Here is a 121896-nt window from a genome sequence, read left to right as displayed (position 1 = left end):
CCTACATGCTTTCAATGACTTTCGCTGAAAGTGGGTCAGTAGGCCTAGTGCCATATTTAAATCAAGTAAACTGGTAGGCCTAGGCTTCACATTTTCTTTCTGACCACACAGATATCAGATAGACAAGAAAAATGTAAACACTGCTTATCTGTAAACAAAGTCAATCTCAGATGTTGTTTTCTTTCTCACCGCCTGAGGGCGGGTACCCTTTGCGCGTCATCATCAAGCATGCGCGCATGCTGACAGTACAGACAACATAGCATAACGAAGGAAGCAAGCGTACGAAGAAAAAAAAAAACTGAGGAAGACACAAAAGAAAAAGTTTACTTAGAGTCTGAAGAGTGTGTAGCAACGTTTATAATGGACCCTCGTGTAAAGTTAGTTTCGCGGTTTCAATAGGGGACTTTTCACCCTGGAGTGCGTCTCTATACACGTATTGGTGCAGAGAGGAGCGAATGTTGTTACAGGTAAGAATTTACCTAGGCTAAATGTTAGCTCGCGAGCTAGCTATTTTAGTTCATTAGTTGGCGAATAATCTGCCAACATTACTCATTAGCTAGGAGGCAGCCTGTTGTTTTGATTGGAACAAAACTGCACATTAATCTGGCAACGCAACAAGTACCTCCGGTACGCCTTTTCAACCGAGTAGGACTCGAACTCATGTAAACTATTTTGAGCATGGCTATGAAAAGGAGCTGGCATAAAAGTTCTCAGTTTAGTTTGCGTGCTAGCTTCTGATGTACAGTAGCCTACATTTATCCCAGGCTACTGCAAGTTGTCAGGAATGCAGCAAAGAAGAGGACTGCACTTTTGTGGGCAAGCTGCCCACATTTTGAAGTGCATTAAATATATTTTTAAATAACCGAGCAGCGTTCAGTGCAGTACATTATTTGAAAGTTTCCAATTGACTGTCACGAGTCTGTTAAAGTGTGTCTGTGTTCGAAGAACTTGCTACAATGTTATGTTTCAATTTGCCACGCTTACTTTACGTTCCACAAACTTTGTCTGGCTTTCTACTTTGTATCCAGTAGGCAGGGAAACTCGTTTAGGTGATCAGCTGGAGGTGTTTGCCATTCAGTCTGTGGTTTCGGCTAGGCTCGGCCATATTGTGCAAGTGTTTGTCACATGTGAATTGCATCAATATTGAATTTAAAGCTGGGTAAACACTACCTGTTGATATTTGTACATTTTTGTGTAGCAGAAGGACAACCGCACAGAACCGTTATGAAACTACCACTATTCAAAAACCACATGGAAACTGGAGATATTTTTACATCACTAGTTAGAGGACAACCTGCAGAAAAATCTGATACATTTTGGAATGTTGCATCTTCATACAGTGGTCACAAAAACGGTTGCATGTCCTGTTTTAAAATGAACACCGCTCAAAAACCACACGGAATCTAGGAATAATGTGTATGTCACTAGTTAGAGGACAATTTGTAGCTACATTTTGAAGTGTTGCATTTTGATTCAAGTGTGTCCAGAATTCTACACTAACTTTTGACACTTTCAGTTTCAGTTGGTGGCACCAATTTTTGTATATATTTAAAAATAATAATTGATGTTAACCTGGCCTGTGTCCCTTAATGTGCCTGCATTTCATACTAAACCAGGCTAATAATGACTAGCCATCTTTTAAATTGGCATGCCATTGTGTTCTTACATGGATTAGGGTTGGGCGGTTTTCAGATTTTCACATTGTCATACGTCCTCCTTGCACCCTGGGATTTACTGTATGACTGGTTTAGTACACAAGGGGGCACCAAAACCACCCCCAGAAATTAGCATAAGTCATAGCAAATTTCCATGGCAAAAATAAATCAATTGCAGAGACAGGCAATCTAGCTCATAAAGTTATACATGTATACACTGAATCAAAATATAAACATGTAAAGTGTTAGTCCCATGTTTCATGAGTTGAAATAAAATATTCTAGAAATGTTCCATATGCACAAAAAACTTATTTCGCTCAAGTTTTGAGCAGAAATTTGTTTCCATCCCTGTTAGTTTTTATCCTTTGCCAAGATCAAGAAGCTGATTAAACAGCATGATCATTTCACAGGCCACTCTAAAATGTGCAATGCCACAGATGTCTCAAGTTTTGAGGGCGCGTGCAATTGGTATGCTTACTGCAGGAATGTCCACCAGGGCTGTTGTCAAAAAATGCTATGTTAATTTCTCTACCATAAGCCGCCTCCAACATAGTTTAGAGAATTTGGCAGTACGTCCAACCGGCCTCACAACCGCAGACCACTTGTATTGTTGAGGGCAAGTGGTTTACTGATGTCAACGTTGGGAACAGAGTACCCCGCGGTGGGGGGGGTATGATCAGGCATAAGCTACAGATAATGAACACAATTGCATTATATCAATGGCAATTTGAATGCACAGAGATACCGTGACAATCCTGAGGCCTATTGTCTTGCCATTCATCCGCCGCCATCCCCTCATATTTCAGCATGATAATGCACAGCCCCATGTCGCAAGGATCTGTACAAAATTCCTGGAAGCTGAAAATGTCCAACTTCTCCCATGGCCTGCCTACTCACCAGACATTTCACCCTTTGAGCATGTTTGAGATGCTCTGGATGAATCGTTTACGACGGCGTGTTCCAGTTCCAGACAATATCCACCAACTTCGCACAGCCATTGAGGAGTGGGACAACATTCCACAGGCCACAATCAACAGCGTGAACAACTATATGTGAAGGAAATGTGTCGTGGTGCATGAGGCAAATTGTGGTCACACCAGATACTGACTGGTTTTCTGCTCCACGCCCTACTTTTTTTAACGTATGTTGTGAAATCCATAGATTAGGGCCTTTATATAAATTCACTTATTTCCTAATATAAACTGCATCTTTAAAGTTGTTGCATGTTGAGTTTATATTTTTGTTCGGTGTCGGTAGGAGCTACCGACTGTCATGTCATTTTTGGTGAGTTTGGACATTTTGCAAGCGGATATGAACGAGAGGCATTGTGCAAATGAAGTTTTGACAAGCTTGTCTGAAGGAAGAGCATTACTGGCTCTCCAGCAGCATGTCTACACGCCGTGTCTGTGTGGAGTCTGAAGTCGCTAGGGCAACGGGCCTGCCTGCTTTCCTTAGAGAAGATGGGGGAGGATCATATGAGCAGAGAGGCGAAAACCCCCCCAAAAAACACAAGGAAATCAAGTCAGTGGCAGCTGTACAAATAACCCATCCAAAGGGCTTTGACTTCACAAACATGTTAGAAATTTAACACAATATGATGCCCCGTCACCTTATTCATTCAGCCACTTACTTACTTAGATAGCTGTGTTAACGCAGAGTTCTGGGGTGGGGGGAAAAGAACACATAAATAGCTTGCTGTGTTTTGTAAATGCAGATATAAAATGCTTTTTGTTGTAATCTGCTTCGCATCAAACTCATTTTGTGCTTCGGTTGCGCTTCTAAACTCGATGAGAAATCACAAATGGGCATTCTATCAGCAGACAGCGCGCTGACTGTTGTGTAGCTACTTTTCGCTTGTACTTTTCTCATTCTAACCAGCCTATTTTTCTCCAGTAAAATGCAAGAAACTTTAAGCAAAACATTTGCAAATGTAGCTGGCTACATTCTTTCTATGATAGGCCTAAACATTAGAAATATGATGGCCAGGCATCACTTGAAAAAAATACCTTTTTCATTGTAAGTTCATTTACTCTGGCTGCTAGCCAAATAGCGTTGACCTTCTGTTATCTGATATAACCGAAGCAATTTTCGGCCAAATGTGATACTCAAATGTATTTTCTGTGAAGGATAACTCTAGTTGCATGTCCCTGGTCACGCTATTGAAGCAAAAAAAACACTGACTTTCAATATAAACCGAGACCCCAGTCAATACACAGCTGGACCCACTTTCTCTCGTTGTGCTATTTACAAACACGCGAATGGCTCAACCGTTCAGGGGAACTACTTAAGCTTCATAATGTAACATAATGTGACAGTTGAAATGAAGAATGCAATCTGCTTTATCTTTTAACACATTGCACAAGTTGACTGCAAGTATTTACTTAAATAGCTACAAAAGTTCAGAAATACTGTAGTTTCAATGGTATTGGAAAAACCATCCTGTGGCTACTTCTAAATCCTTGGTATACTGCCCAAACCTAATTTGGATAGATTTACTGTAACAGAAAATAAACTGTTTAATTCAGATGCACACCAGCCAGTCAGTTTGGCGAGCAGTGTTTTTGTAGTGCACATGTGATGGATTTTTCTAAACAAATGGCCACTGGATTGATGCAAATAATCATTATTCTGCAAGGTAGTCATAAGCTACTTTGTCGTTACCTTTTTAATTTCCTTTCCGTCTACTTGAAAACAGTTAGCGATGTTAATGATAGCCTAATGGCTGCACAAAATGGTAGACATACAGGCTCACAGGGCTCGACGTTCAGGTAAATTTACCAGTGGCACACTGGGCCAGTGTCAACTGAAAGCTACTGGCCTGAATGGAGGTGAGAAAAACAAAAATACTGGCCTGGATCAAGCTCTGACAGGAAAGCGAATGATGCGTGCATAATTTCAATAACAGGAGGTTTTCTTTCATTTGCAGGATGAACAAGTAGCCTATACAGGGCTAATACAGACATTGTCAAGTCAAATTCAAGGACTTTCAAATAGTTTTTCAAGCACTTAATTGTAATTTAAGGACCGACATTTTATATTGTATTTTTGTAATGGCCTATAGAGAAGAGAACTCCCCAAATGTATGCAAAAAAATCTGCATCAAAACTTTAAGAATAATGCTCTTGTTAATAGGCCTACCCAATGGCATTCACATTTTTACATTCTAAAATGTCAATGTGTGCGTTGCTTGACTAAATAGACAGCATACTCCAGACACAAACACGCTAATGAAGTCCTGTCTGTGGTAGCAAGTCAGTCTCGCCATTTTAAGATTATTGTAACATTAAAGCGAGAAAGTGACCAAAAGCCGGGTGTCCTTTGTTATGTAACGCTTTGTATTGAAAACCAAGTTGAAGACATTTCAATATTGTTTTGCTCATAATATATCCACACATGGGTTTTACCGCAACAAAATTTCAAATGAGGGAAAACACACGAAAGCGCCTACATCTCTCAAACAGATCAGAAATGAAATTGCAGAATAATTATATTAGAGCAGTAGAACTTATAAATCGGCTACCATGACTTCAATGACTTTTCTAGGACCATGATAACTGAATTGCGCATTCCAAATATTCAACCAAAACTTGGAACTTTTTAGATGCCTGGTTTGCATACATATTCTTGCCTTAGCATTTACTGGTAGATGTCGTAATTTGGAACATCTTTCCTACTCCTACTGGTGATTTGGTCGGGCTTCGACCCCTGGTATCATATAAATCCACAAATCAAAACATTTGTGGAATTGCAGGAAATTAGCTTTAAAACAGCAAAACGAATCTGTGCCCCATGCAAAATGTGTAGAATAATTTAACTTTAAAACTGCAACATTTTTCTCTGCCAACAAGAGGGGTTTGAACCATTTGGGGTTGCGAGGTGGGGGTTTGTTACTAAGCCATTAAATGACTATATCCATCCGGACCTTTGCCACCTAGGATATTTTTGTGACCGTACCTTCTGAAATAGTACTTGAGTTCCCCTGATCTATAGGCTTTGTGCGCGTGTGATAATCAACATAAAGAACAGCTTTGCTAATCCACTTTTTATAGATTATAATGCCTGGATTAAAAATATGATTATTACAAACCAAAAAATCCCGCTGCCAAATGTGAGTCAAATGGTCGCAAATGCGACCGTTTTGGGCACAGTATCGAACCCTTGGGTTGCCAACTTTTAGTTAATCACTTCCATAGACCTCACACTGAAATCAATAGAAAAGGGGTTAATGTTTGGTGTAGGTTAGTTTAAACTATTCAAAGGCCACACAGAAACTTGGAATAATCAATACACGGTTGGTGAACTTTTTGAAGGCTTTTTGAATGGGGGATGTTGATTTTGGGAGGCATCTGAAATAGACCGCCTCGAATTATCTGTGCCATTTGAGAAAGAAAATGATTGCTGCATTCTAAGTCCTGTGAACCCCCCAGTGTGTGCATAATAAAATCAACAGAACAAAACCAAGATATTGATCTTGTCGTCGTGTTGGCTATAAACCAAAATTCGATGTGGTTGAAAACCGTCAACTTGTGCATTTTTTGGTTTTATTTAACCTTTATTTAACTAGGCAATTTAGTCAAACAAATTCTTATTTACAATGATGGTTTACAAAGGAACAGTGGGTTAACTGCCTTGTTCAGGGGCAGAACGACAGATTTTTACCTTGTCGCTCGGGGATTCAATCCAGCAACCTTTCGGTTACTGGCCCAACGCTCCAACCACTAGGCTACCTGCTGCCCCAATTTGTGTAACACATGTTAAATAGATATGGCAAAAATAATTCATCTTAATTTAAGATGATAGTATGATGAAGCAAACTCACAATTTTTCAATAATCACATTTTTCATTCGTTTAACCATTTAGAGATGTAATTTTTTTTTTCCTAAGCACAATTTAACCAGGTGCTCTAGACTAGCGCATCCATAGGATCTATGCAGCAGACTGAACATTTGACATCCCTACCAGTAGCACGCTTCCGATTCGCCATTCTAGTGCATAGGCAACTAGGCGTCATACACCACTTTGTAATGAGCCGGAGGCAGTCTGCATTTTAAAAACATATGCTTAATTGTTTGAAACCTGAACGTTTTATTGCATATTGAGGCACGTCTTAACTTGCTTCAAAGTAGCCTAGCCAAAATCTAACCAAACCTGCAGGCAATTATTTTATAAAGACTTCCATATGCCATTTAAACCAGAAGCCTTTTTCTCTCATGTTCTGTTGGTTTTCAAATCAACTTTCTTTCATTGTCTAGTAGCCAAAGGCACAATTCTAGTCATATTAGCAACCAATGCTTGTTGCATATTTAGATCTCCCCTCTTTATACATTTCTGACTGATATTTTACTCTCACATGAAACGGCACACAATGGTGTTTTCCCGCTAATTGCATTATGGATCCAAAATTTGTGCGCAATGCCAGGGGTTGTTTTTTTTTCACGTAAAAATTTGTATTAAAAGGCATAAATCTTACTGTGTTTTGTAAATGCAGATCTAAAAGGCTTATTGCAATTTCTACTCCACATCAAGACTCATTTTGGGCTTTAGTTGCACTTCTCCACTCAGATGAGAATTCAGCTGACTGTGTAGCTAATTTTCTCTGGTAAAATACAAGATTAAGTTCAAGCAAAACATTAGATTTGGAAATGTAGCTGGCTACATTCTTTTGATGATAAACATTAGAATTGGCCATGCATAGTTTTTGCAAAAAATACTTTGCTTTTTTATTGTAAGTTCATTTACTTGTGTGGCTGCTAGCCAAATAGCGTTGCACTTCCGATGAAAAGGAAGCTATTTTCTGCCGAATAAATATATATACAGTTGAAGTTGGAAGTTTACATGCACCTTAGCCAAATACATTTAAACTCAGTTTTTCACAATTCCTGACATTTAATCCTAGTAAAACAATCCCTGTCTTAGGTCAGTTAGGATCACCACTTTATTTTAAGAATGTGAAATGTCAGAATAATAGTAGAGAGAATGATTTTCAGCTTTTATTTCTTTCATCACATTCCCAGTGGGTCAGACGTTTACACACACTCAATTAGTATTTGGTAGCATTGCCTTTAAATTGTTTAACTCAAACGTTTTGGGTATCCTTCCACAAGCTTCCCACAATAAGTTGGGTGAATTTTGGCCCATTCCTCCTGACAGAGCTGGTGTAACTGAGTCAGGTTTGTAGGCCTCCTTGCTCACACACGATTTTCAGTTCTGCCCACAAATGTTCTATAGGGTTGAGGTCAGGGCTTTGTGATGGCCACTCCAATACCTTGACTTTGTTGTCCTTAAGCCATTTTGCCACAACTTTGGAAGTATGCTTTGGGTCATTGTCCATTTGGAAGACCCATTTGAGACCAAGCTTTAACATCCTGACTGATGTCTTGAGATGTTGCTTCAATATATCCACATAATTTTCCTGCCTCGTGATGCCATCTATTTTGTAAAGTGCACCAGTCCCTCCTGCAGCAAAGCACCCCAACAACATAACAATGCCACCCCCGTGCTTCATGGTTGGGATGGTGTTCTTCGGCTTGCAAGCCTCCCCGTTTTCCTCCCAAACATAACGATGGTGATTTATAGCCAAACAGTTCTATTTTTTTCTTCATCAGACCACAGGAAATTTCTCTTTCTCTTTTTTATGGCAGTGTTGGAGCAGTGGCTTCTTCCTTGCTGAGCGGCCTTTCAGGTTATGTCGATATAGGACTCGTTTTACTGCGGATATAGATGCTTTTGTACCGGTTTCCTCCAGCATCTTGTCAAGGTCCTTTCCTCTTGTTCTGGGATTGATTTGCACTTTTCGCACCAAAGTACCTTCATCTCTAGGAGACAGAGCGTGTCTCCTTTCTGAGCAGGAACGGCTGCGTGGTCCCGTGGTGTTTATACTTGCGTACTGTTGTTTGTACAGATGAACGTGGTACCTTCAGGCGTTTGGAAATTGCTCCCAAGGACGAACCAGACTTGTGGTGGTCTACAATTATTTTTCTGAGGTCTTGGCTGATTTCTTTTGATTTTCTCATGATGTCAAGCAAAAATGCACTGAGTTTGAAGGTAGGCCTTCAAATACATCCACAGGTACACCTCCAATTAACTCAAATTATGTCAATTAGCCTATCAGAAGCTTCTAAAGCCATGACAACATTTTCTGTAATTTTCCAAGCTGTTTAAAGGCACAGTCAACCTAATGTGTGTTAACTTCTGACACACTGGAATTGTGATACAGTGAAATAATCTGTCTAAACAATTGTTGGAAAAATTACTTGTCATGCACAAAGTAGATGTCCTAACTGACTTGCCAAAACTATAGTTTGTTAAACAAGAAATGTGTGAAGTGTTTGAAAAAACGAGTTTTAATGACTTCAACTGTGTATAGTTGCATGCCCCTGATCACAGTATTGTTGCTTGAGGTAAGTAAATATGGGCAGTTATTCTAACAAAGGTGGCGTGTGGGTTTCAATTTTGGGGAAGGTAATTTTCACCATAAATGCACCTTTATAATAAAGCATTTCATGTATGCTTGCATTTGCAGACTTATTTACGATGGTGGGCGGGAGGAGGGGGAGAGGGGGAGACAAATACAAGATGACTTCCATCTAACCCAGAGGAGGAAATATTTTTCCAAAAACAAATGTGGCACTTAACCAATGATAAAGATGGTGAATATGCACACTCAGTGGGGATATGGCCGATTTTTCTCTGCTGGTACTTTTCGCTAACTTAAAGACAAATTGTAGTCTTTTCATTGTCTTCTCTTTACAGCAATATCCATTTGTTTTTCGAACTGTTTTTCCAAGATTTGTATTTTTCAATATTGTGATATTCCTGGCAGGGTCTCTATTAATTTCGCTGACAGTCGCAACTCAACAATCATCTATTTAGTATTTGCTGCAGCCCTTCCGACTCAGTTACGCAATTAAAAACAATCAACAGCAAACATATTTTTTTAATTAATTATCCTCTGTGGCCAAAGCATGCTTTCTGGTATAGTAGCCTATTTTGAATTATTTGTATTTCTTTATAGACAGGAGTAAGCTATCATTTTGGCAATTTACTTTAGGGAAAGCTTAGCTTCCCCTAGCCTTATTGACGCCCCGCATATGTATTCTAACATCTTCAAATTACTCATCGGAATTCGGTAAGAATGACTCACGCCGTTGCATGTTCTCTTAAGATGAATTACCATAAACTAAATGTGATTTCTGTCATTCTGAAAACAGTGGGTGTACGCCCTAATCCGGTTACACAACCAATGCATATGGGTCTGGTAAATTTCTTAAATGTCCGGTAAAGAAAATTGCTGCTGGTCAAATGTCCAGTGCCACATTTTAACAGAAACTGTGCTACAGTGGCGTAGTAGGAAAATTAATAGATTATGTAAACAAAGGAAGGAATGATGGAGGAAGATTTTAATACAGAAGTGGTTGTAAACATCTTGGGGTTAGTACATTGAGGGCATTGCACTTCTAGGGTCAATATATGTTAAGTGTTGTTTTTCTGCTCCGTTGCCTCGCTCGCTGTTCAACGTCAAGCACTTCTTGCGTTGTGTGTTTCCCAACAGAGTTCTTCGAAAACTCCTTGCTGGCCTTTCCACATATTTGTTCAATTCGACCACAGGCACACCTGATTCATATTGACTAGTTGAATCAGGTGTGTTGGTAGTGGAAAAGAACATATGTAGAATGTCTGGAGGGCCCAATGAGTTGCACTTCTCTGCGCCATCTGGTAACCTTGGTGGTCATCTCAACAGCCACACCTCCTCCTGTCTGGCTTATTTTGGTGAACACACACACAAGCTATTCGGGGGATAATGTTAATTGCATTAAGTTCTTTCCATTTTTATAGATGACTACTTTATATTATCATGACGTGGTTCTGGTGTATTACATTTACTCCTATTGAAACTCGCACCAGTGATGTGAAATGAAGGTGTTAGCATTGTTAAGCCATAGGCTTGTATCTTGACGAATAGACTAATTTATAGAAATTACTTATGCACTTTGGTACCCCACAATTGAGTTGGCTGGGTGGGAGGACTTTCAGGTTTTTGTCTCAGATATCTTTAGCTTGTTGTCTGGAATTGAACATTGTCAATGAAACATTTTTCCCACATCCATGGATGTGTGAACATTTTTAGTAAAGGCAACAACACCACCAGTGAGAGGGGGGCAGGGGACCAGGCCAGCCAACAAGGGTTCTCTGGCTGTCAACGTCTGGCTGTCAACGTCTGGCTTTCCCCGGCTCTTTCACAAATATTCTTCATTTGCATGAAAAAACCTGCATTCAGAAACACTTTTTCCTTTTCCCCTCTTTCTCTTTTCTCCTCTTTCTCTTTCTGGTGATACAGGGCATCTATTCAGATTGTGAGAGGGAGGTAGAAAGAACAGCGGAGTGAGCATTGAGGAGTAGCTATGATTTAACACTAACAAGAAGCTCATTCAGATGTTTTCATTTCTTGGCTGTTTTAATTGAGATTTAAGAAATCTCTTCTAGAATGGTACTGTGAATCTAAGATGGAGGAGACAGGGAAGAATCTCAGCTGACTTTCAGGAAGGAAGCATTTAATATACCACACTAAAATAGCTCATGTCCTTTGGTGTAGTAGACTACTAGTACTATTTTCTGCTTGGTTGTAATATGAGCTCCTGACAAAAGGACTCCTGAAACCAGTTCCTGCTGTGAAGGCTGGGATGTCCAGTGTTCTCTCTGTGCTCCTCCACTCACATGATGGGGATCTATTAAGTGGAGTATCGGGCTACTGTTGTTATTTAAGTTAGATCTCATAGGGAAATGGATTTTGAATTCCAGGCTAGCGACTACCTTCCAAGCAGTCAGTCAAGACATTCACTCACCCTAAATCTTTGGGTATGGGACTATGTGAAGTATTTATTGAAAACGTATTGATCTACTCAGTTGACATTTTTTCACATTTAGAAAAAAGTGTTATGGTATAAATTCTGGTATTTTTAATAAAGGCCTACTGAACCTTGTTCAGCTAGTGTGACGATTCCGCCAGCACTGTCGGTTGAGGGATGAGCGTCGCATGGCAGTGACGCCACCTGTTGGAAGACAATGACTGAACCCATTTCAGTGCTTACAGAGGACTCCCTAGAGTAGAATTGACCCTTCAAATGAAAACGGTTTTATCTTTAATTGACTCTTCCCTAAGCCCCGCCCCCTTGGTTACTGTTGCAACCTCAGACAACATTTTCCTGGGGAGCCCCCTTCCCCATTCTAACTAGTGAAGACCCCCACAACAATGATCTCAAACTGTTTTTAATACACAATAAAATTAAACAGACTACCCCTTGCTAATCAGGTGACTCTCAGGTATGTTGTGGTGGACTGTCAACAATTACTTAACAAGATAATTACATTTTTAGTGTGGCTAGCCACTGGATGGCTCTGAATGCACTGCCAGCGTGCAGTCAAAGCTACTAACAGTCTTGTTCACATTGGCATTTTGAAGTGACTCAAATCAACAACAAAAAATGCATATCCAATTAGAATCTGATCTTTTTCCTGCAGTCTGAACATCCAAAAAGCACATCGCATCTGATATTTCAAGCCACATTAAAAAAAAAAAAAGATACAAATCTGATTCCTGGCATTGTGACCGGTTTTAACCGTCAAATCTGATTTATTTGCCCTCAAGTTGTTTTTAGACTTATTTGCCATTGCTTGGTAGTTTCTCTGACAGTTTGACAAATGCAAGTGGTAGCAAACTAGCTTAAGTTACAAACAAATTAGTGAATGTGCTAGCAAGCTAAACAGCTACCTTTTCTAGCTAGTTGACTGCTGTGGCTAGCCAAAAAGGAGTTGTTTTTAAAGTAGAACTGTTTGGCCATAATGACCATTGTTATGTTTGGAGGTGCACTTCACAAAATATATGGCATCATGTGAAAGGAAAATTGTGGCTATATTGAAGCAACATCTCGACATCATTCAGGAAGTTAAAGCTTGGTCGCAAATGGGTCTTCCAAATGGACAATGGCCCCAAGCATACTTCCAAAGTTGTGGCAAAATGGCTTAACCTGTTAGGGCTAGGGGGCAGCATTTGCACGGCTGGATAAAAAAAAATGGACCCGACTTAATCTGGTTACTAATCCTACCCAGTAACTAGAATATGCATATACTTATTATATATGGATAGAAAACACTCTAAAGTTTCTAAAACTGTTTGAATGGTGTCTGTGAGTATAACAGAACTCATTTGGCAGGCAAAACCCTGAGACATTTTCTGACAGGAAGTGGATACCTGATGTGTTGTATTGACTTTAAACCTATCCCATTGAAAAACACAGGGGCTTAGGAATATTTTGGCACTTCCTATTGCTTCCACTAGATGTCACCAGCCTTTACAAAGTGTTTTGAGTCTTCTGGAGGGAGATCTGACCGAACAAGAGCCATGGAACGATGATGTCCCATTAGACACCTGGCGCGCGAGTTCATGTTGGGTACCCTCGTTCCAATACGTTATAAAAGAGTATGCATTCGTCCACCTTGAATATTATTCATGTTCTGGTTAAAAAAGGCCCTAATGATTTATGCTATACAACGTTTGACATGTTTGAACGAACGGAAATATATTTTTTCCCCTCGTTCATGACGAGAAGTCCGGCTGGCTTAGATCATGTGCTAACAAGACGGAGATTTTTGGACATAAATGATGAGCTTTTTTGAACAAAACTACATTCGTTATGGACCTGTGATACCTGGAAGTGACATCTGATGAAGAGAATCAAAGGTAATGGATTATTTACATAGTATTTTCGATTTTAGATCTCCCCAACATGACGTCTAGTCTGTATCGCAACGCGTATTTTTCTGGGCGCAGTGCTCAGATTATTGCAAAGTGTGATTTCCCAGTAAGGTTATTTTTAAATCTGGCAAGTTGATTGCGTTCAAGAGATGTAAATCTATAATTCTTTAAATGACAATATAATATTTTACCAATGTTTTCTAATTTTAATTATTTAATTTGTGACGCTGACTTGACTGCCGGTTATTGGAGGGAAACGATTTCCTCAACATCAATGCCATAGTAAAACGCTGTTTTTGGATATAAATATGAACTTGATAGAACTAAAAATGCATGCATTGTCTAACATAATGTCCTAGGAGTGTCATCTGATGGAGATTGTAAAAGGTTAGTGCATCATTTTAGCTGGTTTTATGGTTTTGGTGACCCTGTCTTTGACTTGACAAAACATTACACACAACTCTTGTAAATGTACTGTCCTAACATACTCTAAATTTATGCTTTCGCCGTAAAACCTTTTTGAAATCGTAAAATGTGGTTAGATTAAGGAGATGTTTATCTTTCAAAGGGTGTAAAATAGTTGTATGTTTGAAAAATTTGAATTTTGACATTTATTTGGATTCAAATTTGCCGCTCTTGAAATGCACCTGCTGTTGATGGAGTGCACCACGGGTGGCACGCTAGCGTCCCACCTAGCCCATAGAGGTTAAGGACAACAAAGTCAAGGTATTGGAGTGGCCATCACAAAGCCCTGACCTCAGTTCCATTAGAAAATTAGTGGGCAGAACTGAAAAAGCGTCCTCGAGCAAGGAGGCCTACAAACCTGACTCAGTTACACCAGCTCTGTCAGGAGGAATGGGCTAAAATTCCCCCAACTTATTGTGGAAGCTTGTGGAAGGCTACCTGACACGTTTGACCCAAGTTCAACAATTTAAAGACAATGCTACCCAATACTAATTGAGTGTATGTAAACTTCTGACCCACTGGGAATGTGATGAAAGAAATAAAAGCTGAAAGAAATAATTATCTCTACTATTATTCTGACATTTCACATTCTTAAAATACAGTGGTGATCCTAACTGAAATACAATACTTGACATCATGGGAAAATCAAAAGAAATCAGCCAAGACCTCTAAATAATTGTAATCCTCCATAAGTCTGGTTCATCCTTGGAGCAATTTCCAAACGACTGAAGGTACCACGTTCATCTGTACAAACAATAGTATAAACACCATGGAACCACACAGCTGTCATATCGCTCAGGAAGGAGACACGTTCTGTAAATCAATCCCAGAACAACAGCAAAGGACCTTGTGAAGATGCTGGAGGAAACCGGTACAAAAGAATCTAGATCCGCAGTAAAACGAGTCCTATATCGACATAACCTGAAAGGCCACTCAGCAAGGAAGAAGCCACTGCTCCAAAACAGCCATAAAAAAGCCAGACTACGGTTTGCAACTGCACATGGGGACAAAGATCATACTTTTTGGAGAAATGTCCTCTGGTCTGATGAAAAAATAATAAAATAGACCTGTTTGGCCATAATGACCATCGTTATGTTTGGAGGAAAAAGGGAAGGCTTGCAAGCCGATGAACACCATCCCAACCGTGAAGCACGGGGGTGGCAGCATCATGTTGTGGGGGTGCTTTGCTGCAGGAGGGACTGGTGCACTTCACAAAATAGATGGCATCATGAGGAGGACAATTATGTGGATATTTTGAAGCAACATCTCAAGACATCAGTCAGGAAGTTAAAGCTTGGTCGCAAATGGGTCTTCCAAATGGACAATGACCCCAAGCATACTTCCAAAGTTGTGGCAAAATGGCTTAAGGACAACAAAGTCAAGGTATTGGAGTGGATCACAAAGCCCTGACCTCAATCCTATAGAACATTTGTGGGCAGACCTGAAAAAGCGTGTGCGAGTAAGGCCTACAAACCTGACTCAGTTGCACCACCTCTGTAAAGAGGATTGGGCCAAAATTCACCCAACAAGAAATAAAAGCTGAAATAAATCATTCTCTCAAATATTATTCTGACATTTCACATTCTTAAAATAAAGTGGTGATCCTAAGACAGGGAATTGTTACTGGGATTAAATGTCAGGAATTGTGAAACTGAGTTTAAATGTATTTGGCTAAGGTGTATGTAAACTTCCGACTTGAACTGTGTATATAAATAAATAAACTTGGCTACCTAACACACATTTGGAGAAAACTAGTTATATTAGCGAAGTAGCATTGGCATTGATTTCAATTGTGGCCAGTTGAGCTAGCTAACCCAGCTAGCAAACAATGGAGCCAAAGTATAATTTCAGATTAGAAAAATACTCCATCAGGCTTTGCATTTCAGGAATTAGTTGCAAGTACCCCTGGTGTACTGATCAATTATTTAGCCATGTAAACCATTTTTTGATATGTTTCAGATTTTGCCACTTGCCTAATTAGCTTCCTTGCATTTGGAACGGGAGCGTGTCTGAGGCTGGTCAGACCCGAGCCTGCTTAGTAACAGTTGCGATCCAACGGGGAGTTGCGATTGGTTGGGTTTAGCAAAGTGTCAATGATGAGTTATTTTCATTTTATTTTGGGTCTTTGGCTATTCAATGTTTCTCCCTTTTTTTGATTTAACTTTTTTTTTTTGGGTGGGAGGGGACATTAGGCAACAACAAAAAATCTGAACACTAGGCTAATTTGTTTAAATAGGATTGTTTTCATGTTCATTATATCCTTTCTGTCTGTCTTTCTCTAAGTTAACAGGATAATGTATAAACTAATAGTCCATCTCCTATTAGCTTAGAGGGTTAACCCAATTGTGTAGGTTGTTAAATCATTGTTTGATTTTGGTCCTGTGTGTGTTTGCCCCATATTTGTGTTTGTCATTATTGATTCTCTGGGGGTCGGTTTTGTGCTGCTGTCATTGTGCATTGGTTCCCCCTGCTCCCCTCCTAACCTCCGCCCCGGTCGGTGGTGTGACCTTCAGGGCTCTCTGACCTGCCATTCCAACCCCCCTCATCACACCCCATCACCCCGCTCCCTCCCTGGTCTGCTGTCCTGTGCCTGGGGCTCCCACCAGCACCCCTCACAAAAAGAGCCCTAATTGCCAGAAGAAGCAGCTGTGCCACAGAGCTGGAAGCCAGCCAGCCAGCATCGGTCACTGCAGAACCAACCACGGAAACATCAAAACAAGGCTGGCCCTGGTCTCGCTGCCAGGTGATTGGCTGTACCGGGTGATCATGTGACCGGGTGCTGGCTGGATGAGCTTTCAACGTCTGACACAGTTGAGGGAGATGGGATGGAGAATGTCACTGCTACCGAAATGGGGTAAGGTTTTCCTTTCTGTGTTTTTTTTTAAAAGACTCCCCTCTTCCTTTCCATGACGGACAAAAAATGGAGAGAAACTTTTTTTTATTCTGTCTGTTAATGGGGATTAGGGGCAGGCAGGGAGCTGCTAGTGTGAATAGTGAGGCATAGCCACTAAGCCTTTTGTTTTGATGGTTGGTTGGTGAGAACGAGAGAGGCAGAGAGCGAGGCAGGGAGAGGGAGGAAGAGGACGGAGGGTGTGGGGGATGTGCATTCATTGCATGTATCCTCTCTACTCTCACATTATCATCGCTGCAAGGCCTGTGTGTAAAAAAAAAATAATAATTAAAAAAAGGCCTGCATTGTGCTTGAGGAGAAAAGGAAAACAAGTGAAGATTTGGAAAAATGAGGTGAAGGAGAACCTGCTCATGGCCAAATGCCCAAAATATCAGTCCTGCTGGTGTGTGTGGTGTACTAAGATGGTGGAGGAGAAGAGTGGGCTGGTCCTTAGGATTCTGCTAGTTAGCCTAGCTACCGGTTATGCTCAAACAAAGCAGACATGTCATTGTGGCTGTGTAATGCTGTCTTTCTCTGGATGCTGTATGGTTGCTTTGGGGTTGGTTTGTCGGTGGTTGTCTGTGTTGACATCGTCATTGGTTAATCCCTGGTTGTATTGTGCTGTGTAGCGCTGGGTTAGTTGGGCCAAGTGTAGGCTAACGCCACTAAGTGGCTGCCTACTGTTTCTTTGTGGTGTCAAGGGAAGGGCATTTGACGCTCTGCAGCTGACTGCAGGGTTTTTCTGGTCTAGCTATCTGCTTAGGGGGTATCCACCATACAGTGTCACACACACAGAAAACCTTATCCATCCAGTGTAGTGCTACATTCCCTGCCAGTGTCAGGCGAGAGGGAAATGTGAGCGCCTGCCTGGTTGTTTTATCGTGTCAAGATGGAATTCTCATTTGGAGAGAGGAAGGCGTTTACACGGTAGGTAGGATGCAGAGAGAATTGGCTCTGAATTGGAAACCATTATTGATGGACCTACACAAGGTGGATCTTTTTCATTATTCATTTTAATGCACCTGCGTGTATCACCTGGTAAAATGTAGGATTTGCTCAATTTAAGCAGGGGATGCATTTTGAGAACATTGATGTAATATTCATGAGGTAGTAAGAGGCAGTCCTCTTCTTCCTCAGCCCCCTCTGTTGTTCTTTCATTTGCTCTTTCCCCCTTTGCTTCTCCTTGCTCGCACCCCCTTTAAACCCTTTGTATGCAAAATTTGACAGGTTATATGGTAGTGCTATTAGCGGTTTGCTTTGTTCAATGTTGCTTTGTTTTCTCTAGTGATATTACTGACTGGTTTTTAGTGGGCTGAATTCTGTGGGGGCATAGCTAAGTATGCAGAGGGAGTGGACATGGTAAGATTCTAGATTTTTATGTTATTTTCTTTTTACCTACAAGCTTTTTGTGTATTGTGCAGATGGGCATTAGTCTACATTGTATTGGTCGGTTGGAATATTCGTAAAATAAAATAAAAAATAGCAGTGTGTTTTCATCCGTGGACTAGCCTACTTAATGTACACTAGTGTTTCACCTAGAAGGGAATCAATGTAGCCTACTAGCCTAATTAAAATCTCAGTACATTAGCCTAGTATCTGCAGGAAATAAATGACTAAATCTTGAGAGGCTATAACAGTGTGTACATTATGGGGCTGTACGGAGAAGTAGGCGAATATGGAAATAGTGCGATGATGCAGATGGGCCTAATTGATCATTCGATTTAGAAACAGATTTTGGATGTAATTGCTAATGCAATTATGGAACTGGAAAAGGAAAGGCAATAACTAGATTTCAGTTGCATGCATTCAGTTGTGCAACTGACTAGCTATCTTCCCCATTGAGGCTTGTGTAATTTGTATTACAATTTGTAGAACTATCTGTTAGGAAGGTAGGCTATCAACACAAACAGCTGTATTCACTATAATATAATCGTTTTAATGTTAATACGACACTGGGGCACAGTGAAACGATCATCGCAGCATTGCAACCTCATGATCCCAGCCCCCTTCAGAGTCAGCACTATACTGGCTGTTAAATTATGGTGATGATAAGCGCTCTTTTTTTTTTTTTATGGCAGAGGCTGGAATTGAATCTCCAAAATGGCCGCCAGTTGAACTACCTCAGTCTGCATCTGCAAACAGGGGCATGTATTGTCTCACCTGCAATTCTCCCCTGTATTGTAAATGCATGAAGTGGCAGTGTATCAATAAAATAAAATGTCCCTCCCCTGATCCAATTTTGGTGATGGTGGTGTTTTAGAAATGTGTTTTGGGTACCCCTGCGCATCAGCCAGTGCATTGACAGAATTCACTGGGTTGTTCTGGAATGTTGAATGTTATGCTTAAGTGGTTCTGGAATGCTCCTGAGTGTTCTTCTCTGCCCATCCTGTGTATAGGCTCCATCCTAGTGAGGGCAATATTGACATTTATAGACTCACTGCCCAATCAACCCAGTCTAATTGACTCGCAGAATTCAGTTGGATCAGCATTGGAATTGCTTGTCTTGTCTAGAACTTTGTCAAACAAATCATTTTAGCCTTGGGAACCAGAACAATGTTGCAACCAAGGCCATGGTTCAGAATTACTAATGGGGCACTGAAGTTGATTTGATTAGTCATTGTCCACTAGTGGGTAATATAGTCCACTGTGTAGGCTAGTCAGTTAGATCTATGCTGTATGCTTGCAGCTGAAGCCTTCTGCCACGCACAACTGGCAAAGGAAGAGATCCCAAAGGCTTACATGTAGGCCTGCATGCCAAGGCCATTGCTGATATCTAACATGTCTCTGATAATTTAGTAACAATAGTGACACATTTTTCCACCGCAGTGATCTAGTTACTTCTCGCCCGCTTGCTGCTTCCCTCCACCCTCTCTATAATGGATGATCTAAAAATACAAACTTTTCCTCAGTGAGATGAGCGAGTGCCCCTCTGTCATGTTGAGTTGTCTTCACATGGCAGTATGGGGCTGTGGTTGTCTTCACATGGCAGTATGGGGCTGCATGCGAGTAATGGTGTTCCCTTAGCTGCCAACCCCATCTTCTGTCTTCTAGACTCATCTTCTCAGCTGATTTCCGCAAGAGCGAGGTTAACACATTAATAAGCCTGCCTTTAAACGTGGCCTAGTTGGAATGCACTGCGTGGTATGTGGTCTTTAGTCTCATACATCAAGTGTATAGCCTACATATTGGCCCTAAATTGCACGGAGATTTTGACGTCAGTGGATATGGCCTATGTTGTATGGAATATCAATATCATGTTGTAGAATGTGCTTAATCTGCTTATCGTTATGATATACGTTTTCTATTTAATTAGGTAGTACCGCTTATGGCCGTGTCCATTGAGATTGGAGTGGATGTCATGTCCGTGGTATTTGGCAATTAACCACTTGACAGGTGGGATGGCACCGTTCTGCTCTGTCTACTGCTGCCCTTCTCATCAGTGTCTGCCTGTGCATTGGGCTTCCTTTGCAGTGAAGATTATCAGTTGAAATAATTTGACCATCCATTTTATCATCTTTTGCTGTATGCTCTTTATTCTTGTGTCTACGCGGTATTGTTTCAGAATACATTTAGCTAAAAGGTAGCCTAATAACAAACCTACTACTGTACAATTATGGTGAGAGCCAGAATTGTCATAATTAGGCCATCACTTTCATCAAGTTTCATTTGTTCAAAATCCTAGAAGGGGGGATGCAGTAAAGAAAAATCTGCCCGGGCGTAAATTATTCACAAGTCTAGTGTTTTCCAATCTGTGTGGATGTTAGAATTGCTGTTATCCCAAAGCCGTATCAGGCATTTACAATTCTGATTGTCTAGATCTGACCCTACTTTCTCAGAAACGTTTAATTAAATCTTGCGTGATGCCTTTTATTTTAATACGATCCACTGCTCTCTTACTCTGAGCTACGTGCTTGGGCCCTCGAGCGACTGGCCCTGTCAAGGCTAGCCTAAGTCCTGCCTGTGTAGCAGAAAATAGCTTTAAATGATCATCTAGGCTAACCATTGCTGAACATGTATTTACCATGGCGCTATCAATGTAATGGTGATGGATTATTAAATCCTTGATAAATGCACTATTTTCTTTTATGAGATGGATATTAATTGACATTACTTGTCATGTTCATTCCATCACCTCTGACTGTAATGTAATTTTACACATCAAGAAAATGTAGGCCTATGGATTAATGGCAATTAGGCAACGTCTGTTTTATGGGCAATTTGATAGGCGGAGCTGAAAAAACCTTAATGGTCGTGATGTGTCCTCGTCCTCTTAGGTCAAGAGGTAGTCCAAGATGGCTGCAGCATCTTATGATCAGCTGCTGAAGCAAGTGGAGATACTGAAGATGGAGAACTCCAACCTTCGACAAGAGCTTGAGGACAACTCAAACCACTTGACCAAACTGGAGACCGAAGCCTCCAATATGAAGGTAAAAGGCAGAAAACCGATTTTCGATTATTTACTAAGAACCCATGTTTGTTCGTTATGGCACACTGTAGCAAAACATTTTGCAATGTAAAAAGGCAAACGGGCTTTATTGGATAAGTACAGATGATAGGCTCTCCCCATTCCACTCCTTTTTCTAAGCTTTTCCTTCCGTTTCATGCCTACTGAACACAACCCAGCCTTTCCTCTTATCTTGGACCCTATAAAATTAAATGTTAACTACAAAGTAGTCGTTTTTTTTGCATCAATCCCTTGGCCATTTTTTATTTTTTGCAAACTCTGCAATCACATGAGTGCAGCAGCAACACTGGCCTCTTCCTGATGCTCAATTGCGTTAAAGGCTAACTTCACCTAAAAATGGACATAAAAACAACAACAAAATCCCAGAACTCAAAAATGCTTTTTCTGCACTAACCACTGATCTGTCTTTCACGTCTATGACAAGCCCTTTTGTTTACAAATTTAGCCACAACCATGCATAATGCACATTCCCTAATAATGACTAACTTCTTATAGCAGGCATTATAGAAAATTAACACAGGTCTCATAAACAATCTCAAGCACAAGCCCACGTGCTAGTGAGTAGCCAGCTGATCATTATATTTCAAGTCTAGCCAGCTTGGATCTATTTGCTTGCAAGCAAGGTAGAACAGTTTAATTGTAATGAACACAACCTTCTGTCCATCTCCAGCTGTTTGATCAGCAAGCTAGCCTGTCCACTTTGTTCAGATGTTGAAATCAAGTGGCCTAACTTATTTCTCAGAATGAAAACGAGTTGCCAATTCCTTTATATAAGTTTTTTTTAATGCTCATTGCACTTTTTTATAAAACGGACTAGACAGCTAGTATAAGTCTGTGGCTAAAATGCTGCTAGTGGTAATACAATGCCGCGCGCAACAAACTGAGCATTCATTTTCCAGAATCAATGTTCATTGATGCTCCCGTTTTAGTAGGTTCTGCTCTTTGTGCAATTTGACGAATTGAAACATAAAAAGGATATTGCTTGGAAAAGGTTAACCTCTCCTCTATTACAGTAAAATGCGTTTCGGTGTCCATATGATGGATTATGTTGGACCAAACTGCAAATACCAAGTTGAAATTGCTTGTTGTTAGAGAGGAACAAGTGATCTTTCATCTGTGTTATTGTGAGTGGCAGGGGCTTGGTGTCTGTATGAGGGGGAAGGAGACGAGGCCAAAAAGACATGAGAACAAGCGGACATAAAAGCTCAAAACAAATAAAATAAAAACTTTTGGAATATTGTTCAAAAACATACATTCTAATTAATTTAATGTAATGCCCAGCCCTATTTACTAGCTGTCAGATCCTTGTTTTCTCCGTCCTTGTTTTAATCAATTCCTCTGAAAGCTCATTGGAGGTCCAAGGGATTTCTTTTGATCCTCTCCTCAAATGCACTTTGAGGTGTTTTGATGAAAAATGTGGTTACTGACACTTTCAGACACAACCTAAGTCTGTTCATGAGAGGAGCTGCCATCCTGAGCTAGGCTGCTGAATGTCTCTCTCACACATACACAGACAGAGTGGTTGGATGTGCCAGCCTGCTTGGTTGCGTAACTGGATGATGTGACCTGGCAGGCTGAGGATACAAGAGGTGATTTAACTCCCAGGGCTTTTCTCTTCTCACAGGAAGATTTTGGTTCTCAACAGTCTCTGCCAATGTCTTCTACCCCACAATGTACCCCTGGGTAGTCAGTGGTGCCATCTCACATTAGGGAGCGCTACTCTCTTACGTGTAGCAGTGAATGTAGTCGGGAAACATGCTCCAATATACTCATCTCCTGATAATGCATTTGTAAGAAAGGGGGACAGAAAACAAGAGAAGGAAAGTGGATGTGATGGTGTAGTTGCCCAAATTGTACCAAGGCCATTTTTGTTTCTCAGGTAAAACTCAAAGCTTACTGACCCTGTTTCTCCACACAAGAATATTGAGCCTATTATAGGGCAGCTGCATGATAAGAATGGGGGATATACTCCCCGTGGTCGTGTGTGTGTGGCCTGAAATGCTTTTCTTAATGTACTATATGAAGATGCAATACTGTTCTGTGTATAGACCTACTAGTTTACAGACATTGTCTGGGCATTATGGAAATGTTGTCTAATGTAACAGTAACCCAATATGACCGCCCATTCACTACTGCCATATTTTCTTGGATGCAAATAGCCGGCAGTAGAAGATTACTCCATGCATTATTCATCCTAGCCAATTTACACACCAGTAGGCTATATAAAGAATCTAGCCACCCAGTCCCTTTAGCAGGGAGGAGAGGGAGCTTATCTGGACCTTTATCTTCCAACTTCCCCCACTCATTTTCTTTGATTGCATCCCAAATGGCACCCTATATGGTGCACTACTATGGGTCCTGGTCAAATGTAGTGCACTACAGTGCCTTCTATTTTCAGATTTCCACATTTTGTTGTTACAGCCTGAATTTAAAATTGATCAAGTTGAGATTTTGTGTCACTGGCCTGCACACAATACCCCATAATGTCAAAGTGGAATGATCTGTGTTTTTAGAAATTTTTACAATTGAATAAAACATTTAAAGCTGAAATGTCTTGAGTCTAAGTATTCAACCCCCTTTGTTATGGCAAGACTAAATAAGTTCAGGAGTAAAAATGTGCTTAAGTCCCGTAGTAAGTTGCATGGACTTTGAATATCCCTTTGAGCATCCTGAAGTTGATCCACCATCCAAAGTGTAATTAATACACCCAGTCACTACAAAGATACAGGCGTCCTTCCTAACTCAGTTACCAGAGAGGAAGGAAACTGCTCAGGGATTTCACCGAGGCCCATGGTGACTTTAAAACAGAGTTGAATGGCTGTGATAGGAGAAAATTGAAGATGGATCAACAACATTGGAGTTACTCCACAATACTAACCTAATTGACAGAACGAAAAGGAAGCCTGTACAGAATAAACATTTTCCATAACACGCATCACGTTTGCAATAAAGTAAAAAATGTAAAATGTTTGAATACAAAGTGGTATGTTTGGGGCATATCTAACGCATTACTGAGTGCCGCTCATATTTTCAAGCATGGTGGTGGCTGAAACATGTTATTTTGGTATTTTATTAGGAACCCCATTAGCTGCTGCTTTTGCAACAGCTAACTCTTCCTGGGGTCCACATGAAACATGACATAATACAGAATATTTATAGACAACAGCTCAAGGACAGAACTACATAAAAAAAAGTAGCCTACATATTAATGCATCCAGAAACTATCTGGGTCAAATAGGGGTGAGGTTTTGCTTTATCTGTTTTTTTTTAAACCAGGTTTGCTGTTCACTTGAGCCATAGGAGATGGAACTGAGTTCCATGCAATAATGGCTCTATATAATACTCTACGCATTCTTGAATTTGTTCTTGATTTGGGGACTGTGAAAAGATCTCTGGTGGCATGTTATGGGTATGCTTGTCATCGGCAAGGACTAGGGAGTTTATTTCTTTAAAAACGGAATAGAGCTAAGCGCAGGAAAAATCTTGATTGTCTGCTTTCCAATATACTGGGAGACTAATTCACCTTTCAGCAGGACAATACCCTAAAACACCAAAATGTATGGCAAGAGTTGAAAATGGCTGTCTCAAAATGATCAACAACCAATTTGACAGTTTGAAGAATTTGTAAAAGCCAATGTTTACAAGACAGGTGTGCAAAGCTCTTAGACTTGCTCAGAAAGACTCACAGCCATAGGTGATTCTAACACTCCATGGATGGAAGGCCTATCAAGTTTGTGTTCACGGCCAACTTGTCCCTAGTGTCCTACGTGCCAAAGAAAGGGGTGTGAATACTTCTGTAAATTAGATTTCTGTAATTCTAAAAACATGCTTACATTTTGTCATTATGGGGCATTGTGTAGATCCATCCCCAAAAAGTATATTTAATTCATTTTCATTTCATGCTGTAATACAACAATGTGGAAGAAGTCAAGGGGTATGAATACTTTCTGAAGGCACTGTACATAGGGAATAGGGTGTCATTTGGGACGCAGCCTCAATGTGAATGAAAGAGAATTAAGCTGTGCAGCGATACCAACTAACCAGCCAGCCCCCATCTCTTTCTCACCCCAGAGGCAGGCAGCGCTCCCTGGGCTGGCTTCAGTATGCCAGTGCATCCCTGGAGAACGGATGTTGCTATACTATGCATACTAATGTGGAGATGGCTGGCTATGGGGGCTCCCTACTCCTTGCCCATGAAGTAGACTATCTTAAATAAGACATCTGTTTTATCCCCCCCAAAAAACAAATCAAAACCTTGCACTTGTTGACTTTGCTGACGAAGTCTCTGGTACTTACTGTGATTGTCTCACCTAGCTATTAAGATGAATGCACTAACTGTAAGTCGCTCTGGATAAGAGCGTCTGCTAAATGACTCAAATGTAATTAAGGACAAGATTGCGTATCCTTTCCTGAATCCCAAATCAACCCCTAGCCTCTACTCTTGTGTTGATCTTACAGGATGGGAGTAGGCAGGTCGCACCTATCTTGCCCTCCTGATAGACTGTGGAATTGTTGCCATATTGCTTACACCAATCTACTCCTCTCTGATCTAATCAAATGCCTAGACCATGCGGGCTAAGGGTTGATTTGTTATTCAGTCTGAGAGCTTACTGCTTTTGTAGAGCGTTTTTGCCATGCTGCCTTTCCATTTCCCTGTAATAATAGTGTGTACGGAATCAGCATGTAAGGACTTGCTTTGGTATATTTTTGGTACAAGCATAGTCAGTCATTAGCTATTAGTCATTGCTGGGGAGAGTCTTGCAGTATGTGTCATCAGTCTTACTCACAGTATCTGAGACTGTCTACACACTTTCCAGTAGCTTTGGAGCTGGTTGGGGTTTGCCTCTCTTTTGGGCATTTGAGTGAGGGTCTCTGTGCTGCCCTTAGCTGGGGAGAGTCTTCCTCTGTTAGTCGTCCAACACTGATGAAACATCCTTTCATCTCAGGTTTAGAGCTGAGTTTGGGGTTTGCCCAGTCTCACTTTTGGGTGTGTGAGGCAGGGGGTCTGCCGGCTCTACCTTTTAGCGTGGCACATTCAGCACTTAGCTATCTATTAACAATTCACTCGATCAGGTCTGCGTAGTCTGTCTGCTCTGGCGCAAATGTAAAATCCTGCTAACTCAGTGAATTTAGTAAGCCTAGGGCTATGCTGCCTGCTACTCTGCAACCAGATATTTCACACTGGGGGGGAAAGTGGCTGGCGCACCCTTTTGTGTAGCTGCAGATACAGTATCAGCCTGGGTTTGGCTTAGGGATTTTGAGGAGATATCAAATAAGAAAACGTGTTAAACAGAAATGGTAATGTTCAAGTTTTAATAATTGTCACGGTTGAGCTAGGCTCTCCGTTCCATGATCTAACCAGACAATGATGCTGTAAACGGTTAACCTCTCTAGGGTAGGTGGGATGAAATCGTCCCGCACTATTCAACAGCCAGTGACACATCAGAGCGCCAAATTTAAAACCACATAATGTCATAATTCAAAGTTCTCAAACACAGGACTATTTTACACCATTTGTAAGATAAAACTATGCATGTTTTGTTCAATCAAGTTCATATTTATATCAAAAAACAGCTTTTTACATTAGCATGTGATGTTCAGAACTAGCAACTAGCATACACACCGCAAACTTCCGGTGAATTTACTTAATTACTCACGATTAACATTCACAAAATACATAATTATTTTAAGAATTATAGATACAGAACTCCTTTATGCAATCGCGGTGTCAGATTTTAAAATAGCTTTTCGGCGAAAGCACATTTTGCAATATTCTGAGTAGAAGGCCATCTAGGCCATCACGGCTAGCTAATTTGACACCCACCAAGTTTGGCCCTCACCAAACTCAGATTTACTATAAGAAAAATTGGATTACCTTTGCTGTTCTTTGTCAGAATGTACTCCCAGGACTTCTACTTCAACAACAAATGTTTTGGTTCGAAATAATCCATAGTTATATTGAAATAGCTCCATTTTGTTCGTGCATTGAGGTCAGTATCCGAAGGGTGACGCGCGGGCGCATTTCGTGACAAAAAAATATTCCATTACCGTACTTCGAAGCATGTCAAACGCTGTTTAAAATCAATTTTTGCGATTTTTCTCGTAAAATAGCGATAATATTCCAACCGGGCGACGTTGTATTCGTTCAAACACTGAAAGAAAAAAATGGAGTAGTCTCATGCACGCGCGCTCCAGTGTCATTGTTCTCAGCAGGACCACTCACAAAAACTCCTGCTGTTTTTCGCCCAGAGACTGGAGAGCTCTCATTCCGCTTTCTGGCGCCTTCTGAGAGCCAATGGAAGCCTTAGAAAATGTCACGTTACAGCAGAGATGCTGTATTTTTGATAGAGATGCCCTAGAAGGACAACAAATTGTCAGACAGGGCACTTCCTGTATGGAATCTTCCCAGGTTTTGGCCTGCCATATGAGTTCTGTTATACTCAGACACCATTCAGAGTTTTAGAAACTTTAGTGTTTTCTATCCAAATCTACTAATTATATGCATATTCTCGTTTCTGGCTAAGAGTAGTAACCAGTTTAAATCGGGTACGTTTTTTTTATCCGGCCGTGAAAATACTGCCCCCTAGCCCCAACAGGTTAATGAGTCACATTTATTAATTGTATAATGTGGATGGCATTGTCATCACCTGTAAAAGAGAAGAAATGTAATTTTATGGTTGCACGCCAACGGTTGGTTAAGTGCGCAAAACATTTTTATTTTGTTAGAGCTCTTGTGATTCAGTTCAGTTTGTTCCTGTTGCAACTTCCAGTTTTTATTGTCCCCCACGATGAAATCAGGGAGGGGACTGTGCATCTGTCTCCATCCGCTAGTATGTTCATTCGTTTGTCACATACAATCTGACAACACTGGCCCGATTTTGACTCAACTCTGGTGAACGATGCTTCTTACCGTAGAGATCCGTCATTTACAAAATTAGGGGGGTATCTGTATAATTCGTGGGAAATATGTTTACTGTTGCCTTGTTTTCTTTTGTAAATACTTGTACAGTTTTTGCTGGCTTATTCTTCACTTGATAATACAAATCCTCACTCTGGCAAGAAGAAAAAACACCATCGTATGTAAAAATCGAACCACTGGGCCATGGTCACAATCTTTGCACTTGGTGCCACAGCAGCATTCATTGTTGACCTGTATTGTTCTTATTTCCTTCCTGGACTATATAGCGTCGTAGTGTGTGCACCTTAGAGAGAGCAGGCATCCTCCTTACTAAATAGCGTTTAGCCTAATACTTGGCCTAGGCTGTAGTAAATTAAGTGTGTTGTTGGTTAATGGTAGCCTAAGTAGTAAATTCACAATGACTGTAGTGCAAAGATTCTGCATATCCTAAATAGGGGGAAGGGTTATAATTTGCAACCAAGTGAAGTATTAGGCCTATCTTGTAGTAATATCACCTCCATAGTATTCCTTACTGGGGAGAACCCCTGTTGAGATCATAACTAATTAGGTAATTCAAGGGGTGGATAATGTTTATGACTAATGGATGAGATTACAAACAGTCTGCCTTTTCCCCTGTGGTAATCCAGTCTCATATTCATCAGAAACAGTATCTTCCCCCCTGGCATGTTTAGAGCATGCTTACACACACACTGCTGCTTCTGAGGCGCTCCCTTCCCTCTGCACCTCAAAGAAGGCAGGATGTCTTTTTTTATTTATTAAAAAAAAAAAAAATTGTCTCTCCCTTCCACACATTGTATCTAATGAATGTGCCTCTCATTTCCTGTCCTCCAGCCATTTCCTCTCTCCTCAGGGCCCAGGGGCTCCAAAATGCACCCTATCCCCTTTATAGTGCACTACTTTTGACCAGGGACAATAGGGTTCTGGTCAAAAGAAGTGCACTATGTAGGGTATAAGGTACCATTTGAAAAGTAGTCCCTATACAGTGCACTAAGGTGCCATTTGGGAAGCAACCAGGCTCTCACAGCTGCAGGGAGACGAGAGCACAAACACCACACTCATCATCAATGAGTAAAGAGCAGGCTTCCTCTCTTTCCTACCCACAAGCCAATTACACACAGCACAATGAGCTCCAGTTTAGTTAGATAACTATGGTTACAAACACTCACACAATTTGGACTTATCTTATGCAGCCTACTTAACATAAACCCTAAAGCTTTAGATAAGTACTACACCTAAACATTTTCATTCATGTTATCCTGTATGTGGAAAGGAATTCTGTGAAGTGAAATGTTGTGTGTGCTATATTTTAAGTTCCTGGCAGAAGGTTTCTGAAGAAGTTGGCTGACTTAAATCCTTGTGACAACTAGTGCATCATTCCCAGTGACAACTGTCAGGCCAGGGTTGCATCCCAAATAGCACCCTATTCCCTACGTAGTGTGCTACTTTTTTTTTTTTTTTTTTACCAGAACCATGTGAACCCTGGTCAAAAGTAGTGCACTATATAGGAAATAGAGTGCTCTGTGGGACACAACCCATGTTCAGGCAGCTCTGGGATCCAGATGGGGGAAGGAATCATTTCAGTTAGTGACAGTGTCCTGTCATGGCGTATCAAAGAGTGTGGCTTTGATTCTCTTCATGTCATGTTCAATCAAAGGAACAGTCACAAGATGACTCAGCAATATGACATCATCAAAGGTGTGTGTGTCTTCTAGGGCTGACCCCAATTAGTCGACTTGTCGATTGTTTGTTCGTTAGGCTGTTGGTTGGCTCGACCGAGATTGTTTGTTTTGATTCGAAAATATGGTCGGAGGCTCCATCTGGAGGGTGTGACGCAATTGCGGAGGCTCCAGAGGTCAAATTGAGCTCTGTACTGCATCGCCATGCGCCTCCCAAATCTTTTAACAATGCAGAGGCCTCTTTATAGCTCCACATTGAAATTATTTGTTGACGGTAGGTGGGGGCAGTACATCCTTTATAAACACAAACTCACTTCCTTGATAACAGCTCTGCGACGCACAAGTATGAATGCCCTGACTTCTGCTGAGGCCGTATCACCGTTAATGCTGCATGGTCAATGCAGACGTCGGATAGACATGCACCCAGATGCACAATGCGAGCTCTCCCACCAATTTGTGCACATTCATTGTTTCATAACTTTGTATGAATTGTTTGCGTTTTGATTGTTGGTGTATGTAATGAGGAATTTATATATCACCAGTAGTACATTTACTGTTACATTTTAGTCATTTAGCAGACGCTCTTATTCAGAGCGACTTACAGTAGTGAATGCATACATTTCATTTCATACATATTTTTTCCCGTACTGGTCCCCCGTGGGAATCGAACCCACAACCCTGGCGTTGCAGACACCATGCTCTACCAACTGAGCCACACGGGACCGTTAATTCCTATAATTTTGTGCAGGACCCAAGTTAATAGTTGATACAATGTTTTAAGTTTGTTGCAGACAGACCATGTGTTGCCAATGTGACTTATGGGATATTTATTATCAGGATGTTTTCTACCTTCAGGCTGCAAGGTTTTTATTTGTTGCCTTTATGTAGGCTATTTTTACATAGTTGGCACTGTCAATAGAAGTTACTTTTTAGTTTTGTTTAATTTAGTTTTGGATTGAATTTTGATTATCCACATGACAATGATTTTGACACATGAAGACGAACTGTTTCACGAAAATGTGCATATGAAAACCATAACTAACACACAGATCAGTAGAAATTGTAAGATAAATTGGCATTCCACATGAAAGGTTGGCCACTCCTCGTGTAGCTTATTTATCGGCAACTTCAGAAGAGCAATGGCAGAATCTGCGAAAGCCAGCAGGAGTGGGAGGAGAATAGTTTGGGTGTAGGTAGCTTAGCGGTTAGAGCGTTGGGCCAGTAACCGAAAGGTTGCTAGATCGAATCCCCGAGCTGTCTCGGTAAAAATCTGTCGTTCTACCTCTGAACAAGGCAGTTAACCAACTGTTGCTAGGCCATCATTGTAAATAAGAATTTGTTCTTAACTGACTTGCCTAGTTAAATAAAGGTCAAATAAAAAAAATAAAATGGTTGGGTCAGGTTATTTTTTTCTTTCTGGTTATCTAGATCTCTGGCGCCCTCTTGAGGCGTTTGTCTTATTTCATCAATCTGTAAGTTTATAGCATCAGACGAGCTCAATGCATATAGTTGATTTTATTAAAACGCATAGGGTATGTTTTTATATATGTAAAAATACACGTTTAAAATGTTCAACCAATCCGGACTACTTTTGGTCGACCAACACTTTTTTGGGGGGGGGGGGGCAGCCATAGTGTCTTCACAACATAGTCTAATAGCGCCACTAGCTGGGTTGAAACAGTCTTACACACAGTTCCCAAAACAGACAGGTTTTTATGATTCAAGCCTTTTTAAACACATCTTGGAACTTAAAATTGTTTTGAAGTGTTCTGACTTGGCTAGTTACACAAGTGTAAAATCCTTGGGACCCAGATTCTTTTGAGAGTTCTCTGGAATCCTGTGGAAATTCTGTGTTTTTAATCACGATTCAGACGTGACAATTAAGCATTTCCAACCAATGAAAAGCTTTTTAACTAGCCATTTTGTCTATTAAATGATTTTATTTATTTTTTTAACAAATTTCTCAAGTCTCATTTCTGGTCTGCTATAATCCTAAAATTACTCTAAACAAATCTATGGTGATGTGGGTCTCTTAAGTATAGCAGTTAGGATACTTCACTCATTAGTCTCGTAGTCTAAACCCACCATCCTCCACGTCCGCCTTCCCATGACAACATCAATGCTTGTTTTTTTCCATATTGTGCATCACCCGTCGTGATATTTTTTTACATCTCATTCTCAAGGACATTTACAGTCAGTGTAGTACAAAAGCAGGACGTGGCCTAGCCGCTCTCTCCCACCAACACACATGCACTCTCCCTCCTCCACCTAGGCTCACATGCGAACCAACAACCAGAGCCCAGCTCAGATGAAACGAAAGACTGATGAGATTGAGACACCCCGGTGTGCTGGGCTCGGACTCTGCAGATGGGTACTTTTACAGCATCGATTCCCGTTACTTGGAGTCTATAGAAAGCCTGTGTGTGTTTTAGAGGGAATGCTGCAGCACTGATTACTCTGCAGGGATGCCCTCGTCATATTCTAGCCGGTCTCTCTGTTGGATTTATTTGTGTGCGAGAAGGGTTGGGCGCTGTCCAGATTTTCATACCGTTCCTGTACCATACTGGGGTATACGGTATTACCGGTAGTGCACAGAAGTGGCACTATTTCATTCCAAACGTAAAGAAATAAACATTGACATGCAAAACAAATTTAGGCAGCAGGGATCTTGATCCAGGAGGGGATTGATGGTTTCTGCTGTAACCAAGAAGCTTAATCTTGCAAGTTAGCAAGCCCTGAGCTGGAGTTAATTTATTTGGCACTTTTCTTAGATAGGCCTAGAGCTTTAGCCTTGTGCTTTCCTTGCATTAATGACTAGCCCATAGTCAACTTAATTTACTATCAATGACCCGATGGTTATTGAAGCCATAAGGCCCGAGAAGGTGTGGTATATGGCCAATATACCACAGCTAAGGGCTGTTCTTATGCACAACATAATGCAGAGTACCTGGACATAGCCCTTAGCTGTGCTATGTTGGCCATATACCACAAACCCCAAAGTGCTTTATTGCTATCATAAACTGGTTACCAACGTAATTGGAGCAGTAAAAATAAATGTTTTGTCGTACCCGTGGTATACGGTCTGATATACCACAATTGTCAGCCAATCAGCACTCAGGGCTCGAACCACCCAATTTATAATTGTTTTTATAGATTGATCTCTACTCTAAAAGTACCTATCTGGATTCTCTTCTTGGCCTTTCATGTACAGTCAGCTGTATTCTATTCACGTTGGCAACAAAATATTTGTCACCCCTGATGGTCTGGATAGAGTGGTTCTGCTAGGAACTGGTGTGACTCAGAATAGAAAGAAGCGCTCTTTATCATATTATCCCAGCCTGATAATGCATTCGTTGTTTGATGCGTCTGGACATCTCACACTCTCTAGAGAGAGTGAGAGCGAACGCATCGCACAGCCTGGTGTGTTTTTAGTTTTCTGCCATCGTTGCGCTCCAAACAAGCCCAGCCCTCCTGTCAGACCCTCTTTCAGCCCGCACCTCGACGCTTGGGTCAGAGGTCAAGGGGTAGAGATCAGCGGACACTGACCCTCCGGGTCATCTGTTGGGAGTAAACTCTTCAATGTAATGCAGCTGGATGGATGTGGCCTCTATCTGCTCTCTGGCTAGAGACAACCAGGGTGGACGGAAAGCCCTGTTTCCTGAGGGGGAGCCGCATTGTCACCCGACATGTTGTCGGACATCGCTCCTCTGCTCTGACACTTCGCTCTCCCCTCACTCACCGCAGGTCAGGAGACTACTCTTTCTCTTCCACTTAAAAAATGGCATATCCAAACTATAAAGAATCATTCAACCTGGAAAGAAATGTGTAGTAACCTTTGATGAATGACCTGCAACACAAAATTGCTGTTAATACAAGGTCCTAACTGTAGTATGGACATGCTCGTACCCAGCCTCTCGTTCGTTATGCTGTATGATTATAGGCCTAATAGTTTTAACGCTGGACTTATTATTCTCCTCTAGAAGTATGCCCTTTCACCGCTTTTAGGTTCATTGTGGTAAGTCCTCCTGTAGCAAGGGAGTTTTCTACAGTAATGCCAACTGATTATGGACAGGACAGGATCTTTATAATGAGGTGTAGGCTACATTAGGTTGTGGGTTCATAGTTCCATTTTAAAATTGGTCATTAGCCTATACTGGATCGTTGTCCCTATACCGGGATGGTTGATGCTAACGTGCGCTAATGTGACTAGAGTGACGGTAGTAACGGCAAACTTTCCAGGACGTAGACATGTCTTATATGGGCAGAAAGCTTAAATTCTTATCTAACGGCACTGTCTAATTTACAGTAGCGATTACGGTGAAAAGATACCATGGTATTTTTTGAGTGCATAACTTATCACGGCAGCTGGTTTGATACGTTCACCACTTAAGGTAAATAATGTACTTGCATTCAGTGGTCTTGCTCTGATTTGTCATCCTGAGGCTCCCGGAGATAAAATGTAGCATCGTTTTGTTTGATAAAATGTTTATATTCAAATGTAGGAACTGGTTTCTACAGTTTGAACCCCTGCTTTCTCTGGCTCCACACCCACCCCGCCCGGCGCATCTAGATGTATGAAAGTTGGTGTATTCGCCAATGATCCATCATGTATGACATTCCTGGGAGTGTGTAAACTTTCATTTTGTATTACCATATCATTTTTGTATGTTCTCTATAGTTATCTACTTGAAAGTGTATCAATTGACCTATTCGGCACATTTGAGCAGACTTGCAGTATTGCAATGCTTCACTGGCTCAATCTGCAACTTTGCACACACTGCTGCCATCTATTAGCCAAAATCTAAATTGCGCTTAAACTGCAATATTATATTATGGCCTTTCTCTTGTATTTCAAAGACGATGGGGAAATTGAAATGCTTTTTTTTTTTTTTATGTAAATTTATATTTTCATACATTAATTTCACATTTCCATAAACTTCAGTGATTCCTTTCAAATGGTATCAAGAATATGCATATACTTTCTTCAGGTCCTGAGCTACAAATTGGCAAGGCACAAACTGGCACAAATTCAAAAGGGTCCGATCCTTAAGAGGTTTAATGGTGCTTTAAGTACTAAGTATGCTGGTTTAGGCTATCTTTAGAAAGAAAGGTTTTTATTTGTGGATATAGGCCTACAGCAAACAATACGTTTCTTGTCGGCTACTGTATGTTTGTTGGCCTGTAATGTAATAAGACTAGAGACTGAGACGCACAACCATGCAGGGACCGTATCTGAAATGAAGGGAGATGTCCATAGGGGGAAGAAAACAGTGCTCAAAGTGACCTACAGGATGGCAGAAAGCGTACACGGAGACCTATCAGTCGAAAGAGAAGCATCCTCCCTTCAGGTCAACGCCACTATGACATCAATGGCTTATTTCTTAGAAATCCATTAGTGGCATGCCTTTTAGGAGTGGAGACGGAGGGTCTGATCTACAATGTGGTACTACTGTCTGTGATCCATTAAACATGCTATCTAAGAAATGCACCTGACCAATTCATTAGATCTTATCCAAGAAGAGTCCTTTTTGTTTCTGAATAGCGACCACTTTGCTATGAAGTACCCCGCTCGTTGATGCTACTGTTGCACTTTTCTTCCTCCAAAGAGGAAAGCTCTCCCTCAAAGCCCTGACGTTATTAAATGCGTCGCTCTGTGAACCTGATCGTGATGTTGGTTACCAAAGGTCCATTTGTGTTCAGCTGGGCAACATCTAATTGACACACTGGCTGGAGAAGAGTGACTTCTAACAATGCGATCAATGGCTGTTCACCTCACTCCACAGTTTGGGTGAGATGAAAAAGGCTTAGATTAAAAAAACTAACTGGAGCCAGTCTGTAGGACTTCAGGGCTGTTTTAGAGGGGGAGAGGGAGGGAGGTAAAGAGGGGGGGAAGCTATTTGATGGCACTTCAAAGCTAGCAAATTGATGTTTTTCTCCTCTCTTCCACCCTGTTCTTCAGGCAGGATCCTTATCTCTGGAATGAGATGGTGGGGGGGTTGAGCCCAAAATAATATTTTGCACTGCAGTGTGTCAGGTTGTGGTTTTGATTAATGTTTTTCAGGTGTGAAATAACTTTGATTTAGTTTTTTAGTACCCCCCCCCAAAGCAAATGTGTGTTCCTGAATTTAAAGAACATTGCTGTTCTTTCCTGCTTTGGAAAGATGTGTGTACATATCACCTAGATAGCGGTCATATAAGCCTACAAGATGTTGTTCATTGCTCTTTGTGATTGTGTGTTTACGAACACATTAAAACCCATTTTGGTTTTTTCTTTGTTTCAGGAGGTGCTGAAACACCTACAGGGAAGCATTGAAGAAGAGACTACCGATTCATCCGAACAAATCAATCTCCTAGAAAGACTGAAGGGTAAGCTTCTCAGCCAGAGCCAGACCAATTTGTAGGCTTATGTAGGACTATTGTTGCACACACACGAGGTGGCAGAATTAGCTCACTGAAACACAAAGCTTCCATTAAATAACCTACATTTTATGCTCCTTCCTCCTGTAGAAATTAGCCTGGACCCTAACAGTTACCCAGGGGTGAAGCTAAGACCTAAGCTGCCCTCCATGCAGGGCTCAGGCTCTGGGCGGTCAGGGGACAGCAGCCCCAGTCCTAGCCCCATGGGCTCCTTCCCCAGGAGAGGGGTGTCCAATGGGGGCCGAGACAGTGCTGGCTACCTGGAAGAGCTGGAGAAGGAGAGGTGAGCTTCTATGCTTGTATTATAACAAATTGCAATATTTGTTTATATACTGATTTTACTGGAACAGTGATATATTCACAGAATGTCTCAATCAGGTTCTAACTGATACCTTCCACTTGCATATGATGTATTTTCACATTTGTTTATACGTGTTGAGTAATGCATTCTTGGCTATACACTGTGATTTACTGCAACAATATTCATTGGTGAGTGATTTGCCCCTCTCCCAGCCAAATCACATTACAACGGTGCAGCCTGAGGGCTGCAACATTGTTAGGTTGCATAGTGTATTCCCGGCATTGGTCACAGACGGGATGCATTTTTACTTTACTCTTATTCAGGACACCCTCCCTGTTTTATTCTAGTATTTCAATGCTGCATATGTATCTTTGAATTAGGTCTTTAATTTGGTGTTTAAATTCGGTCTGATTTCTGTCAGTGTTTTTGTAACTTGGGTCTTTGATTGGTGCAGTGTTTTGTATCTTGGATGTCAACAGGTGTGCTTGTCTCTGTCCTGTCAGGTCTGTACTGATGGCGGAGCTGGAGAAAGAGGAGAAGGAGAAAGACTGGTATTACGCACAGCTCCAGAACCTCACCAAGAGGATCGACAGCCTGCCACTGACTGAGAATGTAAGTGTTTATTTGTCGTCCAGCATTATTAGTGTGTTGGGGTACTCTAGTCAAAAGCCATACAGAAATTGTATGTATAATCTGATGAGGCAATGGTCAATTGGTCTCCTCTCTGCATTAGATATTAGAAATCATTCCATTTCATCACGATGGTTGTTTTGTTGTTCCTGTTTGCTTTTGCAGCAATTCTCCCTGCAGACTGATATGACCCGTAGGCAACTGGAGTATGAGGCGAGGCAAATTAGAGCCGCCATGGAGGAACAGCTGGGAACCTGCCAGGATATGGAGAAGAGGGCACAGGTTAGGAGAGAGGGATGAGGAATGGATAGAGGTACAGAAAGGGCAGAATATGGGTTGAGTCAGTGAGGATACAAACACGCACGCGCACACAGGAAAAACAGAATGGTCAGACAGGATACTGACTACTGTAAGTGGGATAAAATGATGTAGACGGGTGGGGGCTGGACATTAGTAAATGGACTTAATGCAGGAACATTTGTCTCTGCCTCTACGTATGCTTTTATTCAGTCAGTGTTACATCATTGAAATATTTAATCCTCTCTGAGTGAGCGCGTCCTGTAAATGTCCTGTTGTACTTCAGGTGAGGGTGGCTCGCATTCAGCAGATTGAGAAGGACATGCTGAAGCTCCGACAGCACTTACAGTCCCAGTCTGCAGAACCAGAGGTACGTCCTATACCAGCCTCAGACCTAATATACTAGAATGACAAGAACATGTGTGGAGGACATGTTCTACAACCAGAGAAGGTGTCGCCAGAAACGAGAGGACATAATATCTCGGTAATTACATTTAGGGCCAGATTCTTGGACCCAGATTAGGTTTCGTCCTGGGGGGAAAAAAACATTGAAGGGATATTTTAGTCAAGGACATGCGTAATCTGGGTTTGGTAAACCCAGCCCTAAATCTATTTACCGTGAGATATTCTGTCCCCTGTTGTTTCTGGCAGCACTTTCTCTGTTTTCTGGCTACTGCCTGGCCTGTGTGGACATCTCCATCTCTACATACATGCTGTGGTTACAGTTTGTTTGGCTTTTAGTCATGTAAAGAACCAAAAGCTGCTTACATCTGAGTGTCATACCATATCGGAGTCAGCCATCCCATTTGCTGATATCTATTTAATCCTCCATGTTGTACTGGTGATAGCGACCCGCTTCCCTATGCAATGACATGTGTAGTGTTTATCCTATGGCCTACATCCCTGCGTTACAGAGAAACAACTCATGGACATGGACTAGTGTACAATATTGCTTCGTTACTGGTCCGATGTGTCGGTTAATCTATATTGAACACACTGTCCTCTCATCCAATCATTTTGCTGTGTTCTGCTCATCTCCTAGACAAGAGCAGCATTTATTTACTGTGACTTCTAAGAACACTACAATGTTGGAAGCTACTCTAGAATGTAGAGTTCCATCCAGTATTCCACTTTATCTCACTTCTGACCCTGATTCTGGGGGGTGAAATCAACCATAGGCTTTCTCTTGTTCTCGCTCCCTGTGTTAAATATGAAAAATAGCTATTTTCCATTCAATTTCATTTGAAGTCTGCAGCACTGGACACATTAGCTGACAGTGTGTGCATTTTTATATGTCTGTTGGTAATTGTTTGTGTAGTTTGTGTGTGTATACTAGTCCCTCAGCCTGCATGTGTGCTGGCTCTCATGTGTTCCCTCTCTTCATGAGTGGATTAATCTCATTGGACACATTTAATTTCACTCCCCCTCTTTGACTGTAATCCTGCAGACTGAGCGACAGTTTGTAGGTCAGGGATGAGGAAGCCTGATGCTCCTGCAGCTGCTCTAGCTAGCTTAGTGACTGAACGCTCTATCCATCTCTCCATCGCTCTCGCCCTCCCTCTCTCGCGCTCTCCCCCACTCAATGTTTCTTGCTCTCTCTGTCTTGTTCTCTCAATCTCCTTCTCTCACTCCCTCTCCTACTGTCTTGCACGCTCTCTCACTCCCGTTCCTTCCTTTCCCTCTCCGCCTGCCCTACGGTGACTGATTTCTATTTCCTCTTTGTGAACTGATTCTGCCTCTTCTTCTGTCCTTCCAGGTGATGGATTCTGTATCCTCTCTCTGTTGACTAGTTTCTCTCATCCCTCATTTAGCCTGCTACATTAATGGTTTGCTCCTCTCCTCTGGAGGTCTGACCCTTCTATCTGTCTTTCTTTCCCACCCACAGAGCAAGCACGACCAGGCTGGCCAGAGTGAAGGACCCCAGGCTTCAGGGGACAGTGGTGGGCCAAGTGCTGAGTATTCTCAGGTAAGACAGTCTTACCTTCCATTCATACCTGATCTAAAATAATCAGCATTGTTTTTTGGAATACAAGAAGATTTGTTGACTGATCCTGTACAGTCCAACTGCAATGTAGTCAATCTCAAACAGATTGCTTGCAGGATTTGTGGTTAACGTTTGATGGATTCTTTTGATTCCTTTACTCCTATTATGCTCCTGAAAATCCCTTCCGCCATTGGCCTGACTGGCAATGTTGGTTAGGGGAGTTCAGCTGGGCAATCGTGAGCTGCCTTTCTGGCTGTGCTTAGAGCCTCGACTTTCCTGTTATTTCGAATGATTTGTGTCTTACTTCAGAGTAGGTTTTATTGCTGAGGCTTGAGGTTAAAGCGTTAATGCAGGGGTACCCAAACCTTTTTGGCCCACGACCCCATTTTGATATATGAAAATTCTTGTGACTCCCAAGCATTTTTTTAATGTAATTAACAGCCAATGTTTACGTTTTTCTTTGGGGCAATGGCAGTCAATTGCAAAACATTCTAACACTTTCTGATTGTATTCTCAGCTAACTAGGGTTGACCCCAATTAGTCAACTGGTCGATTGTTTGGTCTATAGGCTGTTGGTCGACCAAGATTTTTTCAGTTGCGCAATAGCAAAAAATGCCCATCTCGGTGAACTAATCCATTGCGGAGGCCTAGACTAAAAGGCAATTTATGCTTGATCCAATTATGTGGTGGGGATCCATATTTTAAAAATGTATTTAACCTTTATTTAACTAGGCAAGTCAGTTAAGAATAAATTCTTATTTACAATGATGGCCTACCAAAAGGCAAAAGGCCTCCTGCTGGGATTAAAAATACAAATAAATAACAATACAGGACAAAACACACATCACGACAAGAGAGAACACAACACTACATGGAGACCTAAGATGACAGCATAGCATGGCAGCAACACATGACAACACAGCATGGTAGCAGCACAACATGGTAGCAGCACAAAACGGGATACAAACATTGTTGGGCACAGACAACAGCACAAAGGGCAAGAAGGTAGAGACAACAATACATCACGCAAAGCAGCCACAACTGTCAATAAGTGTCCATGATTGAGGGGGTGACACAACTGCAGAGCCTCAGGAGGCATGCAGAGGCAAAATCGAGCTCCATGTGCCTCCCAAATGTTGTAACAATGCAGAGGACTCTATAGCTCCGCATTGACATTATTGCTTGACGGTAGATGGGGGCGGTACATCCTGTATAAACACAAATTCACTTCCTTGACAACTTCCTTCACAACAGCGCTGCACTGCTCTGCAAAGTGCAAGAAGTATGTATGCCCTGACTTCTGCAGAGGCTGTGTCACCGTTAATGCTGCATGGCCAATGCAGACGTCAGAATGACCATGCAGTGCCCAGATGCACAATGCACTTCTATCTCCAGGAATGTGCTCTCCCCACCAATTTGTACATTGTTTTATAACATCATTGTGTGAATTGTTTGATTTGGATTGTTAGTGTAGGCTAGATCACTTCCACATATACTGTATCACCAGTAGTACATTTACCGTTAATTTCTAATTTACAGTGTTTGTTTGGATATGCTAATTTCTGTTAATGCATTCAATGTATTATAATTCCAGTCTTACTGTTCTTGTCTGATCATTTTGATTAACCACATGACAATGATTTTGCTATATGCACGAAAATGTGCATATGAAAACCATAACTGGCACACAGATTGGTATAAATGGTGAGATAAATTGGCATTCCACAAGGTTGCCAACTCCTCGTGTAACCTGTTAGTGGCAACTTCTGGAGCGTAACGGCAGAATCTGTGAAAGCCAGCGGGAGGAGAATGGTTAGGTCAAGTTTTCTTCCTCTAGATCTCTGGCTCACTCTTGAGTCATTTGTTTTATTTCATCAAACAGTAATCTTAAAGCATCAGACAAGCTCAATGCATATAGTTGATTTTATTTAAACACATAGGGTGTGTCTATATATGGAAAAATACTTGTTTAGAAATGTTGACCAATCAATTGGTCGACATAAGACTACTATCAGTAGACCAAGATTTTTTTTTAGTCTGGGACAACCCTACAACTCAATAGTCAATTGGAAATTAGTCTGACGTCATTTCTCTCATCTCACCACCACTAATGAGATGGGTGTGCTTGGTGCATGTTGTTGGGTCGGTGTCGACAGTGCACACCTCATCTCTCCTATCACATCCAACCTGGATTTAATGTATGCAGATGAGCACTGAATCAGTGCACCGTGAGGGAGACGGCACAGTATTCCGTTTTGAGTCAGGAACCAAAACTCCTCCATTGGGAGGAGGGTTGAATATTTTCCCGGTATTTTACAAATGTTCTATCCCGAGAATAAATCACTTTCCTCCCAGGTAACCCTGTTTTTCCCGCCAAAACGGTAAGTGTCATTCTAAAGCATATAAATAGGCCTATGTCTGGATTTGATTGAAAATTCAAGCCTGATGCCACCTGAGCCTGATTAAATACATTTTATGAGCCCAAGCCCAAATGATTGTGCCATTATCCAATACATAGGCTATATGATATATAGGTTTACAGCACATTACGCACGACAGAAAAGCACATGGCTGTAGCTATGCTCTATTGTGTAAATAAATAAAACAAGTTCCAGTAGGCTCATCTTTTTGAGTGAACTGTTACTGTATTGTGTTGTACTGTTACACGGACAGGAATTACGCACCTCGTTCAAACCATGATAATGCAGCATATGCGGCCTACAAAGTTACTAGTATAGGCTAGTGAATTTCATTACAGTTCTTCATCATTTTTCCCCTAATGTTATTAGCTTCCCACCTCTTTCTCTCTAGTGCTGCTTCAGTCCTCGCCTTCAACTGTTAGATAAAGACAACTAGTCATATTAATTATATCTGCAGTGTAGCTGTTAGCTAGGTTTCTAGAAAATAAAAACCAATAGATTTGCTAGCTATATTTTAAATACTCGTCATTGACCCATGTACACTTGTCAAACTACTTCATCCCAGTGCCTGTTTATTGATTAACTGGTGACTGAAAAAGTTGGCAAGAAAAATGCCCCTCTGGGATTTTCTATTTCAGCTCATGAAACATGGAACCAACACTTTACATGTTGTGTTTATATTTTCGTTCAGTTTTGTTGTCCTTATCTTCATCATTCTAATGACATTCTTGAATAATATAGGACTAGAATGAGATGCAGAAGGCTTCACTTCTCTTCATGAGGATTGAATGGTTATGGGTCTGAATAAATATCTGCTATAGCCAACCGCCATTGTGCGTTCGCTCTTCTTTCAAACTACCCGCGAGTTCTATTGGCTGCTGTATTGACCATTTAGCAAACAAGAACTTGCGTACCTCTTATAATAGTCTATTGGTATAAGCAATGATGCCCAGCAAGCTATTCTAGTCTAGATTTTCCTTCATAGGACTCCAAGCGCTAAGGAGACTTTTTTTTTTTTTTTTTTTTACAGGGAGAGGCCAGTGGAGCACAGGTGTGTGCGTATTGCGAAAGAGACAGGCTATAAGTTAGAAGCTTAGTATGCATAATCCATCATTCATTAGCTAAATATATGTATTTTTATTTAACTAGGCAAGTCAGTTAAGAACAAGTTCTTATTTATAATGACGGCCTACCCCAGCCAAACCCGGACGACGCTGGGCCAATTGTGCGCCGCTCTATGGGACTCCCAATCACGGCCGGATGTTATACAGCCTGGATATATAAATACAAGGCTAATACTGCATTGAATGTATTACCTGAAAGAGGTAGGCTAGGATATATACACACACACACACACACACGAGTATATAGATAGATAGATCTCACACACACACACACGAGCGCAGTAACAGTCAAAAGGTTGGACACACCTACTCATTCAAAGGTTTTTCTTTATTTTTACTATTTTCTACATTGTAGAATAATAGCGAAGACATCAAAACTATGAAATAACACATATGGAATCATGTAGTAACCAAAAAAGTGTTAAACAAATCAATTGTTTATAAACACTTTTGGTTACTAAATAGTCCCATGTGTTATTTCATAGTTTTGATGTCTTTGTTATTATTCTACAATGTAGAAAATAGTAAAATAAAGAAAAACCCTTGAATGAGTAGGTGTCCAAACTTTTGACTGGTACTGTACATGCATATACATACATTGCATTCAGAAAGTATTCAGACCCCTTCCTTTTTTCCACATTTTGTTACGTTACAGTCTTATACACAATACCCCATAATGACAAAGTGAAAACGGGTTTTGATGCTGCCACTACCATGCTTCACCTTAGGGATGGTGCCAAGTTTCCTCTAGACGTGACGCTTGGCGTTCAGGCCAAAGTGTTCAATCTTGGTTTCATCAGGCCAGAGAATCTTGCTTCACATGGTGTGAGAGTCCTTTAGGTGCCTTTTGGCAAACTCCAAGTGGGCTGTCATGTGCTATTTACTGAGGAGTAGCTTCCGTACGGCCACGTTACCATAAAGGCCTGATTGTTGGAGTGCTGCAGAGGGTTGACCTTCTGGAAGTTTCTCCCATCTCCACAGAGGAGCTCTGTCAGAGTGACCATCGGGTTCTTGGTCACCTCCCTGACCAAGGCCCTTCTCCCCGATTGCTCAGTTTGGCCAGGTGGCCAGCTCTAGGAAGAGTCTTGGTGGTTCAAAACTTCTTCCATTTAAGAATAATGGAGGCCACTGTGTTCTTGGGGACCTTCAATGCTGCAGAAATGTTTTGGTACCCTTCCCCAGATCTGGGCCTCAACACAATCCTGTCTCTGAGGTCAACGGACAAGTCTTTCGACCTCATTGCTTGGTTTTTGTGTGGGACCTTCTATAGACAGGTGTGTACCTTTCCAAATAATGTTCAATCAATTAAATTTACCACAGGTAAATCAAGTTGTAGAAACATCTCAAGGATGATCCATGGAAACAGGATGCACCTGAGCTCAATTTGAGTCTCATAGCGAAAGGTCTGAATACTATTTCTGTTTTTTAGGTTTAATACATTTGGAATAATGTCTAAAAACATGTTTTCGTTTTGTCATTATAGGGTATTGATGAGGGAAAAAAATTGAATTGAATACATTTTAGAATAAAGCTGTAATATAACAAAATGTGGAAAGTCAAGCGGTCTAAATATTTCCCAGCGGCACTGTATATATCAATTTTGAACAGGATTATCTATTTTGCAATTTTAATGGAATTGATGGAGAGAGAGACTGTGAGATAGTGCTCGCTCGTGCACTGATTTAAATTAACGATATAGGAGGGTTTTAAAACTCTGCGACTGCAATAAAAAATAACAAATGACAATTATAAAAAATAAGGTTACCCCGAAAGCCAGATGGAAATGTGTAAATTAGACATGCATTAGGTCTTTATATTACTGTAGCATAGGCTATGCTGCAGCAAATGTAGGTCTACCTGTCACAATAAAAAAAAAAGTTACTATGATGAGATGAGTCTACATCCTGAAATGGGCTGTCGGTCACCACCCTGAGCGTCGATGATTCATCGTACTGTGACCAGAGTGAAGGCCATAGAGAACCCATATTTAGACATCGCATATAGTTCATGTCATGCTTTGTATATAAAAAATGTATTATAATTTACTGGTTTCTCACATTTCTTTATCCCCGGAAAAGGGAGTGGTTTTGGGCGGTAAATCTCGGTAACCGGGTTACCGCCAATAAACCCTAATGGTGAACCATGAATGCGTTGTCTGCAGCATTCAGTCACATGACAGCTCGATCAGCTGTTGGATTTCACTTACCGGCATGTCAACTGAGCTAGGATCACAGTCGACTGGATTTCGCTGTTTTGGTCACTCATCTGTTGAATTGTTTTGTATTTCCCCTGCATGCTTGCTTTCAGTTCGTTCAGTTTCCCAAATATGTCTATTACATGGGTAAGGAGACACCTTTTTCTTTTATTTTCATTACACAGAAATTCAACAAAGCCTGTTTGTTTATTTTACATCCATTGCGAATGACAACAGTTCCTCTCGCAATTCAAAAAATCTTTCTCACTCCCCCTCAATAACCACCATGCCTCGGTGTGAAATAGAGCATTCACATGCTCTGATCTCCACGTAGTTTTGTGAACAGTGTGATGTAGTTTACAATCAAAGTTACCTGCTGCGTTTCTCAGAGTTCTGCTCTTTTGCAGCCAGTTGCTCTCTCTGTATCCATTATAGCTCAGTGGGTGTATCATACAATGCGTCTCTAATGCAGAGGGAGACACATTCATAACTAGGGTGCAGAGCCCCATCTGTGCAAAAGTCGATCATTCGATCCCATGGAGTCTGTTTTTCATCAATATAGCCACGCAACACACTGAGCCGTTTCATGCTTGGGAATCGTGAGACAGAACAATATGTCCTCGTGAAAAGCATCCCCTGACTAGTAGGGAACAGAAGTCAATGCATGGGCATCAACCCTCACAGCGAACGTCCATTTGGAGAGCATAAGGGGGGGGGGGTTTGAGTTCAGTCAGTTTACTCTCCTAGCATCAATTCTTAGCATCAAAATGTACTTAAGTATCAAAAGTAAAAGTATAAACAATTTCAAATTCCCTATGTTAAGCAAACCAGTTGGCACAATTTTTTTGACGGATAGTCAGGGGCACACTCCAACACTCATAATTTACAGTTGGGTTCGGTAATATGGTGTCGTAGCTCAATTGAGTATTGAATACTGTTGCTTTAAGAATGTATGAGGCACGTTGTGCATGAACGGAGGTGTGAGGATTGGATGAGTGAGTTGTACAAGTTAACATTATTGATCTGAAGTAAAGAAGTTCAGTTTAATTGCTCAACAAGCCTCCTTGCATTTGTAACATTTACAAACGAAGCATTTGTGTTTAGTGAGTCCTCCAGATCAGAGGCAGTAGGGATGACCAAGGATGTTCTCTTGACAAAATTTTTCTTAATTTTTTTTTAGGGTTCAAGCTGTCGCCTGGATCACGACTCTGCCAGTGAAATAAGTTTGGGTGTGGGTAGTTACTCTGTGCCCCGCCGACTGACCAGTCACCTGGGCACCAAGGTAACAGAGATTCTAATACACCTCAGGTTGAGATAGTTCTACTGTTACTATGAAACAGCCCCCGTTAACAATTAACCACATGAGATCTGCCTGCATGTCCAAACCGGAATTGTGAAATGTTATCTATACTGAGCAAAAATATAAACGCAATTTCATTGATTTTACATGAGGAAATCGGTCAATTGAAATAAATTCATTAGGCCCTAATCTATGGGTATCACATGACTTGGAATACAAATATGCATCTCTTGGTCATAGTTACCTTAAAAAAATGGGTCTCGCAATGGGCCTCAGGGTCTCGTCACGGTATTTTTGTGCATTGAAATTGCCATCGATAAATTGCAAAAGTGTTCGTTGTCTAGCTTATGCCTGCCCATACCATAACCCTACCGCTACCATGGTGCACTCTGTTCATAACATTCACAATTCGCTAAATTTCTCACCCACACGACGTGTGGTCTGCTGTTGTGAGGCTAGTTGGATTCTCGATAACTCCCAATAATTCTCAAATAATTTCTCTACCATAATCCATCTCCAAAATCAACATTTTAATTATTTGGCAACAGCTCTGGTGGACATTCCGTAAGGCAGCATGCCAATTGTACGCTCCCTCAAAACTTGAGACATCTGTGGCATTGTGTTGTGTGACACAACTGCACATTTTAGTGGCCTTTTATTGTCCCCAGCACAAGGTGCACCTGTGTAATGATCATGCTGTTTTATCAGCTTCTTGATATGCCACACCTGTCAGCTGGATGGAATATCTTGGCAAAGGATAAATGCTCTCTAACAGGGATGTAAACAAATGTGTGCACAAAATTTGAGAGAAATGTGCTTTTTGTGCATATGGAATATTTCTGGGGTCTTTTATTTCAGCTCATAAAACATGGGACTAACACTTTACATGTTTATATTTTTGTTCAGTGTAGTTTAGCAATTTCATAAAAATGATAAATGTATTTTAGTCCACAAATTAGATTGCATCCCAAGTGGGTATAGTGTTAGCAATTTCGATATGAATAACTTGTTTCGACCTATAAATTATCAGTGTGTCTTCTACAATATAGTTGTTCTCACGGTCGGCCTTCTTGCTCTACAGGTGGAGATGGTATATTCCCTTCTTTCAATGCTGGGGACCCACGATAAAGATGACATGTCTCGCACTCTGCTTGCCATGTCCAGCTCTCAGGACAGCTGCATCGCCATGCGTCAGTCTGGCTGCCTTCCCTTACTCATCCAGCTCCTCCACGGCAACGACAAGGTTTGAAATGTTACATTTGTTGGGGGTAACTTTGTTTTTTATCATTAGTTATTTGTTTTACCATGAAGGATCACTATGGAAATATGTGTTTTAATTCATGCTTTCATGTGAAATCCTCTGGGATCAAATATCTTGTCGATATATGTATTATAATTTTTTACCCCAAATAACATTTGATTCTATTCAATTCAAGGACTCTGTGCTGCTGGGGAACTCACGGGGAAGCAAGGAGGCCCGGGCGAGAGCCAGCGCCGCCCTTCATAACATTATCCACTCCCAGCCTGATGATAAGAGAGGTCGCAGGGAGATCAGAGTGCTGCACCTCCTGGAGCAGATCAGGGTCTACTGTGAGACCTGCTGGGAGTGGCAGGAAAGCCATGAGAGAGGAGTGGACCAGGACAAAAACCCCAGTGAGGCTTACTCTGTGTTTACTGTGTTGTATTGATGTTGAGTATCTAGTCTTGATGTGTTGGTGTATGTACAGTGAGGGGGGGGGAGTATTTGATCCCCTGCTGATTTTGTACGTTTGCCCACTGACAAAGAAATGATCAGTCTGTAATTTTAATGGTAGGTTTATTTGAACAGTGAGAGACATAATAACAACAAAGAAATCCAGTAAAATGCATGTCAAAAATATAAATTGGTTTGCATTTTAATGAGGGAAATAAGTATTTGACCCCTCTGCAAAACATGACTTAGTACTTGGTGGCAAAACCCTTGTTGGCAATCAGAGGTCAGATGTTTCTTGTATTTCAATTAAATAAAATATTGTGTCTTGTAGATGAACTGTGTTGATTTGGTTAGTGAATGGACATCTGGATGGGTAATGGATTTTTGTTACTTAATGGGGGGGGGTGTGTGTGTGTGTGTGAACCCCAGTGCCCTCTCCCGTGGAGCATCAGATCTGCCCAGCGGTGTGTGTTCTTATGAAGCTGTCCTTTGACGAAGAGCACAGGCACGCTATGAATGAGCTCGGTAAGCATTCACCAAATACGCTTTATTTTTCCTTAGACTAATTAACCAGGGTAGTCACCTCCACTGCTTTCCAGGCAGTTATCTTTAAAGATAACACATTTGATGGATTTTATATTTCATACCGTCACCAAGCTAACAGAACAGAGGTACTTAAAGGCATCATGTTAAAGAAATAATTGATGTATTCATCACTGTAAATATGTAGGATCTTCTGCCATGTCCTCAATTATGTGCGTTGCATAGGACGTTATATAGTAGAACATTCACTAATTCAATTTATTGATTGTCATTTCTCATGCTGTGCTGTGTGTTCCCAGGGGGCCTGCAGGCTATTGGGGAGCTGCTCCAAGTGGACTGTGAAATCTATGGCCTCACCAGCGACCACTACAGTGTCACTCTGAGGAGATACGCTGGCATGGCCCTCACCAACCTCACCTTTGGGGATGTTGCCAATAAGGTGAGCTTATTCAGACTATGTAGCCTAATGTCAGATATAGATTGATTGTGTGTGGAATTGTTACAGGACATTTTGGGATGTCTACCTTGTGGCTGGTTCCCAAGGTCCAGATTAAGCCTATTCCTAGAGTGAAAAAAAAGTTCAATCTCCATTTAGCATGCTTTTTAGTTTAGGAGTAGGATCAATCGGAGTCTGGGGAAACCTTCCCACGTGTGCTTACATCTAAGAGTTTATTCAATGATAATCTTGTTCTAAAAAGTATGGCTTCAACTTAATAATAAGCATCTTTCTGTGTCTTCAATTCTCAGGCAACACTGTGTTCCATGAAGGGATGCATGAGGGCCATGGTGGCTCAGCTGAAGTCTGAGAGTGAGGATCTACAGCAGGTGATTGCCAGTGTGTTGAGGAACCTGTCCTGGCGGGCGGATGTGAACAGTAAGAAGATCCTCCGCGAGGTGGGCAGCGTCAGGGCTCTGATGGAGTGTGCATTGGAGGTACAGAAGGTGAGACACATCATGAATACACTTTCAATTACAGGTCACCTTGGTTACTTTGGTACGACTATATAATTAGGAGCACATAATGTATAAATATTTGAATGAAATCTCCAATAGGAATTTGATCAAGATATTTGCCTGAAGATGTATTCACTGGCTAATAGTTTGTCCTCTTTCCCTTTTTATAGGAGTCTACTCTGAAGAGTGTCCTCAGTGCCCTGTGGAACCTGTCAGCTCACTGCACTGAAAACAAAGCTGATATCTGTGCTGTTGAGGGGGCTTTGGCCTTCCTGGTTAGCACTCTGACGTACCGAAGCCAAACCAACACCCTCGCCATCATTGAAAGTGGAGGAGGCATCTTGCGCAACGTGTCTAGTCTCATTGCCACAAATGAAGATCACAGGTGTGTTTTCTAAAATCAAAAGTGATGAACTATAGTATTATGCTGTTAAATATTATAATTATTTGATATTTTACTGTATCCCCTGTAGTAATTCTTACACTTGAAAGCTTACAAGACCATATGTTTCTGTCTGTAGGCAAATCCTGAGAGAGAACAACTGTCTTCAGACACTCCTGCAGCACCTGAAGTCTCACAGCCTGACAATTGTGAGCAACGCGTGCGGCACTCTGTGGAACCTCTCTGCCCGCAACGCAAAGGACCAGGAGGCCTTGTGGGACATGGGTGCTGTGAGCATGCTGAAGAACCTAATCCACTCCAAACACAAGATGATCGCCATGGGCAGCGCTGCAGCACTGAGGAACCTAATGGCCAACAGGCCCGCCAAATACAAGGACGCCAACATCATGTCGCCTGGATCCAGCCTGCCCTCTCTTCACGTCAGGAAACAGAAAGCCTTGATCGAGGAACTGGACTCTCAGCACCTCTCTGAGACATTTGACAACATTGACAATTTAAGCCCCAAGGCTTCCCACAGGGGTAAACCAAGCAGGCACAAGCAGACTGTCTACAGTGATTACGATGGTGTTTCTAGATCGGACGGGTTTAGCCCCAACAGTGTGCCTGTGCGCCCCCCTTACGTGAACACACCAGTTCTGTCAAGCCCGTCACCCAGAGAGAATCCAAGGGGGAACATAGACAGTGTTAGGGCTGAGAGGGATCGAAGCCAGGACAGAGACAGACCGAGGGGTGCACCCGGGGGTTTCCACCCAGATCATGACTCTAAGAGAATGCAGATGCCTGCCACAACAGCTGCTCAGATCGCCATGGTGATGGAGGAGGTGAAAAGCATTCACTTGCTGACTGGTCTGGATGACCGGTCACCAGAGAGCCCTAATCAAGACCCTCACCGTACCACTGCAGAACATGGTCATTCAAATGTATATCCCTACACTAAGCCCGATCACTCGGGCAGACCTTGTCCAATGCCCAAGTTAGAATACAGGGCGTCAAACGACAGTCTCAACAGTGTCAACAGCACTGATGGCTATGGCAAAAGAGGCCAGATGAAGCCATCTGTGGACTCTTACTCTGAGGATGATGAGGGGAAGTGTTGCGTCTATAGAAAATATCCTGCAGACCTCGCTCACAAGATCCACAATGCAAACCACATGGAAGATGATGATGGAGAAGTTGACACACCCATCAATTACAGCCTGAAGTATTCTGACGAGCAGCTGAACTCTGGTCGGCAAAGTCCAAGCCAAAATGAAAGGTGGGCTAGGCCTAAGCACATGGAGGAGGAGATGAAACGGACAGATCAGAGGTCTATGCGATCTCAAAGCCCAGGCTACCCCATGTACACGGAGGGAAACAGTGAGGGTGAGGAAAAACTGAAGTACAAGCCCAGGTTTGTGCAAACAGAAATGCCACAGGGATTCAGATCAAGGAACGCCAATCAACAAGATCAAAGCAATGCTGGCCCCACTCAAGGAATTAACAAAAAGATGAACAACCAGACTATGTGCCAGTCTGTGGATGATTACAGTGATGACAAACCAACCAATTATAGTGAGCGATACTCAGAGGAAGAACAACAAGATGAGCAGCCGACCAATTACAGCATGAAGTACAACGAAGAACATCACGCAGAACAACCCATTGATTACAGTCTGAAATATTCAGACTCCTCCTCCCAAAAATCCATGTTTAGTCATTCAAAGTCATCCTCCACTCAGAGCTCGGTGAAAGACAATCTGAGCCCGGATGGTTCCACATCATCCATGTCATCCATAAAGAATGCAGGAAGACAAATGCAGCTCCATCCCTCGGCTCAAATGAGATCAGGGCCAACTCGGCCAGGCCAGAAGAACACAATATGCAAACCCCCTACCGTCAATCAAGAGACACTACAGACGTACTGTGTTGAGGACACACCCATCTGTTTCTCAAGGGGTAGCTCTCTGTCATCCTTGTCCTCAGAGGAGGACGAAATGGAGGGCTGCAAGAGGAATGTAAATGCTACTAGTAACTACCCAACTCTTCCCATCTCTGAGAAAGAGTCCACTGGCAGTCACACACAAGAACAACGCAGAACCGAGAGCCAGTCATCTGTGCAGTATGTCCGAATGAAGCCTCCAAGGAATAGTCAAGTTCATGGAGATGGATCCAGACATCACAAAGCTGTTGAGTTTTCATCTGGAGCCAAATCCCCATCCAAAAGTGGTGCCCAGACCCCCAAAAGCCCCCCAGAACAGTATGTGCAGGAGACACCTCTCATGTTCAGCAGATGCACATCTGTAAGCTCTCTCGACAGCTTTGAGAGCCATTCCATCGCTAGCTCTATACAGAGTGAATTGTGTAGCGGTATGCCCAGTGGAATCATCAGTCCAAGCGATCTGCCCGACAGCCCTGGTCAGACCATGCCTCCGAGTCGAAGCAAAACACCACCACCCCCACAAAATCAACATCCACCCCCAATGAAACACAAAAAGGTGCCGCCTCCGCCACCTCCGAGGGCGGATATGGCTCCAAGACATGCTGCTGTACACGCTGCTGTCCAGAAAGTCCAGGTGCTTCCAAATAATGACGCCCTCCTACACTTTGCGACAGAGAGTACCCCAGAAGGATTCTCTTGCGCATCCAGCCTCAGTGCTTTAAGCTTAGATGAACCTTACATTCAGAAAGATGAGCTCAAGATCATGCCTTCTGTTCATGAAGACGACCAGGGAATTGAGGCTGAGCATGAGAATGATGACACTACAGAACCCCCAAGCCAAGGGAAGCGTGAGACGGAAAAAGATATTTTGGATGATTCCGATGATGACGATATAGAAATACTGGAGGCTTGCATAAACTCAGCCATGCCAACAAAGTCATCAAGAAAACTCAAAAAGCAATCCCCTTCCAACACTACTTCTAGAATACCACCACCTACTGCCCGTAAACCAAGCCAACTTCCTGTGTACAAATTACACCCTTCACAAACCAGAGGACAACAGAAGACCGTGAACTTTGCCCATGGAGAGGACATGCCTAGGATTTACTGTGTAGAGGGAACCCCTATCAATTTCTCAACAGCCACATCTCTCAGCGACCTAACCATTGATTCACCCCCTAATGAGCTGGCCAATGCTGAAAGCCGTGCTCCTCCTCGTGCAGAAATATCATCCAGTCAAAGAAGGGACACTATTCCAGAAGGTAAATGTACAGAGGAAAAAGATGCAGGTGTTACTTCTTCCACACAAGCTGCTGGGACAGAAAATGAAGGGGATGATATTTTAGCAGAGTGTATCAGTTCAGCCATGCCAAAAGGTAAAATCCACAAATCCTTTAGAGTACAGAAAATGTACGATCAACCACTGCACCCGTCAGCTTCTCCTGTTAGCCTAGTCCAGCAGGAGGTTGAAAAGAAGCCCACTTCCCCTGTTAAACCAATGCCACAGAGTAGTGAGTACAGAGCTAGGATGATTAAGAAACCCCAGCCTCCATTCAACTTTTCTTCATACCCTGATAAAAACAAAGAAACCAAAATGCAACAGACAAAAATGGCATCCAGAGATTTCACAGATAAGCCACCAAATGTGGAGAGGCCACGGCCAGGGTTTGCTTTTGACTCGCCACAGCATTACACACCAATAGAAGGTACACCCTATTGCTTCTCACGCAATGATTCACTGAGTTCATTGGACTTTGAGGATGAGGAACCTAACCTCGCCAAGGAAAAGGCAGAACTTAGAAAAGACAAAGACCAGAGAAAAGCTTCAACAAAAAACTGTGGAAAGCCATCCTTAAGGGCAAACAGGGCAAATCTACCACAGACTGCTCCAACAAAACCTCAGCAACAAAACCAGGCAGTATTTCCACAAGCATCCAAAGAAAACATGGGGCCAGTGCCAGATGAGAAGCAGAAGTTTTCCATTGAAGACACACCGATGTGTTTCTCTAGAAACTCATCTCTCAGCTCTTTAAGTGACATTGACCAAGAGAACAACAACAAAGACCTCCAGCCAAAAGAGGAGGATGTAACTCAGGTGGAAGCTCCTACAAGACCCCAAGCCTCTGGTTACGCACCAAAAGCCTTTCATGTTGAAGATACCCCTGTGTGTTTTTCAAGAAACAGTTCACTCAGCTCACTAAGCATTGACTCAGAAGATGACCTTCTACAAGAGTGCATCAGTTCAGCCATGCCAAAAAAGAAAAAACAGACCGCAAGAAATAAAGAGGGGAATGACCAAGAAGATGCCACTGAGGAGAGAAGCATGGATGGCATTTTAGCTGAGGAGCCAGAACTCATATTAGATCTCACTGATACACATAGTCCAGTTTCTGAACAAGCCTTATCGCCAGATTCTGAGTCTTTTGATTGGAAGGCCATCCAAGAGGGTGCCAATTCCATCGTCAGCAGTTTGCACCAGGCAGCTGCTAGCCTCTCAAGACAAGGCTCATCTGACTCTGACTCCATACTCTCCCTCAAATCTGGAATATCCCTTGGGTCTCCCTTTCATTTACCCTTAAATTCAGAGGATAATAAATCTGCATCTGACAAAGGACGCCCACGGATATTAAAACCTGGTGAAAAGAGCACTTTAGAAGCAAAAAAGAAAGAAAAGGAAGAGGAGGCAGCAAAAGCTCTTAAAGGGGGCAAGAAAGTCTACAAAAGTCTCATAACAGGAAAACCACGTGCAATCACTGAGACCCCAGCCTCATTACAGCAGAGGCAGACGGCCCCTACTCTTCCAATCTCTCGTGGTAGGACAATGATCCATGTCCCTGGTGTTAGAAGCAGTTCTCCAAGCACTAGCCCAGTCCAAAAGAAGCCTCCAGCCCGCGGTCCAGCCTCAGTCTCAAAACTCCCCCCTACCCAAGGGCAGAGCTCCAGTAATTCAAACAGAAGCATTAAACCACCTGCTAAATCTGACCCAAGTCCTGCCAGGGATCAGCCTGGATCTCAATCGGGATCAAGTAAAGCTTCATCACGATCTGGATCCAGAGACTCCACACCATCCAGGCCAGCTCAGCAGTCCTTGACCACCAGACCCATGCAGTCACCTGGTCGCTCCTCTGTGTCACCTGGAAGAAATGGTCTGGGCTCCTCAAACAAACTATCCCAACTGCCTCGCACTGCTTCTCCAAGCACATCGTCAACCAAGTCTTCTGGTTCTGGCAGGATGTCCTACACCTCCCCTGGAAGACAGATGGGTCAGCAAACGCAACCCAAGCAGACTGGCTTGACTAGAAGCACTAGCGGAATCCCTAGGAGTGAATCTGCCTCAAAGAGCCTGAATCAGTGTGGAGTTACTGGCACATCTAAGAAGCAAGATTTGTCCAGGATAACATCCACAAAGTCAAGTGGAAGTGAGTCAGACCGGTCGGAGAAACCTGCCCTAGTTCGCCAGTCAACGTTCATCAAAGAGGCCCCTAGTCCAACACTGAAGAGGAAATTGGAAGAGTCTGCCTCGTTCGAGTCTCTGTCCCCCTCCTCTACCAGCCAGTCTCAAACGCCTGTGTCAAGCCCGTCTTTGCCAGATATGTCGTTGACTTTGCCCTATCAAGGAAGTCAGGGAAGCAACTGGAAAAAGTCCCCTCAGAGTCAAAACTCTTCAGAAAATGAGGATGGGAAACCTCAAAGGGGAGGGAAACACGACATTTCCAGATCCCATTCAGAAAGCCCCTCCAGACTCCCTAATCTTAACAGGACAGGGACATGGAAGAGGGAGAAAAGCAAACACTCCTCCTCTCTTCCAAGGGTTGGCACCTGGAAGAGAACTGGCAGCTCCTCTTCCATCCTCTCTGCCTCCTCTGAGTCAAGTGAAAAGGGCAAAAGTGAGGATGAACGACAGCCACTGAGTCCAGCCCAAAGGTCCCCACACGGTAAAGATGGAAACCCTTTAAAAGGAACATGGAGGAAGATGAAGGACAGTGAAATCTCTCAGTCAGAAGGCCACGATTCTTCCTCCATAGACTCTAACACCATGGCCATGGGGCACCAAATGAGCCCTGCAGTGTCCAAGACTGAGGATGTGTGGGTGAGGATTGAGGACTGTCCCATTAACAGTCCAAGGTCTGTAAAATCTCCAACAGCAAACACACCTCCAGTAATCGACAGTGTTCTAGTCAAAATACCCTCTGTTGATCTCTTGTCAAGTGAAACCCATCCCAAACGGTCCAAAAATGAAAGTGTAAATGCTCGTAGGCTAGGTCCAGAGACTAATTTAAACTTGTTTCGGAGCAGTGAGAGTCTTGATAAGAAAGGGCCAGACCTCAAGCCTGCTCAGAGCATCATCCCAGAGGCCCATGAACTGCCTGTTGCTGAACGCACCCCTTTTAGCTCCTCCAACTCTAGCAAACACAGCTCACCTAGTGGTGCTGTGGCTGCCAGGGTTAGCCCTTTCAATTACACTCCTAGCCCCAGGAAGAGCAGTGCTGACAGTGCCACACCACCACGACCCTCACAGATACCCACGCCTGTCAGTGTCACCAACAGTGCAAAAAAGAGAGAATCTAAAGGAGAAAGTGCTGGAGAAAGTGGGTCCTACATTGTAACCTCAGTTTAAGTCCCTTGAGGCTAGACTACACAGGCTACACGACCATGATCTAGGGGAAATGTCTTGAGCATACCTAGTGACCTCTGTTGTAAAGAATTATTCAAACACCAAGCAAAGATCATGGATTCATCAACTTTTGGTGTAAAAAAACTAACATGTAAATAATAGTGAGATACTAGAGGGTTATTGTAGTTGATGCCTAGCCTAATTGCTGGGCTCGTGTTTCTTTGCTGGTAGGAATGTGGCTGGGACACTTGGTTATCAGAGAACGAGAGAGAGGGAGACCTCTGAAGGATAATGTATGTGAATTTGTACTGTACAGATTTGAATTATGTATGTATTTAATTTAAACCCCTGTAAAGATCCTGAATCTTGTCTGACTTGACAAAGATAATCACTTAAAGTTGCCTATTTGGGTTGTTAAATCACTTAAAGATGGACTTTAATGCTACTCAATTTATTGTTTTATTAAACCTAAGTTTCAGTCAAATAAAATTAATTCTCATTTTTACTACTGCAAATGTATTATAAACTTCCCTTCCTTGCATGACCTGATGGTTTGGTTCCTGAAGTAACGATTAACATGTATGTGGTCACGTGTTGGTAGCTGTAGTGTAACATTTTACACTATTTTTATGTGTGCTCTGAAAGTAAAGGAATTAACTGCAAGTTACCCTTGACAACTTTTCGAAAGAGAAAATATTTACATTGGAAAATAGATTATATAAGAGAGTAGATAGATACATTGCTCTGCTGTTTAATTGTTATCAGGTGAGTTGGATGCTTTTTAACTAAGAGACTATCTCAGAAGGACTAAATGAACACTTTGAACAAAATAAATTATTACTGTAGGTTTTTGGTGTTGGTATATAATTTTTTTAAGCTCATTTTACTTCCCCTGTAATCACTGTAATGCTAAAGCACATAAAATTACACTGTGTGAATGACTGTTCGTGTTTTATTTTCTCATGCAATAAAGTAGTGGTTGGATATTCAAAGGAAAAAAGTACATTTACAAATTGTAAATCAAAATAATAAACGTTAACATTTTTGGTGCAAAACTAGTGTCCGGTGTTACTGAACAGTGGAAGGGTTGTGTGTATCAAGCTTTGATCATTTGTATCCCTCTATGTTATTGGGGTAGTGAATGGAATTTAAGATCTGCTTCCAATCAAATCAAATTTATTTATAAAGCCCTTACATCAGCTGATATCTCGAGTGCTGTACAGAAACCCAGCCTAAAACCCCAAGCAATGCAGGTGTAGAAGCACGGTGGCTAGGAAAAACTCCTTAGAAAGGCCAGAACTGAGGAAGAAACCTAGAGGATCCAGGCTATGAGGATTGGCCAGTCCTCTTCTGGCTGTGCCGGGTGGAGATTATAACAGAACATGGTCAAGATGATCAAAAGTTCATAGATGACCAGCATGGACAAATTAATAATCAGTGGTTGTCGAGGGTGCAACACGTAAGCACCTCAGGAGTAAATGTCAGTTGGCTTTTCATAGCCGTCCGGTGAACAGGTCAGGGTTCCATAGCCGCAGGCAGAACAGTTGAAACTGGAGCAGCAGCACGGCCAGGTGGACTGGGGACAGCAAGGAGTCATCAGGCCAGGTAGTCCTGAGGCATGGTCCTAGGGCTCAGATCCTCCGAGAGAGAGAATTAGAGAGCATACTTAAATTCACACAGGACACCGGATATAACAGACTGACCCTAGCCCCCCGACACAAACTACTGCAGCATAAATACTGGAGGCTGAGACAGGAGGGGTTGGGAGACACTGTGGCCCTGTCCGAGATACCCCCGGACAGGGCCAAACAGGCAGGATCTAACCCCATCCACTTTGCCAAAGCACAGCCCCCACACCACTAGAGGGATATCTTCAACCACCAACTTACCATCCTGAGACAATGCCGAGTATAGCCCACAAAGATCTCCGCCACGGCACAACCCAAGGGGGGGCGCCAACCCAGACAGGAAGATCACGTAAGCCAGTGACTCAGCCCCTGTAATAGGGTTAGAGGCAGAGAATCCCAGTGGAGAGAGGGGAACCGGCCAGGCAGAGACCGCAAGGGCGGTTCATTGGTCTAGTGCCTTTCCGTTCACCTTCACACTCCTGGGCCAGACTACACTCAATCATAGGACCTACTGAAGAGATGAGTCTTCAATAAAGACTTAAAGATTGAGACTGAGTCTGTGTCTCTCACATTGGTAGGCAGACCATTTCATAAAAATTGAGCTCTATAGGAGAAAGCCCTGCCTCCAGCTGTTTGCTTAGAAATTCTAGGGAGTTAGGAGGCCTGCGTCTTGTGACCATAGCGTACGTGTAGGTATGTACGGCAGGACCAAATCGGAAAGATGGGTAGAAGCAAGCCCATGTAATGCTTTGTAGGTTAGCAGTAAAACCTTGAAATCAGCCCTTGCCTTAACAGGAAGCCAGTGTAGAGGCTAGCACTGGAGTAATATGATCACATTTTTTGGTTCTAGTCAAGATTATAGCAGCCGTGTTTAAGCACTAACTGAAGTTTATTTAGTGCTTTATCCGGGTAGCCGGAAAGTAAAGCATTGCAGTAGTCTAACCTTGAAGTGACAAAAGCATGGATGAATTTTTATGCATAATTTTTGGACAGAAAGTTTCTGATTTTTGTAATGTTACGTTACGTAGATGGGAAAAAAGCTGACCTTGAAACAGTCTTGATATGTTCGTCAAAAGAGAGATCAGGGTCCAGAGTAACGCCGAGGTCCTTCATAGTTTTATTTGAGACGACTGTACAACCATCAAGATTAATTGTCAGATTCAACAGAAGATCTCTTTGTTCCAGTGAATGATTATGAACACAAGTATTCGTATTGCAGCTATGGTTTGATATACAAGCAAAGGGGATATGACTATAGGCATTTATTCATAACACCGATACATAAACATTTCGTAATAGTTGTATGTCTGTTACAATAACCTTCATCCGATCATAACCATCAGTGTCAAACTTTTTTATACCCGATATCACACACTAACAAACTGAAAACGTGTACAATTAATTGGTGAGAGAAGTCTCATCACTTTCATTTGTAACCCTTGTAGCTTTGGAATCGCGACAAAGTTGGTTCCTGTTTCTATTCAGTCGCGTTCGCGTGGGTCAACCAAAAACACCCTAACGATTAGTTGAGAAATAGTGACTCCCACAATACAGGTGATTGCTGTTGGTAAGAAGTACTGCAGCGAGGAAGAGGATTTCCAATCCGAGGAAAATCTGTGTCCCTCCAGCAGGTGGCATTTTTCGTTTCTCCCACCAAGCAAGGAGTTTTTGCATGGTCAGTGTCGAATTTGGTCAACAAAAAAATGAATGGCTTTTTTGACCGAATAGACGTTTCGTAATTAAGTTGAGTATACTGAGTATACTGATATAAGTAGGACAAGTGACATCCAGGCAACTTTGCAAAAAAAACACTTTATACCGGAGTCGTCTGCATAATCATGTTGAGTCTAGTAACGTAGCATCTCTCTTCATTGAATACCGGCAGTTGACGTCACCTCATCGAATATTCAAATCAAAATTACAATAATGAGATGTATACACCAATCAAAAGAAAAGATAGGCGGGAGCTAGACAGCCAGTTGTGCCGCGTTGTTAACAATGATTCGTTAGGGTGGAGAGACATGTATCTTATCGGTATATCCATAATCTTTCCCTAAAGGTAACTCCCATCAAAAACTGCATGCCCTTTGATCATGTTTGTTTTAAAATTAAAGCGAAATTGTCAAGGTTTCCTGTCTGTTGAGTTTCCACTATTTACACAGCCACAAAGTCAAAATATCGTAAAAATGAAATAAAACAATTTGCTTTTTGGTCTTAAATTAAGGTTAGGTATAATATTAGCAGTGTGGTTAAGGATAGGGTTGCGGTTAAGGTTTAACATCAGATTTTAAGAAGATAAATGGAAGAAATGCGGGGTTTATGAATGTGTGGCTGTGGTGACTAGTGTTGACCCTGGTAACTTTGATACAGCTATCACATACTATACTGTCTTTGCAGTTATCTTCAACCTAGCTTAATTTCCCGCTGAAAACCGGATGTGGGGACTCAATGTTTAGCCACAATAGTGGATTTTGCGGATCACCTTCAAAATAAAAGTCACCCAAACGGATTGAGATGTTTTATTTATTTTACTTGGCAAGTCAGATAAGAACCAATTCTTATTTTCAATGACGGCCTAGAAACGGTGGGTTAACTGCCTTGTTCAGGGGCAGAACGACAGATTTTTACCTTGTCACCTCCTCGGGGATTCAATCTTGCAACCTTTCAGTTACTAGTCCAACGCTCTAACCACTCGGCTACCTGCCGCCCCAAATTGTGGAATCATGCCCTATTTGGACAAGATAATCATAAACAAGGTGGGAATGTTGTTATATAAATTAAACAAAAGACAATAATTAGTTCATTTGACACCACAACAAAAAAATATCTGAAATCACACTGTGGATGTATTACACTTTAGAATTGCATGGAGGGCAGCATAACGGTCGGTGACCCGATCCTGTAGGTTCATGCTCTACAACATTCGCAGAGTACGACCCTGCCTCACACAGGAAGCGGCGCAGGTCCTAATCCAGGCACTTGTCATCTCCCGTCTGGATTACTGCAACTCGCTGTTGGCTGGGCTCCCTGCGTGTGCCATTAAACCCCTACAACTCATCCGGAACGCCGCAGCCCGTCTGGTGTTCAACCTTCCCAAGTTCTCTCACGTCACCCCGCTCCTCCGCTCTCTCCACTGGCTTCCAGTTGAAGCTCGCATCCGCTACAAGACCATGGTGATTGCCTACAGAGCTGTGAAGGGAACGGCACCTCCATACCTTCAGGCTCTGATCAGGCCTTACACCCAAACAAGGGCACTGCGTTCATCCACCTCTGGCCTGCTGGCCCCCCTACCTCTGAGGAAGCACAGTTCCCGCTCAGCCCAGTCAAAACTGTTCGCTGCTCTGGCACCCCAATGGTGGAACAAGCTCCCTCACGACGCCAGGACAGCGGAGTCAATCACCACCTTCCAGAGACACCTGAAACCCCACCTCTTTAAGGAATACCTAGGATAGGATAAAGTAATCCTTCTAACCCCCCCCCTTAAAATATTTAGATGCACTATTGTAAAGTGGTTGTTCCACTGGATATCATAAGGTGAATGCACCATTTTGTAAGTCGCTCTGGATAAGAGCGTCTGCTAAATGACTTAAATGTAATGTAAATGTAATAACCTATGGATGTTGCACCAATAAAATTAGGTATCAGCTTACTTACTCAGTGACACTCACAGAACACAATTGTGTAGAGTACACACACATATTAGCATCTTAGCTCTTATTGCAAGACTTTGACTGTGGCAATTCACCTTTCCAGTCAATCTATTGTGTGTATTGCACTGAGCAGCCTAACCTATGGATGTTGTACCCATGAAATGGGCCACGCATGCCTCCAACTCCAGCATCAAGTTTGCAGTAGTAGGCCTGATTACCAACAATTATGAGACAGCCTACAGGGAGGAGATGAGGGCCCTGGCGGAGTGTTGCCAGGAAAATAACCTCTCCCTCAATGTCAACAAAATGAAGGAGCTGATCGTGGACTTCAAGGAAACAGCAGAGAGAACACGCCCCTATCCACATCGACGGGACCACAGTGGAGAAGGTGGAAAGCTTCAAGTTCCTCAACATACACGTCACTGACAATCTGAAATGGTCCACCCACATAGACAGTGTGGTGAAGTTGCAACAGCTCCTCTTCAACCACAGGAGGCTGAGTAAATTCGGCTTTGCCCCTAAGACCCTCACAAACTTTTACAGATGCACAATTGAGAGCACCCTGTCGGGCTGTATCACCGCCTGGTACGGCAACTGCACCGCCCTCAACCACAGGGCTCTCCAGAGGGTGGTGCGGTCTGCCCAACGCATCACCGGGGGCACACTGCCTGCCTTCCAGGATACCTACAATGTTACAGGAAGGCCAAAAATATCATCAAGGACATCAACCACCCGAGCCATGGCCTGTTCACCCTGTAATCATCCAGAAGGCGAGGTCAGTACAGGTGCATCAAAGCTGGGACCGAGAGACTGAAAAACAGCTTCTATCGCAAGGCCATCAGACTGTTAAATAGCCATCACTAGCCAGCTACCAACCGATTACTCAACCCTGCACCTTAGAGGCTGCTGCCCTATATACATAGACATGGAATCACTGGCCACTTTAATAATGTTTACATACTGCTTTACTCATCTCATATGTATATACTGTATTCTATCCTACTGTATTTTAGTCAATGCCACTCTGATGTTGCTCATCCTAATATTTATATATTTCTTAATTCCATTCTTTTACTTTTAGATTTGTGTGTATTGTTGTGAATCGTTAGATACTACTACAGTTGGAGTTTACTATATGTTGTTATTTAAATTCAACAAAAGACAATACTTTGTTAATTCGACACAATGTTGAAATCACACTGTGGATGTATTACACTGGAATTGCATTGGGGCGTAGTCCACAGGAGGATGGTGGCACCTTAATTGGGGTGAATGGTCTCATGGTAATGGCTGGAGTGGAATAAGTGGAATGGTATCAAACACATGGTTTCCATTTGTTTGATGCCATTCCATTAACTCTGTTCTGGCTATTATTATGAGCCACTCTCCCCAATTAAGGTGCCACCATCCTCCTGTGGACTACGCCCCAATGCAATTCTTAAGTGTAATACATACACAGAGCGATTTCAACTTTTATTGTGTCAAATTAACAAAGTATTGTCTTTTGTTGAATTTATATAACAACATTCCGATCTTATTTATCATTATCTAGTCCAAATATGGCAAGATTCCACTATTTGTATCCGTTTGAATCGCTTTCAATTAGGACCTTTTATTTTGAAGGCGAACCGCACATTCCACTATTGTGGCTAGCTTTATACAGGTCCCAGCTAAGAAGCTAACGCGAATTCTGTGCTAGTGTGTTCTGAGAAAATGTCTCCACTAAGTGATAATCCAGCTGAAAAGGAAAGGTGGGTAATATTTGATTCATATCGCATGTTTTCCCATGAAAAGTTTGTGAGTTGAAGTCCTACCTGTGAACAGAAAAACAAGCGAAGACAGCCATATGTGTTAGCTAAAACTAGCCAGCGTGTCTACGATAATCGGTAGCCAACTTTGAAGTCAGTTGGCTAGCCATTTTCTTTCGTCGTTTCAAATGAAAATACGTTTTAACTTATAATTGTATCATTGTATTGTCGGATGCAGTTGAGACGGCAGCAGTGCTTGCTAGCTAACATGTTCTAGACATCAAGTTATGAATAGCTAGTTAGCTAACATGTTCTTTCTGATTTCTCTTGCAGGTTTATCTGCATATACCCTTCCTATGTAAACAGTAAGAAGACCCTAGCAGAGGGGAGACGGATACCTGCTGAAAAGGTAAACCAAATCTGCAGCATTCTTCTAATTTATTTGGTTCAATACATGGTGGACGACTTATTGCCGATCTATCTTGGTAAATGGACACACACACCACTATGGTCTACCTTTACCACACGTATACACTTCTTAATACTGATTCATTATAGTCTATGTCCTCAAGAGTGTGTTGAGGGATATGGCTGACATCTTGGTTTTCCTCTGTACTCAACCAGGCAGTGGAGAATCCTACATGTGCTGAAATCCGTGATGTGTTGACAGCAGCAGGGGCAAATGTTCTTGTGGAGGTAATGAGACATTATGTCAATAATGAGTTGCATAGATGCATATGGTGCTTTACATCGGAGGGGAACACCTCATTCATTACCATTGTGTAGCTCCCACCTAAGTAATTCCACGACAGCCATTTTCCATCGTCAAACACGTCACCATAGGTTTGGAGTATTGCCTGATTATAAGTCTCTAATTGTTGTTCGATTGACCAACCACAGAACAAGATGTACTCCAGAGAGTGGAACAGAGACGTGACATTCAGAGGAAGAGTACGTGTTCAGTTGAAGCAGGAGGATGGAACTCTCTGCTCAGACAAGTTTGCATCACGTGAGTGTTTGTGAAGGAGAGGAGCAACGTCCTATGGCTCAAATTAGCCAAACTGGAAGCAATGCAGTCTGTTTTCACCATCAACTGGTCTCACAATGCACAGTTGTGTGTGTGTGTGTGACCATTTAAAAAAAGAAAAAAAAGAATGCTTTGCTTTCCTTCTGATTGTCCCTAAAGGTAAAGATGTGATGATCTACTGTGCTGAGATGATCCCCAAACTGAAGACCAGGACCCAGAAGGGTGCAGGGGCAGACTCAGGCTCCCAGCAAGGGGAGGGGAGCAAGAAAAGCAAGAAGAAGAGGAAGTAGATGCCCTGCCCAGTCACACAAAGGTCCCCATATTACTGTTCAGTTTTACTGTAAGAAACTAACCAAGGAAGGAAGTCTGTCCCAAGGAACTGGCAAGTGTCAAACAGAAAGAGTGAGAAAATTCTAATTTATGTGAGGTAATTATTTGGTATTGGCCCATATGTACGATGCTATGGGATATGCCATATGTGATTATGCCAACAGTCACATGTAAACATTTATATTTTGTTAATTATGTATACATCAAAGTATTGTTTCAATTGCTGAAGGGAAATAAAAGTCAAATAGACAATGATTGCTTACACTTTGTTCTGACAGTGAGAATCAATTGTTATTATGAAACTGTCTTAACTTTTACCCATCCCTTATTTGCTTCTTTTTTTTAAGAGATATTTCTTTCCTCGTGTCTATATAAAATAAATGACTTGAGGTCACACTTACAAAGCAAGTTAAATGTTTTCATTTGTTTCAATTTATTTAGGCAGGTTTCAGTTTTTACTATACTGAACAAAAATATAAACACAACATGCAAAAATGTCACTGCATTTAATGAGTTACAGTTCATATGAGAATCTCTCAATTCAAATATATAAATTAGGTGCTAATCTATGGATTTCACATGACTGGAAATACAGATATGCATCTTTTGGTCATACATTTTTTTTTTTTTCCTCACAATGGGCCTTGGGATCTCGTCACTGTATTTTTGTGCATTCAAATTACCATCAACAAAATGCAATTGTGTTTGTTGTCAGGAGCTTATGCCTGCCCATACCATAACCCCACTGCCATCATGAGGCACTCTATTCACAACACTCGCCCACATGACGCCATACATGTGGCCAGTTGACGCTCGCGTCTGCTACAAGACCATGGTGCTTGCCTACGGAGCTGTGAGGGGAACGGCACCTCCGTACCTTTAGGCTATGATCGGTCCCTACACCCAAAGAAGGGCACTGCGTTCATCCACCTCTGGCCTGCTCGCCTCCCTACCTCTGCGGAAGCACAGTTCCCGCTCAGCCCAGTCAAAACTGTTCGCTGCTCTGGCACCCCAATGGTGGAACAAGCTCCCTCATGACGCCAGGACAGCGGAGTCAATCACCACCTTCCGGAGACACCTGAAACCCCACCTCTTTAAGGAATACCTGGGATAGGATAAAGTAATCCTTCTAAACCCCCCCCAAAAAAAGAGATAGATGTACTATTGTAAAGTGGTTGTTCCACTGGCTATCATAAGGTGAATGCACCAATTTGTAAGTCGCTCTGGATAAGAGCGTCTGCTAAATGGCGTAAATGTCTGCGGTTTTGAGGCCGGTTGGATGTACTGCTAAATTCTCTAAAGCGACGATGGAGAGGCGGTTTATGGTAGAGAGAAATTAACATTACATTCTCTGGCAACAGATCTGGTGGACATTCCTGCAGTCAGCATGCCAATTGCACGCTCCCTCAACTTGAGACATCTGACATTGTGTTGTGTGACAAAACTGCACATTATAGTGACCTTTCTTTGTCCCCAGCGCAAGGTGTACCTGTGTAATGATCTTCCTGTTTAGTCAGCTTGATATGCCACACCTGTCATGTGGATGGATTATCTTGGAAAAGGAGAAATGCTCACTAACAGGGATGAACACTAAATTTAAGAGAAATAAGGTTTTTGTTCGTGTGGAACATTTCTGGGATCTTTTATTTCAGCTCATGAAATATGCGACCAATCCTTTACATGTTGCATTTATATTTTTGTTTAGTGTATAATGTAATGATATGAGATGCAATGTTTTGTTCAGTCAAAACCATAGACCTACATCTATGCAGTGTTTCTGCTTTTATTTGAGTGCTTACTCTAAGTTTGTGCAGAGTTGTCTCTAATGTATGTGGTTAGATTTGGGGGGATTTTTTATTTTTATAATTTTCTTACTGGTTATTGGGTAGCTGGTGTCAATAGTTAAATGTGCTAACGTTTAGAAGGGGAGCTCAACGATAATCTAAGTTTGCAAGTTTTCAGTATCATTTTTGGTGAATTCTTGCGTTGCACCTGTTAAGTTATAAACTTGAGTGGAAAATACTGCGATATTGTGATAATATTTTAAGACCGTTTTGCATATAAAATGTAAAGTCCTTATAAGCCACAGGTTCTACTAAATTATATTGTATTGTGACAAGGAATGTACGCTCCATTTTCTAATTATACAAACTAACAAACAACATTCTGAATGTATTGTAGATTGAACTGTTTGAATTGCAATTCAGTTAATTTAGTCTCACATGGTATATAGACAGTATGACTGTGGACATCAATCATGAATGATTATTAGTGACATCACTGAATTTTTTTGTGTGAAATTGAAACATGAAATTAGAAAATAGATTTTCTCTGTTTTAATGTATTATGTATGTACAGTACCAGTCAAAAGTTTGGACACACCTACTCATTCAAGGGTTTTTCTTTATTTTTACTATTTTCTACATTGTAGAATAATAGTGACAACATCAAAACTATGTAATAACACATATGGAATCATTTAATAACCAAAAAAGTGTTAAACAAATCAAAATATATTTTATATTTGAGATTCTTCAAAGTAGCCACCCTTTGCCTTGATGACAGCTTTTTAACAGGGAGGGGCGCCTTGTTAAAAGTTAATTTGTGGAATTTATTTTCTTCTTAATGCGTTTGAGCCAATCAGTTGTGTTGTGACAAGGTAGGGGTGGTATACAGAAGATAGCTCTATTTGGTAAAAGACCAAGTCCATATTATGGCATGAACAGCTCAAATAAGCAAAGAGAAATGACAGCCCATCATTACTTTCACACATGAAGGTCAGTCAATCTGGAAAATGTCAAGAACTTTTAAAGTTTCTTCAAGTGCAGTCGCAAAAACCATCAAGCGCTATGATGAAACAAGCTCTCATGAGGACCGCCACAGGAATGGAAGTCCCAGAGTTACCTCTGCTGCAGAGGATAAGTTCATTAGAGTTAACTGCACCTCCGATTGCAGCCTAAATAAATGCTTCACAGAGTTCAAGTAACAGACACAACTCAACATCAACTGTTCAGAGGAGACAGTGTGAATCAGGCCTTCATGGTCGAATTGCTGCAAAGAAACCACTACTAAAGGACACCGATAATAAGAAGAGACTTGCTTGGGCCAAGAAACACTAGCAATGGACATTAGACCGGTGGAAATCTATCCTTTGGTCTGATGAGTCCAAATGTGAGATTTTTGGTTCCAACCACCGTGTCCTTGTGAGATGCAGAGTTGGTCAACGGATGATCTCCGCATGTGTGGTTCCCACCGTGAAGCATGAAGGAGGAAGTGTAATGGTGTGGTCGTGCTTTGCTGGTGACACTGTCAGTGATTTATTTAGAATTCAAGGCACACTTAACCAGCATGGCTACCACAGCATTCTGCAGCGATACGCCATCCCATCTGGTTTGCGCTTAGTAGGACTATCATTTGTTTTTCAACAGGACAATGACCCAAAACACACCTCCAGGCTGTGTAAGGGCTATTTGACTAAGAAGGAGAGTGATGGAGTGCTGCATCAGATGACCTGGCCTCCACAATCACCCGACCTCAACCCAGTTGAGATGGTTTGGGATGAGTTGGACCACAGAGTGAAGGAAAAGCATCCAACAAGTGCTCAGCATCTGTGGGAACTCCTTCAAGACTGTTGGAAAAGCATTCCTCATGAAGCTGGTTGAGAGAATGCCAAGAGTGTGCAAAGCTGTCATCAAGGCAAAGGGTGGTTACTTTGAAGAATCTCAAATCTAAAATATATTTTGATTTGTTTAACACTTTTTGTTTATTACATGATTACATATGTGTTATTTCATAGTTTTGATGTCTTCACTATTATTCTACAATGTAGAAAATAGTGAAAAATAAAGAAAAACCCTTGAATGAGTAGGTGTGTCCAAACTTTTGGCTGGTATTGTATGCATTTAGTCAGAATATGACTGACATTCTGTGTCAAACAACTCCTCCCTATTGACAATATGTATTTCTCAGAGGATTATGGTCATTTCTCAGAGGAATATGGGGATTAACAATGGGACTTTCACAGAAGAGTATGGGAAGTTTGACTTGTATTATGACCCATTCAATTAAACGTATTTCTCAGAACAAGGGCATCCATTCTTACGGGTGGTGTCTATGATCCTATACAGCGTTACCTGTGTCCTCGGTATCCCAGGCAACACCTTTGTCATTTGGATAGCTAAAGTCAAGATGACGAGGACAGTCAACACCATCTGGTTTGTTAACCTGGATGTGGCTGACCTGCTCTGCTGTGTCTCCATCCCTCCATCCCTTTCTCTATTACTGAAATCATACTGAACCACCACTGGAGAGGCTATGTGCAAGGTGTCTTCACTCTGGTCCTTATCAGTTCGGACCGCTTTGCCCTGGTCATCCTGCCTTTCTGGGCCCAGAACCACCGGAGCCTCACCCTGGCCTGGCTGCTGTGTGGTCTGGCCTGGGTCCTGGCCCTGCTCCTCAGCCTCCCTATATGATCTACAGAGGAATAGTATTCCTTGATTATATGAACACGTCACTGTGCACCTATCACCACCTACTAGACAAAACTGAGGGCAACCATCCGGCCATCACAGCTATCAAAGCCACCCACGTCACCAGGCTAGTGCTCGGCTTCCTCATCCCCTTGTTGGTCATCGCTGTCTGCTACCTGCTCAAATCCCAGAGGGCCTTCTGGATCATATTGGGTGTTGTGGCTCTGTTCTTTATGTGCTGTCTGCCATATCACATCATAGGGCTGGTGATGCAGTGAGAGCTGGTGATAGGGCTGGTGATGCAGAGGGAGGCCTCGGAAGACATGGCCCAGGCTCTGGACCCCCTGGCCATCTCTCTGGCTTACAGCAACCCTCTTCTGTATGTCTTCATGAGTCAGGACTTAAGGAAGAGGGTCAGGGTATCTCTTAGGTAAATATAAAAAATGTATTCAGCGAGGATGTGGCTATATGTTCCTCTGTGTACTCTAAAGGACAGTCACAGCTGTCACGGTTCACAAACTCATCTGAGGCTCAGGTCTGAGTCAGAAATAAGAAAATAAAGAACTCTTGTGTCATAGATACTCATTATGTAGATGAAAAAAACACGTGTTGGTGTTTTCTGACTTGTTGAGGTACTGAATGTGCATGATTAATTCATTAATAGTAATTAAGAAATTAGACATTGACCAAAACAAAAGATGGTTTGAAGATCAGTCCATGCCTGATTGGAATGTTGCATGCATTGCTTTTAGTTTTAAGCTGTTGTGTCCTAAAACTCTTATCTCTTGTTACACTTACAGTGCCTTCAGAAAGTATTCACACCTCTTGATTTTTTCCACATTTTGTTGTGTTACAGCCTGAATTAAAAATTGATTAAATTGATATCGTTTGTCACAATAACACATCATGGAATTATGTTTTTTGCAACTTTTACAAATGAAAGAACAAAAACAAGAACTGAAATGTCTTGTCAATAAGTATTCAACCCCTATGTTTTGGAGAGCCTAAATAAGTTCAGGAGTAAAAATGTGCTTAAAGGTCACTTAATAAGTTGCATGGACTCACTGTGTGTGCAATAATAGTGTTTAACATGACTTTTGAATGACTACCTCATCTCTGTACTCCACATATAAAATTATCAGTAAGGTTCCTCAGTCGAGCAGTGAATTTCAAACACAGATTCAACCACAAAGACCATGAAGTTTTTCCAATGCCTCGCAAAGAAGGGCACCTATTGGTAGAAAATCAGACATTGAATATCCCTTTGAGCATGGTGAAGTTATTAATTACACTTCGAATGGTGTATCAATACACCCAGTCACTACAAATTTACAGGCGTCCTTCCTAACTCAGTTACCGGAGAGGAAGAAAACCTCTCAGGGAATTTCACCATGAGGCCAATCGCGACTTTAAAAGTTTAATGGCTGTGATAGGAGAAAACTGAGGAAGGATCAACAACATTGTTGCTACTCCACAATTCTAACCTACATGACAGTGAAAAAAAGGAAGCCTTTACAGAATAAAAATATTGCAAAACATGAATTCTGAGAAGAATAATGGGCACAATCCAGGTGTGGAAAACTCTTAGAGACTTACCCAGAAAGACTCACAGCTGTAATCGCTGTCAAAGCTGCTTCTACAAAGTATTGACTCAGGGGTGTGAATACTTATGTAAATGAGATATTTCTGTATTTCATTTTCAATAAATGTCCTAAAATGTCTAAAAACATGCATTCACTTTGTCAATATGGGATATTGTGTGTAGATGGGTGAGAGAGAGAGAAATTAATTTAATCAATTTTGAATTCTGGATGTAACAACAAAATGTGGAATAAGTCAAGGCACTGTAGATGACCAGCAGGGTCAAATAATAATCACTGTCGTTATAGAGGGTGCAACAGGTCAGCACCTCAGGAGTAAATTACTCTGTAATGTCATACTCCGTAATGTTATACTGTACCATCTCCCAATCTTGTACATTCTGTCAAATAATTACTATTTTGATCAAAAGCTGTCTCCTTGGCCATTGATAATGTATGATTTTACACTTCTCAATCATAGTCACGTGATGCTGTAGGATGGTTTTTAGACATCAGTCATTTTCAGTTCATCACATCAAACTGAAAAGAAGACAAAGCTAACAGCACTCCCTTTCATAGCTTGTCTTAACATCAAGACATAAGTAGACACCCTAAACACATCGATATAGTGTCAATTCAAAGCACAATCCAAATGTTTGCTAAACTGATGACTGAAAGACTAACTTCTCCCCTCAGATAAAGGAACTACGCCTACAGTATAACTAGGCCTGAACACATCTCTCAGAAACCTCTGAAACTGTCCACATGCATTTTTATTTACTCAAATTAGTTCTTTAAATTTCACATGCCTCAGAATAGATGCTTTCCCCTCTCTCAATGTTGCAGATAAATTATGTTAAACGTTATGAAATTCTATCTATATTCAAGCCTGGAAATTGGGACATGGACACATTTCTATGGTGTCTCTGTACTTTCCATACTTTTCTTTCTTGAAAAAAACAAACCATATTCTGTCAGTCTTCATCATGTTTCCTCCCGATCACGTTGTGTATTCCTCCGACACTCCGAACAAAGTAACAAAAAATAATAATTACCCCACCTGTCACCACGACTGTCACTCTGATGTACAGTCAAGTCTTCACATACTCCCCTGCACTTATTTTACTGCACAACAGATGGTCGCCTCAAAACTACAAAATGAGTGTTAATGAAAAAGTCTGTACAGCATGGCTCTGCAACTAATCATTCGGTGACATCCCATCCATTTGACACTCTGCCATACCATCTCCCTCACAAGAAGTAAACTTCACTTCAGTTACAGTACAGTATTTCCCCTCAATCTATAGTCTTAATGTCATCATCTGAAATGGAGAAGCTAGTCCTAGTTAGCCCTACATCATTAGTCTGAGTACCAGTCTTTTTAGCTAATATTCCACTCCTTGTCACTCCTGTCATTTGCCAATGATTGTCTTTGGAAAATGACAGGAGTTGCAATGAGTGGAATGTAGTATCTGAACAGAGATGGCACCCAGGCTAATCTACGTATCATGACCTCAGTCAGGTGGCTTTGAATGATGTCGATTCTAGAATGCAGATTCGAATATCATTGACTGGGTATCTTGAAGGTCTGTTGGGACATCTTGGCCCTCCTGATGTGTTTCTCTTCGGAACGCTCCAGCTGCTGGTCCCGAAGCATCAGCCTCCTGAGCCACTCGTCCCGCAGCCTGTTGGAAGGATTATGCAAGTGACCATTTTTAATTCATGGAGAATCAATCTGATAAAAATAATTGACAGTGTGATACATGGAGGACTTGCAATGACAGCATACACATGTCTGTAGAATACAACACCGAAACCTATCATGGCTCTATGAAGTGCATATTCTTATCACCATGGCTAATATTTACACCTCTCTTTTGGAGTAAAATGTGTTTTCCTCTGCCTTTTTAATGTCCTGTGGCAGTGGCCCTTTAACGCGAAGGTGACTTTAATAACTAACGCATTGATTTGCTAATTAACATCGTGTCACTTCCACTGCCCTCCCTGTCACTCACATAAACAAGATGCTACTCTGACACATGATCCTATTCAGACCCACAATGTGTCCATCAACAACCACCAAGGATAATGTTAATAACAAGGGTTCCTGGTATTTCAGGCCTCCCGGCTTACCACATGACACAGACGCCACATTTCACAATCACCCGTTAAAAACAATGCTGATCATACCTCTAGTGATCTGACAGGGGTTCAAATACTATTTGAAATGATCTCAAGTACTTAATGGACCACCTATAGAGCCATTTTCTGTTTACAATAAAATGTCATGCTCATCCCAACATCAAAAAGCTCCGTAGCAGGACGCTAATGTTGGGACCTTGACAATGGACCCTCACAGTGAGTGAGTGATTATCAAGAAAACATGCAAAATTGTTGGCTATAACTAGGTTCAACAAGTATATTAACCTTCTGGCTTTATTTAATTCTGTTTGAGATATTTTACCTTGCCTCTCTGTCTCGCTAGCTGCGATCTGCTATGTCGTAGACGATAACCATCTGATTACGCGTTTGTTATTGCACAAGCTGCATTTGAAGTTGCATGTGATCCTATCCACCGCTAGGTAAATAAAGAGGTTTCTGATGACAAACTGTGCGTGCAACTTCTCATGGCGTGGCTGGGAAATGGGTCTATAGAATGGTCCCAAAACGAAAAACTTCGCACACCTGGCACTCCAGGTAGGCTATAGCAAATATTCAAAGTATTTGAGAGATTTCAAATAGTAGTTGAACCCAGGTCTGAACACAATACACCAGTGACTCAGCATTAGGCCTAATGCTGGTAGTGGAGTAATGAGACATACAGTATTTCCCAACCTCTCCACCTTTCGTTCACTCATCCCTCTCTTTCTCCCTCCCTCCCTCCCTCCATCCACCCCTCCCTGGCAGCAATTACCTTTGCAGTCAGTTATTTCATTTTGTAACGAAGGGGATTTGTGGATCACGCAGATACACATATTAATACAGGGAGGATCAGCCTATAAGGCCCATTGTGTTGTTCTGTGTGTGAACAATCTATATATTCATTACAGGCGGTGGAGGGTTAGGCCTGCTTTAGAGGGACCCTCCCAGCTGTTCCAAAGGAGACACATTCTGCTCACATTGATTAGTCACAGGACCAAAGAGGAAGGATTAGGGAGCATTTGTAACAATACGTTCTAATCTCTACTGACCTGACGGCAGCGGCAGAGCACAGCATACTGCCTGACTGCCTGTCTCTCCTGCCTGCCTGCCTGCCTACCTGACTGCCTGCCTGCACATCTTCCTGCTTGTCTCCCTGCCTGTTTGCCTGCCAGTCTGTAGCTAGGCTCTGTAGTCTACCCGACTCAGCCTGCAATCGATTAGAACTCATTTGCATGTCATTTATGCTTCAAGGGCGCAAGGCGTGTTGTCTTGGTTACTGTCGGTGAAGTTCTGAGCAGCATCTCAAGAACAGATGCTCATTATGGGGAGATTGGTTCCGATATTAGACTAGTTACTGTCCTGTGCAGAATTTAGTTATAGGCTACCAAACCAACAGGCTGTGTTGCAGTAAAGAGACACTGTAGAAAAGACAGAAACATTTTATTTGATCCTCTGGAGATGGATGCTGAAAATTTTTTGGGGAAAAAAACCAAAGCCAATTACTCAGTGAGCCCTAGTGTAAGTATCTTATGGTTGTACATGGGGACAGAATTCCAATGGTAATTACTGTCTATAAAGTAGACTTTAATAAGACAAGAAAATGCATTTTCCTTTTCCTGAGGTTTGAAAATCTACTTTTCTACAGCATTATTCATCATAACAGTGATGGTCTATAGCTGATAAGGCAATGTGGCTATTGGCAGAGATACTTACTTTGATAAAGCACTGCTCTTCATTCTGGATTCCTCACTCCCCATCATATCGCTGTGACTTTCGATTTTCTCCTCCCAGTATTTCTTTAGCTTGTGTTTATCATGGATCCGAGCCAAGCTCATTTTCTGAGAGAAAGTAAGGAAGGAAGATGTCATTTCAATTCAAGAGAACATTTTTAGGCTCTATGTTTAGCCAATATTAAACTAACTCAGGCAAATTTTTATTGTTACAATTTTAATATCAGAATTGATATCTGTGTTAGTACAGGGAGTGTGTTCAAAATATTACCACTGTACACTACCTGGTCTCTATTGATTCTATTACTCTTTAATGGTGTCCCTGCTCCCACACGGTGAGTGTAGGAACATGCTCACCAAATAGTTCATGAGGTGCAAACAAACACAAACATTGCTGGGAGTTGAGAAACACTTGACACGGAAACACTTCACAGCTCATAAACACAGAAAGACAGGAGAGACTTACTGCCAAGATTGGATCAGTGTCCTCTCCCTGTGTCTGTCTGATGATGAGGGTCTGCGGTGCTGCTATCAGTCTGAAACAGTAGTCTTCCAGAGGTGTGCCGTCTGTCCAAAAATGCACCTCAGTGGCAGGTTGTATGTTGGCCATTCAATCACTCATACTCTCTCTCTCTCTCTCTCTCTCTCTCTCTCTCTCTCTCTCTTTCTGTCTCTCTCTCTCACTCTCTCTCTCCCATCCTTCTCCCATGGCTGTCTGTGTATTTCTGAAACAATGACATTGGTCAGCCCCCCTGTTCCATTCCGTTCCACTCTGCCAGCGCCGGGACACATTGCTAACAGAGGCAAAAAGGAATTCCACAATTCCCACTCAGACAGTGGGCGTATGCTCCACACACTCACGGTATGGTCCATCCGATGACACTGGGCTTAATACAAACCCATTCCAGCGCCATAGGGCAAGCAGGTGCTTAACCAGGGCTTAGCCAGCCTCCACACCCCCAATGGCCTGAAGAGACCAAGGACAGAGGGACAGCTAATACCCAGGACTGCTGGGGCGTGATTAGACATTTTAACTGCAAAAATATTAAATGCACACATCCAGAAACACCGGATTAACTGGCTCTCTCACCACCACCTCAAATGTTATAGTACAGGCTACCCATTCACAGGGATGGGGCTGTCGTGGAGGCCACACAAAGGTGGGTTCAAAAATGTGTAGGCCTGCACTACTGAAATGTCAGTTTGGTGACTGTGCCTGATCGAAGGGAAAGAAATTGAAAAAGCATGACTATCTGCAGTTTTTATGGTGTCCAACACTTACAATGTAGATGTCATTTAAACTGTCAAACACTACTTTCTCTGTGACACTGCAATGCCGGACTGAATATGAAGTGACAGAATAACCCATGAACCCAATATTAATGAAGATGACCTTGCACTTCTGCATAGTCAAGATTTGGCATTTTGTTACCCTTTAATTTAGTTAAAAAGTGTCTTCCACTGATTGCGAGCTGCATTACTGTTGTTGGGTGAATTTGTCAGTTGTTATGGTTCTTCGAGAAAGGAGTGAGGGAAATACAGTATATGCATGTTGTTGATACCTCAGCTTCTGTTTGAACCAAAGATAACCAGCCCAGTATTCCCTCATAATATCTGTAATTCAGATTATGTGTAAATCGTAAACAGAGTTGTAAATGTAACCAGGGCTTATAAACAGTGTCCCTCCGGTTCTATCTTTCCAAAGGACAGATTAACACTGTCAGCATTTGATTAAGTCTACCTGGAGTGCCAGAAGGGCAGAGGTGTTCACTTTTGGAACTATTCCATTGGTTCCATAGAGCCAAACAAGCTCAATCAAGCACACTTTAAGGATGACAGCAGCCGTGGCGCTGCTTGAGTGGGAACAAGTGAAGAAAACATTTAGAATGTGTTCTTCGGAGGGGTTCGTAATATGAAGATTTACTGTAAGCACTGCTTAAAAATGGAATCCGCAGTATGGGGAAATTGGCCGCCCCACCACAGTTGTTATTGTTTTTGTTGCATAGCTGAGGAGCTTCGTGCAGCAAGGTAAACACATTTGCAGTACATATTGTGCTCTTCTATCGCCTGTGCAATGATGTTCGAGAGGAAAAAAACAGTCTTCGTTGTTTGCAGTAACTTATTTGTTGTTGTAATATCGCAAATGGACGTGGCACTTTCACCATTAAGGATTCCAGCTTTAAGTGTTTGAAATATTTCTTGAACCCACCCATCCCAGGTCTGGTAGCAAATCCCCATCTCAACTACTCAGCCGTAAACACTTCAATCCAAGTCTACAACCATACATCTAAACTCTTTCCCAGGCTCGATTGCTACTACATATAGCGATCCGGCTGGTGGACAAGATTACCATACAACCACCATCACAGGAGGTTGGTCATACTTTAATTGGGGAGGACGGACTCGCGGTAACGGCTGGAGCGGAATTAGTGGAATGGTATCAAACACATGGTTTCTATGTATTTGATGCCTGTCCAATTGCTCAGTTCCAGACATTGTTACGAGCCGTTCTCCCCTCAGCATCCTCCGCTGACCACCATGTAACAGCAGCACAGGGTGTTAAGGATCTGGGTGTGCCACCACCCCAGGGCTCCTCTCTTTTCTCATGTTACGGTGTTTGGGTTAACAATGAGTGTTATCTGAGCCTGGCGGCCAGGACAGGGAAGTCAGCCATAAGGCATGACAAAACTGTGGTCTGTGGTTTGAAGTGCCTGTGTTTTGGCTGGGCAGCTGCCCGCCTGGATTTGGCTAAAAATCGATGGGGTGTGAGACACTGCGATGTGCGTGGGTGAGGCTGTCTGGTGTGTGTGTGTGTGTGTGTGTGATTAGTTGTTGTGTTTGTGTGTGTGAGGTCAAATGAGTGATTTACACCTGGTCTTTATATTCTTATTATCATTACTAATCAATGCTAAGATCTACAGGAAAGGGTGAAGAGCGGAGAGATAGAATGGGGGGATGCGTTGTGGCGGAGTAGGGTGCAGAGTGTGTGTGACTGAGAAAGTATTGCGTTAGAGTGTTAGCGGTTGAGTTAAATAAAGCTGAGCTTTACAACACATTTGAAAATGTTTCAGGCACTGTGAAGATAACCTACAGTAAAGGACTGTTTCAGTGTGATGAAAGTTTCATAATGCTGACTCAGAATGTAAATGATTTTGGGATTGGACCCAGAGCCCTATAAACTTGAACAACCATCTGGTATTCTCACAAGCTTACAATCAGTTTAGTATTTACGAGGCTAAGAGCCCTGAGCTCAAGACAACATACCAACAACTACAAGCAATATGGGCATAACCCCGAACATGCGCACACAAACGTACACACATGCACGCATGCATGTACAGTACCAGTTTGGACACACCTACTCATTCAATGGTTTTTCTTAATTTCTTTGCAATTTATTTTAATTTTAATATATACTACCATTCAAAAGTTTGGGGTCACATAGAAATGTCCTTGTTTTTGAAAGAAAAGCTAATTTTTGGTCCATTAAAATAACCTAAAATTGATCAGAAATACACTGTTAATGCTGGAAACGGCTGATTATTTTATGGAAAATCTACATAGGGGTACAGAGGCCCAGTATCAGCAACCATCACTCCTGTGTTCCAATGGCACATTGTGTTAGCTAATCCAAGTTTATAATTTTAAAAGGCTAATTGATCATTAGAAAACCCTTTTGCAATTATGTTAGCACAGCTGAAAACTGTTGTGCTAAATGAAGAAGTAATAAAACTGGCTAAAACTGGCTAACTGACTAGTTGAGTATCTGGAGCATCAGCATTTGTGGTTTCGATTACAGGCTCAAAATGGGCAGAAACAAAGAACTTTCTTCTGAATCTCATCAGCCTATTCTTGTTGTAAGAAAGGAAGGCTATTCGATGCATGAAATTGCCAAGAAACTGAAGATCTTGTACAACGCTGTGTACTACTCCCTTCACAGAACAGCGCAAACTGTCTCTAACCAGAATAGAAAGAGGAGTGGGAGGCCCCGGTACATTAGAGTGTCTAGTTTGAGAAACAGACCCCTCACAAGTCCTCAACTGGCAGCTTCATTAAATAGTACCCGCAAAACACCAGTCTCAACGTCAACAGTGAAGAGGCGACTCCGGGATACTGGCCAATTTTTTGCTAGCTTGCTAACATTAGCTAAACCAACATCTTTTTTCCTTTTTGTTGTCACTCATGTTGGTTCCCCCACGTGGAGGTTTGTGCTCTCTGATTGGCTCAAAGTCACATTGTCGGTCACTGAGGAGCATTGCAATTCTACAATTAGAAATGGAAGGTGAGTTGGTACCAAGTACATCTTTTGTTTGAACAAGAAAAGGAACGGCCTCCTACTGCGATAAGTACCTATCAGCAGTCTATCGCCAGTTAGATTCTCTGTTTCATGTTTTAGACAGTGAGAGAGAGAGAGAGAGAGAGAGAGTGAGAGAGAGCGAGAGAGAGAGAGAGAGAGAGAGAGAGAGCACGCAAGAGAGAGAGCAGACCCAACCTGCCCCATCTGCCGCCCACTGGCCAGGCTCTCACACGCGGATGACGTTGGACATTGCCCCGCCTTAATGAAGAGGGATGACAGCTCCCCAGGGATTTAACAGTCAGTCTTGTTAACGGGATATATTCCTCCATGTTGATGCGGCGGTCTGAGGGGTCTCTAAGTCAGGCAGTGACTCTAAAAGGGGTCGGAGGAGGGAAGGAAATGCCATATGAATAGTTTTTTTTAATAAACAACATTTAATACAGACACTTACACACGCACATGTGCAAGCATGCACGCACACACACTCCACACACAAATACAAACACACACACCAAATCCATTAGCCTTCCTGTGATGACTTACCAAGTTAAATAAAGGTTAAATAAAACATTTGCCATAGAGGTGAAAGTGGGGTCGTATGTCACTCTGCAACAGGAAATAAACGGTGGATGACTTCATGGAAATTCCCATGGTGCAGTAGTGAAAGAATAGACATATATTAACCCCGTGATGGGCTGTCTGCTGGGCCGACAGGGCCAATGAGACAGGCTGATTATCAGAGGGCTGGTGGTCATCACCCTCGTTATTCCCTTTCACTGCTACTGTTTGTCAAATACTAACATACAGAGAACACACACACAGACAAAGCCCTGTCTGGGCCCAAAGCTGCACCGAGATCACATCACACCACACAAACCAACAGAGAAAAGGCTTGCATAGAGGTTACTAGAGGAGGTTCCCAGCTAACAACAAACATTTAGAGAATGTTCTCTTAAGAGTCTCATTAGGTCATTACCTAACTGTTTTCACAGGAATGTTCCAGTGACGTGCAAGGACTGTTTCCAAGAGACCATTCCCTTAACCCTCAGAAAACTGGACATAGGAATGTTCTTGCAAAGTTCCCATGAAACGTGCCAAGAACATTAATATCTTATATTCTGAGAGCATGGCAACCATTTTCTGTATATTTTTGATGGGACTTTGATGGAATATTGTCCTTACCCTCAGAAAACTGGACACAGGAATGTTCTTTCAACATTCCAATGAAACGCGCCTTGAACATTAATTGATGATATTCTGAGAACATGGCAACCACTTTCTGGGTAAGTTTTGTTTGACATTTTTTTATCCTAACCTAAATAGGTTCTCAGGAGGTTTTTGCTAACATACATAGAATGTTTCCCTTACTAACAGAAAACTGGACACTCAAACATCTGGGGAACATTACAGGTAACATTATAAAAACATTCTCTTTCCCTAGAATTGTTAGCTGGGTTGACGTAGAGAAAAAGAGGTATGGGAAGTATTGAGAGATTGCCGATTAGGGTCGGCAGCAGTAGAGAGAGAAAGAGAGAGAGATAGGGAGAAGGACAGGGAAAGAGGGAGGACAGTGTGAGTGTGAGTGTGTGTGTGTGTGTGTGTGTGTGTGTGTGTGTGTGTGTGTGTGTGTGTGTGTGTGTGTGTGTGTGTGTGTGTGTGTGTGTGTGTGTGTGTCTGCTGAGTGAACGTGCCCTTGCGGTGAAAGTCAACACTGATGACAGGGCAGGATGCCTGGAGGCTAAGGACTGATAATAGTTAGAATAATACTGCCCTGATGGCTCCCTATTTGGGCCAAGAGGGATTCATTCTGGATTTATCCACTTTAATATCACACACACACACACACACACACACACACACACACACACACACACACACACACACACACACACACACACACACACAGAGAAGAGTAACAGAGAGGCTACACTGAAGAGTAACAGTTAATCAGAGAGATTGCTGTGAGCTGTCATTACATTAACATCATTAAAGTCAACTAAGTTGTTCAAATGGAATTGAAATAAAAATGGATTATCATAATATCGTCTGGGAAATTGCTTCATCTAATTACCCAAACCAATACTGCTAATCTGTGGAATTCTAACAATATAATTTCTCTAAATATTTGCAGTTGTTCATAATGGTCACTCTTCCCAGGCCTGTTAGACCCAGGGATGCAGTCCCAAAGGTACCTCCTCCGAGCAGGTAAAGACACTATACTGTTCTCTCACCACAGGGGGGCAATATTGAGCTGTTAACGCTTCTTCCCTAAACAGCCTGTTTCCTGCCTCTTGTTTTAAAACTTGTGCTATAACCATAGAGAATGATAGAGGCCTCTAGTGGCCAAAAGGTCATTTTAGCATGGGCAGCGCCATTGACAACTTTCACCATGCTTCTGCCATTTTAAAGTAGTCAAATTAGTCAACTGGGTGACGATTCCTATGGGTTGTAGCCTCAATGGCGCTGCCCATGCTGTCGAAGACACTTAAATGACTCCTATATCTATCTCTATGGTTATAACTTGCATGTTGGTCAGGAGTTGTGATTTGGTCAACCATGACCAAAACTACCCGGCACCTGAAGAGTTTCTTCCCTCACGCCACCTGGTCCACAGTGATCTGATTCTGATTGCGTGTCCCACTTGGATTTTGATCGATGCTGTGCCCAACACAGATTTGTGACGATCAGGTGGAGTTAGGCGCACAGAAGAACTATGGTATGTGTTTGAAATACCAGGTTAAATTAAACTGAAATAAACAGTTTGTTCCATTTTCATATAATCATATTTGAATTGACAGTGAATCTAGTTCTCATTTTATTAAGTTTTACCACCATATATCAGATTTAACTACATGTTAATGTCAAAATCTCCTCATCCCAAGTCTCCCTTCCTTCCTTAACCTTGACTTTGGGGGCACGTTCAGCAGGACGCAATGTTTTGTTACATTCAGATAGAAATATGCTATGTAGAACAAACATGCCTCTCTGACATGTAGAATAAAGAATCATCTTGGCTCTATTCATAGCATTGCAACGTTTCAAAACTCCTTTGTACTGAACATGGCGCTGGTGTTCTTTATGCATTTTCTACTGTTATTCCTGGTAAAAGTGCTGTGCTTTGATGATCTATAAAGTTATCCACTATAAAGAGCTGCCACTTTCTCTCCCGTCTCAGAACATTTCAAAACCAAGCGTGTTAAGCACAGCTGTCTCTCACATCCATCTGAAAGGAAGCAGAGCTCTGTGAGTAGAAGGGGAAATATAATGTTTGGCCATATGTGCCACCGCACGTTATAGACATGTTCATAATTTAACCATCAACCCACTTGGATAGAAGATCCTAAAAGACAGTATATCAGCTCATTGAATAAAAACATTCAAAGCATTTTACTGCTAATAGTGCATTGCTCGCTCTCTCTCTCTCTCTCTCTCTCTCTCTCTCTCTCTCTCTCTCTGTGTATGTGTGTTTCATGTTCTAATGTCACATGCACAAGTATGTACAATGAAATGCCAACAATGCTGTAATCAGTAACAATGTAATACTAAAAATAACATAAGGTAGAACAAAAACACGAGAAAATAAAAATAACAAATAAGAACACGAGAAAGTACAGGAAGTAAGCATATTGTATACAGGATCAGTCAGTTCCAGTACCATATTTACAATGTGCAATGATACTGGAGTGATAGAGGTAGATATGTATAGGGGTAAGGTGACTAGGCAACAGGATATATGATAAAAAGAGTAGCAGCAGCATATATGATGATTGTATGTGAGTGGGTGGGTCAGTATAAAAGTACGTGCATATTACAGTATGTGTGTGTGTGTTGGAGTGTCAGTGTGCGTGAGTGTGTAGGGCCCTGAGAGTGTGCATAGAGTCAACTCAAGGGTCAAACTCAGATAGTCAGTGTAGTTATTTTGTTAGCTATTTAGTTAGCCATTTAGCAATCTTATGGCTTGGGGATAGAAGCTGTTTACGAGGCTGTTGTCAGACTTGATGCACCAGTACCGCTTGCCGTACGAGTGTGTGTGCGCGCGCGCGTGTGTTTCATGTGTATGTCTCAGGAGGCATACGTTCTAAGTCCCATTGCAGCAAAACAAGATTCAAAAGCCATGATATATGCCTACTTGACCACTATTAGTACGAGCTGTGCCAGACTTGACAGGTATTGTCTGCTAGGTGGCAGTATAACGTCTGCACAGGTGACTGGGTTTGTTCAGCCAAGCCACTGACTATCACGTAGGAATCATACATCAAACACCGCAAGTCTGAGTCTGTCGGTACCTTCATCTCTCATAGACATGACCGATGATAGACCATTTTTAGACAAACACTTGGCATGATGAAGTGATATAGCTCGGTCAGTATATGATGTGCATTTTCATATCCTTTTCGATAGTGTGCCCCTTTCGTCTTAGACCCTTCATCTGCTGTATGGAACTCTAGCAATGCTTTTTAGAATGTGAGTTAAGCCAATTGGTATTGTGACAAATGGCTTCACCTCAATGTGTTACTGGCAGTGTGTGATGAATGTTGGGGTCCAGAAGTGGAAGCTGGAAATGAAATACAGTAGTAGTCTACCTACCTGAGTGTCCAGCCTGGTCTCATAGACTCGACGTAACATAGCCAAATTCATTTGATATGTTATGTTTGGTATGGTTACATAAGACAGAAGGTTACTTAAGGCAAAAATTAAAGGAGGGTGATTGGTCAGGGTGGATGGGTGGCCTTATAAGGCAAACATCTAGCAACCCAAAGGTTGTGTTCGAATCTCATCACGGACAACTATAGGCTAATTAGTAACTTTGCAACTATGTATTACTTTTAAAATACTATCCAACTACTTAGCATGTTAGCTAACCCTATCTCTAACTTCAACCCTTTAACCTAACTCCTAACTCTAAACTTAACATTAACCCTCAACTTAACCCTAACCCCTAGCCTAGCTAACATTTGCCACCTAGCTAACATTAGTGTTAGCCACCTAGCTAATGTTAGCCACAGCAAATTGGAATTCGTAACATACTGTATCATACTTTGGAATTTGTGGCAATTGGTTGAAATGCGTAACATATCATGCAAATTGTAATCCGTAACATACTGTATCATACAAAATGGATGATGGACATCCACAAATTAAAACATCTTACCGAACGTAACATATCAAACTAATTTGAGTGTCCCGGATCTTCGTTTATATGTTACGTCTACCCATGAGTCCAGGTTGGAATGTCCAGAAGACAAGAAGAGCTTTGTGCAACTGACTTGAGAGGACTTCACTGTGTGGTTTGTTCCACACTGCATCAGCAATTGTAGGCAATGTCACTGTGCCATGGAACCTTACGCACATTGACAGAGCTAAAATCAAATATTTTACACCAGCGTCATATCTATGGCTCTGTTTTACATCGCTTTACACACATGGGCAGTAGGGCAATAGGCTAAGTAACTGAGTGAGACTGTATACTGCTGTTTATGAGTCTAGAGACCCTTAACCTGAGCCGTTAATAGAGTTTGATATTTCATTCTGATGGGTCATTTCCTTTTTAACAGCCATGAAGGATGAAGGCTGAGCTGCAGGTTAGAAGAGAGGGGGAGTGTGATAATTGTCTTGGCGAGAATATCACAAGGAGATGGGAGTACAGGTTAGTGTGTCATTTTGTAAAATATCTTGTGGAATACAACTTACAGTAGGACCATAGTGAGCATGTACGCTGTCTATTAGTTGTCATAACATAACTGTTGCAATGCATTACTGCTAGATCACAGATACTACAGGAAGGAGGGTGAGGGGGATTGGTGGGTCCATCAGGCACAGTGAAGTGTTTGGGGAAGTGGAGTGTGTGTGTATGTGTGTGTCTGCGGGTGTGTGTCTGTTTGCGTGTGTGTGAACTGGAGGGGATTGGGATGCAGTGATCCATGGGTTTTGAGATTGAGTGTATTAATGATAACTGAACTATATTGACTCACTGGTGGACAGGGGAGCATGTGTGCCAATGTGTGTGTAGAAGGGGGCTTATTGACTACTTGGTTTGCAGCGTAGATGGATTTTAGAGAAAGAGAGAGAGTGGGTGGGGAGAGAGAGAGAGAGAGAGAGAGAGAGAGAGAGTGGGTGGGTGGGGGAGAGAGGGAGCGCGAGAGAGCGAGAGAGAGAGATAGAGAGAGAGAGAGAGACAGAGACAGAGACAGAGAGAAAGAGAAGAGAGAGAGCGAAAAGAGAGAGATGAAGAGAGAGAGAGGGGGAAGAGACTGAGAAAAGATTTCCTTTCATAGAGAGTGGGGATTGATAAGGTTTCTATCGCTGTGTGTATCTTTCCATTACTGGAAGTTTATCCAAGGTTTTGCAGAGTGAGCTCAATTCCCTATTGGCCGAGAAAGGATTTCACAAGGCTCTTTAGCTCTGTCTGACTCTGAACAGAGCTGTTTGTCCAATAGGTATAGCTGTGTTCTCACAAAACGAACCAGTCAAATTGTCAGATTTGATTCTGGAGGTCAATAGCTTTTGATATTTTTTTTTAACTGCAGCTTGTAGTTTTTTTTGTTGCCTTTGAAGTTCTTTGTGAATGAGACCCAAGCTAACGAAGCTATTTCTGCTCCAGATATAAAATACTACTTAACCCTTGTGTTGTCTTAAGGGTCCTACATGACCCTCCACTATGTTTAACAGCAGAGAAAACCCTCTAAATTATATTTTTTCAACTTGAAATTTGACTTTTGTTCATATTTCCATGAAAGCTGTACACCACCAGGGTACAAAGATTGTCTTAGGGTCATTTTTGATCATTTACACACCACAAAGACACACACACACACACACACACACACACACACACACACACACACACACACACACACACACACACACACACACACAATGAGATATTGGGATTTTGTGTGCTACTGATTGAACTCAGCCAGCAGCTCCTGAAGAGGAAGATCAACATGGTTGGCACAGTTAGAAAGAACAAGCCTGAGCTCCCTCCTGCACTCCTCGCAACAAGGGGGAGAAAGGCCTTCTCATCAAAGTTTGCCTTCACCCCCACCACCACTCTAGTTTCTTACCTCAAAGAGGAACAAAAATGTGGTCCTCCTGAGCACACGGCACAAAATCAAATCAAAGTTTATTTGTCACGTGCGCCGAATACAACAGGTGTAGACCTTACAGTGAAATGCTTACTTACAGGCTCTAACCAACGGTGCCATTTTTAAGTTAAAAAAGGTATTAGGTGAGCAATAGATAAGTAAAGAAATAAAAACAACAGTAAAAAAGACAGTGAAAAATATCAGTAGCGAGGCTATATACAGTAGCGAGGCTATAACAGTAGCGAGGCTATATACAGGCACCGGCTAGTCAGGCTGATTGAGGTAGTATGTACATGTAGGTATGGTTAAAGTGACTATGCATATATGATAAATAGAGAGTAGCAGCAGCGTAAAAGAGTGGTTGGCAGGACACAATGCAGATACTCTGCGTAGCCAATGTGCGGGGGCACCGGTTAGTCAGGCTAATTGATGTAGTATTTACATTTTTGTCATTTAGCAGACGCTCTTATCCAGAGCGAATTACAGTAGCGAATGCATACATTTCATACATTTTTTCTCCTTACTGGTCCCCCGTGGGAATCGAACCCACAACCCTGGCGTTGCAAACACCATGCTCTACCAACTGAGCCACACGGGACCCATGTATGTACATGTACATGAATGTATAGTTAAAGTGACTATGCATATTTGATAAACAGAGAGTAGCAGCAACGTAAAAGGGGGGGGGGGCACACAATGCAAATAGTCCGGGTAGCCATTTGATTACCTGTTCAGGAGTCTTATGGCTTGGGGGTAAAAACTGTTGAGAAGCCTTTTGGTCCTAGTCTTGGCACTCCGGTACCGTGCAGAGGTCCTGAATGGCAGGCAGCTTAGCCCCAGTGATGTGCTGGGCCGCACGCACTACCCTCTGTAGTGCCTTGCGGTCGGAGGCCGAGCAGTTGCCATACCAGGCAGTGATGCAACCAGTCAGGATGCTCTCGATGTTGCAGCTGTAGAACCTTTTGAGGATCTGAGGACCCATGCCAAATTTTGTTAGGCTTTGTCGTGCCCTCTTCACGACTGTCTTGGTGTGTTTGGACCATTCTAGTTTGTTGGTGATGTGGACACCAAGGAGCTTGAAGCTTTCAAACTGCTCCCCTACAGCCCCGTCAATGAGAATGGGGGCGTGCTCAGTCCTCCTTTTCCTGTAGTCCACAATCATCTCAGTAGTCTTGGATACGTTGAGGGATAGCTTGTTATTCTTGCACCACCCGGCCAGGTCTCTGACCTCCTCCCTAAAGGCTGTCTCGTCGTTGTCGGTGGTCAGGTCTACCACTGTTGTGTTGTCTGCAAACTTAATGATGGTGTTGGAGTCGTGCCTGGCCATACAGTCGTGGGTGAACAAGGAGTACAAGAGGGGACTGAGCACACACCCCCGAGGGGCTCCAGTGTTGCGGATCAGTGAGGCAGATGTGTTGCTACCTACCCTCACCACCTGGGGGCGGCATGTCAGGAAATTGCAGAGCCTGAAACTCAACAAAACAGAAATTCTCATAATAAACATATATAAAAGATACAAATGTTATACACCAGCTTAAAGATAAACTTCTTGTTAATTCAACCGCTGTGTCAGATTTCAAAAAGGCTTTATGGCGAAAGCAAACCATGCAATTATCTGAGAACAGCGCCCAGCAGACAAATCATTACAAACAGTTAGCAGCCAAGAAGAGGAGTAACAAAAGTCAGAAATAGCGATAAAATGTATCACTTACCTTTGACTCCATGTTACACAATAAATGTTTGTTTTGTTCGATAATGTCCCTCTTTATATTCAAAAACCTCAGTTTTGTTCGTGCGTTTTTTTCAGTAATCCATTGGAACAAAGCGCGGTCACAACAGACAGACGAAAAATCTAAAAAGTACCATAAAAGTTCGTAGAAACATGTCAACCGATGTTTATAATCAACCCTCAGATTGTTTTTGTCATAAATAATCGATCATATTTCAACCGGACACTAGCTTCGTCAATAGAAAAGGAAAAACAAGAAAGGCACGGTCCCGGTCACGCGCAGGACTCATATTTGGAAATTTCCACTGTCCTCTCATTGAAAGTGGTGTTTCTCCCTCATTTTTCAGAGTAAAAGCCTGAAACAATGCCTAAAGACATGTAGTGGAAGCCATGGGGATCGTGAACTGCGTCATAAGTCTTTGTATGGTGGATAGGCTTTCAATGGAAAAACAGGCATTTCAAAATAATAGCACTTCCTGGAGGGATTTTCCTCAGGTTTTTGCCTGCCATATCAGTTATGTTATACTCACAGACATTATTTTAACAGTTTTGGAAACTTTAGAGTGTTTTTTATCCAAATCTACCAATTATAGGCATATCCTAGCTTCTGGACCTGAGTAGCAGGCAGTTTACTTTGGGCACGCTTTTCATCCAAAATTCTGAATGCTACCCCCTACACTAGTGAGGTTAAGCTGCTTTATTTGAGGGGTTTAGTGAAGACGGGTCATTTTTGACCCATAGGACAAGGGGAGTATACAGAATGTTAAGACTACACAAGGGTTAAATCAGACAAGGTCAAAAAGCTACTGTAGCATCCTTTACTGTATGATCCTCTGCTTCATGGTTCCTATCGAGAGCATACGATTTCTCAATTCAAGCACCTAATTTTGGACCCAGGTAAGAGAAACAGGTTCATCTTTACTAAATATTAATTTCTAAATGCAACTACCCCGAAATAGGGTGTAGTATTAATCCTTAGAAAGCTGTTGCAGTCATGGGTCCTCTAGTGTCTGGGTTAGATTAGATACTGCATGGTACTTACTGAGAGAGGAGTGTGTGTGCTCAGCCCTTTCTATCCTGCTGTCTTTTCTGTAAAATCCCTTATCAATGGCTCTCAGGTTTTGGGTGGAAAAATGAAACTCTCCGTCCTGAATAAGCAACTGTGTGTGGATGTGTGATGCGTGTGTGTGTGTGTGTCTGTGCGTGTGTGTGGGTGTGTGTGCATGGTGCGCATGGAGTGAGTGCGTGCATGTGTGTGGGTGCTGCTGTGTGTGCGCGTGTGTCTGTGGAGGGGTACAGTGAGAGAGAGAGAGAGAGAGAGAGAGAGAGAGAGAGAGAGAGAGAGAGAGAGAGAGAGAGAGAGAGAGAGAGAGAGAGAGAGAGAGAGAGAGAGAGAGAGAGAGAGAGAGAGAGAGAGAGAGAGCAGGAATTTCAAGACATCAGGTGATGTTCTTCTATGTTGTAAGAAGTTGGTTTTCCACGGCAAACAGAACCGAGGCATCCATGTGACAGCCATAGAGCTAATGGCACGACCCAAAATAGTTCAATGACACAGTCAAGCCTCTTGGTGGCATTGTGGAGTTACTCTCCTCTTGTACACTGCTCCGTTATTCCTGGCGGTGACACTGTATGCTGCAGTCACTGGTTGAGGTGTAGCAGGCTGGCAAACTTGACCAGAAGTCTCCAGTTAGAGCAACCCACCGAACATCCTGTTAAATGTCTGTCCTAAACGACACGTATGGAGACACTGGCTTTTTGGGGCTGGGAAAAATCAACTACAACAACCTGTCACCTGACCTGAGTAAATATCAACAACGTAACCCCAGGCAGGGCAGCCAGGTCACCCGGGATACAAGTCAGTAGTCGATGTCCATCCATGTCTGAGGACGTCGGGAGATGATGTGGAAACCGGGCACTAGGGGCAACAGTGAGCGCTGTTACCTTCAAGTAGGTTTCGGTTTTGCTAGGGCGTTGTGGACTGGCATAAGCATCTGCCTCTAATTCCAAAGGAAACTGATATTTTTGTTTTAAGCCTATCCCAAACATTAACCCCTTACCGTAACCATTTGGAGTTAATGCCTAACCTTAAGAATTTAGAGTTAATGCCTAAACTTAACCCAAACCTTAAAAAATCAGAGTTAATGCCTAAACTTAACCTTAAACACGTTGAAATTTGACATTTGGAACAACTTCGAAATTTGACGTTTGAGAAACATGGATGAACATCTAATTCTGACATGAGAGCTGGTAGGGCAGGGACCCTGTGTGTGTGTGTGTGTGTGTGTGTGTGTGTGTGTGTGTGTGTGTGTGTGTGTGTGTGTGTGTGTGTGTGTGTGTGTGCTCCTGCATGTCTGCATGTGTGTGTGTGTGTCTAAATATCAACGTCCCCCCAGCCAGCCAGTCTGCAGTGGGTTCACAAAGAGGGGTCTGATTGATTCACCCCTGCCAAGCATTGAAATATTATATAATCATGATTGGCATTCACGCTCAATTAGTTTTATGGTGGTGTTGCCAATTAGTTTGATTACTGTGATGACCTTATGTAAATTGTTCCTTCGCAGGCTGCGTTGCTACTGGTTGGTAAAACCTAAGTGGTCTAACGGTCTGGAACACACATCCCCATCAATCAACTTCATTATGACAGTACTGCATTCATATTTGGGTGTCTTATGTACTGTTCATGGATCAATCTGCATGAATGTAATTTGTTATGGGGGCGGGGGGATAAAGTTACCCCATTTATAGTGTAATGTAAATGAGCCTCATGAGCCTCATATCTATATTAAAATAGAAATAGGTCACTTTATGCTCTGACTGTTCCTCTCCTATTGGAATGTAATGTCTTGAGGAGCTCCTAATTTATCTGTTGTTGTTCTTATCCTCAAGGGACATGACTTGTTATGACATCACACACCTTTACACAGCATGACTCCTGCTCTCTATCAAAGTTGTGTACGTTTTTCTTCCTACCTCCTCCATATTAATGGGAAGAGTTTTGTATGTGTGTGTGTGTGTTTGTGAGTGTGTGCGTGCGTGCGTGTGTGTGTGTGTGGGGGGGGGGGTGTATGTTTGTGCTTGCATGTGTGTGTATATTGTGCCTGTAACTCTGTGTGCATGCCTGCGTACACGGGTTTGTGGTCTTGTCGGCATAAGTGTGTACGCCCGTGTGTGTGCGCGCGTGTGTGTGTGTGTGTACGCGTGTTTGTGTGTGTCTCGGGAGGGGGGGGAGAGGGGAATGGATTAAAGCGTGGTGCATGAATAGATTTTTATGCATCAAAGTGTCTGCCGGCTGTCTCCACTCCAGAGGTCAGATCAATTTGTTACCGTGGTAACTGCAGAGAGGGTCTTGCTTTCAACCCAGCGCCTTGAGCAGGCTCAGTAGTCGCACGCCGCCTCGCGCCATGGAGTGCCGGTATTCTTTGCTTTGATGGTGCAATTAGCGTGGCTGGGTGACACTTGTGTGGGGTAAACCAAATGGCACCGACAGCTTAGTGGAGGATCTATCAGGGCATAGGATCTATCAGGGCATCAACATACAGTCAAGCTGTGAAGTCCGCATGGGATATAGACATCACTGTGGAGTCAAGCCCTATCTGTCTCAGGGGAGATGGATGGAGATGCTGCCACACTGTGATTGTTAGTAACTGAGCTGCATGTGAGCAGTTATTTAGAGCATCAGTGATCTATTGCTGGAACTCATAAAGTCACACTGATCTTATGTGATCCATGGAGGCAAACATTATAGGTTGAGGATTGAAATACTGCATGTTCTTTACCACTGGATTGTTCACAGTGACGACAGCGGTGGCATTTGAAATACTTAGAGCTTGTATAGTATCAGCGTGCTGTTTGCTGTGCTTTCAACTGTCAGCGGTATACCTGTATATTCCTGTAATTTCTTTCATAGAAGCAAGATAAAAGTGGCTAACAGTCACAGGGTCATTCTTTCCTTGCTTTCCTTAACTGTCACTGTTGGAGCTCAATTTGACTAGACGACAGAGTGAATGGTCTAGAATGAGACCTATTGTGTCTAGAATAAGTCTGTCCCTCTTACAGCATTCACAGGTGAGAGTATACCGCTTCTTAGTCTTGGTTTCAATGAGAGTGACAGATCTATACCTCACAGTTCTATGTGAATTTTGTCGGGTCGCCCAAAAAGTCATGTCAAAATCAAATCAAATCAAATTGTATTTGTTAAATGCGCCGAATGCAACAGGTGTAGACCTTACCATGAAATGCTTACTTACAAGCCCTTAACCAACAATGCTGTTTTAAGAAAATAGAGTTAAGAAAATATTTACTAAATAAACGAAAGTAAAAAATACAAAATACAAAAAAATAGTGTACCGGTTCCTGAGTCAATGTTCGGGGGAACAGGTTAGTCGAGGTAATGTGTATGTGTAGGTAGGGGTAAAGTGACTATGCATAGATAATAAACAGTGAGTAGCAGTGTAAAAACAATGGGGGTGGGGGGGTTGTCAATGCAAATAGGTGGCCATTTGATGAATTGTTCAGCAGTCTTATGGCTTGGGGGTAGAAGCTGTTAAGGAGCCTTTTGGACCTAGACTTGACATGCCGGTACATCTTGCTGTGTGGTATCAGAGAGAACAGTCTATGACTTGGGTGACTGAAGTATTTGACCATGTTTTGGACCTTTCTCTGACACCGCCAAGTATATAGGTCCTGGATGGCAGGAAGCTTGGCCCCAGTGATGTACGCACAACCCTGTAGCGCCTTATGGTCAGATGCCGAGCAGTTGCCATACCAGGCGGTGATGCAACCAGTCAGGATGCTCTTGATTGTGCCGCTGTAGAACTTTTTGAGGATCTGGGGACCCATGCCAAATCTTTTCGGTCTCCTGAGGGGGAAAAGGCATTGTTGTGCCCTCTTCACGACTGTGTTGGTATTTTTGGACCATGGTAGTTTGTTGGTGATGTGGACACCAAGGAACTCTTGACCCGCTCCACTACAGCACCGTCGATGTGAATGGCCCTCCTTTTCCTGTAGTCCACAATCATCTCCTTTGTCTTGCTCAAGTTGAGGGAGAGGTTGTTGTCCTACCAGGTCTCTGACCTCCTCCCTATAGGCTGTCTCATTGTTATCGGTGATCAGGCCTACCACCGTTGTGTTGTCAGCAAACTTAGTGATGGTGTTGGAGTCGTGCTTGGCCACACAGTCGTGGGTGAACAGGGAGTACAGGAGGGGACTAAGTACGCACCCCTGAGGTTCCACCGCGTTGAGGATCAGCGTGGCAGATGTGTTGCTGCTTACCCTTACCACCTGGGGGGGCGGCCCGCCAGGAAGTCCAGGATCCAGTTGCAGAGGGAGGTGTTTGGTCCAATGGTCCTTAGCGTAGTGATGAGCTTTGTGGGCACTATGGTGTTGAACGCTGAGCAGTAGTCAATTAGCAGCATTCTCACATAGGTGTTCCATTTGTCCAGGTGGGAAATGGCAGAGTGGAGTACAATTGAGATTGTGTGGATCTGTGGATCTGCTGGGGCGGTATGTGAATTGGAGTGGGTCTAGGGTTTCTGGGATGATGGTGTTGATGTGAGCCATAACCAGCCTTTCAAAGCACTTCATGGCTACCAACATGAGTGCTACGGGGCAGTAGTCATTTGGGCAGGTTACCTTCGCAGGTTACCTTTGCTTTCTTGGGCACAGGGACTATCTTGGTCTGTATGTGTGCCATTCAGAGGGTAAATGGACAAGACAAAATATTTAAGTACCTTTGAACGGGGTTTGGTAGTAGATGCCAGGCGCACCCAACACTGCTGGGTTTTTCATGCTCAACGGTTTCCTGTGTGTATCAAGAATGGCTCAGCACCCAAAGGACATTCAGGTGTTTGGTATACTCAGTCTATATAGCCTACCAATCCATGTCATGCAAACGAGAGACATTGACATTGAGGCAGAAATGGATGTTCTGTTGCACATTTTGATCCTATAATGAGATGTTCCCTCTGGAACTCTAGCTGTGCCATGGGTTATTTCTTAAATTGCACCCTATTCCCTATATGCTCCCTATCGGCCCAGGTCAAAAGCAGTGCACTACATAGGGAAGAGGGTTCTATTTGGGACTCAAATTTCCTCCCAGTGGTATCCTGTGGTATCTTGACAATTCTCTGCCAGCTAATTGCCGGATAATTTATGCTGCTTTGACATATGGATATGGATTGGAAGCTTTCACATTTTCATACCTGCTACTCTCTCTCTCTCTCTCTCTCTCTCTCTCTCTCTCTCTCTCTCGCTCTCTCTCTCTATGCAGGAGCCACGATGTCAGCTTTTTAGAGCAAATAGTTATGCAGCAAGTTGTGAGTCATGTATTATTAAAAGCTTTTAAATCCCCAGCACATCACTCTCATTACTATCAGCAGGTAGACTGGCCAGGATTATTACTATCATTGTCATCATTAGAACATTCTCACCCAGAGTGTCTTCATGTTTAGAGAATGTTTCACATCTCCATCACTCTATTCTATTGTTCTGCTTCTCACTCACTCACTCACTCACTCACTCACTCACTCACTCACTCACTCACTCACTCACTCACTCACTCACTCACTCACTCACTCACTCACTCACTCACTCACTCACTCACTCACTCACTCACTCACTCACTCACTCACTCACTCACTCACTCACTCACTCACTCACTCACTCACTCACTCACTCACTCACTCACTCACTCACTTTAATAATGGGACTACAAAGGATGAGTAAACTGAACATTAAGAAGGCACTCCATAAGAGTGCAATTATTTGCCAAAGATCTTTTATGTTTGTGGTAAAGAGTGTTTCAGGGCCGACCTTTGCCTCCTAGCGGAGATGAGGCAGAGTGTCTTGGGTAAGAGGTGACCTTTGCAGAACAAATTGTAGCGTCTCAGCAGTGTGAGCTGAAAGCATTCTTGGGTGTCTGACGCCTTCCTCGGCTGAGGTGTGTGAGTGTGTGTCTGATGCTTGTGTGTGTGTGTGTGTGTGTGTTTGTGTGTGTGTGTGTCTGTGTGTGTATGTGTGTTTTTGTTTCTGTGTATATGTCCGTCAGTGTGTGTTTGTCTGAGGAGTGTTTGTGTATGTGTGTGCCCTCAGATCCTCAAAAAGGTCTACAACTGCACCATTGAGAGAATCTTGACTGGCTGCATCACCGCTTGGTGTGGCAACTGCTTGGCATCCGACTACAAGGTACCACAGAGTGTAGTGCGTATGGCCCAGTACATCACTGGGCCCGAGCTCCATGCCATCCAGGCCCTCTATACCAGGCGGTGTCAGAGGAAGGCCCTAAAAATTGTCAAAGACTCCAGCCATTCAATTCATAGACTGCTCTCTCTGCTACCGCATGGCAAGCGGTACCAATGAAAGTCTGGAACCAACAGAACCCTGAACAGCTTCTATCCCAAGACATAAAACTGCTAAATAGTTAACCAAATAGCTACTTGGAGTATCTGCATTGACCCTTTTTGCACTAAATCTTTAGACTCGTCACATGCGCTGTTGCTACAGTTTATTATCTATCCTGTTGCCTAGTCACGCCCTCTCTCAGCCTTCTCTGTCTCTCTGTCTGTCCATCTTTCTCTCTCTCTCCTTCCCTTCCTCTCTCTCACTTGAAGTTTACTTGGGGGTCCATACTGTAAAAAAAAAAAAAAAGTTTGATTCAACGTACAAAATGTACAATGCAACCAGATGCAATAGGATTGTCAGTTTGCTCAACTGGTTGCTTGACAATTGTATGTTGAATCAAGTGTTGTTTTTATTTTACTACAGTGTGTCCGGTCCAGTGGTGGGTACTGGTTGTATATGGGATTTTATGTGGCTGCAGGATGGGTAACATTTTACTGTGAGTCACACACAGCGCTAGGCTAGAATGGCGGGCTAGATGCGACCCAAAGCTGCCTCCAATGCGGTACCGGGTCTAATGGGGAGTGTGGCGGTGTGGCAGCATGGTGTGGACTCATAGAGGGGCCTGAGACATGTCTCTAATTGCTCTCTGTGGAAAAATAGCCTCCTCAGCCACACTAATGAGAGTCTAGGGAGTCAGATGCCTCTTGATGTCGGATGCCTCCCGAAGCACAAAGAACACATATTCTAATGTCTCCAAAAAGAACCAGAAAACACACTTATGTGAGAGGGGTTCATTCCTGGGACCCATTACGGGAGCTCTTACTGTGTCGATAATTGGAAGGTTGGTGTCTGGGGCTGCTTTTCGTCAGATCCTGTAATCAGTCAAGTATGCATAGTCACTTTGGGGGGTACTACTCTACTCTTAACCGCTTGATTTGCATTTGCTGTTATCCAGGAACTTCTTTGAGGCTTTTCACTTTTCATATTGTTTAGGCACGTTTGTTGTTAGAACACAGACGCTGAGGAGTTTCTTAGCGAGGAGGTACAGTACTCAATGTTTCAGAGGCAGCAAACTCAAACTTCATGCCCTAATTATTATATTTGTTAGCAGAGAGACAGCTGTTTTTTTCTATCTTGTCTCATTTGAATTTTTGTCTGAATAGCGACGTCTTGACAGTGTTAATTGTGATTGAAGATACCGATTCTGTTCAAGGCTGATGTCAGACCGATGCTAGAAAGCAGACAGTAAGATTAAGCTTTCAACTCCCGACATAAAACAGAACTTTCACTTGTCATATAATCAAATCACATTCTATTTGTATCTCTTTTGCAAAGCCCTATTTCTTGTACACTTCACAAAGGAACCAGGTCTGAAATCCTTAAAGCAAACCAAGGACTAGAGAGGACAGGCAGCGTCCTGTGAGGATAAACTCTGTTTGATATTTGTATGCTTTTAATGGTCAGACGATCAGTTGTCCGTTCAGGGACTGTCTTCACTTTTGTCAGTTGATGGAAATGTAGTGTTTGGAAGATTTCAATGGCACCTGTAGTGCTTTTCAGAGTTTAACTAAGGAGAGATTTAAAACCATGACAGTGTTTGAGGTGAATAGGGAGGACGTCAAAGAGGATGGGGCATTGTGTCATGTCTACAGTTCTAGACGGCGGAGGGTACATTAGTCTGGCTTGTTGCCCTCTAGACCGCTGAGGCTAAAATCGTACATGTGTATTCTATTCTACCCATTCAGAGTATTCCATTTGAACATTCCAAAGTCCATTCTTTTGGGAGGATTCTATTCTGACTGCTCTGATGCTGTCCATTTAATCAATATATTCAGCTCTAAGTGTGCTGTCCATTCCAGTCAGGGTATTATGGCCTAACAGAGCTGTCTAATCTCATTGTAGTTCTGAAGCTACAGACCTGGACTGCAGCCCAGACAGAGAGCTGGCTGGCTGGCTGGCAGTCGGACAAACAGTCTCTCTCTCCCGCCAGGAGACTTCATCCATATCCATCGTCTCTGTGCCCAACCTCTCTCTCTCTCCTCTCCTGATCAGTCAGCAACTTATCTATCCCACACACCCGCCCAGCCTGCCTTCACTGTCTTTACAGGCCGAATAACCCCTCATACTTCACTGAAGGATGGCAAGTGTAGAAACACAGGCAAGAGTCTTTATGAGTCAGTAAAGTCAAAACTTCCTCCTGAACAGATGCCATAGCTAGCTTATCTGGGGAGGGAAACGCTGTGTTGTGATGCAGTAGCCAATTTGATTGTGAGGAAGCTTCTTTATATAAAATAACTCCATCCAGATCCCTGGAGACCAGTGTTAATAACACACACTCAGGTAGATTTGTACAGTCGAAGACCAAAATAAGAACTTTAGATAACCATGCAAATCATATTCAGATAGAAGAAGACAGTAAGACACCACCATAAGACAGTTTCAAAACATTTACTTCTTGTGCATATTTCCCTCTCTTTACTACACATACAGTGCCGTCGGAAAGAATTCAGACCCCTTGACTTTTTCCACATTTTGTTACATTACAGCCTTATTAAAAAATTTATTAAATAGTTATTTTTCCTAATCAATCTACACACAATACCCCATAATGAAAAAAAATAAATACATATCACGTTTACATAAATATTCAGACCGTTTACTCAGTATTTTGTTGAAGCAACTTTGGCAGCGATTACAGCCTAATGTCTTCTTGGGTATGACGCTACAAGCTTGGCACAACTGTATTTGGGGAGTTTCTCCCATTATTCGCTGTAGATCCTCTCAAGCTCTGTCAGGTTGAATGGGAAGCGTTACTGCACAGCTATTTTCAGGTCTCTCCAGAGATGATCGATTGGGTTCAAGTCCAGGCTCTGGCTGGGCCACTCAGGGACATTCAGAGACTTGTCCCGAAGCCCCTCCCAGGTTGTCTTGGCTGTGTGCTAAGGGTCATTGTCCTTTTGGAAGGTGAACCTTCACCCCAGTCTGAGGTCCTGGTTGTCCTTATTACTAGAACAGGGGGCAGGCAAAACGGTGAGTAATCCAGATCAGAGTCCATAAGGTACAGAACGGCAGGTAGGCTCAGGGTCAGGGCAGGCAGAATGGTCGAAACTGGGAAAACTAGAAAACAGGAACTAGAAAAAGACAGGTAGACTTGACGAACAAAACGAACTGGCAGCAGACAAACAGAGAACACAGGTATAAATACACAGGGGATAATGTGAAGATGGGCGACACTTGGAGGGGGGTGGAGACAAGCACAAAGACAGGTGAAACAGATCAGGGTGTGACAAATACAAAACCTAGGAGGCTCGTGGTTCTCACCCCCTTCCATAGACTTACACAGTAATTATGACAACTTCCAGAGGACGTCCTCCAACCTAGCAGAGCTCTTGCAGCATGAACTGACATGTTGTCCACCCAGTCAAAGGATCAGAGAATGAATCTGAAAGCATAAGCTGAATCTAGCTAGCACTGCAGTGCATAAAATGTGGGGAGTAGTTGACTCAAAGATTGAGAGACAATAGTTGAACAGTTTTGAACAAATGTATTTCATCTAAAATGGGAGAGAGCGAGAAAGAGAGAGCGAGAGCGAGAGAGCTAAACTCAGCAAAAAAATAAATGTCCTCTCACTGTCAACTGCGTTTATTTTCAGCAAACTTAACATGTGTAAATATTTGTATGAACGCAACAAGATTCAACAACTGAGACATTGAATTGAATAATGTGTCCCTGAACAAAGGGGGGGGGGTCAAAATGAAAAGTAACAGTCAGTATCTGGTGTGGCCACTAGCTGCATTAACCTCCCTGGGCAAGGTGGGACGTTTGCGTCCCACCTAGTCAACAGCCAGTGGAATCGCGTTGCGCGAAATACAAATACCTCATAAATGCTATAACTTCAATTTCTCAAACATATGACTATTTTACACCATTTTATAGATACACTTCTCCTGAATCGAACCACGTTGTCCGATTTCAAAAAGGCTTTACAGCGAAAGCAAAACATTAGATTATGTTTTGGAGGAGAGTACCCTGCCAAAAATAATCACACAGCCATTTTCAAAGCAACTAGCATGCATCACAAATACCCAAAACACAGCTAAATGCAGCACTAACCTTTGACGATCTTCATCAGATGACACTCCTAGGACATCATGTTACACAATACATGCATTTTTTGTTTGATAAAATTCATATTTATATATAAAAACAGCATTTTACATCGGCGCGTGAAGTTCAGAAAATATTTTCCCTCAAATAATGCCAGCGCCACAATTTACAAAAATACTTGTCATAGACATTGATACAAAATTAAACTGTCATTCAAAGAATTATAGATGAACATCTCCTTTATGCAAATGCTATGAAAGATTTAAAAAAAACTTCACAAGGAAAGCACTCTTTGCAATAATCTGAGTACTGAGCTCAGAAAAATACACTAGGCTATACAGATAGCCGCCATCTTGGAGTCATCTAAAATCAAACATTGCATTAGAAATATTCCCTTACCTTTGATCATCTTCATCAGAGGGCACTTCCAGGAATCCTAGGTCCACAACAAATGTTTTGTTCGATAAAGTCCATCATTTATGTCCAAATAACTCCTTGTTTTTCGTGCGTCCAGTAAGCTACTCCAAGTGTAGAAAGCGCGCGGACAATGTCGCGACGAAAAGTTAAAAAAAAGTTGTATTTACGTTCGTTCAAACATGTCAAACGTTGTAAAACATCAATCTTTAGGGCCTTCAGAACGTGAAGATTCAATAATATTTCAACTGGATGGTTCCTGTGTCTTGAAAAAGGTTTTGGAACGGGAGATTCCACCCTCATGAACACGCCCCAAGAAGTGATGTCACCCCCTGCCTCAACAACTTCCCCTCCTTGTCATTCGGGCTCTGTTCATCGTAGAAGCTTCAAACAACTTTGTAAAGACTGTCGACATCTAGTGGAAGCCGTAGGAAGTGCACAATTATTACTACGTCACTGTGTATTCAATAGGAAACGACTTGAAGAGAGCCCATGCATCCAGATTTCCACTTCCTGGTAGGATTTCTCTCAGGTTTTTGCTTGCCATATGAGTTCTGTTATACTCACAGACACCATTCAAACAGTTTTAGAAACTTCAGAGTGTTTTCTATCCAAATCTACTAATAATATGCATATCCTAGCTTCTGAGTTTGAGTAGGAGGCAGTTTAATATGGGCACATATTATTTCCGAAATTGTCAATACTGCCCCCTAGCCCCAACAGGTTTTAAGTACTGCAGTGCATCTCCTCCTCATGGACTGCACCAGATTTGCCCGTACTTGCTGTGAGATTGTTACCTCACTCTTCCACCAAGGCATCTGCCAGTTCCTGGACATTTTCGGGGGGAATGGCCCTAGCCCTCACCCACGATACAACAGGTCCCAGACGTGCTCAATGGGATTGAGATCCGGGCTCTTCACTGGCCATGGCAGAACATTGACATTCCAGTCTTGCAGGAAATCATGCACAGAACGAGCAGTATGGCTGGTGGCATTGTCATGCTGGAGGGTCATGTCAGGATGAGCCTGCAGGAAGGGTACCACATGGGACGAGGATGTCTTCCCTGTAACGCACAGCATTGAGATTGCCTGCAATGACAACCAGCTCAGTTCGATGTTGCTGTGACTCACTGCCCCAGACCATGACGGACCCTCCACCTCCAAATTGATCCCGCTCCAGAGTACAGGCCTCGGTGTAACGCTCATTCCTTCGACAATAAACGTGAATCCGACCATCACCCCTGGTGAGACAAAACCGCGACTCGTCAGTGAAGAACACTTTTTGCCGGTCCTGTCTGGTCCAGAGACGGTGGGTTTGTGCCCATAGGCAACGTTGTTGCCAATGCTGTCTGGTGAGGACCTGCCTTACAACAGGCCTACAAGCCCTGAGTCCAGCCTCTGTCAGCCTGTTGTGGACTGTCTGAGCACTGATGGAGGGATTGTGCATTCCTGGTGTAACTCGGGCAGTTGTTGTTGCCATCCTGTACCTGTCCCGCAGGTGTGATGTTCGGATGTACCAATCCTGTGCAGGTGTTGTTACACGTGGTCTGCCACTGCAAGAATGATCAGCTGTCCGTCCTGTCTCCCTGTAGCGCTGTCTTAGGCATCTCACAGTACGGACATTGTAATTTATTGCCCTGGACACATCTGCAGTCCTCATGCCTCCTTGCAGCATGCCGAAGGCACGTTCACGCAGATGAGCAGGGATCCTGGGCATCTTTCTTTTGGTGTTTTTCAGAGTCAGTAGAAAGGTCTCTTTAGTGTCCTAAGTTTTCATACCTGTGACCTTAATTGCCTACCATCTGTAAGCTGTTAGTGTCTTAACGTCCGTTCCAGGTGCATGTTCATTAATTGTTTATGGTTCCTTGAACAACCATGGGAAACTGTGTTTAAACCCTTTACAATGAATATCTGTGAAGTTATTTGGATTTTTTACGAATTATCTTTGAAAGACAGTGTCCTGAAAAAGGGACATTTCCTATACTTCATTGTATTTTCTTTCACTTACTTAGCTAGTGAATTCAGCTAGCTACTTTAACGTACTTAAGCACCCGGCTCAAATAGAGAGGGATGCTATTTTAGCTAGCTGGCTTTAGCTATCCAACACTGGAACTCTTCCAAGTCAAGGTAAGTTTTTGGTTTTATTAATTTATTGCCACTGGGGCCCGCCGGTGTAACTGCTAAACTGCTTCCTGACTGTACACTGTACTTTTGTGATTGTAATGGGTTTACTAACGCATTAGTTTTAGTAGCTATGTTGAATATGATGTTAGCTATTATGGTTAAAAAAAAACGATGTAGGCTGTGTGTAGTGGTTAGAGGTTATGATACGAAGGTTTGGCTTGGAAAGGTTTTTTCGCCTTGTAACAGATAGCTGATGTGTTGTGCACTGAAATCCAAAAGCGAAGGGAAAAGGTGAGAGGAGAGCACGTAAATTCTAGTGTCACGGCCGTCGTAGTGAGTAGACCAAAATGCAGCGGGTACGTGAATGCTCATAATACTTTTATTAGAACATTACACAAAACAAGAAAACGAAGAAAAAAACGAACGACAGCTAAACAGTATTGCAGGCTAACCATAGCAGTGCAAAAACAACTTCCCACAAAAGACAGGTGGAAAAAGGGCTACCTAAGTATGGCTCCCAATCAGCAACAACGATGTACAGCTGCTCCTGATTGAGAGCCATACCAGGCCAACACAAAGAAATACACAACATAGAAAAAACATAGAAATACAAAAACATAGAACCATACCCAAAACCCCCGATAACACAAAACAAACACACCCCTGCCATGCCCTGACCAAACTACAATAACAAATAACCCCTTATACTGGTCAGGATGTGACAGCTGGAAGGAATCATACAACGAACAAATGGATCATGCTGTTTGTATGTGGCTGCTGTGAAAGTCAACTGTGTTTTCGTGTAATCAGGGGTGTATTCCTTCCACTTATTCTGTTGAAAAACATTTTTTAAATGGAAGCAAACGGAATAAAACGGGGATAAACATACCTGAATTTGGTCAATAGAAGCTCTCGTTTGCAACTGTTGGACAAATGATTACACCCTAGACCAGCTAGATGCAGGCAAGACTGTTCAAGGCGTTATTGAATCTGTCACCTTGATTACTCAAATTTCTCTCAACCTGTGCACCTATGTTGTAAACTTAAGTTCATAGGCTAGGTTGTAGCAACCTCATGATGGGTATAGGTAAAATGTTAGTATCATGTAGTAGCCTAAACGTATTGATGTTACATTGAGCTGGGTGAATGGAATATGAATGACAGTCATCCAATATGCTGTAATAGAAAAAAGGCCATGCTCATAAAAAATAATTGTCCTCTCTAATCTTAAACGGCACCGACCGCCACTGGTACAGAATGCATATAGGTGGTGTCTTGACAACCCCTCCAGAATAGCCGTGGTTTTATTTTAATTGTATTTAACCTTTATATAACTAGGCAAGTCAATTAAGAACAAATTGGTTAGTTCATGCATGTATGAATCTCATTGGGAAGCGTTTGATTAATCTTGGTGCCCACAACCATAGTTTATCAGTATTTTAGGGGTCATTTCTTATCTTGTAGGACTCTACACTGAATCACAAGGGCGTTTCGAGGAGAACTGTACTCTCTGCGACACTTCCATAACTCACAACCAGCCACCAGATGAGTTACCAGACCTCAGAAATCTGAAAAATATAAACATGCCGTTATTTTCTATGTACATTTACTCCAAGATGTTCTAAAAACAGTTGTCTATATCCTTCACACGTGTAATTTTAATTTTATTGAGGAAGCTACACTCATCTTGTTGTTTAGTGTAAACTTTACAATAATACTTTTATGTCGTAGGCAGGTTTTTGACAAGTGCTGATGTAAAAGGTGCTTTATAAAATATATTTGAATGATGCATTGATTATATACAATCAGTGTATAAGTGACATCTTAATGTTAAGACATGTTAATCATAGGAAAGGTCTCTGACCTCAGCATTGACACAATAAACAACGTGTGGAGGCAATATTAGCATGTTTTATTATGGTGTGTGTAGAGTTAATATTATCACATATGAGGGAGTTATCTTTTTTCATCATGGGGTCATTGAAGTCACAATGAACGAGCGTTTGATAGGGACCTTTAAACTGAATGTCAGACAGATGTGCTTCTGTTTGCTTTTCATTATTGGACAGTCAAATTGACAGGCTTTGGGATTCGACTGGCGAGAAAATGTCATTAATTTAATTGCCGCCTGTATTCAATCTAGAACGAGATAAACATCATTACAAAGGTAAACTATCTGCCTTGCCCTGCCCTATCTATAAGTGTCAGTGTGCTTGCATGTGTACTTTTATCTTGGTTGTATCAAGATAAAATCTGTCTTGCCTACTACTTACTTAAACTGCATACTGTGTGTTAATCATACTACATACTATTTAGAATGTTCTGTTTAGTAAAAACGAACTCAGTAAGCAACAAATATCAACATATTAGGCTCATCAATATTTAGAATGCCTCATCTAAATTTCACATAGTATAAAACGTTCTAATTTTGCATTCCCAAAAGGCCTACTATTTAGAACGCAAGTACGGGTATTCGGACATGGCCATTACACAGGTAAACTATCTGCCCTGAGAGTTTCAGTGTGCTTGGATGTATTATTGATGGACAAAGAAATAAACTTTTGGCATTTCTACTGTATCAGGATAGATTAGAGTTAGATCTCTGCTCATTCTTTTCTCTCTTCTCTCTCCCTTTCTCTCTTTTCTTATTTCTCTCCAAATGAAAGTTCACAGAAGTAAGAAGTACAGGTAGTGTAGACCTATCATTTAGTTAAAGTGTATTTACTGATATACATTTTGTTCATGAATTATTAAGTGATTAAAACTTAAAATATCGTTACCAAATCATAGTAGTCACAAACCACAGTTGAGTTCACAAGTTTGGACAACACAGTACAGTACAGCACAGGAAAGTACAATACAGTAAAGAAACGTACAGTACAGTAGAGTTCAGTACAGTACACATTAGAGCACACTAGAATTGAGTACACTATAATGTACTGTATTGTACTGTAATAAACTGTACTGAACTCTACTGTACTGTAGTTGCCATTTTTTGTTTAATTCAACATGATTGCGTTTTGATGTATTTCTAATACGCTTTAAGACTTTCTGGTAAATGTTTTATAAGACTCCTTTTCCGTATGTTTGACCAGAAATCAAAGCCTTTGCTTATTGTTGAAAAATGTATTAACAGTGTCTTCAGAAAGTATCCACAACCCTTGACTTTTTCCTGATTTTGTTGTGTTACAGCCTGAATTTAAAATGGATTAAATGAAGATTTTACACTGGCCAAACATACAGTCAATAATACAGTAGAAAAATAAGTCTATATACAATGTGAGCAAATGAGGTGAGATAAGGGAGGTAAAGGCAAAAAAAGGCCATGGTGGCGAAGTACATACAATATAGCAAGTAAAACACTGGAATGGTAGATTTCAAAGTAGAAATAGAAATAATGGGGTGCAAAGGAGCAAAATAAATAAATAAATAAATACCGTAGGGGAAGAGGTAGTTGTTTGGGCTAAATTATAGATGGGCTATGTACAGGTGCAGTAATCTGTGAGCTGCTCTGACAGCTGGTGCTTAAAGCTAGTGAGGGAGATGTGTTTCCAGTTTCAGAGATTTTTGTAGTTCGTTCCAGTCATTGGCAGCAGAGAACTGGAAGGAGAGGCGGCCGAAGGAGGAATTGACTTTGGAGGTGACCAGTGAGATATACCTGCTGGAGCGTGTGCTACAGGTGGGTGCTGCTATGGTGACCAGCGAGCTGAGATAAGGGGGGACTTTACCTAGCAGGGTCTTGTAGATGACCTGGAGCCAGTGGATTTGGCGACGAGTATGAAGCGAGGGCCAGCCAACGAGAGCATACAGGTCGCAGTGGTGGGTAGTATATGGGGCTTTGGTGACAAAACGGATGGCACTGTGATAGACTCCATCCAATTTATTGAGTAGGGTATTGGAGGCTATTTTGTAAATTACATCGTCGAAGTCGAGGATCGGTAGGATGGTCAGTTTTACGAGGGTATGTTTGGCAGCATGAGTGAAGGATGCTTTGTTGTGAAATAGGAAGCCAATTCTAGATTTAACTTTGGATTGGAGATGTTTGATGTGAGTCTGGAAGGAGAGTTTACAGTCTAACCAGACACCTAGGTATTTGTAGTTGTCCACATATTCTAAGTCAGAACCGTCCAGAGTAGTGATGCTGGACGGGCGGGCAGGTGCAGGCAGCGATCGGTTGAAGAGCATGCATTTCGTTTTACTTGTATTTAAGAGCAGTTGCAGGCCACAGAAGGAGAGTTGTATGGCATTGAATCTCGTCTGGAGGGTTGTTAACACGGTGTCCAAAGAAGGGCCAGAAGTATACAGAATGGTGTCGTCTGCGTAGAGGTGGATCAGAGACTCACCAGCAGCAAGAGCGACATCATTGATGTATACAGAGAAGAGAGTCGGCCCAAGAATTGAACCCTGTGGCACCCCCATAGAGACTGCCAGAGGTCCGGACAACAGGCCCTCCAATTTGACACACTGAACTCTATCTATAATAAGTTGCATGGACTCACTCTGTGTGCAATAATAGTGTTTAACATGATTTTTGAATGACTACCTCATCTCTGTACCCCACACATTTAATTTTCTGTAAGGTCCCTCAGTCGAGCAGTGAATTTCAAACACAGATTCAACCACAAAGACCAGCAAGGTTTTCCAATGCCTCGCAAACAGGAGCACCTATTTGTATATGGGTAAAAAAAGAACCAGACATTGAATATCCCTTTGAGTATGGTGAAATTATTAATTACACTTTAGATGGTATAGTAATACACCCAGTCACTGAAAAGATACAGGATTCCTTCCTAACTCAGTCTCCGGAAGAAGGAAACCGCTCAGGGATTTCATCAAGAATATACTTTTTTGTCATGAATACAAAGCGTTATGTTTGGGTCAAATTCAAAACAACACATCACTGAGTACCGCTCTTTATATTTTCAAGCATGGTGGTGGTGGCATCATGTTATGGGTATGCTTGTCATTGGCAAGGACTAGGGAGTTTGTTAGGATAAAAAGAAAGGGAATACAGCTATAAGCACAGGCAAAATCCTGGAGGAAAATCTGGTTCAGTCTGCTTTCCAACAGACACTGGGAGACAAATTCACCTTTCAGCAGGAAAATAACCTATAACACAAGGCCAAATATACACTGGAGTTGCTTACCAAGACGACATTGAATGCTCCTGAGTGGCCTACTTGCAGTTTTTACTTGAAAATTGCTGTCTAGCAATGATCAACAATCAACTTATTAAAAGAGCTTGAAGAAATTAAAAAATAATAATGGGAAAGTATTGTACAATCCAGGTGTGCAAAGCTCTTAGAGACTGTCATGGAAATGCTAATTAGAAAGAAGAGAGACTGCAGATTCTTCAAAATAAGAACTTTTATTATAAGATTTACAAATCTGGAGCTGGTTAACAACCCACGCAACAGTGCATTGTTAAGAGCCCCCCGAACCAGAGTTGGTTTGTCTACGTGGCACTCTAGCAGGTGTGTGAGAGCATGGTGGGAACAAGTGATAACGCCAGTTTGGTTACTCCTTTCTAGCTGATATCTAGGTGCTGCTGCTCAAGCCAGCCTCTGTTCTCCTCATATCTCCACACAACTGTGCCCTTGAAAGACATCAAGAAGGAACAGGATTGACCAAACTGTGGTCACCCTCAAACAGCCCTTTGTCTTTGTCCGTGTGACACAGGAACCATTTTATGCTTGGCTGAACCTGAGGTGAAACATCAACCTTGATTTCGCCACATGCCTTGTTCTGTAGGCTAATGTAGCAGCCCCTTGCTATACAGCTGCCATCATTGAGTGAAGTTGAATGTCCTATAACGTACTGTACAGTGCCTTTTAACCCTTGTGTGGTTACTAAAAGAAAAATTATACAATTAATCATTTTTTCAACCTGAGACTCATTGGCCTTGGCTCATTTTCTGTGAAGAACATGTAAAATAACACATTTTCATTGAGTGTACACCCCCCACATGTATTTTACATATATGGTATTCGGGTCCACTGCACAATGTTATTACAATACATTATTTCGATACATTGTAAAAAGAAATCTGTATTTTCCCACACTCTACCCCAGCCAGTTGCAAATTGGGGGAGGTACACAGCAAATAAATAGCTTTGCATGTATGGCTAGGGAGGGGGAGGTGCGTTGTGGGGTCCAGCACTAGCCAACGGACCAGCTGCCACTGGCCTGAGGAGAGATACATGAAATGAGGGTGAGATACGGTAATTGATGGGGAGCTGTAATCTGTACGTCACTTCATTGACTTTCCTCAGGACTTCAAACGGCCCCACAAACCGTGGGCTCAGCTTCCCGCAGGGCAGGCGGAGGGGCATGTCCTTCGTAGAAAGCCAGACCCTGTCACCGGGGGTGAAAGACCAGGGCCACACTGTGGTGACGATAGGCCTGTGCCTTCTGCTGGAGGGTGACGCGCTGGAGACGGGTGTGCGCGGTGTTCCATACCTCCTTGGCACGCCGGAACCAATCGTCCACAGCAGGAGCCTCGATCTGACTCCAGGGCCAGCCCACTCCCCCAGCCAGTCCTGACAGTAACTACGAAGGTACCTACCCAGTTCCTGATTTACCCTTTCAACCTTCCCATTAGATTGGGGACGGTACCCAGAGTTGAAGCTGACCGTGACACCCAGTCGTTCCATGAAGGCCTTCCAGACACAGGAGGTGAACTGAGGACCACGGTCAGACACGATGTCCTCCGGGATCCCGTAATGCTGGAAGACGTGAGAGAAGAGAGCCTCTGCAGTCTGCAGGGCCATAGAAAGACCAGGCAGAGGAATCAAACGACAGGCTTTGGAAAACTGGTCCACAATGACCAGGATGGTGGTGTGCCCCTCTGAGGGGGGAAGGTCTGTGACAAAGTCCACGGAGAGATGGGACCAGGGTCGTTGTGTAACCGGTGGAGTTTGCCACAGGGGAGGTGTCTAGGTGTCTTGCTCTGTGTGCAGGCGGAGGAGGAAGAGCCGTAAACCCGGACGTCCCGGGCCAAGGTGGGCCACCAGTACTTGGCGGAGAGACAGTCAATAGTACGGGCTATACCCGGGTGCCCCGACAGAGGTGCTGTGTGTGCCCAGGTGAGGAGTCAGTCCCGCACATCAGAGGGCACATAGATACGCCACTCGGGACAGGGGAATAATGGGTGTCACTTTCTCCCTCCGATCCTCTGTGTCATGCACCCGAGACAATGCTTCGACTTCAACGTTCTTTGATCCCAGCCGGTAGTAGAGGGTAAAGTCAAACCTGGTGAAGAATAGGGCCCATCTGGCCTGACCCGGGTTCAGCCTCTTCGCTGTTCGAATGTACTCCAAGTTCCTGTGGTCCGTCCAGACAGGGAGTGGGTGTTTAGCACCCTCCAGCCAGTGCCTCCATGCTTTCAGCGCCTTCCTGACGGCCAACAACTCACAATCCCCAACGTCGTAATTCCGCTTGGCAGGAGACAGTTTCCATGAATAGAAGGCGCATGGATGGAGTTTAGGCAGCGATCCAGTGCGTTGGGAGAGAACAGCCCCTACACCAACCTCGGAGGCATCTACCTCCACGATGAAGGGCAGAGACGGGTCAGGGTGAGCCAGAACAGGTGCGTTAGTAAAACGTTCCTTGAGCGCACGGAAGGCGTGGTTGGCCTCCTCAATCCAGCACAGCTGTCGAGGACCTCCCTTCAGGAAGGAGGTGAGAGGGGCCACCACTATGCTGAAACCCCTAATGAAGCACCTGAAATAGTTTGCAAAACCAAGGAAGCGCTGCACCGCCTTGATGTTGGATGGAACAGGCCACGACCGAACTGCACTGACCCTTTGCTCTTCCATCTCCACTCCAGCGGTGGATATCTGATAGCCCAGGAAGGAGACTGCCAGCTGAAAGAAAAGGCACTTCTCCACCTTGGCGTACAGGTGATGCCCTATCAGCCTCTCCAATACGGACCTGACATGAGAGACATGTTGCTCGCGTGTAGTGGAGTACACCAATATGTCGTCTATCTACACCAATACACAGCGACCCAACATGTCTCTAAACACCTCGTTAATGAATGATAGAAACACCAAGGGTGCATTTGTCAGGCCGTAGGGCATTGCCCTGTATTTGTAGTGCTCTGTGCTGGTGCACAGAGCACTACAAGGCACTTCATCCCCCTCTCTGACCTACACCAGGTTGTAGGCACTGCGTAAATCCAATTTAGTGAAGTACTTAGCACCGTGCATCTGTTCCATCACAGTGGGTATGAGAGGCAGAGGAAAATTTAACAGTAGCCGTATTCAATTAGCAGTGGCTATTTGAAAAATCTTAAATATAAAAAATATTTTGATTTGTTTAACACTTTTTTGGTTACTTCATGATTCCGTATGTGTTATTTCGTAGTTTTGATGTCTTCACTATTATTCTACAATGTAGAAAATAGTAAAAATAAAGAAAAACCCTTATAGTTTTTTAATTAAAAAAACGAATAGAGCTTTTATTGATGAATGTGATCAAGTAGAGGTAAATGGCAAATATTAACCATGTAATCTGTCTGTATTGCTTGTAATTGATTTAAGTCAACATCTACGTATAAAGTATTAAGTATTTTTACGTAAATTGATGTCTGTTTTGTTTTAAAAACTCAATGTTTTGGGTCCATCAGACACATAAACATTGGGTGAATAACAAAAACATGAACACCACACAAGGGTGAAGCACATTTCTTTGTATGTAAGGCTTGTCATACAAAGATAAAGGCTTGTCATACAACAACAATATTCATTGTGTTTCCTTGCAATAAACCGAGATATATAGCTGGCCCTGTTGCAACCCTCTCTAGCTGTTCAATAGATTTCAAATAATGTCTATTTGTTTAGAGGTTCTGCACCGAAGGAAAAACATACTGTACATTCAGCAAATCTATGGAATTTATATCCAAATAAATATATTAAAGGTTTCAGGAACTTTGGAAATGCGCTTGAGAGAGATGGTCATCTTCTAATGTTGTATCGATGGATAGCTAGCTAGCTTCTTAATTCAGCTTTTAATTAAAATACTGGCTTGATATCATAGGATGTGGAATGGCAAGAATATTAAGCTCTGTTCAAGTATAAATCCATGGAATCAAACAATTATTATTCTCTCCCCGAGGAAAGAAAATAATTATCAGCTAGAATGTTTTTCACTCAGACTACCAATTCTGTGTAATTGCAAGCAAAATCAATGTGTATATAAATAGAAATCTGATTACTTTTCCTGGAGTGACCCCAACATTAGAAAAAGTGAAACATCGCCTTTGTTCATATTTCCATGAAAGCTGTACACCACCAGGGTACAACGATTGTCTTATAAAATAATTTACACACGACAATAACCACACACACACACACACACACACACACACACACACACACACACACACACACACACACACACACACACACACACACACACACACACACACCGAGAAATTGTTTACTAATGGGGAATGCAGTCAGAGGCAATAAAGGTGCTGCAGATGACAGTCCCCCCAGTTCTCTCTTTGCTGAAGCCATGAGTGCACGTTTCAGTGTCCAACAGGTCGTAAATCAGAATTTTTCAGATGTCCAGGAGGAACAAGAGAACAATGATTTAGAAGAGGAGGAGGTATCTGAAGAAGAAGATGGGGAAGAGGAATTCCCCCAAGCTGAAAGAGAGACATTTTTGTCAAAGAACAGCAAAATAATATGGTCCTTGTCACTATATGACAACCAGGGCAGGATGGCAACACATGTCATAAGGATGACCCCAGGGCCCACAAGACATGGAGTTGCCCATGACCAGGACATCGCCTCAACATTCTACATATTCATCACACCAGCAATTGAAAAAATCCTCCTGGAGATTACAAATTTGGAGGGTTTCCGTAAATGCCCATGGTTTTGGAATGAGATGTTTGGCAAATCATGTAGATTCACTCAGGTGACTAGAAAGGGAAAAATTAAATGTAGCACTTGAGAGTGGCTATTGTATTCATAATACTTGTTCTTAAATAATGTATTTGTGTAGATAGGAATGAATGTCATTCGCTTTTTATTTATTTTTGGCATGGTGGAGTGAACAGGTGGACAGAGAACCAGAGCTCTGAGCAGGACCAGTGAGTTGTGTGAGCAGTTCCCACCCAGGTAGATTGCTATCTGCAGACTAACCTGGTGGACATCATGGAATAAAATTCCAGTGCATAATACAAAACGACTTCACGTAGAACCAAATAAACATCACTGTGCTTGCTTAACAGTTCCTCATGCTCACTTACCAGGGCCGGAGTTATGGGCGGGCCCTAGGGGGCCTGGCCCGCCCTACCGTACCTCCTTGTCCGTCAAATAAAATGTTGAAATATTTATAATTTATTTGACCTAGACGCACGCCGACAGAAAGACACATCAATCTCAGATAAAGCATAGAGCGAGCATAACAGCGTCCAGGGCTACATATAGCATCAGCTACATATAGTAAGACAGAGGGGCGCTGTTTCACTTCCTAGTTTCAGCAGAGAGGAAGAGGCAAAGCGAGAGGGCTCACTCTGGCCAAAATCTGTCCTGAATAAGCCCAATGCGTTTCTATGGGCATAATATGCAGACCTAAGCTTGTTACACAGATAGAAGAATGAGAGAGATATTTCACTGGATATATAAATATGAAGCATCCACTTGGCTTTTCCACTCACTACCAAATATGGTAGCGAGAGGGAGCCCACTGGCGTGCAACGGGAGAAGATGGAACGAGATGGATTTTGGCCGACATTCTACAAATGTTCTCATCGATTAAACATTTGCTCTCAATACAGTTTTCCGTTCCCAAAACTAGAATCTGCTGTGAACAGAGTGGACTAAGTTTTGTAGACTTTATCCTTCGCAGAATTTTTAAAAAGTTGCGCTGTGTAAGAGTGCAAAGGTGAATTGAGTTATGGCACTCGCGTACTTCACAGAGTAGTCGTTCCCTAACGGACATATGCAGATGCATGCTAGAACGCGCCAATAGGATATCGCTAGTGCTTAGCTCTGCCAACCTCCTTGCTTCTTCTGCCCACTATGACTCATTTGTTCCCATTGGAAACGACGTCTGTCGCATTCCCACCTTTGGGACAATGACTAAAATTGTTAGGGCGGAGACATGAGCATCTCCTCATACAGATCTCTGGTTTCAGCCACTTGTAAATTTGAAAGGAAAGTTGGCGGGTGCACAGTGCACTGTTCGGATACTGGCTTCCCCTAAAGTAAATGGATGTTTTGCAAAAATTATAAAATCACTCCTGACTAAATAAAATCATTCAAAATACTTACCAGAGAGCTTGACTTAGCCACAGAGGACCGTAAGCTTTTTTTAAAAACAAATAGCTGTAGATTGTTTGAAAGTCACGTGTGCATAGGCCTATGCTTATTTGGGAAGCAAGCAATTTGGTCAGGGAGTGTGGAAATAGGCCTAGCTGATTGTTGAGTTGCGGCTGTCAGTGAAAAGCATCTAATATGTGTCAAGATAATGTGTCTTGAGTATAACTTCAAATGTTGAGACAAGAAGAAGGGGAGGGGTGTGTGGTGAAGATATGGGCGTCTTTCTCCAGAATGTGCTCCGCTAATTCTTTCACATTCATTGTTTCATTGTGTGAATCGATTGCCTTTTGAGTGTTTATTGTTGATAAATTCCCCATTACATATGTAACCAGTAGGCCTAGTAAATGTACAGATAATCCCCGTCATTTGGTGACATTTATTTCTCTTAATGCATGTATTACAGTCATTTACGGTTCTCATTCTCGGAGTGGAAACATTGTTTGCAGAGTTCAAAACCTGTTACATTTGTGAGAAACAAGTGTTGGTTCACTTCATAACCATCATTTAGGAGTTTGGTAAAAAAAAAAAAAGGTATTTTGTTTGGAGTGTTCCATGTGAGCAATGAGCATGTGTGTGGTTTCTTTGTCCTGAAATGGTGAGGGAGCGCTTGCGACTGAGCACGCCAACCTGGTGAGTTGATACAATGTTGAGCTTCACTAGCGATAGCTCAAGACGGATGGAAAGGGAGGCAGACAGGCGGAGTAGAGAGAATAATACGATTGAAAGAACCTGCATTTTCATCAGGATATTTTCTACTGTTTTTATTTCTCTGCTTTAGGCATATGTATTTTACTTAGTTGACGACAGAAGTTATAGGTCTACTGATGCATTGCCCTATAGCCTAGGCCAGGGTTTCCCAAACCTGGTTCTTGGAACACCAAGGTTGCATGTTTTGGTTTTTGCCCTAGCATTACACAGCTGATTCAAATAATCAACTAATCATCAAGCTTTGATTTGTATCAGCTGTGTAGTGTTAGGGCAAAAAAACTAACCGTGCACCCATTGGGGTCCTGAGAACCGAGTTTGAGAAACGCTGGCCTAGGCTATCTCATGCTCTAATTTATTTTTCCGCCAATTAATGTGTCCATTTTTTTTACATGTTAGTCATTTTAGCAGATGCTCTTATCCAGAGCGACTTACAGTAGTGAATGCATACATTTCATACATTTTTCCCCCCGTACTGGTCCCCGTGGGAATCAAACCCACAACCCTGGTGTTGCAAACACCATGCTCTACCAACTGAGCCACACGGGACCACGTGTCCATATGGCAAAGGCTGGTGCTCTCTTATATTTTCATCATTTAAATTCAGATTTCTATGATTAACCACGTGACAATACATTTGAGAAACGAAAAAGTTATTATTGAAATGAAACTACACATATAAAATAATCACAACTAGCACACAGGAAGAAATGGTAGGATAAATTGTAAGCTTCCCCAAATTTGAAACTCACGAGCTCCCTATGGTCTTTATTATAACACCCATTAATAAGATTCTTGCACATGCAAGCGCGTACACACAGGAGGTCCTGTGGAAAAAACGGGCCGTCTATAGAAATCAAATGCCCGTCTAACTGATTCGTTCTGGCGCTGGCCCCGTCTCTTACACGTCAACTACTGGGACTGATCTTGCAACCTCTGTCTCCCAAACACATAATGACTGATAATGACTTTAGCCAGGTACGCCACTGAAAATCCATCGGTTACACGTGTTATGCCTTACATTATACCATCCAAACAGCGTGTTCGTAGGTCAAAGTAATTATTTTAGGTGAATCATTGATAGGGATGCTTTCTAAAGGCTACATGGGGTTTTGGCTGGGGGTGAGAGACCTCTCTCTCTCTCTCTCTCTCTCTCTCTCTCTCTCTCTCTCTCTCTCTCTCTCTCTCTCTCTCTCTCTCTCTCTCTCTCTCTCTCTCTCTCTCTCTCTCAGCTGAACAGTCCCCACAGAGCAGGGCTATACCTCGGCCTCCTCAGTGACCTAATCAACTCGCTCATATTATTCTTTCTTATGGGTTTAGCTGTCATCAGCCCAAAAACACTCATTCTCTCCAACAGAAAAGAGACCATCAGGAATGAAGAGATAAATGGCAGGGAGTGGGGACTGTCTGCTCAGGAGCAGTGCAGAGAGGGAGAGAGGAAGATCGAGGGACTACAGCCACGTCTGAGATAAACAGCAGCCTTTTGAATGATTTCTCAGCCCACTATTTTGACACTGCATCCTGAATGTGAAATGGTTTATGAATTATGCATTCGTTCCTACAACTCCATTAGGCTTTATATATTCAACTTTAAGCAAGACACCATGAAATTATGCAGTTTAATGTAGCTTTAAAGGAGCATTTATCATGTTCAGATCATGGTGCTATGGGCTTTTTATTTCCAGGTAGGGATTTTTAGCAGGGAGAAAACACTCTAGGGACTCAGCAATGGATTTGAGCTAAATGGATCCACAAAAGGTCACAGAATTTAAAATTGTCACAATAATCCTTTTGAAGATGGTAATTGTGGGGTGCGAGTGTTATCAGTTTTGTACGATTATACACTCTTTGGCATGCTGCAGAAAATAAAAATGTAGACACACACAGACACAACAGCTCAGGTGTCATTATATATTTCAGTCATACCAGCATAGAAAGATGTATCTTGTTGTGGCATCTTTGGCATCTTTCTGTCCTGCAGAAGTCAGCACTTTAAAAAAAAGAAGAAGAATAAATGGTATAGCCTCGTACATTTTCACTGCTATTATAGTTTATCATATTGCCAATTTCAGAGGTAATTTACAACTGATTAACCTCTTGAGGATACCCTAGGATAGGGGGCGCCACAGCGCATTTAGAAAAAAATTCATTCCCATTTTCAACGGCCTACTAATCAAACTCAGAAGCTAGGACATGCATATACTTATTATATATGGATAGAAAACACCCTAAAGTTTCTAAAACTGTTTGAATGGTGTCTGTGAGTATAACAGAACTCATATGGCAGTCAAAACCCCGAGACCGATTGAAACAGGAAGTGGAATTCTGAATTGTGGACTCGACTTCTCATCTTTCCCTATTAATCACACCGTTAACAATGGTTCAATGAGCACTTCCTATTGCTTCCACTAGATGTCGCCAGTCTTTTCACAGTGGTTTGAGCCTTATACAGTCGAAACTCAGTGAATGAGACGCATTGGAAATTGGTCACAGGGGATGGGCCATCACCATTATGACGCCGGCGGCGCTGTCTACCCCCACCTTTGGAAATGTTTCAAAACACTCTGCAACCGTCCCCGTCGAATCTTATTGGCTCTCTAGGTGTTACAGGCCCTGAAGATTAATGTTTTACAACGTTTGACATGTTTGAACGAACCTAAATGGGAAAAAAAATGTTTTATTTCGAAACGGCTGTGCCGCGCCCGGCAGAGTATTTGGATACAGCATTCAGACGCGCTAACAACAGAAAGCTAATGGAACATAAATGATGGACTTTTTCGACCGAAAATACATCTGTTGTGGACCTGGGATTCCTGGAAGTGCTTTCTGATGAAGACAACTAAAGGTAGGCGATTATTGACAATATTATACAAGATGAGATGTGACATGCGATTGTTCCAAGATGGCGCCGAGCTCGGTATATTAGCTCATTTTCTGAGTATCGCATCTCCTTTTATCGCAAAGTGTGATTACCCAGTAAAGTTAATTTAAAATCTGGTATGACAGGTGTTCTCAAGAGATATTCATCTATAAATGTTAGATGTAAAATGCTGTTTTTATATATAAATATGACCTTTATTGAACAAAAGAATGCATGCATTGTGTAACATGATGTCCTAGGTGTGTCATCTGATGAAGTTTGTAAAAGGTTAGTGCTGCATTTAGCTGTTTTTTGGTTATTTGTGATGCAAGTGGTTGGTCGGAAAATGGCTATGTTGCTGCTTTTTACGATGGACTCATCTAACATAATCTAATGATTTGCTTTTCCTGTAAAACCTTTTTGAAATCGGACGACGTGGGTCGATTCAGGAGAGGTGTATCTATAAAACCCCAAAAAAATTATTAATAAAAAAAAAATATATATTATTAATTTTTTAAATGCTAATTGGCGATATGATTTTTCGCTGGATTTTGATCCCGCTAACGGGATCAGACGCAAAAGGATATGCTGTATACTGTATATTCATTGATATGAGAAATGATGCATCCATTTCGTAGACAAACATTCATCTATAAACTTCGTCTATTCACAGTCAGTATTCAATAGCAAACCCATCCACAAACTAACACTAGTAGTATTTCCGCAGGACTCCCTGGAAAACAGGGCAATTGTTACTGAGTGGACTATCTTGGCTAAACAAATAAAATAAATTGATCGCTATATGATATAATGATATATGATATAATCAATTCATGGTGCTTTTATTGATTTTATAATAAGCTGAGTGGAGTCAAAAACCACAATAACAAACCACTAATAACTCTGGGTAATTAGAGACAATCAGGCGCCCCCATGCAGCTCCAGATCCTGTTGGACACTGAGACATTAATCACCATTAGTCTTCACACACACACACACACACACACACACACACACACACACACACACACACACACACACACACACACACACACACACACACACACACACACACACACACACACACACACACACACACACACACACACACACACACACACACACACAGCCTCTGTGGCCCCGCGCCTGTATCAACCCCTCACCTCTCATGTAACTATGTAATACCACGCAACACTGGAGCGTCATGATGAATATCATATCACACAGGGCGTTATACACTGTCAGAGCCTCAGAATGTTACCAAGTAGGCCATAGACTGCCAAAAACTAGCTGTCATAAACTCAAAGAATTATCCCGTTAGTTACAAAAGCCTGAAGGTTGGTTGCATCTAAATATATGTGCATTTATAATGACTTATTTTTAGAAGCATAAATATGTGTGAAAAATTGCACAATTCATTAACCAATTTTTAAGCCTAATCCCACTTCTTAGAATGACATTCTGTTGCACTCTGTGATGCTGAAGAAGTTGTTTTCTAGTTTAAAGGAATGTTTTTCTAGTTTGTCTTGTTTATTTAACGCCCATGTTTCTATCCCAGATGATGGGTATGTCTTATTATAGTTCTATTTTCCTCTATACATAGCCCTATGACTCAACTATCCTGCTGAGCCTGTATTGGGGGCAACACAATCAGAAAAAACTGCAGCCTAGCGCCTCGTACACACTCAGGTTGTACAACTGATAAACAACACATTTGACACAACTGTAGTAAATACAACAGATATTTTTGTGATACAACAGAGAGTTTGTCTGCAGAAAAATGGTTACACACCCATTGCGCGGTGTCTCGATCAACCATTATGTAAAAACATTTGTGCAGACATACTCTCCGTTGTACTGAAAAAGTTGTGTCAAATGTGTTGTGCTTTAGTTGTACAAACAGGCATTTATAGTAAGGTATAAGTAAAGCAGCAAACAAAGGAGCTCAGACAGTTTTCTTGTCACACTAGCCCTCTCAAGTGATCGTTGGCAGTTGGCAATAACGCAAGTAGTGGAGAAAAATCAATTTGCTTGTGTTGCAGAAATTCTCAACTCTCTCCAGCAGCAATTCAAGACTGAGGAAGGGAAATACAAAAGATGAGACCAACAATGCAAGGCTGGTATAGATTAAACCGGCTATCCTGTCTTTTGGTAATTTCTTGTAGTTAAATGGATATTTTTCTCGGGGGATATACGAGAGATCACCATGATGTTACAACAGCAAGCAAATGTTGTTCCGGGTAGGGAAAGTTGCGTTCTGTGCATGGTTCTCCGCATTGTTTTGCTCTGTATTTACAAATCAGTAATCACATAATGCAGTTGACAGTACGTTAACAGTGATTTTACACAGTGGTGGAAAAAGTATCCAATTGTGATACTTGAGTAAAAGTATAGGTACCTTAATAGAAAGTTACTCAAGTAAAAGTAAAAGTCACCCAGTAAAATATTACTTGAGTAAAAATCTAAAATTATTTATTTCTTAATATACTGAAGTATCAAAAGTAAATGTAATTGCTAAAATATACTTACGTACAGTGATGGAAAAAAGTATTTGATCCCCTGCTGATTTTGTACGTTTGCCCACTGACAAAGAAATGATCGGTCTATAATTTTAATGGTAGGTTTATTTGAACAGTGAGAGACAGAATAACAACAACAAAAAATCCAGAAAAACGCATGTCAAAAATGTTATAAATTGATTTGCATTTTAGAGCCATTTTTAAGACCATCGCCAAGCAGCTTGGTGAAAAGGTGACAACAGTTGGTGCGATTATTCACAAATGGAAGAAACACAAAAGAACTGTCAATCTCCCTCGGCCTGGGGCTCCATGCAAGATCTCACCTCGTGGAGTTGCAATGATCATGAGAACGGTGAGGAATCAGCCCAGAACTACACGGGATGATTTTGTCAATGATCTCAAGGCAGCTGGGACCCTAGTCACCAAGTGTAACGGCTGTTGTCGCAAGAAAACCAAGATGCAGCGGAGGTTGTGGATTCATTATAAATATTTAATAAAATGAACCACTAATAACAAAACATCAAACAGCAACGAAAGCTAACAGTCCTGTCTGGTCAAAACGAACGAGACAGAAAACAATCCCCCACAAAACCCAAAGGAAAAACCTGCTCCTTATCTGTGACTCCCAATCAACAACAACGAACTTCAGCTGTGCCTGACTGGGAGTCACACACGGCCCAAAACAAAGAAATACAAAAAACCTAGAAAAATAACATAGAACGCCCACCCAATGTAACACCCTGGCCTAACCAAAATAAGGAACAAAAAACCCCTCCCTATGGCCAGGGCCTTACACCAAGAAAACAATTGGTAACACAGTACGCCGTGAAGGACTGAAATCCTGCAGCGCCCGTAAGGTCCCTCTGCTCAAGAAAGCACATATACATGCCCGTCTGAAGTTTGCCAATGAACATCTGAATGATTCAGAGGACAACTGGGTGAAAGTGTTGTGGTCAGATGAGACCAAAATTAAGCTCTTTGGCATCAACTCAACTCGCCGTGTTTGGAGGAGGAATGCTGCCTATGACCCCAAGAACACCATCCCCACCGTCAAACATGGAGGTAGAAACATTATGCTTTGGGGGTGTTTTTCTGCTAAGGGGACAGGACAACTTCACCGCATCAAAGGGACGATGGACGGGGCCATGTACCATCAAATCTTGGGTGAGAACCTCCCTCCCTCAGCCAGGGCATTGAAAATAGGTCGTGGATGGGTATTCCAGCATGACAATGACCCAAAACACACGGCCAAGGCAACAAAGGAGTGTCTCAAGAAGAAGCACATTAAGGTCCTGGAGTGGCCTAGCCAGTCTCCAGACCTTAATCCCATAGAAAATCTGTGGATGGGGCTGAAGGTTCGAGTTGCCAAACGTCAGCCTCGAAACCTTAATGACTTGGAGAAGATCTGCAAAGAGGAGTGGGACAAAATCCCTCCTGAGATGTGTGCAAACCTGGTGGCCAACTACAAGAAACGTCTGACCTCTGTGATTGCCAACAAGGGTTTTGCCACCAAGTACTAAGTCATGTTTTGCAGAGGGGTCAAATACTTATTTCCCTCATTAAAATGCAAATCAATTTATAACATTTTTGACATGCGTTTTTCTGGATTTTTGTTGTTGTTATTCTGTCTCTCACTGTTCAAATAAACCTACCATTAAAATTATAGACCGATCATTTCTTTGTCAGTGGGCAAACGTACAAAATCAGCAGGGGATCAAATACTTTTTTCCCTCACTGTATCAAAAGTAAAAGTATAAATAATGTCAATATTCCTCATATGAAGCAAAGCAGAAGGCACCATTTTCTTGTTTTTAAAATGTACAGACAGCCAAGGGCCCACTCCAACACTCAGACGTCATTTACAAATTATGCATTTGTGTTTAGTGAGTTCGCCAGATCAGAGGCAGTAGGGATGACAATGTGTTCTCTTGGTAAGTGCATGAATTGGACAATTTTCCTTTCCTGCTAAGCATTCAAAATGTAACGAGTACTTTTGGTTGTCAGGAAAAATGTCTGGAGTAAAAAGTACATTATTTTCTTTAGGAATGTAGTGAAGTAAAAGTAAAAGTTGTCAAAAAAAAGTTAACTATTGATACACAAAAAAACTACTTAAGTTGCACTTTACTTAACATTTACATTTACATTTATGTCATTTAGCAGACGCTCTTATCCAGAGCAACTTACAAATTGGTGCATTCACCTTATGATATCCAGTGGAACAACCACTTTACAATAGTTAATCTATATCTTTTTTTGGGGGGGAGGGGTTTAGAAGGATTACTTTATCCTATCCCAGGTATTCCTTAAAGAGGTGGGGTTTCAGGTGTCTCCGGAAGGTGGTGATTGACTCTGCTGTCCTGGCGTCATGAGGGAGCTTGTTCCACCATTGGGGTGCCAGAGCAGCGAACAGTTTTGACTGGGCTGAGCGGGAACTGTGCTTCCGCAGAGGTAGGGGGCCAGCAG

At 42.3% G+C, this 121896-nt stretch overlaps 3 protein-coding genes and 1 pseudogene across 8 annotated transcripts; 3 read left to right on the top strand and 1 right to left on the bottom strand.

Moving 5' to 3' along the window:
* The first annotated feature begins 231 nt into the window (after positions 1 to 231).
* Positions 232 to 57671, top strand: LOC106561897 (APC regulator of WNT signaling pathway). Of its 5 annotated transcripts, none has more exons than XM_014126219.2 (16): positions 232 to 467; positions 21038 to 21190; positions 36105 to 36189; positions 36331 to 36523; positions 37045 to 37153; positions 37337 to 37453; positions 37755 to 37838; positions 39354 to 39434; positions 46371 to 46472; positions 47572 to 47733; positions 47927 to 48143; positions 48613 to 48708; positions 49026 to 49165; positions 49474 to 49668; positions 49851 to 50065; positions 50202 to 57671. In XM_014126219.2, exons 2-16 carry the CDS (start codon positions 21056 to 21058, stop codon positions 56617 to 56619), a joined length of 8349 nt encoding a protein of 2782 aa, XP_013981694.2. In that variant the 5' UTR covers positions 232 to 467; positions 21038 to 21055; the 3' UTR covers positions 56620 to 57671. The 5 variants fall into 5 exon arrangements, with proteins under 5 accessions (XP_013981694.2, XP_013981722.2, XP_013981712.2 ...); XM_014126237.2 differs by lacking the exon at positions 232 to 467 and adding an exon at positions 16550 to 16727; XM_014126228.2 differs by lacking the exon at positions 232 to 467 and adding an exon at positions 17411 to 17690.
* Positions 57672 to 63526: 5855 nt separating this feature from the next.
* srp19 (signal recognition particle 19) lies at positions 63527 to 65396 on the top strand. The gene is given in 5 exon segments (NM_001141113.1): positions 63527 to 63645; positions 63976 to 64051; positions 64267 to 64338; positions 64543 to 64651; positions 64829 to 65396. Coding segments are annotated over 5 exon segments (426 nt in total). The 5' UTR covers positions 63527 to 63607; the 3' UTR covers positions 64960 to 65396.
* A 3550-nt stretch (positions 65397 to 68946) lies between these two features.
* Positions 68947 to 70448, top strand: LOC106561113 (C3a anaphylatoxin chemotactic receptor-like; annotated as a pseudogene).
* A 1355-nt stretch (positions 70449 to 71803) lies between these two features.
* LOC106562834 (uncharacterized) lies at positions 71804 to 75844 on the bottom strand. 2 transcript variants are annotated; one of them, XM_014127877.2, is made up of 3 exons: positions 75387 to 75844; positions 74904 to 75028; positions 71804 to 72733 (listed from the first exon to the last, which is right to left on the bottom strand). In XM_014127877.2, exons 1-3 carry the CDS (start codon positions 75528 to 75530, stop codon positions 72613 to 72615), a joined length of 390 nt encoding a protein of 129 aa, XP_013983352.1. In that variant the 5' UTR covers positions 75531 to 75844; the 3' UTR covers positions 71804 to 72612. The 2 variants fall into 2 exon arrangements, 1 of the variants encoding a protein (XP_013983352.1); XR_001319111.2 differs by lacking the exons at positions 74904 to 75028; positions 75387 to 75844 and adding an exon at positions 73513 to 73722.
* Between the last annotated feature and the right edge of the window lie 46052 nt (positions 75845 to 121896).

The sequence above is a fragment of the Salmo salar genome, chromosome ssa01 (genome assembly GCF_905237065.1).
Source record: "Salmo salar chromosome ssa01, Ssal_v3.1, whole genome shotgun sequence".
Lineage (NCBI taxonomy): Eukaryota > Metazoa > Chordata > Actinopteri > Salmoniformes > Salmonidae > Salmo > Salmo salar.
Note: the sequence above shows the minus strand (reverse complement) of the source record. Positions and strands in the feature narration are given on the sequence as shown.

Excerpts from the sequence above, each read along its gene's own strand:
- LOC106561897 (XM_014126219.2), top strand. The coding sequence starts at position 21,056 with ATGGCTGCAGCATCTTATGATCAGCTGCTGAAGCAAGTGGAGATACTG. Across the intron at positions 36,524-37,044 it reads GAAGAGCTGGAGAAGGAGAG|GTCTGTACTGATGGCGGAGC; the intron begins GTGAGCTTCTAT and ends CTGTCCTGTCAG. Across the intron at positions 49,166-49,473 it reads TTGGGGATGTTGCCAATAAG|GCAACACTGTGTTCCATGAA; the intron begins GTGAGCTTATTC and ends TTCAATTCTCAG.
- LOC106562834 (XM_014127877.2), bottom strand. The coding sequence starts at position 75,530 with ATGGCCAACATACAACCTGCCACTGAGGTGCATTTTTGGACAGACGGC. Across the intron at positions 75,029-75,386 it reads ACACTGATCCAATCTTGGCA|AAAATGAGCTTGGCTCGGAT; the intron begins GTAAGTCTCTCC and ends ACTTTCTCTCAG. Across the intron at positions 72,734-74,903 it reads AAGAGCAGTGCTTTATCAAA|GCTGCGGGACGAGTGGCTCA; the intron begins GTAAGTATCTCT and ends TCCTTCCAACAG.